This window comes from Electrophorus electricus, chromosome 1 (genome assembly GCF_041902795.1).
Source record: "Electrophorus electricus isolate QZ-2024a chromosome 1, ASM4190279v1, whole genome shotgun sequence".
Lineage (NCBI taxonomy): Eukaryota > Metazoa > Chordata > Actinopteri > Gymnotiformes > Gymnotidae > Electrophorus > Electrophorus electricus.
This window is the reverse complement of record NC_137497.1, coordinates 28397727-28519622: the sequence shown is the minus strand read 5'-3', so window position 1 is coordinate 28519622 and position 121896 is coordinate 28397727. Positions and strand designations below refer to the sequence as shown.

Genomic DNA, 121896 nt, shown 5'->3' with positions numbered 1-121896 from the left:
TGTTACTGGAATAGACACATTTATGTTTGTAATGTACAATCTGGAATATTCCTGATAAAGCTCCTGTTCTTTATTAAACTCCATACCATCCTGTATCCTTGCTGTGGCTCTATCAGTCAGCTTTATATTTCCAGAGCTTCGGATCAAATATTGCATAACTTTGTACTTTGAAAGGAACTGTCTAATTACTCTCAACTCATCTGCTTTTTTCCTTTTGATTGAAGGACTGCAGACAAAAACTTTCAGCACATTTTTATCTTTCTCCACCTCTTTAAACAGTTTGCACTGTTTAGTATAATTCACTTCTTTGTGGATTATGTGGCATATAAAGTAAAGGTTACATGCCCCCTGTATACTATTAAGGATCATTATTATATTGCACAGGTAATATTTTAATATGTCTTGACTGGAAAATAATTTATAATATAAATTTTTTGCCACACCATTGCTGTCTGCTCTTAATATACTGCAAAATATTTTCAGTGTGTGACACAAAATGGCCCATTTATATAATAAAAACTTAGCCACATTCACAAACATACAGAGATGTATTTGTCAATTTTGTTTTTACAAGGCAGTAAACTACCACAAATGTACACAAAGATGTAAAGTTGGCATGACTTTTTTTTTTTTTTAATCGGTGAAGCTACTAAGCATCATTGGTTGAATCTTGTGTTCTTGTGTACTGAGGCTGAGAGGGTTGGAAGAGCCAAGCTAACAGGATGTGTCAGAAGACAGAAGTTCTGCTCCCTTCAGAGACCACCTTCATACAGGATTATATAAATGTTGAGCATCAACTTCAGGTAGGAGGACAAAGTGAACACAGAAACTGGATAACACACAAAGACTTGCCAAAACAGAATACTGGTACTTTAGTTCAGTCTTTAATTAGAAAATCTACTGTATACTTATACAGTATGTATATGATACTGTAGCAAATCATGTTAATTTCATTTGTCACATGATAACCTGGTCATCAAAACTTTACCACTTATAAATAAAGTTTTATTTGAAATGTCTTTATGCAGCAGTTCTTCCCATCATGGAAACACTTTCAGTTCATCCATCAGCACTGTTGCTGCATGGAAGAGCATTCGCTTTTTTGTTTCCAACATACAGAAAAAAAAAAAAAATTAAAACAAAAACTTAGACCAGTCAACACAAAACGGCAGTCAGAAACCTGAGTTGAAACATGAGTTTTGGATCTGAACAAACACCCTGAATCCAGTTTATGACAGCAGCTTTCAGAGATGGGGTACATTGTGAGAGTTTGACTCCATGTTTAAAAGAAGGCAAAATGGGCTGGGCATAGAAAGAAACCCTTATAAACATGCAAGTGAAATGAACCTAGAGTGTATAATGTATAATATTATCATTATTATTTTCATTGTTATGGGAGGAAAAAAAAAAAAAAGTCATACATTCCATAGTTTCAGCCTAAAAGGACAGTCGGAACAAAATGCTCTGATCAACCTGACAGACAGTGTGTGGTTCAGTATATTACAGTCAGTCCATAGATACAGATGCAGAGGAGGAAACAAAAAAACAAACAAACAAAAAAACCCAGATCACAGTACAAAGTAAAGATAATAACTTAATTTGCTTGATCTTTAAAAAATCTGCTATTTATATAACCTACCAGCTGAATGTTATTTCAGATAAGAAGAGAGGTTTACGGTTCCTGCCCAACCTTACAAGCAAATATGCCTTGATTTGAATTCATATTTTTAAATCCTCACACTTTGTAAGAATGCAACTTTGTCCAATTGAACAGTACCAGGCACTGAAGTTCTATGGCCAGAGGGTTTTTTTTCTAAATATGACCCTGAATGTAATTGCTTGAAATGCAAGGATTTTCCCTTTAAACATCAATGTCCCAGCACTGTTTACTTACATTAATATATTTCATACATGTAACTAATACAAATTTACTTGCTCTTTGCAACTCCAAAGTCCTTATGTCCACCTGTGTAAATTTGGTACTCCTGTATGTACAGTTCACTTGTAGGCAGTGGAGATAATATATATATATATAAACAGCAGCTTCTCTGTCCTGTGCTGTGCTTCAGAATCAGAGACTGATGATAATGCATGTTCAGTCTGGGTGATTACCGTGGCTTAAATTTTTTTCTTCTTATACATTCTTGAATAACAGCAGAGAGCATCAGAGCTCTGATATGGCTGAGAAATGACAGTCCATCAGTATACAGACCCTCGGAAGCTGATTCTACCACTGGGAAAATCAAGACACATCTGCCTTAACTCCCCTTCCATATTCATCTTCACTTCTCTGCTACTTTCCTCTACCATCATGGTTTGGTTTTCTTATTTCACTTCTTAATTTGACTTCCTTCTAATATCTCAGTCTTCTCTGGTTCTACCTGTTGCAATTAATTACTGTATTTATCTGGGCTTCTGTTTAACAAGGCTCCCCCTTATTCTCTTTTTCTCTCAGCTTGGGTCAGACGAACTCAGTCAGGTGTTTAGCTACACATCCTACTGGCCTGACTTCTTGTCCTTCTGGAAGCTGAAGCTGGTACGCCGGCTTAGTTTGCGCTGCTTTTGGGCAAAGTAGTCAGCTCTTGAAGTGCTGGCACGAGACTCCAGAATGTAGTTCACCTGAGAAATAGTCAGAGGCGCAAAGGACAAATGGAGTTTTCAGTAGCATTCGAACAAGTCTTTGCAAAAAGTAAGGTGAAACAGCAAAGATACTTCATAGATAATTTTTTCAGTTCATACCTTTTAAAATTGTTTTAGATTTAATAAGCCCTCATAAATCAGTAATACCTCAAAGCATGATTTGCAGTTTCCTGACAACAGCACAAGTGTACTGTGAGTTTACTGTTTGAAAAGGAGATTTAACAGGTCTTTTCAAGTCTTATTCCATTTTAATCCATCACCCTGCCCAACAGTAAGAAGATTCAGAGGAATGGGTTTTCAATGCTAAAGCTATCAGCAAAATTGTGCTACAGAAGACATGGGCTGAAATATAGTAAACCTATTATATAAGGAAACAATCAGGAACACACACCAAAAAAGACATTTATTGACACTAATAGAAATTGACTGTGAAATTAACACTTCACCTTGAGCACGATCTCGTTGACTGTAGCAGCATCACATTCAAAGTAAAGCGCCTTGTAGTCATGATTGCTAAGATATGTGAGCTTAAATATCGCATGACCTGCAAGCATAATACAGAGATAACTGCATTTAGAACACATGGAAAAAAAAAACAGTAAAAGCCATATCGTCAGCTAACGAAGTCCCACTAGTAACTTTACAAACCAACCATTTTCATAATCAGAAATATTTTTAGGTGTCCAAGCACTTTGTTTTTTAAAGGGTCATATTTAAAGGGTTTGATTTGTTTTTTTTAAGGGTCCTATTATGTACTGCTGGACCTTTCTTAAAGATTATGTTTGTGCAAGAAGGGCACTGTGTTGGAGTTCAAACACAGGCTAAAACAATGATAGATGGGGTGAATCGCAAGATTGGAAATTGCTTGTGGACGTAGACAAAAGTCCTTGAGTGTATTGCCGTAACTACGCTAAGGCCAGATATGGTGGAAATAAATGGATAGTTTATGCTACAGAGCTAACAATTCTATTTGAGGATGTGGTGGATGAAGCTTTTGAAAGGAAAAAGCTGAAGTATGCTGACTTGGTTGCTGAGGTGAGAGAACATGGGTGGCAGGCACATATAAGACAGGTAGAGATAGGTGTTAATAGATTGTAGCAAAGTTTGCCACATCATTGCTTGTGCAGTTTGGCATTATAGACTGTAAATTAAGAGTAGCTCTAAAGGAGTTATCAGAAGTAGCTGAAAGGGCTAGTCAGTGCTTGTGGATAAGGAGAGCTCAGATTAGCTGGGGTAATGCCCAATAAAGGTGGAGTAGTTAATGTTGTTGTGTCACTGTGTAGAGTGGTAGATGGAACCAGCGGCATGGAGCAGGCATTAATAGTGTTGGCTTTAGTCACTGGGGAGGTGAGGATGGTTCTGTTGTGATGGAGAACAGATGCTGATATAATAGGTAAAATCCATGTGAAACTGGCAGCACTGAGCAAACATTAACAGTGCCAGTTGGGCTGAATACGGCCTTAGTAGCTGTGAAGGCCATCATGGATTTTTTGGGTTTTGCTAGTGGCATAGTGCTTAAAGATGTGTGACTTGGTTTAAAAGTGAGTTTGGTGGAAGGTGAAGCAGGGACCTCATTGTTGAGCCTCCTGGAGGTGGCATGGGCTTTTATATATATATATAAATAAAAGCCCATGTATATACACATACACACACACACACACACACACACACACACACACACACACACACACACACACACCACACCTTTAAAGTAATACTTGATCTATTAAAAAACAAAAAGTTCTAACTTGGACTCTTCTCCTCCACAAGGTCACAGGCGCACAATAAATCTGAGTCTATGGAGATGGGTTTTTGGCGGATCCAGAACTTAGTGCTTGTCTTTTGATTGGTGACAGGGTCGATCTCCACCTTCTCACCAGATATGCCTGAAAGATGACAGGTTAACTTGTTATTTGCAAGAACTGTGCCACTTTAAAAGTGCTGCCAAAAACAAAAAAACAAAAACATTTTTATGCTCACAAGGGGTCCAGGATTGGAAGAGCACAATAACTGTGAGCTCATATGGTGGCTTTGGCAATGCAGACCATTTAAACCAGATTAGACTAGTAAAACATATATAAACACATGCATATATGGCACAAATATGCACACAGATACAGAGAAGTCTGGAATATCATTAAAGGTCTCCCAAAAGGTTTACACCCATTCATTAAAAATGGGTTTAAAAATAGTCTGCAAATACTAGTAACACATGGTAAAATTTGTCAATCACATCAAAATCCCAGAGGAGTTATTCAGGTACATCCTGGAAGATATTTGATACATATGGCACTTATACACAAAACTAACTGAAGATTTGCAGTTAGAGTTATGGTATTTCTTGTAGCATTTAATATGGAAATTTTACAAAACAATGTACTCCAAACAGATTAATCCGAACAATGCTTTGATAGAACCTGTGTGATACTAAGTCCTCTAATGACTGTTAGAATACCAGTACCAGTCACAAAACTAATCAAACACTAATCAAAAGACAAAGCTTTAACAGTCAACTGAAAGGAGTTTATTCATGTAGTATCTAACACCATTATATAAAGCTACAATTTAAATATGAATGCTGATTACTAGATCAGGGCTTTTGCTCAAAATGCAGTATACCTAGTTGAACATCGGTGGTGAAGCGAAGCTTGTGGATCATGCTGATCTTAAAGGATTTGTAGTGGTGACTGCTCAGCATGTCCTGTACCGTAGTGATGTCTATGGGTGGGTCCTCCTCTGAGCTTTCCTCTCCTCTGGAACCTATGGTGTAGAGTTAAACAAATGAACATGGGACAGAAGTATGAGGTCAGGGAGGAGAAAAGTGGAATAAGGTTAAAACTAGGGAGAATTAAAATTAAGTTCTCTGTGCCCTTACAAGTTAATGAGGCTTTCTGTGCACACTAAGACTAATTCCTGAGAGAATGTCAGCTGGACTCAAGCTGTGTGTTGTGTAGGGGCCAACCCAAAACCAAAACTCACTGTTCTCTCGGACAAGACAGAATTCCAGTGTGCTCTGGCTCTCCAGTGTACTGTCCAAATCCACTGCCACGTTTGGCTCAGTCTGCTTCTCCAAACGATACATGGGACCTGCAACAACAGTGATTCTGTTGAGACTTTTTCCTCAAATTGAGGGTGCCTCAATTGTATTCTGACAAGAACTTTGGATGCACACATAGGACAATAAAATAGTAGGATAATAAAATCATTATCTTGAAAAGCTTCACAATATTACCAATACACCATAGGTTTACTGGGTTGAACCTGAAACCCATTCTGTGTTCAATTTGCAAAAACACTCACAATGGGCTACTGTCACAAATAGTAAATAAGATCCCCCCCCCCCCTTCCTACTTAAAAGGCCTGAAAAAGGCTTATAAACTATTAGTAGCATGGTGCTTATATGGGGAGTATATTGAACCACATAAGAGAATCTCACCAAGCTTTTACTAGGTTTGGTGGAAGGGTTTAAACAGTGAAGAAACAACACTGAATATAAGCAAATATATTGGCCTTTTAAGTAGGAAAGAAAAAAGGTTCACCAAGGAAAGATACAGAGCTTGTTAACTATTAAAAAACACAGAAAGAAAAAAAATCTACCTGGGTAGTCTCCCTTTTTTCAGGAGCACTGTGATTTCTCCTGTGTTTGTGTGCTTTACAAAAAACTTGCCATCATAGATGTTTTCAGATCTGATCTGAAAATCCTCAACAGAACAACCTACTATCTTGAGATGTAAAACATCTCAATGGAACCGTAGCAATACAATGAGAAATACTACCTGGAAAAACATGGCTTTGTAGACACATTAGCTACCATGTTAATGCTATACTCAGTTATCACTGTACATAGTTGCTTTCACAATTCTATCCCTCTGATTTACACTTCAGAGTTTAAGAATAACATATAAAACAAAAAACTTTGTTAGTATACAAGCCGCTTTAGCAGACTACCTCTTCCTCCACATATTTGGAGAAACAGTGGAATGTGTCATGAGCCTTCAGTTCCTTGGAGTTTACACAAAAATACTGATTAACACCTTTCACCAGGTGGAAAAAAACCCCCACTGTACTTCTTCAGAAAGACGAAACAGGCCCAACTGCCTCAACAAGAACTAGTGAAGATTATCACAGCAATACTAAGAGCACCATTTATTGCTACATAACTGTGGTATGATATCGGCACAGTCACACATTGGAAGGTTCAAGTGATCAGTAGGGCTGTGTACAAAATATCAAAATGGCAATATATTGTGAAGACATTCTTGCTGATACATGAATCGATACAGTCACTGTTTATATTTATATTATATTCTTTATCTGAATATAAATCTGAAATAGGTCCATTTAGGTTTAAAACCCCTAAGTGCACCTCCAATTGTAAGCTCATTTTTGAGCAATTTGTACTTTGTACTTTAACACCAATTATCTGAAATTGTACATATAGCACAGTGATCATTTGGGATTCAAATTGATGTAGACATCCATTCACATCCAGGCTTATTTTTCCATCATTTAGAAGAAAATGTCAAAAAACAAAAAGCGCCTTTTATTTTTGGGGCAAATAATGTGTATGTTTGCCAGAGATTAATTTTTCAGTCATGCTCGACATTTCCTGATTCACCAGGGTCTTGTCAATTAAAGTGAACAATTTTGAGCACATATATGAAATTACTCAGGAGCTGTGCGGTATTTTCCACTAGGTGTCCTAGATATCTCCAAAGTGCCCTAAAGCCTCTCCAAATGCACACGTCATCGGTCACTATACATTGAGTGTGCAAGAAATCTTTTTTTGCAAACACATCACAACAATGTTCGACAACTTATTAAGAGACAGTATTAGTTTCTTTACAGCTTCATTGTTATAGGCTAAACAATATTAGCTTTATTGCCATTAGTCTTTTAGGCTATGCTGGGGAAAATACTGTAATACTGTAAATGCTGTAATACTGTAATACTGTAATAGTATGCTCTCATTTACACAATTTTCAGCAGGATTACAAATTATTCTAGCAGTAAATGGAAACATCCAGTGATTTGTGAACAAACATCCTAGTCCACGCTAGAAGTCACTAAACCGTTACTCCCAGCTTCCAGCGCATAACTGCACCCAAACAACTCCACATTAACTTCATCCATAATAAGCCTCTTACTTTCCATAATGTCCAACGGTATCCATGACTGCATCAGTTTTGCTAAACAGTATCACACACATGCACTACAGCTTATCTGGCTAATGTGCACAAGTGATGTATTGTGGTCCGGAATGCCCTCCCTCTCAGTGGGCCTCAGTGGTGACCATACAAGGCAAGTGAGGTGTCTACATTTTCACCTAAGCAAGCTCTATTTGTTGAAAGTGCTGCTTATCATCCCTGGTGCATCTGAAAAACACTTGTGAAGTAATTGGTACTCATGGGTGTAAATGTGTGTTACTCAAAGAAAACAGCTCTTTATGGCCCAACAGTATTGGAGGGTTTTAGCTTTCTATTCAGGAACACTGCTACATGACTAACATGTTTTGTGGTAATTAACGGCTTACATATTTTGTGTTAGGTTACAAAGAAGATGAACACATTTTTTTGTACAAAGATATGAGCAAGCATATAAAGAACTTTATTAACATTCTATATACATTCTATATTTAAACATGTCACGCAGTTGCTTTGATGGTAATTGAATTTCTTATGACAATCTGAATTTATCTTATACTGCAAGCATTGTTTAAAAGGCTACTTAAAAGGACAGGCATGAACATTCTGGAAATAAACAAAATAAACATTATGTATTCAGTGTGGGATTTCTGGTGAATGTAGTGGCTGAAAATCTGTAAGTAGGTACTTAACTATTAGTTCCAAGAAATGGACTGTATTTTAAGAATATTCAATGCTATCAAGTGATTAATTGAGTATGCCAGATCAGGCCCGCCCCTGGCCCGCTATGGGGAGCGGGTGCAGTTTTAATGCAGTATGGCTTTTAACCTTTCCAGACAATTAACCTCTTTGGTGATGGTGCTTGCTGACTTAGCATCAACTCCAACTTCAAACAAAACAAGAAATCAATGCCATGTGATGTAATAAAATGTGAGAGTTTAAGTTATAAGTGAGGTTCATGAGTTGCTTTTTATTGTTTCTGTAGAATACTGGTCATCATGTTTGCCTAACATCCAAAGGTGTCACTGTTTATACCAGTCAGAAATGTTACTGCTGTACCTTGGCAGACACAAGTACACCTTTCAGTTTTCTCTTTTGGAAAGTCAATAATTAAATTTCCAACTGTCCTTTACAAAGCCTTTGAGCCTTCTTACCTGAGCCCTTCTGTGAGCCTTTCCTTTTCTTCAGTGCCTTCTGTAGAATGTCCTTCATGGTTACTTTTAGACTGTCCACTGGAATAAGGGAGAAGCCATGTGCTGCATTTCTACAGAGAAAGGAACAAAGATCATCAAATATGCATTACAGAAAATTTAGGTCTTATTGTCAAATAATTATGTTATAACCCAACATGCTATGTGGTATTAGAGATGTGACATTTTAATTGTCTGCATACATTTGTAATACCACAACAGCCATTTTCTCGATGCTATTGTGATTATGCTAGCAGCCAGAATCATCAGCCCTGTACGAACTTGTAGAGTTCTAATCTGGTTAAAAGGTGTACAAAACAATTATGAAAACCTGCCAATACATAATCCACCATAATTTGCTATTGTGCTGTCACTGCCAACAGAACTTGGCTGAAGGGAATTTGGCAGAGGCATTTTTCATGCAGTATGTCATGCAGGCCAGCCAGCTAATCACCTCTTTTCTTAATCACCTATAATGCTAGGTCCATCAATCTAGATAAGCAAAAACTGTTTGGTTATATTTCACGGATATTATTTATCTATAATACATCGTAACTTGTTAGCTAATCATTTAACACTTTTACACTGACAAATGCAACAAGAATCTAGGTATCTGGATAGCTGAAGTTATTTTGAATAGTGCAACAAAGTCCCCACATTCTTACAACTCATAATAACACCTTATAACACCTTTTTACAATGATATCTTCAATCTGTATTAATTTGTCATATAGTTGTAAAGAGGTTTTCTGATTTATAAAATATTTGTCAGACTAGCATATTTGTTGGACTTTCATCTTTCTTGGCTAATTCAATGTTCAAAAGGCTTCACTTCAAAATAGTCTGAAAGTATGTAAACAACCATGTCTACAATATAGTTAAAGCAATATAAAATGTATTAATACTATATGGGTCTAATTAATTAAAAGAATGACACCTTCATTTATTATTTTAAAATGTTCAATATGTACAAAGGTGGTGGGGCCAGAGTTAGTAACAATCTTTTGTAATAATTCACATAATAAAAATACACACACAATAATAATAAGAATTATTATTATTAATTAATTAAAAATAACTTTTTGCTGACTCAAATTGACTAGTTCCATGTTTTTTTCTCCATCATGAACTGACATTTATCAATTTTAATGAACAGAATATTTGATTTTTTTTAACTTTAAATTCTAACATTTTGTCGAAATAAGAGCTAAAACTGGATTTAAATAAACAATGTGTTTTAGATCACTGTAAACAACTGTTTCTGTTGTTTAAAATTGTATGTATATTGTCTCTATAATGAATAATATTAACACAACAAGCATTTTATTAGCAATTTTGTCATCCAATGCCAAAAAAGAAATGTTCCACACAGACTGGAAAATATGAAACACAGTGAGTATTGTAGTGGAAGCTTCAGCCCCCACTCCTGTGACTGCCATTAACCCTGAAGTGACCCTCAATAGCCCTCTTGGAAGGTCTCCTCATCAAGATGGGAGACTACCCTTTGTTCTCCTGCCCGACCGGGCCCTCACTCTTAGGACAACTCATGACAGCCACCCTAAGGTTATAAACCCCTTTTGGGCTCTAAGAAGATGGCACTCTAACAATCTTATCAGATCTTCCAAGTCACTCCGTAAAAAAGGTTTATTAATCCGCAAGGACCAATGGCCCTTACAAAGTGACTTACAAAAGTGTTTTGTCATTTACTCATAGAATACGTCCTAGCCGGTACAGTAGATTAGAGTCCAAGATAACAATGAACTAGAATACTAGAAATACATGGATTGATGCTGATGCCTAGAAGTGCAAAATACATAAGCTCCATCTCTGACATATATCAGTGCAATAAACAATAAGTATCAGAGTTGGTCAACATTAGAGCAGTCAAAACCAGTGCATTAAACAATACCCTACAATAAGTAATAGAGTATTAGACAGTCAACATAGCAGCAGGGTCAGTGGTCATTTAAATAATCCACAAATACATGGGTCCATCCGGACAGCAAGCAGAGGTTCATTCCACCATCTAGAAGCCAGGACAGAGAATAGTCTCGATGCTTGTCTTCCATGACACTTGAAGCATGGTATTTCAAGCCAAGCCGTACTTGAGGTTTGAAGTACTCGAGGTACGGATTGGGCTTTGACCATTGACATCATGTATGGAGGGACTGGTCCATTTTTGGCTTAATAGGCAATCACCAAGGGTTTATGTCTGATGTGGGCTGCTACTGGAAGCCAATGAAGGGAGAGCAGCAGTGGAGTGATGTGTGAACTTCATTAGATTGAAGATCAGTCATGCCTGATCCAGATACAGATTATGACCCCAGATCTGGCCCGAGGAACTAAAAGATCTAAGTAAAACTAAAATATCCCACTTGGAATTTAAGGATGACTTCAGAAACCTTAATATATAGACCAGAAAAACTTATTTAAAAAAAACATATTTTTGAAGGACTAATAGACTTTGACCTTTCCCATATGAAAGGCCTTCTTGTGAATATCACTGCTTTCTTACATATAATTGTGTGCTTTATATTGCTTGTAAGAATGTCTGCACTCCATTTAGAAATATGCAGGTTAATTACAGTGACTGATTCCACCTGTTATAGCTTAAAGGACAACCAAATATCACTACCTAGTTCTTTTATTCCACTCTTTCTCTTCTTTTTGTACATTTTTTTTTATTACTCCACCAAAGCCGGAGATGAGACAAAGAAAGCATGAAAATGCATGAACGAACCTAGGGATAATGTCTCTCACACCCACTCCCAGGAGTCCCATTATAAAAATCGATGCTCCGGTGCAAAGAGGTAGTTAAAGTTTAAGAAAAGTTGGATCCAGAAAAAATGAATTTTGAACCGCTTGTGAGAATTAAGTACTTAGAATAGCATCTTATTTTAGTGTCTTGTATCTACTATGTTAGTCTGTCAACTTGTTTAATTTTCTTTTCAATACTCTATCAATGTAGTAAATTTGTTTCTTTTGTCGTTGTTAGAATTAGAATTAATCCTATTTGGTCAACAGTAATTAATGCCAGTTTTAGCCAACTAGTCATAGCTTTTTCATAGCTACGTATAAGATATGAGCTCACCTTGACCCCTGCAAAGCTAAAAGGAATATCTTCATAACAGATCAAAGCCCTCGATGAGTTCCAGGTTTGCCAGTTCAGAACAACTTGGATGTTGGATCAGGGTCACTGGCAGTGCAGAGGTTTGGAACCTAGTGGAACACACAAACCCAGCTTTGGTCGCACCAAACATTTACCAACTTTCTCTGTGAGCAGACTGACCATTGAAGCCAGAGCTGTATTTTCCATTCATATGCTATCTCAGGGTGTCTTTAGGGTGCAGACATCCTATAAATAATTCTGTCCAGATTAATATCTCATCCCCTCGTAAGTCTAGATAGTAATAGGAATAGGAATCTCTCCCCCTTCCTACAATTCTCTGTTACCTAGCCCCTGTTGCCTTAGCTAAGTTAGCACTGTAGCTAAACAGTTCTCTGGCTTATGCAAAAATTCTATCCCTCTTATTTCAATTTTTTCCTTTTGTTGCTTTTGTTTATTATTATTTATTTCCTTTGTTTTCTCATCCCCCTTTCTTTTTTCCCCCTCTGTTGTCATTTGTTAGGGATTCTGTAAACCTGATCCAAGTCCACTATAGTGGCCTATAACACTTGTCTTACAACATCAGTAATTTGTTTATTCATTAATCAATAAACACATTTATTCATCAAGTTGGTCATTGTGGCAAATATACTTAAAACAATTGTATTTGGTCACTGCACAAAATACAATCTAATTTAGAAAGGAGACTCATAACATTAATAAACCCTGGGTAAATCACAGGTAATAGTTGATAGTTTTTCTGTATATTTAGGGTGGTGCACCTTTCCAACAATTCCTAATATATATCTTTGCTACAGTATTGTTTCAGTATCCATATAACTTCAGAAAGGAGCTAAATACAGAGGTAACTAGGATGGTAGGAGAAGAAATGAGGTTGCAGGTGTATGTGTACCGATGGAAGAAGGTAACATCAGTGGACTGAGGATACATCAAGACAAGAGCTGGTGCTTGGATGAAGGAACTCAGGGGCCTTGCATTGTACAAAACTTATGGCATTGTTCAAATTAGTTGGCTGAAGTGGGCAGGCTATACATCACAGTTTGCAAGAGATCAATACCTCTACTACTACTGAGGAGAACTCAAGCACAGGCATACAGGAAGGTGGAGCATAGGTCAAATAAAGGAATGGTGAAAAACAGGGGAGGAAACAAGTGGCAAAACAAGCTGGGCATATTTTTTGGTAATTCCACAATTATGCCTGTCCTTTAAATGGCCTTTTAAAACATGCTTCTGGTATAAGATAACTTCAGACTTTGTTATAGAAAATTCAATTAATTAAAAATTCAATTAAACTGTGTGACATGTTTAAGTAGCATATAGAATGTTAGTAAATGTCTTTAATTGGTTTCTCATGTCTTGGTACAAAAACATGCGTTCCTTTCCTTCATAACCTAACACAAAATATGCAAGCCTCTAATGAGCATTTTGTGTGTAGCATTTATTAGCATAATGCACATTAGTCATGTAGCAGGGTTCCTGAATAAAAAGTTAAAGCCCTCCTCTCTTAGATTCCTTGGTTGCTGTTGATGCCCATTCACACCTATGAGTACCAAAGGTGTGTGTGTGTGTGTGGGGGGGGGGGGCTGTCAAATTACTTCACAAGTGTTTTCCAGACACAACCAGCGTGATTAGCAGCTGTTTCACCAAATGGAGGTTGCTTAGACAAAAATGCAGATGCCTCCCTTGCCTTACTGGTTTCTCATTTAGTTAGCTACTGCCACGCACACAGCATAACATTGCTTTGTGTTCTCTGCCAGATAAAGTATCACACATGCATGTGATACTGTTTAGTGAAACTGATGCAGTCATGGATATTATTTTCAGTAAATTATTTGATCACCAATACTTTTGGACATTATAGAAAGGAAGAGGTTTATTATGGTTGAAGTCGATTTGGAGTTGATTTGGTGCAGTTATGAGCTGGAAGCTGAGATTAACCATTCAGTGACTTCAAGCATGGACTTCAATGTTTGCATTACAATTCACTGAATGTTTCCATGTTTCACTGCTGAAAAAATTCGTAATCCTCCTACAAATTGTAAGTATAATTGTGAAAGTATACTATTTCTTTATAGCAATAATAGCAATGAAGGTAATAGCAATGAAGCTAATACTGTTTAAGCTATAACAATTGAGCTATAAAGAAACTACTATTGTCTTTTAGTCAGTTGTCGAACTCAATTTATAGCGACTGATGACTGTGCATTTGGAGAGGTTTTTGGGCACTTTGGAGAGATGTCTAGGACACCTAGTGGAAAATACTACATAGCTCTTGAGTAATTTCAAAATTGGTCACTTCATTTGACAAGACCCTGGTGAATCAGGAAATGTAGAGCACGACTGAAAATGAATAATGAGCATCCAGATACACATTATTTGCCCCCAAAATAAAAGGCACAATTTTTTTTTCTTCTCTATTACATGAGCTCAAAAGGAACCTAAATGATGGAAAAATAAGCCTTGATGTAAATGGATGTCTTGGCCCAAGTGTCTACTTCAATTTGAATCCTGAATAATCACTGTGCCATGTGTACAATTTCAGATTTAACTAGCGTTAACTGGTGTTAAAGTGAACAAGTACAAATCGTTCAAAAATGAACTTAAAACTGGAGGTACACTTAGGGGTTAAGATTAGCTCTGAATGAGTTATCAGAAGTAGTTGAAAGGGCTACTCAATTAGGAGATCTCAGAGTGGTTGTAGTAATGCAACAAAGCTGATGTGGCTGAGGTTGTCATGTCATTGTGTAAAGTGGTTGATCCAGATGGATCTGGTGGCATGGAGCAGGCATTAATGGCTTTACTCGTTCAGGAGGACAGAATGGATCTGTTCTTTTGGAGAATGCTTGTGGATATATTATGTAACATCCATGTGGAACTGGTGGCATTGAGTATGCATTAACAGTGCCAGTGGGGCTGGGTAAGGCCTTATTCACTGGGAAGGGCATCATTTTTCAGGTAGTGTGGCATAGTGCTTAAGAGGTGTGACTTGTTTAAAAGTGAGCTCAGAGGGGGATGAAGCTGGGACGCCACCGTTGAGCCTTCTGAATGTGTTGTGAGCTTAATTCAACAAAACACCTACGAAGGGAGTTGCATACCTGATGACCCCTGATAAGAGCTTCTAAAGTTGTGGTTGCTGTAATGATGAGTGTAAGCAGGGCACTATGTGAAGCTCTAATGGAGCTCTGATGGCATAGGATATTTTACATCTTATCCTGGGTATATGTACACAATTAGTTGCCTAGCCACAATACATTCCAAACAGTGTGTTCAACTTATATTGTGCCCAAGTTAAAAGCGTAAAACTCAAATGAATTCCAAATTAATGCCAGACCACCTAGTTAGAGTTGTCTACCAGAAACATTTTCCACTCATTGACTCCCATTGTTGAAATGTGCATATGCAAGGAGTCCATCTGAATTTCAGTCTAGCTAACTGGATCTACGCATCTAAGATGGCAAAAAAAAAACTGTAAAGTTGACAATGAGCTGGAAAAAAGTAAAATACAAAATAGAAAACTGGCATTGCTAGCAAGCAAAAATGGATGAGAGAGAGATGCAAAATTATAGTAAAGTACACAGTTTCCAGAGAAACAGAACGTTTCTGACAGAGGTCCTTCATCAGCTATGCAAGCAAAGTGCTTCCAAGGAACTTTTAGAACCCTATAGAATGAATGTTATGATTTAAACATTTATTTTTTCATATATAGACTGGATCCTGCTATTACTAGTTCAGAAGCACAATGCTCTTGGAATGAACACATAGACAGGGATGCCCAGAGAACAAGAGCTAAACATGTTGCTGTAGTGCATGCATACATAGTGCAACAAGTGATGCAGGAGTGTGTGTCTTTAAACATGTCACTGTGATGTGTGTATCCATACTGCAATAACTGGAAAATGATGGAGGAGGGAAACAGAACTAAACATGCTAGTATGCCACAACTAAAGCTAAAACATGCCAGTATGCCTCAACAGTTGGACCAGGATCCAGAGTAAAGACTTATGACAAAATGAGAAACAGTTAGAGAAACAAAATAAATATAAAAGACTGCTGGATACATAGACAGATTGAAGGACCATGTTAAAATTGCATTGTGCAATTATATAGGAACACAGAAAGAATAGACCTTTTCAGAGAATATCAGGAATGGACTTGTTTAGTGTTAGTTGTATGTGTTAGATGCAATAGTCTTCCATATTACAAAGTGAAGAAATATAATCATTTCTCAGATATTCCAAAGGTTTGTTTTTTTTAAATTATATATATATATATATATATATATATATATATATATATATATATATATATATATATATATATATATATATATATATATATATTCTAGTGCAAATAGTGTAAATATTCCATTCTAACTTTAGAAATTTGCAGATGAAAATGATCTATTCCTTAATGGAGATTTCTTGATTTGTCCTAAACGTTCATTAAAAATAATTATTAAATATATAATTGCTTAATATTGAGCAAGGACAAACAATCTCCAGAGACTCAAACAACCTCCAACTAACCAGAGAGAGAAGGTAGGGAAGAACTTCAGTTGTCAGTGCTGGAAAGTGACATGATAGCCCCGAATAGTCCTTTCCAGATGATTTACCAACTCCCAAAATCATAGTGACATGCAACTAAGAGCAGCGATGTTAAATATTAACATTTCCACCAAGAAGAGTAGTTGATCACTTTCTTTGAAGGGAGAGATCAACCAATACTTCCCACCCTGTCTTCCACACCATCATTCAGTCCTTATTCTCCTTCCCCCAAATCACTGCCAACTTTCTCTTCTCTTCCTTCAGAAGTTGTTCTGCAAATCTGGTTTATGACCATACCATCTGTCCACTCAATCCCACTCATCCCACAATTCTCCAGACTATCTCCCAAGACCTTCTCCCTTTCCTTACTTCCATCATAAATGGCTCTATTATGCTGGGTCAAATACCAACTGCTGTCAAGACCACCAGGGATACTTTCATTTGGGGGGGGGGGGGGGAAATCTCTATCATCATCAACATCTTCCAAACGATATCACTTTTGTTACTTTCTGAAATGCTGCAGTCTGTCAGTAAGAATCAGGATCACAAACAGTGGGGTTTCAAAAACACACTATAGAACACTATACACTATAGCACACTATAGAAACTGCCCTCATAGCAGTTAACAGAAAACTTCATCCTGCCATATCTTCCAAACTATCATCACTCCTGATCCTCTTAGATCTTTTTGCTGCCTTTGACATTGTTAATTACAATATTCTTTTATCCCACCTTTCTAGTGCTAGTATGAGAGTGATTCAGCATGGTAATGGTTTGCATCCTATCTAGAAGAGCATTCATATCAGGTGATAAGGACAGCATCCTCATTTGCATGGAGCATACTCTCTAGGAGAGGCAATACCATTTCTATACTTTCTGATTCGTTTCACAGATTACAGTTAACAGTGTAATTGCCAGAGTATAATGGTAACGTCTGAGAAATGACAGCTCTACTTGCTGAGCAAAGAGTCACTGCAGCTAGACAGGCAGATTTAGGTCATCGAAGCGCAGGAGTCTAACCTTAACCAACAGAAGATGCTAAGTGAATTCTATGTCTACACCAGGAGTTCCCAAACTTTTTATCTGGGCACCCACAGAGTACATCATGAGTTAACATGACATGTTAACAGTATATAAGCAAAATAATTTTAAAACTGACATATGAGCAACATTTATTTTTTCATAAGCTGTTTTATTATTATGATACTTTGTACCCTGTCCATATTGCCTAGACTTCCCTCAACTCTCACAAAACAAAACACAACGCACGGTGTGTTGGCAGAATGTAACCATCAAAAACATGATATATTCACATATATGATATTAACAAAGGCAGAGGTCAACAACCCCAAGTGGGTTTTAAACCCAGGTCATACAAGCAATAGACATGTGCACTGATCAATGGACCAAAGAGCCAGCTCATTGCACTAGCAGCCAGAGCGCCAATGACATAATTGGATGATTGGATAATTACAAGAACGAGCATGTGTCCATCTGTTCTAACAAAGTGGCCGGTAGGGTTGCCACCTTTCCAACAAGCCAAAACTGGACATACTATTTCATTAGACTCAACATACATTAAAGGGTTTGCTTCCTGTATTTTATATTTGATTCTGCCTGCCAACTTCTGACCGGCCAGTGGGAGGCGGAGGTAAGGAGTGACAAATAAACTGACTGATATGACTGTATTGTTTGTTCAATCCCCCACAGTTCAGGAGCACATTGCAAAAAAAAAAAAAAAAACCAACAACATACAAACAGGAGTCCAAACTGGACACCCATATATACAGCCTAAAAATAAGACTTGTCAGGTGAAAACTCAGTGGATGACAACCATGGTGGTCATATATAAATTAATAGTAGTGATAAAAAAAGGTAAAGTGAAAAAATAGGAGGCACTCTTTTGGAAACATTTTTGTGACCACAATTTGATTCTTGCTTCTTCAAAAAGGTATTACCATGTCAAAAATGTAAGCGAACATGGATGTTAATTATCTTAAAATAAGTTATGCTATGTTATCTTAAAAGAAGTTAACATCTTAGCTAGCTGGCAGGCTAAGCTAGCTAGCTAAGATTGGTTCATGTCAGAACAACATAAGGCAATACTGTACATGATGCAAATTTGACAAGCTGTGCATTGTTCAGAAGCATGTTTAGATTTCTATTAATAGGGAATCCCACTGGTTATACATTTGTCCTTAGTCTTTTATATTTTTTTAAACAGCTCTGAACCGCCCCTTCTCTGAACTATCACCACAAGTAATAAAGGTTTAAGTGATATGGGCTACTCGTCCTTATGCAAGCACACCAGCAAAGATAAAACAGAATCCAAAAGGATAGATCAGCCAAGGAGGGAAAATTAGCTTTTGCTCTGGCAACTTTAGCCCGGCCTCGTGCAAAGTGCATAAAATAAGTTAAGAATGACTCACATTCTTACAAAAAGTGACTGCTTGGGCCCCAGTCCTGGAGAAGAGTACTTCTCCACCAGAGCGAGTGTGCTGAAGCCAAACTTATGGATGGGCTCGTTGGAATCTAGAGGCGGGAAATCTGTGTCCACCTCCCCATCATCCTCAGCTATGTGGAGGCAGTATGTGTTGACATTCTCACTGCAAAGACAAGAGCAAAGGCAGACATAGTACCAGACATCAGTAATAGGTTTCAGTTAAAGGAGTTACAGGGTTTTAGAATTAGTTTTCACATAGCCATTATATGATCTTTAATGTTAAAACATGGCATGTTATATAGTTATTTAATTAGTCTGTCATTACGTTTGGTCATAGTTTGGTAAGTACTGAGGTGATGCGGTTTATTTTGAGTTTTCTTTTTGTCTTCTCTTTTGGTTCAGGAAGTTAGGGCAGGTTATTGTTGTTCATTTATGTCTGTTATTTTCTCCGTTAGGCAAGTTATCTGCTCTGTTTTTTTTGTAGGACTTTATTATTATTGTTTATTATTATTGTTTATGTTTATTATTTTGGCACCATCACCTCCTGAAGCACCCTCTATGAAATAAATATCTCCTTTTCTGTTATATCCTTTTCCACATTTCTCCTTTCCGTTATGGTCTGAACCCTAGATCGGGTCATAACACCTGCAAAAGGCCTACACTGCATGCATAGACTTGTGAATCAACATCATGATCAAAAGGGCATCTGGCATTCTGTCAGACAGCTTGGCCAGTCAGACTCCCAAGCCAAGTCCAGTGGGTCACAGAAAATGGAGTCTATTGCTTCCTCATTGCATCTGCAGGACTGTGAACCAGCAACTCAATAGGAAAGGGGACCCTTCATTCAGAGCCACTGATTTTGACCTGTTCAAGTCATTGCAGAGTAAGGCCTGATAGCCAGTATCTGTATCTCTGTATGAGGATTTGATCAGTTAATTCTTCCCTCCCATCTGTTAGATTGCCTGTTCAGTCTTAAAATGCATTACGTTTAGCTACCCTGCTTTGTCCTCAATATATCTTTACAACTTTAGCAAACTGGCATGGAGTCAGAAGGCCCAACAAATATGGAGGAAGGAGTGGTTGTTCCCAACATTCCTTGCCCTATGTCCCAGGTTCAATTTACTGTAGCATGCATCCAGTAGCTGAATTGGAGACATTTGGGTCACATCTATTTGCATCCAAATGATGAAAAAAAAAAAGTGCTGTAGTGCTGTTGACCATATGGATCTTGTTTTAATGTATTTGTAATGATTCTTCTGATTTTCCTCTAAATGAGGAAACTGTTCAACTGTTCCAAATATAATCATCTGTCCCACTGAACTGGTTCTTCGCTTAATGTGTCCAAAGTAATAATAAAAAAAGGTTTCAATGAGGTTTAAACTTCATTTTCATGGTCTGCTTTGATGCCACTTCACTATCTGCAATCATAATAACTTACCCATAGAATTAGAATAGGACTAGGTTGAACCCTGATTCAATAATTAGGTATCCAATAGCTCTTTTTGACCAAAATAACTGGTTCTTGAACTGGTATTGCTCAGGCTTCTTAGAATGTTGGTGTTATTCAAAGATGCAGCACATGTTTGCACAAGTATTTATTGGAAACAAGGATGCATCCTCAACCCGAGGAAGTAAACAGTAGTAACAAGATGGCAGAACACATAGATTACATGTGAGCATTTGTGCTGTTGTTTTGGATGTTTGTTTTTATCCAGAAATCAAGCATCGATCAACTATTGTTGCTTTCTTTTTCCTCTACAACTTGACACACACCCATGTCATCCTCATTTGCGCTGAAAAACCTATTCTTTGTTGCTGAGAAGAACTTACAGCTGGGAATATCTATTTTTGGTGGAAATGTGTCAAATGTTTCAGTTAGGTGTGCCCCAAACTGGAATGAAAATATTTTTCTAAGGCCAACTGTTCCACTTGTGTTACCTTTACCACAAAGGCAGTGTTCTCGGGACACTGAGCATAGGAGGGTATTTTTCTGTACTGGGTGGTTGTAACCGCATTTAAGTCCCACATAAGCTCAAAGCCTTTGTATCTTTTCTAGGCTCTTCTCCAGAGGAAACTTGTCCTCTCATTGTTATGCCAATCAGGCCACATCACAATCACCAAGAGTGTCAGTCCTTGGTGTTGTGCTGGCCAAATTAGATTCTGCTTTCTTTACTTCATCCAATCTCTTATTTTCATAGTTGTGTTCACACATTTCACAACTTAGCCAAATTATAAGTCTTCATATTGTTCTATGAAGTAGGGAGCATGTTCCAGTAATTTTATGCAGGCAAACCTAGGAAATGTGCCGAGTGGTGAAATAAAATAATAAACCCAAGGGAATTCCTGTTGAAACTGAGAAAGGTCAAGTCTTTTTACAGCTAGAGGGAAAAGAGGTACCTGGGGAGGATTCAAAATAGTTCTTTACTTAAGCATTATTATAAATTAAATGAACAGACAATGCCTAATATGATTAAAAAGAATACTGCTTCATAAACTATTATATAAATTATGGGAGCAGACTTTTATGATGAGCCAAAATATGGTGATTTGGCTCATCACCATCATTTGGCTCATCACTTGGAATTTAAGCATTGCAAATTCTGCATCTTATTTGTCCACTGTACAACATTGTACAAACAAAAAATGGTAATTGTTGCTCTGGAATGGTTTTTTCTACTAAATGTACTCAAGTAAATCTTTGCTGAGTCAATTTCAACAACAAAAATATAACTTTAAATATATCCACAAGCAGTAATTTTGGGTCCAAGCAGTCTCGCCAGTCTGATGTGAAGCAACATGGACACAGAACCCACCCACCATGGACACACGACATTCTTACTTTGTCCACAATTTCATGAAGATGCCGTAAAAAGGTGGTTGAGGTTAGCTCACAATGAAAAAGTGTTTTGATGAACTAGAAATTTGATTGCTAAGTTAATAAAACTGTATAGACATATACACATATAGAGTTCGATATCCCTTGCCCTCCATTCAGTCATTAAAGGTTTTTAAATGTATACAACAGCAGTTTGAATATAATGTGAAAAGCTGGTGACAGTTTTTGATGAGGGCCTAAAATTGAACTGTTCAGTGCAGCGCAATTGTTTCTTGCACCACACTGCAAGTAGTGGATGCCTTAGCACCAGTGTTGGAATTATGAAATGTATGGAATTAACTTTCAGTAACTGTTACAACTGGTTAGTTGTGACGGGAATGAGAGAATGTGTCCGGTTACATCACATCTATGAATGTTTTCTTGAAAACACCATGTCTCTTTGCAACCAAGACTACTCATGGTGTTTACAACACACAAACTGGTATGTTGGGTCTAATGTGAAATGGTGGTGAATTTCTGAGTTTTTGATGATGGTATAAAAACATAAGAACTGTACTGTGCTGCTATAATAACCTGCATTGATTATATGATAACATGATTGCAAGTACACTTCGATAGCCCTGTTTACTGTGCTGTTCTATATAGTATTTCACTAAACTTCATTATCTGTTGTACTGTATCATATTCATACATATTCAAACAAACCAGACTTATTGGAGGGCTTCAGTTTTTGTGAACATATATCTGTAGGTTGAGATATATACAACCTACCCTTGTAGGTTGAACCATGCAGTTTAAATGTGTCCCTTTTTTGTCAAAAATATCTCATTTGTACAAAATAAAGCTCATCATTTATCAACACTGAAGAGTTAACAAGACTGACATAAATGTGACATAGCTATTGTATCTAACTGGTCACTGCACATCCAGTCAGATAGATGTTTGAATATCCATCAGCCAATCAATTTGCAACGAAACAGCTTTGTTCTTTCCAATTACTGTTAAGATATTGCATTCCAGTAACTGTTATTTTGAATAATATTGACACATATCAAGCACACTTCCAATTAAAGTGTTGAATTATTGTGTGAAGTTTAGTTGTAAGTTAATTAAATGAGTGAAAGCATATGTATATGTAAAGACTGAATATAGGTATATGTTATAGACTCTGACACCACACATTGGCAAGATTATAAATAAGTAAGAAGCCAAATGTCAGTTTGATTGTGTATGCATGTGAGAGAGAGAGTGTGTGTGAGTGTGGGTGTGAGGGGTAGTATTTAGGATAACCCTAGTAGTAAGTTTGTGTGTGAAGTGTGTGTGCGTCACTGTGTATTTTGCTGAGTTTTTGAGTATTTGGTGCTGGTATAAACAACTAATAACAGTACTGTGCTGCACTAAAGACCTGTGCGGATTGTATGACACTATGACTACAAGTAATGCATGCCTTGTGAATGTTTACAAACTGCCATGTTCCGCCCATAATCTTCTGAATCTGAAATCAATGTACAAGATTGTTCCGTCATTACATGCATGTCTGTAAATTTCTATGTGGATGTAAACTACTTTTCCTGACTTCTGCCCATTTACGTTTTTAAAAATAAGGCCTGTGAATAAGTGCAAAGTGGGTAACTGTGCATTGTAGCGCCTCCCAATGTCATAACTGGTTCAATCTTTGCAGGCAACATCAGACTATCATACATGTGTGTCTGCAGAATTCTGTGTTGATATGACATACATTTCCTCACTTCTCTCCATTTAGGTATATAAACAGGCCTGTGACCCCTATGTGCACCTCCAATTTTAAGATCATTTTTTAACAATTTGTACTTGTTTAGTTTAACACTAGTTGTCTGAAATTGTACACACAGCACAATGATCATTCAGGATTCATTCACATGCAGCACTATGAATGATTTGATTGCCAATACATCATGGAAAGGAAGAGGCTTATTTTAGCTGAATTTTGTGTGGAGTTCTTTGGGTGCAGTTATGAGCTGGAAGCTGAGAGATGGTATTGTACACATGACACAACGATCATTCAGGATTCAAATTGGAATAGACACTTGGGCCAAGACATCTATTCACATCAAGGCTTATTTTTTACATCATTTAGGTTCCATTTGAGCTCATCTAATACAGAAGAAAATATCAAAAAACACCTTTTATTTTGGGGGTTGATGATATGCATTAGGATACTGAAGATTCAATTTCAGTGATGCTCTACATTTCCTGATTCACCAGGGTCTTGTGTTGTCTAATGTGAACAATTTTAAACATATACATTAAATTATTTATGTGCTATACAGTATTTTCCACTGCGTGTCCTAGACATCTTCAAAGTGCCCCAAAACCTCTCCAAATGCACACAAAGTCATCATTATACATTTAGTTTTCTTTTTAAAGCATCACAGCAATGTTGAACAACTTACTAAAAGACAACATTAACAATATTATAGCTTCATTGTTAAAGGCTAAACAATTTTAGCTTCATTGCTATTAGGCTAAATAGTTGTTAAAAAGTTATATGTAATTAAAAGGCCCACTATAAGTGCTTGGACCCCTTTTGTTTTTGTTAGGATTTTTTTTAATTATTTTTTTTTTCCCCCATAAAAAGTATGCAGATCAAACCATAAGTCCGAAAGACATGAAACTTGATCAACAGGTAGTAGTCCCTCCCGCTACTCAGACGCATGACGCCAGCCTGATCAGACTATAGGTGGTGCTATGACACATCCAAATGTGTTCCAGTGCATGACACACACCATAAGACCCAAAAAACTAAATTCCACTTCCAGTGAATTCCTCGGCTCAAGCCAAACAAAAAGCCTCAAGAAACACTTAGCTCCACCTAGATATTTTGCTAATTTGCATAATATGCAAAAACTACTTTTCTGAACCTCAATAATTATCAAAAACATTTTGACATTTCAAAACAACATGGCCACCATATGCAAATTAACCCTTCAGGTTATGCAAATTTTGCATTATTGGCTATAACTCATGAATGCTTCATTCAATTTTGATGAAACTTCATAGACAGTTTAGGCCCCTAATGGTGGTTTGCCATATTCATTTTGGCGAATGTATGTCAGTAGAGGGTGCTATAAATCCCAGATAACTATCTCAGCAGCCCAACATTAGATCAACAGGCTTTGGCAGTCTTAACATTGACCAGTCATGATGAAATTTAAATGCTGTGGATTTCAAGACATTTGCCCATTAGGGCCGCTATTACAGAAAATCAAATATATCTCCTACATATTTTCACTTAGGAACATACTGGATTCACATGATACCCTGCAGTAGTCCTAACAAATTTGCAACTGCAAGTTGCAAGTCAGAAATGTTTAGTTTTGTTGCATTCATTAATTGTATAAAATTTGCACTTTTGAAACTAGTCCTAGGATTTTCATTCAGTCACATCACATCAGTTCTTGAAATAATCTATAGAGTCTGAGACTAAATAATCATCAAAAAAATGTTGACTGTATGTGGCTGCAACACATTGATCAAATGGGTACAAGTATGACTTTTCTGAGTCAAATTACTGAAATGCTATCATAGTTTGTCTGATTTTGACGAAAATGGAAATATGCAAAGTTTGAGCACAGTAAACAGGGCTACTAAAGTGTACTTGCACTCATATAATCATATAATCAATGCTGACTTTTAGAGCAGCACTGTACCATTCTTATCTTTATCACCAAAAACTAAACTCAGCAATTCACCACCATTTCACATTAGACCCAACATTCCAGTTTGTGCAATGTAAACACCTTGATTGTCTTTAAAATATTGCAAAGAGACAGGGTGTTTTCACAAAACATTCACAAATGTGATGTAATCCGGTACTTCACCAGCTTTTCACATTGTATGCAAAGTGCTACTATATAAATTTTAAAACCTTTAATGACTGAATGGAGGGCAGGGGATATCCCAGTTTACACGTCTATACAGCTGTGCCTATACATTCTTCTTAACTTAGCAAGCACCTCAATCAAATTCATCACAATTTGTCACTTAAGCTCAACCACGTTTTTCACAGCACCTTCATGAAACAGTGGACAAAGTCAGAATGTCATTTATCCTTGTTGAGTGGTTTCTTGCGTCCATGTTGCTTCAGAATTAGCGAGACTGTGTTTGAACCCGGAATTGCCGCTTGTGGCTGTATTTATTTTTGTAATCACTTACTTGAGTTTGGGTTCACGGCCCTCGCTAGTGTATTGCCAGCAAATAAGACCAATGAGATCATAAACCCGTGCATTGGCCATTGTGACCACCACCATAGGATGCAACTTTTCTTGGGCAGACTGCATTGAGAGGTAGACGTCGATTTTTTTGGTTGCTGTTGTCCCTACATGGCCCTGTACAGAAAGAACAGAACACACACTGTCTGTTACTGTTACGCATGAAATATAAACAATTAAAATAATATTAATCTTAATTTTAGAGTGACAAGAGGAAATAAATGAGAAACACATGAAGAAAATGACAAGTAAACAACAGCTGACACACGACCAATTTTTTGTCTTAAGGCAATCTCTATGTGCTTGTAGTTGATACTAATATAGACTACCAAATAACCCCATAACCCATACTGCTTGTACATGTATATAAAAGGGTATTGTAAGCAGAGATACAGAATCCAATTATGGTAGTTATTATATCACTTTGTTAAATCAGATAGAAGAGTTTGTAGAGTATAGATATAGGAAAGCATGGGGTTCCAAGTGGAATAAAATTTACAGTACATTTAATTTTCTCTATTTCTGAGAAATAATAAGAGTTTGTTGAGCCATTTAGAATCTTTGGGTGGCCCCTTTGATTTCTGCTCTAGCAGAATTCTTCTCTGTGTATATGTTCTAATCCTTGTTTTTTTTGTCCTAAAACTCCAAGAGTTTTCTCTGCACTCAGCTGTATGCTAACTTTCATTGATTCTGACTGCTTTTGAAATATAGCTGACTAAAAACTTCTAATTTTAGAGCAGGCCCAGAACATGTGGGTTGTCAGCCTGAGTAATCTAACAGTTGTTGCAAATGGGGTCTACATTCAGCTATATCTTAGCCAATTTAAATGTGCTGTGCTAAGTATGATGTAAAATCTTGAACTGGATCAAGCAGTGTTGTGCACAGGAGCTCAGGCCATTTACTTGGCTCAAGGTGTCATCAGAAATCTCAAAGGATATCAACTCTTTTTCCTATTCAGTTTGAATTTGTAGTGTTGGTATTTTTATGACATGATGGTAATGTAGTTTGTGGCATATACAATCATGGCCAAAGGTTTTGAGACTTGACAAATTTTGGTTTTCACAAAGTTTACTGCCTCAGTTTTGTTTTTTGTTTTTTAAATCTTTTTGTCAGATGTTTATATGTTATAGTGATGTACAATTATAAGAATTTCATAAGTTTTTTTTATACATTTTATTGACAAATATATCCAGTTTAAGCAAAGACTTCATATTTACGGTATTGGCCCTTATTTTTTAAGACTTCTACAATTTGACTTGGGATGCAGGATCTCAGCTTCTGGGCAAAATCTTGACAGATGGAAACCCATTCATGCCTGATCAGTGCTTGGAGTTGATCACGGTTTCTTTGTTTTTGTTTTTCCACCCTTTTTTTGAGGATTGACCACAGGTTCTCAATGGGATTGAGATCTGGGAAGTTTCCTGGTCATGGACCAAAATTTTCAATGTTGTGTTCACCGAGCCACTTGGTTATCACTTTTGCCTTGTGACATGGTGGATGCTGGAAAAAGCATTGGTCATCACCAAATTGCTCCTGGATAGTTGGGAGAAGTTACTCTTGGAGGATGTTTTGATACCATTCCTTATTCACTGCAGTGTTCTTAGGCAAAAGTTTGAGCAATCCCACTCCCTTGGATGAGAAACAACCCCACACATGAATGGTCTCAGGATGCCTCACTGTTGGCATAACACAGGACAGGTAGCGCTCAGCTTTTCTTCTCTGGACAAACATTTGTCCCAATGTCCCAAACATTTTGAAGTGGGCTTGATTAGAGAAAATAACTTTACCCCAGTCTGCTGCAGTCCAATCCCTATACTTCCTCCAGAATGTCAGTCTGTCCTTGATGTTTTTCTTGGAGAGAAGTGGCTTCTTTGCTGCCCTTCTTGACACCAAGCCATCCTCCAAAAGTCTTTGCCTCATTCTGCGTGCAGATGCACTCCCACCTGCCATTCCTGAGCAAGCACTGCACTGGTGGTGACACGATCCCATATCTGCATCCTCTTTAGGAGTCCGTCCTTTGTGCTTTCTTGTGAGACCTGAAGCCTTCTTCACTGCAACTGAACCTCTCTCCTTGAAGTTCTTGATGATTTGATAAATGGCTGATATAGGTGCACTTACAAGCAGCAATGTCCTTGCCTCTGAAGCCCTTCTGGTGCAATGCAATGATGGCTGCACATGTTCCCTTGGAGTTTACCATAGTTAACAAAAGAAAACTTCAAGCAGCACCACCCTTTTAAAGCAACCAGTCAGCTCAGTTTGTCATGCTGATAAGAAGAGCAGTCAGCTGCCTTGCCCTTGTTAACACTTTCTCTTAATGAGATGATCACTGAAACGATTTTAGCAGGCCATTTTGTGGCAAGGCTGAATGCAGTGGCTGGAATGCAGTAATTTTTGTAATTAAGTTAATTGTCATGGCAAGGAATGACTTTGGAATTAATTGCAATCCATCTAATCACTCTTCACAATCTAGAGTTATTGCAAATTGCCACCATAAAAACTGAAGCAGCAAACTTTGTGAAAACCAAAAATTGTACTAGTGTACAACTTTATGCCATGTACAACTACATCTCCACAAAACATCAAATGACTAAATGGATAATTACTAACTGGCTAGCCTGTATTAGCCACCACCTACTGATGAATCATGATTTTCATTATAACAAATGACTGCTCTTCTGGTGCATGTTAGCTTTGCTGTTAGCTTCAGCTCAGCCTTCAGGTAACCAGTTTATTGGGGGATATAGGCCCCTTTTCTGCTTGTCTATGAATATCAAAAGATGACAAGTTTATACTTGCTAAAAACAATTTTCTTGTTTTAAGTCAAACTCACACCCTCAAACTAAATAAGGTATGGTTCAGTGAATAACTACATGAACTACCAATGGTAGGCTCAAAGGAGAAAGGTACAATTGTTTATCCATTAATTATATATTTCAAATGTTATCTAGCATGTTTATCAAAACTTTTGGAATAATTTGTTTTCGTAATGCAGTCCAGATAAACATCTAATCACATTTTACGGAAGACTTAAAATATTTGAGCTAACCAAGGAGTCAAGTTTGAGAAATCTCAAACTTGACTCCTTGGTTGGCTCAAATATTTTAAGTACAGTATTAGTAGAGAAGTAAAAATAACATAGGTTTAAAATACAAAACAATTTAATAATTTCTACCTTTCCATCAAATTTGGAGTACTCATTGAAAGGATTGTTGAGTTGTTGGGGACACTGCTCTAGCCGCAGAGAGAGGGTAGATTTGGTCCCTGTTCTCTGAGGCCTTTCCTTAAAATCCTTCTTTTCAAACAGGGAGCTCAAATCTTCTGCTACAGAGATTTAGGTCAAACAGTGAAATCAGTGGGCAATGAGTAATAAATAGGACAAAAATAGCCATGTCTATTACACATATGGCAAAAATCATATTTCATTTCACTTTTGTAAGTGGTGCTGTACCTGATTGAGATGTCGTCCTTTCTTTCCACTGAATGTTTTTACACTTGATCTGGTTCTGTCGTTCTTTCCTCAACCTCTCCAATCTTTGAGCTTTAAAATGTAGAGACCATAATTATCAAGTATGAACTACTCCAAATCAATGTATGAATTAACATCAGTTATGTGAATAACAAGTTTATATAGCATCTACATTTCTGAATATCACATATTTTGATACTTTAAATGGCTTAATGTATGGTAAACACACACAAAAAGGCATTTCATTAACAATTAATTTGGAAAATACTTATGTGCAACCAGATAAATGCAATTAATACATGGGTTAGGCCAATTCTAAAAATATTCTATACTATGAGTAATCAACACCGCTCTCTAAAAAAAAAGAAGAAAAAAAAGACTTTGCAGTCTACACAGGTGAATGTTTTTAATCCCACAGATAGATTCAAAGTCAATAGTTTTATGGTAGGTTTAGGACAGTGATATCAGTTTTTATATCAGCACAATATCAGTTTTTTTGGTACCGATCCAATAACTTGCATTTGAATGTTACCTTATATTGATATTGATCCAATATTGTTTCATGACAAACCACAGTGGAGCTGTAGTTAACTGTATGGCAGAGTTATTTTGTGTGCAATGCATTATATATACTATTTTACAGATGTCATGCATGGATATGACCGATAAAAATAAATAATAACTTTTTTTTCCTTCTATTGCATTACAGTCAGTGTCATTCTTACTGAGATAATATTTATTGCCTTGGGCATCATCTGCTTTGTTCTCAGCTTTACTGTACTTATACTCAGCGCACATGTGTACATCCCCACCCCACAGACTCACTATCTCTCTGGCTGCCTCACTCACTCCTGAGATTTACACTATAGTTTGTCTGCATTTTTTCTTATTAGTAAATACAACTGTAATTCCACATCAATTTAAAAATAATCTTATAAATGTTTTTGTGAATTTCAATGATAAGTGGCTGTTTTACCTGCTACACAGCAAATACAGACCTGGCATCAATTCAGCAAACAGTGAGGCTACCAGTGCTATGAGTCATCACTCGAGCTCTGCTTGAACCAAAATAAATTTAATTGGTTATAATAAAATGTTATATGATACATTACATTGTCAAATGTCTGCTGCTCTTTTCTACCTAATCATCTATCTTGGCCGCAGAGTGGAACATGTTCAGCTATTCTTTGTCCGTCATTAGCGATAGTTTTATCTGTGAGAAGTATAAATTGCTAGTCTGATGGAGAAGATTCTTGCACCAGAGGTGCACATTAAGACTTTAGAAAGTGTTAAGAGATATTGAGAAATTAGATGTACAAGCTCTGGATGCCTTAGGCCAAGTTAAAAAGCCTCCAACTCCGGCACTACAGCCCTCTCAGTAGGGCAAATGAGTGATGTTAGATGAAATAGCTGAGGTTCGGCTCGCCCACGAGAGCGCCACACCCCTCCCATTCACGCGTCTGAGGCGCCAGTTGAGAAACCTGTTGATAAAGCTCCGATTATAGGGAACTCCATTTTGTGACAAGTAATCTTAAAGTCTTAGGCAAGCACAGGTTCTCTAAGATAGTCAGTCATGGAGGAGCTATCGATATATGCCTTTAGCAGTCAGAAATTACTAAGTATAAAATTCTAGAAGTGTGTCAATTAGTGATCAAACCTTCCATTTATTTCCTGTAGCTCAGCAGCTGTGCTCATACCTGCAGCAGAACCAGATACACAATGTCTTTCAGTCAGCGTTTAGGCCTCATCATAGTACAGAGACAGCACTGATTCAAGTAGTTAATGACCTGTCATTGGCTTCTGAGCAGGGTTATGTGCCTTTGGTTATGTGCTCTTTGCATTTGACACCACAGATCACAACATTTTACCAGATAAACTTGAAAATGTTGTTGGAATTAGGGGAACAGCCCTTTCCTGGTTTAAATGTTAGTGAGCCACCCACTCCCAGTTTGCCAATATAAATGGTCTTTTCAGCATACAACAAGGTTAGCTATGGGGTCCCATAAGGATCTGTTCTAGGGCCTCCGCTTTTTTCTTTATGTATGTTACTTATAAGTGATATCATACATAGGCATTTTATTGAATACTGCCCATCTTAGGTAAATCGGGGGTCCATGGGCATTGAGAGTTATGGTAAACTGGGACGTTATGATGCTGTCATTTCATTTCTCAAGTTTGGTGACTTAGAGCGGCCAGTACTGATGTTCCAGTGTGTCCCCATGCCCCAGTTTCCCGCTGGCTCTATCCTTTTATCTGTGCTGTCATAGCTAGATCTGCTGGAGTCCATCTTTCCATATTATACTTCTCCAATTTAAAAACCTTCATACCTGGACATGCCCAATAATCTATTCTCCCTTTCTGCCGAGGTACACCTACTCCTGATGTCATGCTGTTAAGAGTCTCAACCCGTCTCAGCTGTTAGGGTTCCTCCCACAGCCCCTGATGCCTCCCCTGCTGTAGCCCACCACACCTCTACCCTAGCCAACTACTTCTCCATTGCCCTTGATAGACATTCTCATGCAAGATGGGTTTTGGACAAACACACACCATAAAAATCCAAATAGGATTTCTAGAAAACCGGAGTAGAAACTGCTATTTCTTCATTTCTATTATTATTTTTTTCTCTCTCACTGCATATTCTGCTCCTTATTGTTTATATTGTGGCTATTGTGGCCCTTGGCTTGCTCACTTGGGGCTTGGACACAGACACTTGTAAAGCTGCTTTGTGACAGCAGCTGTAAAAAGCCCTATATAAATAAATATTTGCATTTGAACATAGTTTTTAATTGTTAATGGGAAGAAAATGCTACAGTTAAACTCTACAGCGGTGTATAAACTGTGCTCAAACTAGTCCAGCTGTTATCATGTGACCTGCTAAAACTAACCTGACTGCCATCAAATGCGCTGCATTGCTACAAATTGGCAATGTGCTATATTCAGGCTGGATTTGAGATGGAATTGGTTTGGTTTCCTTAAAAATTCCTTCACCAATATATGGACCAACATATTTACTGATACTGGCCCGATTCCGATAAATGATATCGGATCAGTGCCATCTCTAGTTTACGACTAGCGCCCTGTCCAGGGTTGGTTCCCATATACCCTGTGCTGACAGATTACCTCCCCAACATCTAATCAACAGAATGTGTGGAAGAAATTACACCATAGCACTAAACAATAGCCTAAAAGAACCTTTCAATCTGAGCCCTGGGGGGGACTCAAAGAAGGCTTTACAGTGAAAGTAAATTCAACATAAATAAAACACCTTTAAATCAGGCATATTGGGTTAAACAAACATCTGATAAATATAGTTTAGAGAGCAGGCAAACTTCTTCCCTTAAAAAAAAAACACCATTTGCAAGTTGCACATCAGTAAGCTTATGAAAGCAAATGCTGTCTAAACGTACTAAACAAAACTGATTTTCAGCTTTTCCACAACTGTTTCCTGAGCAATACAACAACTTGACAACAGCAAATATCAAGCCATCAAGGGATGCAGTGATGTGTGTGACTTAAATGTTTAGCATCCTTCACAAAGTGGCCATTTTGAACCTTTGGCACACCCACACAGGATGAATTAACTCTATTCGAAGCAGTATTATATAGCAGTATATTACCTCTTTAGCTGCTGCATTATTTGCAAATATGCCCACTCCCCACCCAAATCTGTGTATAACCTGTATTCCAATACTGCAACAATCTCAGTTCAAATCTAATCACTGCAGTCAAACTTATTAGTAGAAACTTACTAAACATCAAAGTTTTTTATTTATAGCGCTTTTGATTTTCACAAAACAGCTTTACAGATGTCCGAATCTAAGCCTACAGTGAGCAAGACAGACATGACAGTGGCAAGGAACAACTCCCTAAAAACATGAAGAAGAAGCCTTGAGAGGAACCAAGACTCAAAGGGGGTCCCATCCTCCTCTGGTGAACACCAGACACCACAAACAGCTGATCAGTAAGCAAAAATCAAAATGTAATCAAAAATAAATAAATAAAAATTGTTGATAATTCTGAATTCTGTTGATAAGCAGGGCAAATTTTACTCATTCACACTCATTTATATGTAAAGCACTGCAATACTATTACTACTCTTCAGCATACCAGTAGGTTTACCAGGAGGTTCTGGTTTCCTGAAACTGGGCTTCCTGTCCTAAAGACAAACTGCTAAGACATTTCTCCAAGTGAAAACACTTCAATATATATAGCATCTCCAAAATAACCATCCCAAGACAAGAGCTGAACCAGCAGAGTAATGCATGGAGTCCCACATACCAGGGAAAATGCAATAAATGCAAAGATTTTTATTTTAGTTTAAGGTAGTGATAAATGTATGGCTAGTTAAAAAAATCTAAGAACCCAGTGATTTGCTTATTTTTTATGAAAATTGGGCAGATTTTAAGGTAGGTTAAGGTCCACCATGTTTTTATTTCCTAAAACAAATGAACTAGCCAAATATTGTTCCCAGTAAGAAAATCCAATATACTGAATCTGGGACACCACAAAGCCAATGAATATACCTACATCACAAAACTCCGCACATGCACTTAATCACTGGACAATTCTTTCATCAGGGTTCCATCGTTCTCCTACCACTGCAATCCTTACAACTCAGTTAACAGAAAGATTTAGTACTATAATTAAGTAACATACATTCTTTAAATAATACCTTATTATATGTTATAACATATTGGTGTAGTAAAGCATCTAGTCAGCAATAAGCAGTAGAGTTAATGATCGTCATTCTTTGTTCTTGCAAATTTACACACAGAATCTAACTGAAATATGATGATACAAACCTGGAAAGGAAACCTATTAGACCTGTTTAAGAGGCCTAAACAGGGAGATAGCAATACTCAAAGTATACTAACTGAGATGGAGTGCTGTCTTTGGTTTAAACAGTCAGTGATGACATGTCTCAAGAGTATTTACACTGTGTCTGAGCTACAGTCAGGAAAGAGACTCATACTCCATGTGTAAAGTTTACAGCATGTTATGGGATAAATAGGTCCTGTTCAAACTTTCTTATGGTTAACACTCAGTGTTACTCAAACTTAGAAATATGTAATATACTTCTGGCATTTGAGCTCTTATTTTAAAGATCACCACTGAAGCATTTTGTACTGAACCGAAACTCCATTACCTGCCAAAGCTTGGTATTCAGTTCTCAAAAATCTCGCCCAACTCCAAAGACAGTTGATATAATAAGCATCCATAGTTTAAACCTAAGTGATCGGGCTAGACCATGGTCATATATTATAAGACAGCAACTACTTCAGTCAATTTGATCCTTAGTGTTGCTTTAACTGTCTTAAATTAATTTTGCAACACAAAAGAGCAGTGGAGCCAAGCCAAAAGTATAGTGACAGCTTGTTTGTAAATTCAGTATAATATCTAAGGCAATGTTTCATCACACTCTATTGGTAATCAATAACATGTTAAAAGTCCCAAAGAACTTAAATGTGTTTTCTTTCTAGTAAGGTTAATTTTGCTCTTCTGGACACAATGTACACACACAGTACTTAATTTTTTTCAGACGTTTTGGCAACATTTCTCATGTAAGTTTACTCTCAACTGTTAGAAACCTGATGCCCCTCTGACACACTCTTTTTCTCGCATTCTCACCCTCTTCAAGTCTAAGCAACCTTATTAGCGAGTGAGGGAGAATAGCCTTGTATGATTGTATAATTAACCAAATGCATAATTGAAATTTTTGACATGGTTCTTCTAAGAGTGTACACATAGCTGTGTTGTCAAACTGAAACTTTGATGCCTTCGCAGTATTCATGAAGTCGTTTACCTGTGTTGGAACGCCGACGGATGCCAAAGTCCCAGCTGGAAGTGATGTCCATGGACTGAGAGAGGTCACAGGCCTGTCCATCTCCACTAACACTGCCATCCCCTAAGAACCCACCCACTGATCCACCACCAGTAGACATTGCAGCCAGGTGACACTTCTCCAAATCCACATCATGGTCAATCAGCACCATCTCACACATACCCGAGTCATCACTGGTCACATGGGACTGTCGGATGTGGGCTAATATGATGGTGGGATTGTCCAGGAAAGCCATTCTGTGTGCCACCTCCTGTTACTCTTTCCTTAAGCCACCCTCCCACCCTCCACTTCCTCTTCTTTCTCTCTCCGATTCACTTTTATGATACTCTGGCCCTTAATCACTGATGCTTGAACCTGATGCTTCTTCACCAGTGGTGTCCTCTTCTTTTGGGGGTTTTCTCCTTTCTGTAGTGGAGCATGTGTGCTTGCCTGTGAAAATGTTGACACTAGTTATCAATTTAATCTTTATCACCAATAAAGTGACTAGGTGAGTGATAGAAAATATTGTTATTGCGAAAATTACATCATATAGGTTCTTAGCATGAAACTCATATTGTGTCTAGAATGTTTAAAAAAAATGGAGCTCTCTGAACAAGATCCTGAAAACAACTGATGGTGCCATATAGCTAAAATAGCAGCATATAGTAACAAGTAACTGACTAGATTGTCCATTACACTTCATGCAATCAGGGTTCAACATTAATTATCCCCCCCACCCCCACTTGCCCAATCAGGCAAACGACTGGAAAGTTCACTATCTCTAACTGAAATTCTACTGTCCCGAACATATCTTTGTATTTTAAAGTGTTATTCACTTATAAACACACTTACTAATATATTTAAGGCTATGTACTCTTAAAATAAGTGTACATTTTCAAAATATACTTTATTTTTTGTTGCAAATAAACAAAGGTTTCATAAACACCAAAATTCACCTTTGGCGACCTTCCATTTTAAATTACATATTTGGTAACATTAATTAATGAACTGCTTTTTCCGTTTTAATTAACGATTTTTCATGTGGATAGTCAGTGAAAGGTCTTTCTCTTAACTGGGTGATATGCTATTGTGACTAACTTGGTCAACTTAGAATCGGCTTCACTGTTCATCATAAGCATTTCCAGGGTTCAGATGCACTATAATAACTGCTATACTTGCAATATGACAGAACTGTTGTGACACTAGAGAGACAAAGTTTTCTAAAATTTGTAGCTCAGACAAAAAGCCACTTTTATCTGCCATTTTAGGATATTTGTTACAAACTTTGCAGAACATCTCTGGTACAGAGGAATCAAAATTGAACCATGAAAATAGAGTTTTTTCATAAGGGAATGTGGACTCAATTTGCTTCAAATTCATACTCTGCTCTGATGCAGTTTATCAACAGAATGTCACTGGTATGTTTTGACTGGACACGCAAATGTATAAGATTATTTTTTGCATGATGAAGAGTTAAAAATTCAAGTAAACTGAATATACAATATATGGTTTGGTTCTGTTAACACATAGCAGCCCAAACCCCAACAGGGCAAGTGATTTTTCGTGTTTCTGTCCTGACCTCGGGTTTAACTTGCCTCAGGCAGTCATTATTGCCATTATTTATTTTTTATCCAAGTGTTCTGTTTTTCCTCATGCACCTTCTTAACTAGTTTCGATACATTTCTTTTATAGGTGAAATAATAAACGTGACCCCACTCCCCCCAAATACAACTGGGACAACCTTGATGTTATCCTTACACATTCTCTCCATTTTTTCCAATTTGTCATATTCCTTCCATTCAATGTGTCCATTAGACACTTTGAACTGCCACATCTATTACCACTGCAGTTTTCTGTATTATCTATTATGATGTCGTTTGCCATGTTATTTTTTTTAAAAAGATGTAAGAGTCAGAAGAATCGGCAGGTTGAGTCAGGATGTTTTTATTCAGTTCTATGTCTAGTTCTACTGCAGTTCTGATGTGAATCTGTTGATTGGCTCTTTATATCGTGTTAGAAGAACTGTGCCCGCCGTTAAAATCACCCAGGACAGCAGATGCACCAGGATAGAGTACTCTCTCAGGAAAGACACAGCACATCTGGTGACACAAATCCATAAAATGAACTGAGCCTATCCTGCTGTAAAGTCGTTATAGTTTCTGCAACAGTGGTAAACTAAGATAACCATCATCTGCCTGTATTACCCAGTGACAGACTAAAAAAAAGAAAGAAAAGACTAATATAGGAATAAAAGGAAATTCCCACAGCCATTACTTGATTATCTGTTTGGATTTATAAGTCCCACAGAACCTTGGCCTTATTATTCTTCACCACTGTGTCCTCTCATTTAGAATTGGGAGTGTCCAGTTCATATGCCTGACATGTATTCCTGTACAGTGGTGCTTGAAAGTTTGTGAACTCTTTAGAAGTTTCTATATTTCTGCATAAATTTGACCTATAACTTCACAGTGTCACAGAAGTCCTAAAATTAAATAAAGAGAACCAAATCAAATGAGACAAAAATATATGTGAACCTTTAGGATTAGCAGATAATTTGAAGATGAAATTTTACTCATGTTGTTAATCAATGGGATGACCATCAGGTATGAGTGAGCACCGTTTTATTTAAAAAAACAGGGATCTAGCAATGTCTGATATTCACAGCACGTTTGTGGAAGGATATCAAGGGAAGGTCATCAAGTTATAAAACTTCTATGCTATAAAGGGTTTAGACTCCACCATTCCAGAGTCAGGCAGATTGCATACAAAGGGAGGAAATTCAAGACCATTATTACCCTCCCCAGGATTGGTCGACCAATAAAAATCAAAAGAGCAAGGCAAGTAATAGCCTGTGAGGTCACAAAGGAACCCAAGGTAACTTCTAAGCAACTAAAGGCCTTTCTCACATCAGTTAAAGTTAATGTTCATGAGTCCACCATCAGGAAAACACTGAACAATGGTATGCATGGCAGAGTTGCATGGCAAAGAAAGCTGCTGTTCTCCAAAAAAAGAACATTGCTGACCATCTGCAGTTTTCTAAAGATCTTTGGTGGGACCAAAATAATTATTTTGGGTTTAAATGAGAAGTGCTATGTTTCAAGAAAGGAAAACACTGCATTGCAGCATAAAAACCTCATCTCTTCTGTGAAACATGCCCTGTTTTGCTGCATCTGGGTCAGGAGTGTCTGACATCATGGATAAAACAATGTATTCCAAATTATACCAGCAAACTCTAAAAGATGATGTTAGGCCATCTGTCTGTAAGCTGAATCTTGAGAGAATGTGGGTGATGCAGCAAGACAAAGACCCTAGGCACACAAAAAAACACAAAAAAGTGGTTTTTACCAAAGAATGGTTAAAAAATAAATACAGTTAAGATTTTGGAATGTCCAAGTCAAAGTCCTGACAATATAAATGTTGTGGAAGCACCTGAAGCAAGGAGTGCATGGGAGGAAACCCACCAACATAACTTAGTTTAACAGTTTTGCACAGAGGAATGGGCTTTTTCATAAATTTGACTTGTATTTGTGGATGTTTTGTCACAGCCTATACAAAAGATCTTACACTATGACGGTCCCTTGAATCCTCCTGGCTTGTGAACATGTTAGATGGTTTCTTAAATGGAGTGCCCTGTGAGTCTTCTCATGGCCATTTTAACATGCCAACTGGGTCTCTAATGACCGTCAAGGCATACATGTTTATGAGTATTATATAATTCAAGTGACCAAGCAACAGTTAGATTGATGCTTCTGGTCTTGAAATGCTGGTGGTATCCTGCCAGTAGATGGGGCTTCATAATATTCATTGCATGGTGTTCTAAAGTTCAGAGTGTCTAAATGAGTTATTTTTCACTGCCACAATAGCAAAAACTTCAAACTGATATAAGATCAATGCAATCCCCATCAGACATGAAATGTCTTCAGTCTGATGGTCAGTGTGTTCAACAAAATGATGAAGCCTTTGCTTGGTTTCTCAAATGCACAGCTCATTATATCTCTTGAAAGAGAAATAACAGACAAAAAATGCAGTAATATATGTGGAAGAATGAATGCTAAGCGTTCCTTTCATGCTAGTTATGTTAGTCTCGTGTGTTAAAAAATAAACATGTAGTACATCTCAGTTGCAGGTTACAGTAAGGATTATGTAGAATGAGATGGCTCCAGGAGAAGTTCTGCTAGCTACCTATCCTAGTATTCCTATGTTACTTAATAAAACGTTGCCATTTTACTGTTGCTACAGTTTTAACTAATGTGTTTAATGATAGAGTGTGTAAAAAGAAAAAAAGCCCTTGGAATGTTACAGTGTACTTAACGAACCAAATGTTTTAAGCATGGAAAACTGTGGTATTCATTAATGGGTACATCAGAACATTAGTATATGTAGTACTTGATTATTAGATCCAGGGATAGAGGCCAATGCACTTCCTGGACACATACTGCCAAACACTTGATTACAACAAGCAGGCCCAAGTAAACATCATAAACGTACCTAGCTAACATAGATGCGTTTGTATAATGAAAAGAGGTAGGCTCAGGGACACAGTTTGGATATCTATCTAGCAGTTTTCTAGCCAAATACAGGTGCAAATTTGTAAGGCATCTTCAATTACTGAATTACTGATATTACTATATTAATGCCATATTAATTTCAAGCAGGGTACGTTTAGTTCTAAGACTTGTAGTTATCTAACAAGACTAGAATCTGTTCAAGATGTCAAGATATCTACCTAGCCTGCTAACCAAATAATACAATTGTTGAGACACAAGAAATATAACTATGTTAGTGTATAAAACCCTGTAGAAAGTCTTGTTTGTGTACTTTTTTCATTATGTACACAAAGAAATGTAACCACTTTTTATGTCGCTAACGCTAACTACCATTAACATATACGCCTGACCGTGTCCCTTCAGATGTCAACTAACAATGCCGTCGTTAGCTCGCTAGTGATAGGTAAATTTATCAGTTAGCTAGCTAAAACGCAAATGTGTGCAAGATGGATTAGCTAGTGACGACTAGCTGTCTAACTACATACCAAACTTTAGCCCACCTAAAACTAAAGTTAATTTTACCAAGACGTTGTTGATTCAACTCGTACAATTAATGATTATTGGTTAAAAATACTATTTGTTTGCAAGCTAGCGAGCTTGAAAGTTTTCTTGATCTCATTCACAAAGCCCGATAGTGCACACTAGTCATCTACGCCAATTTACCTACCCAGCTAGCGTTAGCTAGGTTAATTAACCAAGAAAAACACTTAGATTATGTTAGCTAACAAGAGCTAGCCAGCTATTGTAGGTAAGTAGCTATGTATTTTGCTACAAAACCCTGTGTATTTGCAATTTCCGATTTACCGTCGCCATCAGATATTTACTAAATATCAACGCCAACTACCTACTATCTTATTTGACATCTATAGCTAGCTACTACATCTAATATTAGTTAGTCGATAAGGCCTTGTCGTAATCGACCATCATACTAGCTAAAATAATGTAAATAGCAAGGTTAGTTAGCTAACGTAAGACTTATCGTAAGAGTGTAAACGAACTAATGTGAGTTACCTTCATTCATTCCCAATGCGGTTATTTAAAAATAAGTCCACCAGAACAGCCATACAGGTAAAATGTCTCATTTCACTGCCGCTTTTGTAAAGTCATACAATTTCAATAAAATGTGTTTCCTCTGTTGTTACCACTGCTAGCCGTGGAACTAGCTAGCCATTTCCGCCAGTCTAAATCTCAAACAGGAAATACAGTGCATAAACTAGATATCTAGGAACGCACGCCGTGTTAAAGGAAGACTAACATTTGACAAATCATAGTTGAGATTATTTATTGTTTAGTGTACCCGATAATTTTAAGGATTTCTAAACAATAGGAGCCTAGTTATTTTCAGTGGCAAGTTCCTTTGGGACCAACCTATGAGTGAGAAATCACTACTTAGGCACATCTTTAACTTTGGTCATTTAAAATGAAAGTTAAAAGTCAGTGAAAATGAAAGCAGTTAGAGCTCACGTCAGTTTTCAAATAGGCTATACATTTATTTAACAGGTAAACATAAAATACTAAAAATATTGATATATAGAAATACAACAATATCATAAACAATAAATATTTATGACAGGAGTTTTGCATCTTACAGGATGACAAGTAATTATTTTCATAGTAATTTGGGTAGCAACACTGTAAACTAAGAACAATTCAGTAATTCATTCTGGCAGAATGAATTAAACTCTCTGAATTCATGTTTCATGCAGTATACACTGTTGCTCATTTGTGCTCACAGAATCAGGCTGGAAGAGTAGAAAATTGGAGGAATATATTGGTGTACAATAACTTAGCCTATAGGTAAAATTAATAATATTCTGGTTTAAAATACATTAGCCTTTAGGTTGATAGTCTAAAAGCTTATAACAAATGCTTCCAACATTAAAACTACAGGTAGGACAATTCGATAGACTAAATAATTTTGTGTGAAAATGCTCCCAGTAATAAATCTACAGGTAGACAATCTGATGGTAACACTGGAGCTGGAGGCAGGTTGTTAGGATCCATTCTCAGGCTTAACAGAAGGGCAAACAGATGAAAGGGTAAGGGCAGAGGGGAAGCTGCCAAAAAACATGCTGGCAGGGACTTCTGCTCTGAGTCAGCATGGTGTAAAGTGTGTTCAGTGGTTCCTGTAAAGTTAATATTTAATGTCTTGACACACCTACAATTTATTTTGCTTGTTTATTAGTCTTTACTATCATTTGGTTAACTCTGTTGAGTTGATTGTTTGCATCGTAATCCCTTAAAAACTAAATAAAGCAGCGGGTTCAGTGCAGTTGCTCATCTGGCCTGTATTACAAGCTACATCCTTGCTTGTTGATGTCATAGAGACCTTTTAGACATGATAGATACCGCTGCAATGACAGCCGAGATTATGCTGTTGCGGTGGAGCTCCACTAAGTTTTGAAGGAATACGATTTCAACATTAAAGAGGAGCTTCAAGACATGAAGGCTGAGTTTGACTCAGGACTTTGCAGAACTAAGGTCTGAGCACGCTATTATAAGCACAGTTTCAGTTCCTAACTAAAGAGTTCAACAGGCTCAGTACTAAATTTGAGGACTTAAGAGTCCAGATCTCGGTACCAAAATCTCCGGTCTGTGGGAGTCCTGGAAGGTGACTCATTTTCATTGACCATCTCAAGTGTATCCAAGCTTCTTTAAGGGGAGCTTTCCTTGGATAAATGCCTCCTATTTATTTTAATGTTGATGATTATGCCTACAGCCAATGAAAACCCAAAGGTCTGTATCTCAGAATATTTAAATGTGATCTTGCAAAATTATCCTTACTGTACACAAAGGCTTGATTTAATGATATTTTGCTGTAAGAATAGGATTTTTTTTAAATGTTGAAAAATTATTGCAGTAGGATTGATATTCTATTGAATTTTTTACACTTTCAATGTTGTTTCAAAATGTAGGGTGCAGATTGGAAAATTCATTCAATGAAGTTAATGCTTTAACATTAACCTAGTTGTAATTTTCTAGACAGTTATTGCTGTTATCTATTAGTTAGTTTAATGTGTGTAAGATGAACTTCATCTTTTAAGCATATGAATAACAAAAGTTACAGACCAAGTTACAGGTGTGTTCCATTCAGGTAATCAGGAGTTGGTGATGTAAATATGTTAGTATGTAAGTATGTACATTAAAATGAGTTTTACATCCATCTGCAACTTGGCAAACGGGCATGCTTTGCAGTGTATATGTATGTATATTAGGGTGTGTGTATCTGCTAGAATTAGCAGAGAGCTCAGGGCAAACCACTATTTTCTCAGGTAGCAATGTTTCTCTCAGGGTTCACACTCAACAGTTACAATGGTAGCATGAAGCCAAATTTGTGTCAGCATACCCCAAAGGAGGAGGATGGGGTGAGCACTAGCTCATTATCATTTAAAGGAACAGGCACTCAAACCACCCATTATCAAGAGTTGTTTATACAGGGTGAAAGGGGTGTTGTAGCGGTTGATCCATGTGATATTTGGACCAAAGCATGTCATAGTCATTTCATTAAGACCCCAGGTAACTGTGTTGACTTGTGTTATGTCCGCCTGTATATCTGCATATTCTGTTTTCCAGGTTTTGCCTCTTCCTCTCTAGGGGTCCCCCATCCTGATCCACACCAGGTTTTCCAGTGAGCAGAGGAACAAAATAAAAGGAAGAGGAAGAGCTAAAGGGTTTGGCTTGAGGGCTTATTGGAGAAGAGTTTGTTTGCTAGACTTTAGGCGTATGACTTTGGAGTTGCCCCTTTGGTTGATTGCTGGATAATATGTTTCTTGTATGTATATTGTCCTGTATATAGTTTCACACTGGTGGTAGGGAGTGGCTGCCATTTTGTTTGGGTGTGGGTTTATCTTTGTTCTAACAGTGTAGTCATTGTAAGTTTCTTTTTGTTAGCTTAGTCCCTGTTTTGTTTCTAGTGTGGTTTTGTTTGTTGTATTGGCCTTGGTCACTCCTGACAGGATTGCACCAGTTTATTGACTTTAAACACCAAAAACTTGTAAATACACTAGATCTTTGCTGTCAACTTTGTTATTCATCAGATTACTCATTTCTACTTTTGTAATACTCAAAACGCCATGTTGTGGCCTCCCAGCCTAGACAGGGCCCTAACACTTGTGTGAAGGTTGTGGATCAAACCTTGAGAAGTGTTAAATAAAAAAACATAGTCACACACACAAAGTGGCTGAGAGAAGAGTTGGAAAAGATGTTAAAGGTGTGGGCAACAGTGGTTCCAATAGTAATCTGATCCCTATGGAGTGTGACCCTCAAACTAGGAGAATGGCTCCAGCAGGGCCCAGGAACATCTCCATCCAGTAGAGTGCAGTCCTGTGAACAGCTAAGATACTATGCAGGACCCAAGGAAAAGGAGTGTGGCTTATATATTACACATGAGAGAGATGCAAAATGTAAGTGAAGTACACAAGGTTTCCAGAGAAACAGGACATTTTGACCCATCTACTGTACAAAAAGTGTGTGTGTATATATATAAATAAATAAAATTACACACAAAGATAGAACATGAATATGCGTTTCCCCTCCACCTCTGCCAGAGATTCAACTCCTTTGGTAAGGAGGTTCAAACCCGAGCGGCACGACACCGCACACACTCACCCTCTTCACTCAGCGATTGGATTCAAATGGTTGATACTAAAAACCGCTAACTACAGTTGGAGCTAGTAATAAAATGGACTAATATTACAGCAGTGATCCGTATGAATAAGGGAGAAGACGCTATCGGAACAGTAATAATTCGTGTGGAATAAAATCTGTTGACTTTAACTGGGTAAGACATCGATCCATCAGGCTAGCTAACCAGCTAGCGAGTTGCCACCCTCCCTCTCCTCGAGGGCTGGCCTCGCCCGTGCTGCATTCCCTGTCACTTTTTCCCGCTGTTGCCTCATGCTTACCCGAGGCTCTAACTAGCGTCTGCAGCTACTGTGCGGTGTCATGAAAAGCTGCTTTTGTCAGAAAAGGAAGGACGCGTTGCCGAGAGTAACAGTTAAGTCGAGACGACATTTAGTCATGACTAAGTATTTGAAATAACGGGCTATTTAAGCTAAAACGCTTTAAATACCATATAATATAGCTAAAGTCGTTTAATTTAGCTAGCACCTTGCTGTGTAGGTCATTATGTCGAATTTGCAAGCTAGCCAACCAGATGTTTAGCTGGTGGGATATACGCAGAATATAGCGAATGAATAAAATATTTCGTAACATTAGAAACTTAAATGATCCTATTATTGGTATTATTAAATATTTTAAGATAGCTAGCTAGCTTAGTTAGCTGCTTGTAAAACAGCTCGCATTGTTAAAAGCTAGGTAGGTTAGCTAAGCGCTAACGAGCTATCTTATAACAGTTCTTAAACAGTAGTAGCTAGTAACGTTAGCTAGCTTGATTAAACGCATTTATATAGCTGGCTTGCTATCTTAAACGCATTTTATATAGGTAGCTACCAAGCAAGCTAGTTTTCCAGTCTACATAACAAACCCGCTGTGTTGAATTAGCTAATCAATAACGTCAGTTCACTAATGTTCTCAAGCGTACTGTAGTGAAATCATTTTGGCATATTCATCTGAATTGAAGACCTCAGTGCTAGTGTATTATCTTTTGAGGTGATTCATTGTCTCGTGATTAGTAGTTATCCATCCAGATAACTAGGCAGCTCTGTTTTGGAGCTTACTACTGTTATTTAATAGTTAGTTATTTTAGCCTGAAATTGTTTGTTTAAAATGTCATGTCACATGCTTCAGTTGCATTGCTGATTGGTAATCCCAGGACAGTCTTTTTGTTAGGTATGTTTCTGGTTGCCATGCATGGTCACTTAGCTCTATATTTTTAACAGTTGTGAGGTGTCTTTGCGACATTTAAAGGAACGAGATGGTTTTGATGCAAAATCCTTATTTACAACAAATGTAAAATGGATATTAATAATTTGTAATGTCAATTAAACCGTTCCATATTAGTAAAAGTGTGAGTGTATGGCTGCATAGGAAAACAATTTTTATTGAGATGATGCACAGTTTTGTACAAGGTTAATAAAGGTAATACATGGTTCCACAGTCAGTTACCTTTCATAAGAGGGATTGTTGTAGAGTCAAACTAGTCCTCATGGCAAAACCTACAGAGATGTGAAAAGAAACCACCATGTTTTATTTGAAGCAGCCTTTGGTGTTGGTTCCTACTTAGCATATCGGGAACCTGAAACAAGACCTCCATCTGAAATGTGAGAAACATCTCCATAACTATCTGAATGAGTGCAATGCCTCTTGTCTCTTGCACTTACTGATTAGCTTGGTCTTTCTTTGTATCCTTTTAGGGTCAGGAAGATTACATGGGTCTCAACATTTTAATTTTTAATTCACATGAAGATAGCTGACAGGTTGGGTTGAATAATCTAATGAATACTGTTTGGTAGTCTAAAGCATGTTTTGACCTTAATGTACAAACCTAATGCTCCTGCCAACTGTTCAATTTGTAGAACTGAAAATAGTTCATTAGAGCTCAGACTACTTTTTATAGTATACAATTTACCACTAATCTTAATGCAAAAAGACTCTACTGTGCAAAGAGCATCAGAAGGGCTCTACCAAATGTGTAGGCTATTGGTATGAGCAGTCAACAAAACCTTTCTTTCCCTTATATCAGTAGAACTTAAATTCACTTTATCAGCCCTTCCTTCACTTGTGTTTGCTTCTGGTCAAACCTCAGAACAGCTCCATCTGTGCCAGTGATTTGATGTGATCTTTTTGTGACTTGTTTGCATGTGAGCCAAGAAAAAAGAAAGACAAAGAGGCCTAGTTTCCAAGGTGCTTACAGAGAATTTTGCTCCCTTAAGATGATGTCATTAGTATGCCACTACATCACAGGACACTCAGGCTTAGTGATTGTTAGCAAAAAGAAATCTCAGAATAAATAAAATAAATGTAAAAATCTTTGATAAACGCAATTGATAAAAGGAAAACATTTGGTGGAATTCACAATCACATGAAATCATTCATATGAAATAAAGTTGTTGACTATGTTGCGCTTCCATTGTACATGGACTACTGCTTTGATGGCTGAGCTGTATCCTTGTTATCATGCATTGCAAGTTCATTTTAATCATCTCCTTTTGGCATCAAGGTGTTTTAAGGTAGGGTCAGAAGCTTGAGTGTGCTAACGAATGCTTAATGCTCATGCTTAGCTAATGCTAAATAGGGGCCTAATATATTTTAGTGGATTTTTAAAAAGACTTTCCAGGTTATCAACTGTTTAATTTATTGTGTTTCTCATGTTAGGTTTTTTTTCCCCACACCTTTGTAAGATTCCCCACAAAGGTTTTTCCTGAGACATACTTTTTTCCTGAGATATACTTTGAGGCTATACCTTACTAACGTTGGTAGAAGGGAATTGAAATCGACCAAAAGGAAGAAAAGACAAAACTATATAGATGTGACATTTAATAATAACCCAAACATTATTATTTTAAATTTTTTACATCTTGCACACATTATCTATTACATATTTTACAAGAATCACAGAAAAGTAATGGGACAATATGATTTTTCGTTCTCTCTCTCAAAGAAATGCTCTAATGCCTTTCCATAGGGACAAATTTTCTAAATAGCTGTGTTTTACCAATGCACTCACTAATGGTTTCTCCAAAGCATGTGCGTACTGCCATTCCTTAATGTCTGAGTCACCTGCTTTGTCAAGTGAATACGCATGTTTGCACAGAAAATTGCAGTCCCCTTGAATTTTATTTTACACGCAGCAAATGCTGTGTCTCAAAAAGGCATCATATAATCTCATAAAGGCACTGTTATCTTATCTTATTGTAAATTCAAGCAAACAAATATATGTGGTTAATTTCACAGCAAACAATACATTTTTTATTCAAGCTTCAGCACTACCTCATTATGGTCAGGAAATGTGATTAAACAGTGTTGTCTCTAATGCTGAGGTGTCTAAATTTGAACTGTTTTGATGATGCTGTGTTTTTGAAGCTTTTTTTCCCCTTTCCCCCTTTCCATTTACTGCTATTGATTTTCTGTATAGTTTTTATGAACACCCCCTAATCTCCTTAGAATCTTACGATGCCTGAGGTAAGGGACCTGTCTGATGCCCTACCAGAGATGCCCATGGATCCCATTACTGGTGTAGGTGTTGTTGCCTCAAGAAACAGAGCACCCACTGGCTATGATGTGGTAAGTGTCCTGGCCATGATTTATGATTAGACATATTGAATGCCTGATAGTGTATAGTGGAGGAATCCATAATTTCTGTCATCACTTAGACTGTAATTGGGTTGCTACTGACATGCACCATATCAATGTGCTGTGATGTGAGGCAGTGGGGTTTGTCTGAAAGCACCACAATCCCCATTTCTTCTCCTGAAGGTTACAGTGGACATATCTTATCTTCCTGTCTGCTTTACTGTCAAGAGGCACTTCACAATATTGAAATGTTTACATTTATGGAATTTAGCTGACACTTTTATCCAAAGCAGCTTACAATTATGATTGCGGGTTAAGGGCCTTGCTCAGAGGCCCAACAGTGGCAAGTTAGCAGTGGTGGGGCTTGAACCAGTAATCTTCTAATTACAAGTCAAGTCCCTTAACCACTGAGCTACCACTGCCCTTGTTTAGTTTCAGACTAATGGAGAAAAGAGTGAAAAATAACATCTAGACAATGGACAGAACTCCTTATCAAATGCAATTCCATAGGAATTAATGTAGACTTTGCTAACCAGTGCCATGTACACTTCTCTCCACAATTATTGGCACCCCTGGTAAAGAAGAGTAAAGGGATTATAATATTCACCTTTTGGTTAATTACCTTAATCTCACACAAAAATCAGAAAAATGTAAGCTTTAATTTGAATAAATGTATTCTGAGGGAAAAAAACATCATCAAGATATAATTAAAAAAACAAACAAAAAAAAAAAACACCACATGTACCATAATTATTGGCAGCCCGCACTTAATACTTTGCACAACTTACTTTTACCAATTAAAAAAACACTTAGTTTTCTTCTGTAACAAGTGGGATAATACAGAGCAAGGAATTTTGGAATGTCCATTCTTACAGAATCTCTCCAGATCTTCCAAGGTCCTAGGTCCTCTCTTGTGCACACTCTGTTTTAGCTCACCCCACAGGTTTTCTATGGGTTCAGATCAGGGGACTAAAATTGTAATGGCAGAAGCTTAATTTGGTGTTCAGTAAATCATTTTGGTGTTGATATGGGCATGTATTGGATCGTTATCCTGCTAAAAGATCCATTGATGACCCATTTTTATTTTCTTCACAGAGGCAGACAGGTTTTGATTTAAAATGTCATGGTATTGCATGAGATCATCAGGCCATATATTCATAACAATGTTCCCAAGGCCTTTGCAGGAAAAACAACCCCATGTTATCACAGACCCTCCACCATACATAACAGTGGGCATTAGGTTCTTGTCAATGTTGTCCTTATTTATAATAGACTAGCCTTATGTGTTTGTTGCCAAAAAGCTCAATTTTCATTTCATCTGACCATAGAACATGGCAATTGATCAGAACTTTTAAATTATTGCCTTCAACAGTACTAAGCACAGTTATAAGTTGTTCTAGGCATGAATATCTGCTAAATGAATTAAAAGTAAATGTATCCCTGGCATGTCTTACTTCCAAAAGAGAATTTTGATTGTGCATGTTTACACACTGTGAACATGGCTTCAGTACACACCTGCAGGTAGGGCCTATTGTAAACATATTTCAATTCCAGATGTTAATGCACAACAAGAATATTCACTTCATAGACCTGAGTTTCCACCTTGATAAAAATTTTCCTTTTCAATGATTCAAGAGTGACATTCCAATTTGCTTCAACATGGAGAATTCACATTTTCATGTCAAACTGTTATAGTGTTATGCCACTTTGTCTGGCTTTAGAAATATATGGCAATGAGAACGGTTCAGTATAAAATGATTTCAGCAATCCGATGTTTTTTGTTTTTCCTGTTGGGGCTGTCTCCATTTATTTGTATGCTCTTCCTTGTACAGTTGATTGAACATATTCTTGCATGTTTAACGTATCATGAGCTGTAACTACTAGTTGTACATGGTGGTATTGGCCAGCAGTCATTATTCGATGATAAAACCTGCACAATGAGAGAACTTTATAAAACTATCAGTGATCTGCATTGATTGTGCTCTGTTAGGAAAAAAGCACAAAGCTGGCCTTTGAGGCTAAATCTTCATATTGAAATTGTGTGGAACAGCTGTAGCATGTGCAGAAATTGCAGTACATTTGAGATATGTGGACTAATTTTATAAGGTGGTTCTGCTATTAAAAACTTCAGTAAAAGAAACTTTGATTAGTGTGACACAATAAAGCATAAAGATATGAGATTAAAACAAAAATCAGCTCCACATTTTGCATTTAAAGGTACATCAAATCACATCTTAAAGTGAAAAAAGTTTTATTGCCAAAATCTATTGGTAATCCATTTGAAGGATCATTTTATTTGAGTTTATTTTGCTGGTTTATTAGCTTTTCTCTTTAGAATTAATTTCCATGTATTTCAGGAATGTTATCTCCAAAGTTTCAAATAGTGAAGTTAATCAAGTTGAAATTGTGTAGTCAGTATAAACCATCAGTATAAAACAATGTTTTTGTTAAATAACCAACTGTAGGTATACAAAAATGGGAAAGGTATGGGACAGTGATAATTACCAATGAAGAATGGACATATGGAATTTCATTGAAACTGCATCATCTATAAGATGGAAGGAATTTTGTTGGAATAATTTAATCAGGTTTTTTTTTTTTGTATTCCATCTCGGCAAACAGCTGTTATGGGTGATAATGTCCCAGTGTGATAGAGGATGGGTGGGTGCTAAGATGCAAACCACTATCACATATTTTAGGAATGTCCAAAGATTTTGGCAAGACTATACAGCATATGTTTAGATGGAATGGAAATGTGCTCTGGGTTACATTCACCCTCATATAGGAAAAATATGTGAATATTTCATGGCAGTGAGTAAAAAGACACTGACCTGGAAATTGTTACAACCAGAAAGTCCAACTATCAAAGACTGGATGGAAATGACTAAAGAGATGTACATATTTCTTTGTATTTTTGTCTACTATGAAACATAAATGTGGAAACAATGTAACTGACACCTTTTTACCCAAACCCTTCTATTTAACAAATGTGCAAATTATGATTTATACAATTGTTGTTAATAGTGCGAAGGGAGGGGAGATTATTTTTGTCTTTTTAAAAAAGTTGATTACATTGATTATTGCAAGAAGGAAAAAAAGAAAAAGGTCAGTGGCAACAAGTACCGAAGATATACAGAACATTTTCACATATAAGTCATGCTTCAAACAGGTAATTTAAAAAAGAAGAGAAAAACTAAAAGGAATAAATGAAGTGCTGTGTGTGTGTGTGTGTGTGTGTGTGTGTGTGTGTGTGTGTGTGTACAGGGCCTTCTAGAATTTTTGGCATCCTCAGTAAAAAAAAAAAAAAAAGAAAAATCAGTAAAGGGTATACTTCTTATACTTTGAACGAAACATTAACGTGTGTACACAGTTAAAAGGAATTTCGCAGATATGCATAAGCCATATTTTAATGTTTTGCTGAGTTTGAAGGCCTCTATTTATTCCCTTTATTTGTTTTCTTTGTATGACAAAACAAAAACCTTGGTTAAAATGAAAACCTGCAGCTGCACTTTCTTGGTTTGGACAAACCTGACTCATTCGGCACTGGCACTGTGATTTGGGCATGCTCAGTAATACGCACTCAACTCAATACATGTCCAAGAGTACAGTGAGAAAATGATGTATTGTACCTCATCTTTAATAAAAACAGACTAAATCAGTTCTATTTGAGTAAGATAAATTAAGGAATTTTTATTCTCATTTTCTTGGCTGTATTAATTTCACAACATAAATGACCATTACTTTTGTAGCAATTACCAGCATGAACTAAGAGAGAGGTCACAAAATGGAATGCAGGATAATGCAAATATTCCAAGAAATTTGGGTTTATTTTCAGTTGCATTCTAACTTTTTTCTCTCTACAGGTTGCTCAAACCACAGATGGAATGGATGCCGACTTGTGGAAAGATGGCCTGTTCAAATCTAAAGTGACACGCTATCTCTGCTTCACAAGGGTTTTTTCCAAGGAAAATGTGAGTTGTTTTTGTTTTTCTTTTGCGGACTTTTACAGAACAGTATTTAAAATCCAAAGAGGCTTGGTGGTTAGCACATTTGTCTGTCAGCACTAGGGTCCCATGGCGTTTCCATGTTCTCTTTGTGTCTGTGTGGGTTTCCCCTGGGGTCTCTGGTTTCCTACCACACTCCAAAATCATGAAGGTTAGGTTGATTGGATACTCTAAAATTGTCCTATATGAAGGTGACGTATATAGATATAACCCAGGGGGCTGTAGTCTCTGATTCTGATTCAGAGTACACTATGCGCAAGTTGGCTGCCAATTATCATTGGTGTGTGATTGTTAAAAAAAAAATATATAAATAAATAAAAAAAAAAGATGATATCTGTCTGTAAAGTGTCCATGAGTTCGAGATAGGTGTTATATAAATGCAACTAATAGTAATGTCATTTTATGTGACTTTTTACTTTCCTTACTTTTCTTTTTCTTGTGTGACTCAACCAGGTGTGTATGGGGGGAAAATTGTCTTAAATTTTGTGTGTGTGTTTTTTTTACATTTTTTTTACACATACTACAAATGGGAAACAAAATTTAATCCCTGGACAAATTTTGGTTTAACAAGATGGGAATGCCAATAGCAGTCACTTGCCATTAATTATTTCTACTCTTTTATCGTTGTCTTTCCACTCACCTTAAGGTTTCTTACCATTGCAAGTAAAGCTTCTGCTCAGTGATACACACTCCCAAGTAGCTGTAGATTAACATTACAAGTGAATTAGCAATTGTTTACTGCCATTATGGAATTTAGGTGTAATATTGTACATATTTGCGTTCTATTAATAATTAGTTTTTTTACGTTAACTTTATTTTAAGATCAGATTAAGTTACAACACCTCAGAAGTATTGTAATTTAATTGGTGGTTTTTGAGGTTTATATGTGTAGTTTATCATGTTCAGACATTCAGGTTTCATGTAAAAATATATTTCAGTTCTTAGATCATTTATGTTTATTAAAAATTCAATTACATAGTGCTGAAACCCGGTTATAACTGTTTTTTAAGGTTCCTACCATGTAGTGCTTGGAACCTTCTTGGAATTGTTCCAACTTTTATTATTAGGAGTTCATGCATGTAGTGCAGAATGTGAGACTTGGAGACAAAATTCTTGCTCAAGCAAAGGAATTTATTTATTTAGCAAGTTTGCATAATAAGCTCAATCTATTTTTCCAAACCGGTCCCTGAAATTTCTTGCCTGCACAAAATTGATATCCACGAGTGTTTGATTCCCAATGATTATCAAAAAGAGGTTGACATTTACAAATAACATTGCTGTTATATGCCATTCAACAGCCCAAGGGTGGAACATTATTTACTTCAACAGCTATGACTGATGAATGGCATAAACAATTTTATGGAATTTGAAATGCTTAGCTAACAGTATTGTTTTAGAAGCAGAGGGTAAATATTGACAGATTTGCCTCAATATTTTACTTTAATATAATATATACTAATTCACAATAACTATTTCTCAGCAACTGCTGGTTTTGTCAAGCTCAGATTTTGTATGAGCACCCTTTTTCAAAGCAAGCTGGTGAAAAGTTTCCTAAGGATGGCTCAAAAATTTGAAAAAAAACTATTGGATAGTCACAACTATCCAATAAGCTTTCACTGGGCATTTGACAGACTTAACATCAAATAAGCCAAACAAAACTTGAATGGTGTGTACTGGGGGGTATGTACCATCTACAAACATATAACATTTTATAACGATAAGATGAGAGGGGTTGCTGTTGCTGATTTCAACATTAAAAATGAGCATATCTGAAATGGTTTATCTTAAAAAGTCATGTACTTGATCTCATGTACTTGATCACTTGTATTTACAAGTGTTTACAAGAAATCTTTTTTTTCCTATAGGATATTATTTTAACCAACTCTTTGTGAATGAGTCCTATGATTTTTGCCTTAACATCACAAAATTAGCCCTTAAATAATCAGTCTAAAAATTTAAAAAATACTCAAATTATGGATTCAACGCCTCAAATTGTGTTGGGGTTTTCTAATATTAACTGGCTAAAATTTGTGAAGTTGTCTGTGGCATAGTTTGGCAGATCACATTCTAACATCACATTCTTGACAAATTTGTTAGGAACTGGCCTCAGGAAGGCACTAATAAATTCTAGTATATGATTATAGTATAAATGAGTTAGATTTTATATATATCTTAATATTAGTTTGTAGGAAAATCCCTATCCTCTTTTTATGCTTGCAGTTGTATTTTCACTTTTATTTGTATGCTTGAGAGCGGGAACATTTTTATCTAAATGTAGATTTATGGGATTGCTTCTTGAAATGCATTCACATTGGAGAGATTAGGATTATCTTGATTAAAATGAATGAGTTTTTGGGACACTTACAGTGCATCCAGAAGGTATTCACAACGCTTAACTTTTTCCACATTTTGTTATGTTACAGCCTTATCCAAAATGGATTAAATTCATTTTTTTCCAACAACTACAGCCTCAAGGCTTTTTGAGTATGATACTACAAGCTTGGCACACCTATTTTTGGGCACTTTTTCCCATTCTTCTTTGCAGAACCTCTCAAGCTCCATCAGGTTGGCTGGGGAGCGTTGGGGCACAGCCATTTTCAGATCTTGCCAGAGATGTTCAATCAAGTTTAAGTCTGGGCTCTGGCTGGGCCACTCAAGAACATTCACAGAGTTGTCCTGAAGCCACTCCTTTGTTATCTTAGCTGTGTGCTTAGGGTCGTTGTCCTGTTGGAAGATGAACCTTCGCCCCAGTCTGAGGTCCAGAGCGCTGTGGAGCAGGTTTTCTTTGAGGATGTCTCTGTACATTGCTGAATTCATCTTTCCCTTGACCCTGACTAGTCTCCCAGTTCCTGCTGCCAAAAACAACCCCACAGCATGATGCTGCCACTACCATGTTTCACTGTAGGGATGGTATTGGCCAGGTGATGAGCGGTGCCTGGTTTCCTCCAGATGTGATGCTTGGCATTCAGGCCAATGAGTTCAATCTTTGTATCATCAGACCAGAGAATTTTGTTTCTCATGGTCTAAGGGTCCTTCAGGTGACTTTTGGCAAACTGCAAGCGAGCTGTCTTGTGCCTTTTATGAGGAATGGCTTCCGTCTGGTCACTTTACCATACAGGCCTGATTGGTGGAGTGCTGCAGAAATGATTGTCCTTCTGGAAGATTCTGCTCTGTCCACAGAGCAAAGCTGAAGCTCTGTCAGAGTGACCCTTGGGTTCTTGGTCACCTCCCTGACTTCTAGGCCCTTCTACCCCGATCACTCAGATTGGCCAGCTCTAGGAAGAGTCCTGGTGGTTCCAAACTTCTTCCATTTACGGATGATGGAGGCCACTGTGCTCATTGGGACCTTCAATGCTGCAGAATTTTTTCTGTACCCTTCCCCCAATCTATGCCTCGATACAATCCTGTCTCGGAGGTCTACAGACAATTCCTTGGACTTCATGGCTTGATTTGTGCTCTCACATGTGCTGTCAACTATGGGACCTTATATAGACAGGTGTGTGCCTTTCCAAATTATGTCCAAGCAACTGGATTTACCACAGGTGGACTCCAATCAAGTTGTCGAAACAACTGAAGGATGATAAGTGGAAACAGGATGCACCTGAGCTCAGTTTTGAGTGTCATGGCAAAGGCTGTGAATACTTATGTACATGTGGTTTTTTGGGCTTTTTATTTTTAATAAACTTGCAAAAATTCCAAACAAACCTTTTTTTTTTACTTTGTCATTATGGGGTACTGTGTGTAGAATTTTGAGGGGAAAAAATGGATTTAATCAATTTTGGAATACGGCTGAAACATAACAAAATGTGGAAAAAGTGAAGCACTGTGAATACTTTTCGGATGCACTGTATGTACACCTTATTGCTCACATATATAGTGTATGCATATTGTGTTCAATTTTCCACAGAGTCATTTAGGAAACGTGCTGGTAGACATGAAACTGATTGACATTAAAGACACACTACCTGTGGGTTTCATCCCAATTCAAGAGACTGTGGACACACGTAAGCAGTTATTTTTCTTTCCCTTTCATTTGATCTTGTTTCAGCCCTCACTTTGCCATTTTCTTTAAATATAATCAATGTATGAACATGGCAATGTGTTACAAACTCTTTAACAACACCACAGTGACATCATGCAGGGAATGGGGAACAGTGAACTTTCAGGCAGCATCCCCAGTAAGATTCTAATAATCTTAAAAATTATATGTCTGCAGTTGTCAGCAGTTGGAGTAAGTCACTCACAGTTGAGTTGGAGACTTAAATTTACTATTTGAGTGAAAAGGTTTATTGTAGATGTTAAAAGATAGAAAACATTGTGACTAATTAAGCAGTCTGATTGTAGCATTGTAACATTAGAATAAAGCATTCATATTTGTCAGTTAAGACATTTAGATATTAAAGCTGTACTTATTTTTGTTCTAAAATAAACTTAAACTTAAAAAGTATGTGTTGTTGATTAATTGATGAAAGCTCATCCATTTGTTGAGAATGCCCTACTCATTCTTTTGAAACCATTAACCCATACATTCTAATAACCCAATTGATAAATAGTTAGAACCTGTTTAGTTAGAACCAATATGTGGTTGTTTAAGTTGCCTTGATTCTCAGAATTATTTCCAGATTTGGATTACTCACATAAAATGTATTTAAACAAAATTATACTTTTAAAAGAGATTGCACTTCAGGATGTTGTCTGAGGAGTGGTGCAATCCAGATAGTAGTCATATGAAATTACCAGTTGTAAATGTAGTCTTAAGTAGTGCTGAATAATATATTCAAATTAATATAATGGATTTTTCCTGTTTATATTGAGAAATGATATGTAATAAACTAATGGGTATTAAGTTCCCCTCTTTCATTACAGCCCTTGAGCAGCATTTGCTACCCACAGACATATAACATTTTCAGGGTCTCTGTTGTCTGTTTTGTTACTAATTAAATGTTATTTGAGTATTTTGTTCTTTCTGGATTTAAGATAACTGGTTGAGAACTGAACTTTTAACCGTTTGTTTTCAACCACACTCCAGTTGATTTGTTTTTCTCCCTCTGTTTTTCACTCTCTACAGAGGAGCCAGCATTCAGGAAAAGGAGGCTGTGCATTAAGTTCATCCCAAGGGACTCCACTGAAGCTGCTATCTGTGACATTCGCATCCTGGGGCGCTCCAAGCAGGCCCCACCACAGTATACCTTCATAGGGTTAGTTATTAAAATAGGCAATGAGAAATGTGTTTCACAACTGTTTACAAGACATTTGTCCAGTTTCCCAGATCCCAGTTCCAGATTAAGCCTAAGAATTTGTCACATCAGAAAAGAATTTCCAATGGTGATGGCCATTGGTACTGTAGAAGTATTTAGCACCCTCAATTAATTAGTAAATTCTGGATTAAACTCATCACATCATGATTCTTTTATGTGCAACAGTACGACTATATAGTTTTATTGAGAGACCACTACTCAGAAAGAAAGAAAACATTTAACTATTCAGTCTGTGTGGAGCATTCCATTTTTGGCACTGGATAGCACAGTTGTTAAAAGTTTGTACAAACATCATAATCTTCGTAAAAATGTGTGAGCAATTTATGTTCACAATAGAACAGTTGAGCATGTAATCTATTCACAATTTTGAGTTCCTTAACAGAAAAAGTAGGAATTAACATCATTCAGCAATCATTCAAAAGTTTTAATCAGTTTAGTGATGAGTTTTATTTTACATAATTTGGTGATGTAGAATGCTTGTCATTTTGATTTCACATTATCTGTTTGTAATAAGACATAGACCCATAAAATTGTGTTTTAGCTTTAGCTTTAGCGTTAGCTTTAGTTCCTCCCGCACTCCTTGGTGCATTGGGCAACAAGCGCTCTCCAACGGGTCCTATCGGCTGCAGCATCTCTGGCTTCGTCCAGTGAGTGTATGTCAGTAGTTTTTAGGTCGGCGATAAAGGTTGATCTCCAGGTGGTTTTGGGTCGGCCTTGCTTTCGCTTTCCTCCTGTCGGTGTCCAGTGTACAGCTGCCTTTGAGATGCGTTTGTCTGGAAGACGTAGGAGATGACCAGCGAGGCGCATTCTGTGTTCGATGACGATTTCTCCCAGCTTCCGCAATCCACTCCGTTGAAGAACTTCCTCATTGGTAATTCTGTCCTTATACGAGATACCCAATATTTGGCGGAGGCACCATTGATGGAAAACGTTTAGTTTCTGGGCGATCCTCTTTGTGTTCCTCCAGGTTTCACTGGCGTAAATGGCGGTTGGGATGACGATCGTGGAGTACAGACGCATTTTGATTCCTGTATTGATTGTTGTTGAGGACCAGATGCGGCGTAGACGCTGGAACACACCCGCCGCCTTTCCGATCCTACATCGAACGTCCGCTTCTGAGCCACCTTCATTATTGGATACTATGCTGCCGAGATATGTGAACTCGTCGATGTCCTCCACCGTTTGCTGCCCAATAGTTATCTGCACCTTGGTTTGGCGATTCACACACATGACCTTGGTTTTGTCTGTGTTAATGCGCAAGCCAACCTTTTCCGCTTCGCCCTCAAGGCATGTTGTCATGGATTGTAGAGCCGGTTTTGTATTCGCTAGCAAGGCAATGTCGTCTGCGAAATTGAGATCAGTGAGATGAGATCCATTTGTCCAAGGGATTCCAGTCACTGGGCTCATCATCACCCTTTTCATGACGTAGTCGACTGCAAGCAAAAAGAGACTTGGCGACAGGATACATCCTTGCTTGACTCCGGTTTCGATGTTGAAGAAGTCTGTGTAGCCATTGTCTGTCCTGACGCAGCAGCTAGAGCTGATATATAGGTTCTGGAAGATGTTGACAAACCGTAGTGGAATGCCGTAGGCTCGTAACATTTTCCACAAGGAGCCCCTGTGGACGCTATCAAAAGCCTTTTTGAAGTCTATAAAGTTGATGAGCAAGGGGCGCTGGAATTCGATGCACGATACGAAGCGTGTAAATCTGCTCACTGCACGATCGGCCCGCTCTGAATCCGGCTTGCTATTCCCGGAGAATTTCGTCCACTGCTTGTTGTAGGCGCCGTAATAGAATGCTGCAGAAGACTTTCCCAGGAACCGAGAGGAGTGTAATGCCCCGCCAATTGTTGCAGTCGGCGGTATTGCCTTTCTTGGGGAGTTTAACGATTACTCCTTTCCTCCAGTCACTTGGGACGCTCTGATCTTGCCAGCACTTGTTGAGCAGCACTGTGAGGGTGTTTACAATTGCGTCTCCACCGTGCTTTAGCATTTCCGGTGCTATCTCGTCTAGGCCGGGTGCTTTGTTGGCTTTGAGTGTTTGAATAGCCACCTTAGTTTCCTCCATAGTGATTAGATCAAGATTAACTACCAGGTCTGGAGGTGGCAGTGTGGCGCCAAAGTCATAGGTGTTGGCAGGGGTGGGCTGGTTCAAGATTTCCTTGAAGTGTTCTACCCAGCGCGCGTCTTGTTCTTTTCTGGTGAGCAGAAGCACCCTGTCCTTGTTTTTGATGGGTGCACTTGAGTTGCTCCATGCCCCAGTCAACTCTCGTACAATGCGGTACAGCGTCTTATTGTCATTCTTGCTAGCCGCCTCATGCGCTTGTTTGAATAGCCACCTTAGTTTCCTCCATAGTGATTAGATCAAGATTAACTACCAGGTCTGGAGGTGGCAGTGTGGCGCCAAAGTCATAGGTGTTGGCAGGGGTGGGCTGGTTCAAGATTTCCTTGAAGTGTTCTACCCAGCGCGCGTCTTGTTCTTTTCTGGTGAGCAGAAGCACCCTGTCCTTGTTTTTGATGGGTGCACTTGAGTTGCTCCATGCCCCAGTCAACTCTCGTACAATGCGGTACAGCGTCTTATTGTCATTCTTGCTAGCCGCCTCATGCGCTTCGGCTCCTTTGTATTCCAACCATGCCTTCTTGTCAGATTTGCAGCTTCGTTTGATTGCCCTATCCAGTTGCCGATATCGCTCTGCTGTGGTTTCCTTGTCAGGGTCAGCTTTTGCCTGTTCGCGTCAGCATTTTGTGATTTTCCTTTTGTCAATCAGGCTCCAAGTTGGGACCCGTATCCAACGTTCTTTCTGTGTCCCACGTCGGCGACCCACGGTTTCCTTTACTGTTTCTATGGCTGCTTGTTTGAATGCCATCCAGTCTTCGTCGATGTCGCCCGCATCTTGGAGTAGCTCGAACCGATTTCTCAACTCCAGTTGGAATTGTTGGACCGCGGCAGGTTCTTTCAGCTTCTCCACGGCGTAAGGACATTGTCGTTGCTTTTGTTCTCTCCGTTTGAGCCGTAACCGAATTGAGGATCGTACAAGATAATGGTCCAGTCCAACGTCCGCTTCGCGATAGGCTCTGACGTCCAACAGTACTGAACGCCATTGCCGAGAGATACAGATAAAGTCAATTTCATTGTATGTGGCTCCATCCGGCGATCGCCAGGTTTTCTTATGGATGTTTTTGTGTCGGAAGTATGTGTTACCAATGCAGAAATTGTTCATATTGCTAAAGGATAGAAGTCGTTCACCATTATCATTGGTCTGTCACCCCAAACTGTGTGGACCAATGACGTTTTCTAAGACACGATGGTCGTCGGTAATTTGCACATTGAAATCACCGATGAGAAGTTTAACGTCATGGGTTGGGATTTCATCAATGGTGTCTTGTAGCAGTCCGTAGAACGTATCCTTCTGATCGTCATCGGAGTCTTCAGTTGGAGCGTATACTTGGATGATGGAAGTTTTAGCGTGTCTTGATTGAAATCGCGCCGTGATGATGCGATCGTTGACAGGTTTCCATCCAAGCAGTGCACATGATGCCTTTTTACTAAGCACCAATCCGACACCATGAATATGGTGCTCCTCATGTCCTGAATACAGGACTGACTTGCCATCACTTACGATCTTTCCCGATCCAGTCCAACGCATTTTGGAGATGCCCAATATGTCAAGATTGTAGTTGTCAAATTCGTGTAGAAGCTGGGCGAGCTTCCCACCTTCGCAGAGAGTTCTAACGTTCCAGGTGCCTAATTTGGAAATCATTTTTGCATTGAACGTTCCGGTCTGCATCGGGCGTTGGACACCCTCGCGGGTTTGCTCCAGCACCGTCATTAAGTTAGAGCCAGGTCCTGTTTGCTGATGGGATCGTTTAGAATAATCGCTTGTTGTTTCCATAGCGGTAGAAGTTTTTAAAGGGCCGGGTTGCTGGCCCGGCACCTAACCCTCTTCCTTTCGCATCCGGCGCTTGGGAACCAGCAATGGCGGAGTTAAAATTGTGTTTAGATTAATTAAAAAATTAAGGTAACAAAAATCATTTCTATTTTTGGCATAACCAAAAGTATTAATCACATGTTGAACTTTAAAGCCAGAATGAATACTGATGCAAATTCAAGTGCCCTTTGTTTGTACTGATAAAAAATGATTGTAGATGTTAGCTCCTGCTTCATCATTTCTGCCTGTCACAATTTGCTGTGGGTCAACTGCAGGGTCAACTACCTGTGGGTCAACTGCAGGGTCATCAGCTGGAGACTGCAGTCCAGAGTGAATTGTTTCACCCCCATAACCTAGTCATCTCCCGTCGGGGGGCAATGGCCAGCTGGGGATGTCTCTCCACCATTCCCTGCAACTGCCCTTACTGGGGTGTTGAACTCTAATCTCCATATCTCCTCTGTAGCTACAACCATTATCTGGCCTTCTCTGTCTCCTTCCCTAGAGTTCTGGTGGCCCTTCAAAGTTTCAATCTGGTCAAGCCTGCGCTGCAGAGCAGTTGAATGTCAGCTTATCTTACAATGCCCCTGCATCTGACTTCCACAGGGTGAATATTTGCCTTTCCAGTAGGCATCTTGGCACTGCTGCAATCTCTGGTATCTGGGTTGCTGATTGCTGCCACTGTGCGGCTTTCCAGAAGCTCTGACAGGACCTGATTGTGTTGCCATCCAAAGCACCTTTTTGACAGAGCCATCTTGCATGCTGTCAGGATATGTTGGAGGCTTGCAAATATTTTCTTCTCCATACCACTGACAAAGGTTTCAGGGGCATGGAAAGGTGTAATAGGTTACCTTATCAAAATATCAAATGTATTATTTTTTTTATGAATAAAAGAAATTACACTTATATAGTGCTTTTCAAGGATGCTTTAGAAGCGACACGTGGCTTTTATATTTGGTCTTGCAGCAGTGAAAAGCATACTCTCAACCGGAAACCCCCGCACCCTGGAGGACTGAATCACACACAGGGAGGGGAGAGACGATAACGCTCAGGACAGAGCATCATCTACCACTGGGCATGCAAATAGTCATTCACACACACTCACACTAGGACTTTTTTTTTTGCAGAGCCATCACTGCATACAGACACACAATCATTCACACACAATCACATCAGGACAATTTATTAGGGTAACCAGTTTGGACTAACCTCTGTTTTTGGACTGTGGGAGGAAACCCATGCAGACAGAGGGAGAACATGAAAACTCCACACAAATAGGGACAGAAACCCAAGACCCTATCGCTGACAAACATGCTAACCACCCAGCCACTATGCTTTTTACAACATTGTCACAAAGCAGCTTTGCAAATGTCAGAGTCCAGGCTTGCTTACTGTTGCCATGACATCCAGGCTCCTTGCCGGTCCTGTAACATTGCTTTCACCAGGTTGCATTATTGTTCTGCCCTGGTCACTTCAGCCACAACCATGGGATTTTGTTGTTTCTTAGTGGCTTTGGACCAGAACCATACCTTCTCTCACCAGCATAATCCTGTTTGGCGCACCCACACTCTTCATAGGACCTGTTTGTACTGCAGCCTGCTGATATCATGACTTCGGGCACATGTTCTCTGGCACTGTGCTGCTGTGCGGCTAGAGCCATTTTTGATCACCTCTAGTACCACCTCTAATACCAGAAGCTGTCAAAGTTTGTGTTTTTTAACAGCAGTGACTTCAAGACTCCCAAATGGCTTGGTGACATCGATGTAGTCTTTGATTGTAGTTTGATGTAGTCATCCTCTACAGTTCTCTGACCATGATGCTCTTAGGAAACGTTTGCCTCTGTAACCATATTCCTATGTATATAGCCAACGTGCACTTGCTTTCTTAAAAATACCTAATTAAACTGTATAATTAGATTATTTCACTAAGTTTTAGTAAGAGATAGAGATGATTAAGCCATATTATCTTACCTTTATCTAAGGTGTAAATAATTATGGAGAGAAGTCTATATTCTGGCTTAATGTGACTTAAGGTTATTGTTGGCTTCTGGTTGTGAATTTGTGACTGACTTGAACATTTTTCCCCCCAGGGAGCTGAATAACATGGGGATTTGGTACCGAATGGGAAAGGTGCCTCGGACTCAGGACTCATCTCCCATACAAAACAACTCTTCCTCTACAACCACCACCAACAACATTCAAACAGTCACTAACAACTCTACTCCAGCACCTGTGATGCCCAAGTATGTGTAGCCGTGTGAAAGAGGGTGTGTTTAAACATGGAAATGGAAGAAAAAAGAATGCATGGTCCTTGAAAAGACTAAAGATTTGTCTTTAAATACTTAAATTACATACAACTGTAAGGAAATCTAAGGCTACCTTAACATTATCAACCTGAAGTGACTCAAATCTGATTTGTGACTGACTGAAATCCTAATGGCATAGGATATTTTACATCTTGTCCTGTACAATTTTTTCAGTGCTTTTTTTTTTTCAAATCAGATTTGTCACTTTCGTACATGTTCCTACATCGTATTTATATCCGATTCTGGGCGATGCAACGTGAATTAGAAAGAACAGATTGGTTTTTCCATGTGTTTTTTTGTTTGTTTGTTTGTTTTGCCTATATACATGCATTTAGTGCTGTCGTAGTTAAAACAACAATGAAGGAGAGCAACAGCAGTAGCTGTTAAAGCAACTAAAACTAGTCTTCTGGGATTTTTTTACTTTCTTGACTTGATGCAGCTGAGGAACTGTTTGCCATCCTCCAGAGCAAAATACTATCCCATAAGTATGATGCTTTTTGTTGTTAGTGACACAGGTGACTAAAACATATCAATGTGTGCATGTGTGATGTTCCAAAAGACATGTATTATTACATATTACAGACAGATACAGGTCACTTGCAGTTATTTACGTGAACCATCTAATCTCAGCAAAACAAAATCTGAACTGAGCAATGTGGCTTGTAATGAGAACATAGCCTAAATCCCTATTTTGACGTGATAAATTTACATGGGCAGGTGGGGTAATTTTACCTGTATTCCTCAGTGATTTCTGTCATTCCTGCCTCAATGAAGTTTTTGCGTACAGTTTTAACGTACAGTAATATGACCAGTAGAAATAACCATGGGTTATTGTAATTTTGTGCAAATTAAAATGTAAATATTTCATCATATCCTGTAGAAAGGTGTTTTCACAAAGTCTTTTCTCAAAGAATAGAAGCACATTTACTTGCCAAAGGTTTCCTCACATTAGCGACACTTGTGGCTTCAAGTAGATTCTACACACATGTAGCCTGTTAATTTAAAACTCGTATTTTTACTATAAGCAGTTTCATCAAATATCAGTAGTTTGTATAGAAGCTATGTATAGGTGTAGACAAGTGAGGAATTTATACCTAATCAAAGTCTCCTGGTCTGGCTCATCATTGTAAGATAAATATATTGCACCAGGAATCCTGTGGTATGTATCGGCTGTCAAGACATGACTTGGTCATCATTAGGGCTGTCAATTACCAGCTAAGAGATTAATGCTAATGTTTTAAGGAACTAGAATACACACCTCACTGCTGAAAGTGGACGAGGCAAAGACACATTGACGTAAATGTTGAGTTTATAGAGAAGATATTAATATCTTATGATGATTTATGGTTACTTTTTGAGTTGGATCAGAATTTCATCTAAAATTGATTGGTCACATATAGTTACTGTCTTACCTCAGCAGAATTATCGTGAGAGAAGCAGAAGGTTTTTTAAAATAAATTTTCTTGCAATGTTTTTTTGCCCCTAGACACATATCCATGACCCTGCCTGCCAGCTTTAGAAAGAGTACCACTAGACCTGACTATGAACACCAGAACTCCAACTTGTATGCCATCTCAGGTAAATTAAAAAAAAGAAAAGAAAAAAACTCTTTTGTGTATAACTCATTGAGTTTTGCTTTTTGCCATGTAAGTACAGAGCAGTGTAACCTAGTCGCATAGATGGAGAAGAGTGGTCATCACATCATACTGAGAATAGACTGTGAAAATGGCTTGTTTGCAAATGCGTTTAGATTTGAATTAATTTACCGAAGCCCTTGAAAAACCTGGGTTAGGCTTTCCTGATTGTAATTCTCCATCCTCTTATTTTCTTAAATTTGAAATAGTGAATTTTTTTTTTAAATGTTCCAGATCGTGGCTTAGTTATTCTGATTCTCAGCTGCTGTATTTTTACCTCCTGCTTTGCTTTTTACCCCCCTCTCTTTTAAACTATGAATTAAGACCTTCTCATGAAAGATTTTTGCCTTTATAGGTTTAATACTATTGTTGCTTGAGTCACATATATAATGATTTGTGACAAATCAGCCAGTACCCACATGCCGCTTAGTTTCTTTTTTATTATTATTTATTTATTTATTTTTGCAGCTATGGATGGAGTGCCTTTCATGATCTCTGAGAAGTTTGCATGTGCCTCCAGTGATGTAAGTCTTTTTAAGCTCTTACCTCTTAAAGTGATGTAAAGTGAACAAACTATTAGAAAATGATGACAGCCAGAGATGAAAAGATCTATTACCTGAAAGATTAAATATAGTTGGCTTAAATAGAAAATAAATCATGAAATATTAATAATAATTAATAATAGTTTAAAAATATTAAATATAATTGAATATTAATAATAATACAAATTCATAATAGATGAGAAATGTATTCAACGAAAAATTAATTCTTAAAATCAAACTAAAGTTAGCCTACATAAAAGGAAACATAAGTTCAATTATAATAAATGATGAATAAATGATATAAAGAGCACCAAATCAAGAGTAGCAGTGCAAAACTGTCCTTAAGAGCTAAAAACTGTCAGTAGGTTAACTGATCTTAAATAACTTTTTATTTTAAAAAACAGCATGTATCAGTGGGCTCATGCACTAGCAATTAATGTAAAGCTGTCTAACTCAAAGTGTGCATGACAGCACGGCAAAATAATGGTCTGTAAATTTATATTTTGGGTGTGTGTGTAAAAATGGAAATGTCAGCAGAATACCACCTTTGTTCGATTTTGCAGTTGCAGCAGGTGGACCTGATGGGCATAAGGATCAAATCCCTTGCAGAGATTGAAAAAGAGGTGGGACATTCATTGTTTCAGAACTTTGTGCATGGAAACTGTTCATTTGGTGTTGAAACTGTTTGGTGTTGAAACATTTGGTGTTGAAACATTATACAAATGCTACAAAAAATCTATTTCTCATTATAATAAGATAATCATAACATGACAACAGGATAATTGCACCTTTTTTGTTTATTTAACAAATTTTATTGTCTAATGAAGTAAATTTATGAAACTGCAGTGAAAGATCTTATCCAGTGCAGTAAGACCATTTCACTTGACACTATCACTTAAAATAAAGATGAGGGTGGGCAGTTTAGAATAATTACTTTATTGTAAAAAAAAGTTTAATCAATTATTTGTTAACAGATAAGTGAACATTTAATATTAGATATGTCTTGTACTTTCTGTTGAACCAGCAGGGGTCAGGGTTTGCTCAAAAATAATAATCGATCCCTCTCCCACCCTCCCCTTTTCTCTCTCTCCATGTCCCAGTACGAGTATAGTTTCCGTACAGAGCACAGTGCTGCTGCCCGCTTACCACCTAGTCCCACCAGGACTTCTCTGAGTTCTGAGGCCTAAGATACATGGAACAGGAGAGAGGGAACGAGCACTGGCCTACAGTGGAGGACACTGCCTCTTTCTTACTTAAACAATATCCCCCACACACAACATTTTTGTTAGAGGTAAAATATTAGGCAGAGAGTGAAAGATGACTTTGGGATGCTCCTCTCAACTCTTGCTAGGCAACTCTGTCTTATCAGAAATATTTGAGACAAAGTGCCACTCAGGATTTGCCTGCTATTACTGGTTGAAGTGTTGAGCTTGGAAGCACTGGATGCATTCTCAAGAGTCCAGTAGTTTAATTACAGAGGTTGGTCAAACAAAACAGGATTTAATTGTGCATGGAATGGAAGGACTATTTTACTGTGCGGACCCCCCCCCCCCCCCAGTCCCTGCATAACTTCACAGATTATTTAGTTTGAATTCAGTGTTTGCCGTAGAAAATGGAGCCAGGTTCAAAGTATATGGACAATTATTTTGAAATACTCTTTGTTTAAAAATTCAAAATAATACTTGGAAAATAATACTGTAAATAGGTTATAAATCAGGAATGCACTGTGTTTTTGGTTTAATTTTTTCCTGTTGTCTCATGTTGTATAGTGATATTGTGTGATTTTTTTTTTCTTCTAACTTGCAAGTTTTCTTTCTTTTTTCCACTTTTTCAATCCGTCCATTAAGTTGCTGTCTCAGTGCAGCAAATCCACTAAGTTATCACTATGATTTTAGAAAAAATATACATGCCTTGCTGTATCATACTGTCTGCATGACAAGACTGCTTGAAAATGCACAAACACTGTTTTTTTCCTGTTCAGTGGCTTCTATAGTTGTTAGCACCAAGTTATTGTAGTCAAAGCATGCGTTCATATTGTTTAAGGGATAGAGTTTACCCTTAAATGACTACTGTTTGTTCTAGATTTTGAAAAATTAGTTTGTTTTCCATTCACTAAAGGAAGATGACAGCAACAAAAATTCTCATAGCTGCTACAAGTATGTATGTTCCATGTAGGAAACATTTTGAAATTCAAACATTGTTGTACTGTGGGGGTTTAAATAACATAATGGATGTGTTTATTTTGGAGAATGTACATTGTTCCCACCTCTTCAAACCTGGCCTGTTTTGGACAAGGGACTGCCAAAACACAGTCCTTTACATCAGGCATTTTGAAGTTGTCTCGATTGACCATTTGTGATCAAATTTCTTACATCATTTGCTCTGAAGGCAGTGTCACTGCCACTGCATTTGTTTTCAGACATAAATAGCCTGCAAATGATACACTCTTTTCACTAGTGTGTCAGCCATGAGTATAACTTTTATTAGTCTAGCTTGTTTTACTTCCTTGCTTAGCTTCCAAACAGTGTCTCAATGATTACAGATTTTTCAGCTAGGGTATTGACACGGTTGATATGGGTGATGCTTTGTTGCTGTCAAGGACATATTAGGATGCATTACTGTTCAAACTACAGATGAAACATAGCCTGATGCACCCACCCTCAAAAGTGGTTGGAGTGATAGGATTACAACGTGTCTTCAAGACACATTGTACCCCATTCACACTTTGTGCTGGCCACTTATGATCCAGTTAACCAGGATGCATGCCAGGTGTGAATAGGGCCATAGTTGTACAGTGTATTCATGTATGTACCACAGTGTTACTTTTATCTGTCTCTTGAAACTGCCCTCATCTTATACTCAATCTCAGGTGAAAGTGTTAAGTTTGATAACACCAAGTGCTGAAAAAGTTTCTTATGCTTTTATCCGGTGGATAGGCTCTATCTAGCACCTTCACTGTGGGACATTTTCCAATTTTTCAGATTTTAGTTATGTGAACTGCTATATCAATTGTTAGACACTTTGGCTGGTTTCCTAGATATAGATTAATCAGTTCCAAAGCAGCATGATTGTGAAGGGTGGGGTAGGACTTCTTGAATTGTAAAATAGCATCAAAAATGTCTGCTTATTTCAAAATGTTACTAACATAAATCCTAGCATGTAATTTTGATTCAGTGACTGAATTTTATTGTAGCCGCTAAAAAGAAAATGTAAAAATATTTTGTGATTATTTTGCATAGTTCTACTGAGAGAACTTTTTAGCATTAATGTGATTTGTATTGAAACGTTTTCTCTCTTCACAACCAGAAAATTAGATGCAACTTATTTCTAGAGAATTTGTCCAAGTCTGTCCCTGTATTTTTTTTCCCACGTAAAATGGGGAAGAAAGGCTTTAATTTCATATTTTGGCAACTGTACTAAAATTGAAAACATTCCACATATTGGGTTTTGTGTTTTATAACATTGTGTACAATTATCTTATACCTCATGCCTTTTAATCTATATTTGGTTTCAGTCCACCCCAGATGCTCTGACAGTATTAGCAATATGTGTAAATGTTCACTGAAATTTCAACCCACTGTCTGGATGATACAGTCGTAAAGAAGATGCATGTAAAATGTTTTGTTTAAATTTCGTTTAATGATCTTTATAAGATCATCAGTCCATTGCGAACATTAAATGAGTTTCATTAACCAGCATGTTTCAGTGTAGTTAATATTTTTCTTTATCACTAACCTTTTTCAGATATCTTAGCTGGTTCTGACACTAATGAAGGAAGTTCTCAGACTCTAGTTCTGTAAGGCTTCAACAGTGGACACTAGATAAAGTGTCTATATCTACATTTACTTACCAAGTTGAATCAGGTATGCTGTAACAGAAGCAGGAATGCAATAATCTGCATTTTACTGTAGACATACATGATTAAGGATATGGGGTAGTGGTCTGCTTCCTGCCAGCATAGAAAACATAGTTAAATTTCAAATCAAACCCCTTATGCTTAATTGTACATGCTCCTCTCAAAATTGTTTCTATTACCTTTTTAAACTATATGATAAAAGAACTGTTAAGATTGTATTTTAACATATAGTCTTTGTAATTAGTATGTAATTCAGGTTTTTCCTACTAATACAAATGAAGGAAAATTTGCATTTAGGTGGCACACTGCCAGAATAAATATATTTGCATCACCTAACAATTACATAAGTTTGTTTTATCTGCTTCAAATGGCTTCCATCTCCCAATGCACCTGCTGTGTTGTCAACTTAAGTGTAACAACCCAAGCACTTTATTTTTTTACATGTATAATTGTGAATAACCACTGTCCTACTGTGTGATGTCTATTATTTTCTGTAAAGAAAAGTATTATTAACTAAATAATTGCATAATTATCTAAGCAGCTTTAAAATTAAAGATCTTTCACTGTATAATAAGATAATATTTATATTACATGTAGGAATTTTATTATCCTTATCATTCAAATTATTTGCTTATTGATTTCTTCAATATGCCTTCATGGAGTAGTCTCACCAGAAGCTAATAAAGGATCTGATTGACATGACCAAGTAGACCAAAGATGGCACAAACTACATTGTAACCATAGAGTGGTGTGTTCTCTTGAACTGTTGTCAGATTCACAGTTTTTATTTTGCATTTCCTTTATTGTTGTTGAGATTTAATGACATTCTTTGTTAAGACCTAACATGTACACAAGCCACAAGCTCATTTGTGGTTCAAAGCCTATTTTATTAAATGGTTAAAGATAGCATACAGCTGTTTGTGACGGTGCCTTTGGACTCAGTGTTATATTCACTGTAAAACATTTTGAGCTTGCACAACAACAAAAAAATAATTACTAATGTCCCTTTTTTTCTTCTACTCAACTTCTGTAAATAATTTGATATAGTGACTAACAATATTTTGTCAGCACTAAAATATCTATTTAGTTGAACTAACATAAAAATGTTTATCATCCTAAGAAGTACAACTACTCCAGAGCAAAACTGAGTTGAACCCACTTTGCTTTTTAGGTTTAACAAAATTGTTTATGTAATCATTACATACATACTTACTAAATAAAACTTTGAGGTCCAGTTCATAAAACAATTTCAGTGGAAATCAGTAAACTTAAAGAGCACAGTCACTGTCAAGCCCTAGAGTAAAAGAGTGAATTTGCAGTGTATAAATTATATTTTATTAAGCTTCTATTTTACATTATTTGCACTGTATTTATTTTTTGTATCCCATTCATGTCTAGTCATTTATGTACATTCTGCTGCAACACAGAAATCTCCCTTAGGACTAAATAAAGTACTCTATGTAGCTAGCCTAGTACTTTTCTCCTGAGCAAGAATATATGTTATTTTTTTGCATTGACCAATCATGTCCATATTCTTTTTATTCCCTTTTTTTGGAGGTATGCCCACTCACTCTCCAATGTGGCATCATCTACACCAATATGGTTATGGAATCGAAACCAATACAATTGTAATTGCAACAGCTAAATTTCAGAATCACTTAGATATGCCTCTATCTTCATATTTCTAGTATATTCATATCATTTTTATATCTCTAGATGTAGAGTTGTGATGGTTGGCCTATGTTTGATGTTTTTTGAGATTGTGTTTTATAGAGAATCTTTTTTCAATAACTGATTGGAATCATTTTGTGATTCAAAATGCATTGTCCACAGCTTTCTTTGTTAATAAAAACTAAAATAAATAATAACACAATATTTGTTATTTGTACAATAACAAAGTGGTACAATAAAACAAAGAAAAAGTTCAGTGTCTATTTCTAGATCTGATTTCCCGTAGTATTTTTAGATGATGATGATGTTCAATTTTATTAAAGTGGTGGCAGTTCTGATTCTTGTATTCATTGGAACTGACAAATATAAATAATTTTGAGACATAAATAATGTTAATAATCTTCTGAGGGAGAAGTAGCATACTCATTGTGAGCCTGTTTTAGTCGCATGTTTTCATGGAATGATATCATAAAGCATAGCTTTAGAGAAACTTTATTCCAGATGTGCCTATAATTGTTGAAAAATTTGGAACATTTCCTTGATTATGTTTGTGAATAATGACTGGAAAATGTCACGGGAATGTACTTTTCTTCATGCTTCTATCATAGCCTTGGAGCTAAAACATACAATATGTATGTTCAGGCATGCTCACCCGGTACAATACTTAGGTTTGCCCACCATGACACACGTGGGCAAAGCTTTTGGAGGATTCTGATTAGCAGATTTGGTGAATGAGCAGAATTAAATCTGACTTGCATCAACGTACAAAATGCAACATTCTAACACTGCATTCTACTTCTACTGGTAGGACCACACTAATTAAGGACCAGCTACTGCAAATCCCTGAGACACTGTAAGGTCAAGACTGAATTACATCATTCAGGGGTAATCAAGGGTAAATATCTATCAGCCGTTAGCTTAAACTGTGTAGACCTGGGGGAAATCCAGTCACTTGATAAAAATATGCAATATATATATTTTTTAAACACATTTCTCCCTTTAGCCTATTTACATTTGTCAAACTTGCTTCATTTTGAGCTCCTGAAGAAAAGCATCATACTGTTCTATACTTTTTAATGGGAAGAGTCCATCTTTCACTTCAATTTCAATACAAAATCAATCAGCAGACTGCTTCAATCTTGTGCCCAGGAGACTGACTACTTCAAAGTCATCAATGTAAAGACAAGTACAATGGCTGCATTCTCACCATGTAATGTTGAAATGTCTTATTTTTTGTTCTGCTGAATTTAAAATTCAACAGGTTCAATTACATCAAAGTTCTTTCTGTAATATGCATTATGCTTATGGTCATTTGTCTTATGAACAACCTTAGTTATTTCAGTGAGCACAGACAATGTGACAATGTAAAATATCTACAGTGACTTTTCCAACATTTGAGCCTTGTGAAAGGATCAAAATATCACTCAGACTATCAAAAGTATGTCTAATTATATTTCTAGAGACATGCAATTCTGTCTGCATGGAGAGGAACAAAGACACCAATTTCTTCACAAGAATTATTTCAGTGATGAATTTGTTTTCAGTGCAAACATTCCTGTAATCACTTCACAATGGAAAGAGGCTTGCTCTGTCTTTCTGTCTGTATCTGACTGGGCACTATGGTAGTGGTTGGCCAACTGATTGGCACACATGCCAATGCCAATAATGTTTCTTGAGACAAAATAGTGAAGAATTAAATTCCTACCTTTCAAAGCTCAATACATTTAACTGGCCATTCATAATAATCAGACACCACAATGCAAACAATATAATTCTTTAAAGAATAAAATAAGTAGGGAGAAGAATAAAAGTTAATTAACCAGTCAAATAATTAATTAATTTTAAAATATAGTTAAGAAATGAACAATGAATGTCTATTCCAGTTTTCTAGAAGTCGTAGTCTGAGTTTGATGAGTGTATGTGTCTGAAATTCATCTGGATCGAGAATGTCTCTCCAAGGCAACGAAGAAGTAGTTGGCTGGAGTGAAGTGGGGGGGGGGGTAATTTTTAAATTCTTGGTACTAGTAAAGAATCTGCACCTTTTGATCTAAACAGACATGGAGGGTCATAATGCACTAGGAGTTCAATAAGGTACTGTGGTGCAAGGTACTGTGATACTTTGTAGGTCATTAGAAGTAATTTACAATAAGTACAAAATTTCACTGGGATCCAGTGTAATGTAGCTAAGATAAGAGTAATGTGATCCAATTTTCTAGTTATAGTAAGAGCTTGTTTAATCACTTAGTGGTACAGATAGTAAGGCATTACAGTAGTCCAATCTGGAAGGGATAAATGCATGAACTAGCTTTTCTGCATCATGTAAGGATAGTATGTTCCTAATGTGAGGACAGCAATGTTCATGAGGAGAAGAAAGGCTGTCCTAGAAATATTATTTACATGAGCTTTGAACAAAAGATTGGAATCCATAATTATATCAAGATCTTTTAACTGTTAAAGAAGGTGTGGAACTAGAGGACAAAACTAATTTTCCATTCAGTCTAATTTTCACCTTGTATGAATTATAGGATTCATATGATCTGCTTAATTCTGCATACATTATAAATAAATTACTAACATACTAAATCTTGGGCTCAGATAAATCTGAATTACTGATGTAGCCTGTACACTATTCACAACATTCATGTATAGCAAAGTATATACAATACAGTGATAATGTTATCAGTATTAATATAATATATTATATATATAGTTTATAATATAATATACAATATTACTGATAATGTACACACAGGCAGGAATGCTGAGCAAAGAATTGCAAGAAAATGCATAAGACCTTTTAGAACAGTATTTTGGCAGTCAATAAATACAATTGGTTGAAATATTAAATTTCAGATTTTGCATTCCAGCAACAAATAAATAACTACTAGTCAACAAAATATATTTAATCTTTTCATACTGCTCAAGACTCATACATTAGCCGTGAGACTCATATACATTTGGGACAGATCCTCTTCTCATGCCCAACCAATCATATCTCATACATCACAAAATGCTCTGACATAATAATCAATATAGTCGAATTTATTGTTTTGAAAGTATTTTATTTGTTGCTGTGGCAACAACAAATAAAAACTGAACTCAAAATGTCTGAGCCTTCCTCTAGTGTTACTTAGATAAGCCAGTGAGGCACACTCATGGTTAGACATGCAACTCTTCCCCATCTGACAAAAAAAATTTAAAGGACAACATTCTCACCTCCCTCTAATATTACCATTTCCAGAAATGTTGGGAAATTTTCTAAAATACAATAAAAACAAGAATCTGTGATTTGTTAATTCTTGTGAACTTTTATTTAACAGATAAGAGTACTGTTAGAATTCCCTGCAATATTATGACTCCCTTTTCTCTAAACAATCTATCCTTTAATCAGTTGTGCTACAACTTTATTCACTCTCATATCATGCTGTCTTATTCTGTTTTTTTCTTTTTTAGATTTTAGGGTACATTATTGAAGAAAAAATTATATTTTTCTCCTGTGATTTGCATGTTTTTCTAAATTAGTTATATTCTTGCAAGTGTTATGTGATTGAGTTGTGTGGTCACAGAATGAGTAATATGCAAACATATCTCAATAACAACAATTAAGAGCTTTAAACATGCTCATGTGATCTAAGAGCATTCAGTATATAAACAATATTTGTCTGCAATGAATCCTATTACTATAGGCTCCTGGAGAAAAACATTACAAGGTAGTTTAACTACAAAACTGTTCTTCCTCACTTAGGGTGAGTCTCATCAAGTGTGACTCATCGATTGTGACTCAACTATTAATCTACTTCCTGTTATGCACTTAACATTAAAATGCACTTTACATTAAAATTTTACATTTGTCTAGTCTGTAATAAACTATTAGAAATATGAACCAACTTGCTGTATGTATAGAAGGCCATATGACTTTGCAAAGACTGTAACATTACACAAAGAACCTAAATATAATTCAATTTTAACTTTGACCAGCACTTTAAGATGCTTCTTCACATCTAAAAGTGCTGAATTTCAACTTCTTGACAGAATGCAACTTCCTTTGCATACATGCACTTCAGGCAGTTATGTAAACACTAAAGACTGCATTCACATTTTATGATGAATGTAGTGTTAAACATGACTTGTCCTTCACTACTGAGTGTTTACTAACACCAGAGTGGTGTAAAGCAAAATAAAGAATATGACAGTGATAATACTCTGTGAACTGAATGTGTTTTTATCCTAACAATGAGTATTGTGAGCATAGAATAGAGCTTTCAGCTTTAATTCCTAAATGTGACAAAGATACTGCTGACCCACATACTGATCTGATGTGGAAGTAGGCTCTTATTTCCTATTATTATTATTATTATTATTATTATTAGTAGTAGTAGTAGATGTTATTTCCCTGGAGAAAAGGTCTCTTTGGTCAGAGGTGCTGGCAATAAGTCTTCTTTTAATTTGGGTTCATTAGACCCATCAAAAAAAAAAAAAAAAAAAAAAAAGCAGTTTATGTCCAAATAATCTTTTTAAAGACCAAAATGTTATTTGATAAAAATGTATAATAAAATCACTCCATGTACACTCTATACTGAACAATACAATTTAAACAGATGCATATCAGCCACTGTGACATAATTAACTACTGTTACAGCACACTGATTGTTGTTTTGTCGTCATGGAAAGAACTTTGGGTTCAGACCTCCCAGTTGTCAGAGGTCTCTAAAGCTCTGAAGTATTACAGTTTTCTGTCTTTCCATTAGCTTCAGAGGATTTTTTTCAATTAAGAGCAACTTTCATGTGAAGTTGTGGAGTACTAATGCATAAAAACCAGATTATAAAAATGTGCCATGTAGCACTTCTCAGTTTACTATACATGTGTACTGTGTATCTGTGATACTATACACACAAACACACATATATAAAAAACAATCTGACTATATGAATTGCTTGCCACAGTTTTTACACTGGCCTGCATGTACTTATTTGTAATACTCTTACCTCGTACAATTAATTTTCTATGATTTGCCTTATTTCCCTCTGGGGTAAATGACAAATACATAATGTTATGACCTAATTTCAGAACTGATCAGGGACAATGAATAAATACCATAATGCATAAACAAGAAAGATGTCCAGACAAAGTATTCAATCAATACCAAAAAGACAACATGAGAAGACAGCTTGAGAGGATCTAGAGGTAAGATTACACGGGCACCTGGAATAGGTAAAGGAAAGAGTCAAGTTAATAGCCAACAATAAAAACCTGACATAGCAAACTATCCATTGTATAGATCAAATAAAGAATGTTAGATATGAGAATATAGTTAAGACCTTCATGTGAGTACAAGAGCAAATTCAGAAATGAGCTGGCAATTTTCAAAATATTTTCAAGTGAAAAACACGCTTATCTCAGGACAAAGAATAGAATACACACATGTCTCCAAGGCCCCAAATGGTAACACATTATAATGATTGACTTCATAATATATAATAGGTCTGCAAAGCAGGAGGTAACATGTTAGGACCTTGCACTGCCATCTAATCAGGTAGCAAACCAGACCAAATTAGTGGAATGCAGATCATAAGTAAAGTAATTGTAATAGCTGGAAAGAAACTGAGCAAAGTGGAGTGTTAACACTATAAATTGTTTTTGTCACCTACACTATTTTTTTCTACAAATATCCCTCTGTTATTTATTATGGGTAGACTCCCAAACCTCCTTATTAAAAAAAAAGGTCAGTAAATTTGGAAATTTGTGACCCCTATCTTGGGCAGAGGATTCCTGGTTCTGGAAATGAAGAAGCACACTAGGGGAGAAATATAGTCTGAAAACAGTGGTCCAGACTGCCATCAGTGAGAGTTTCCTTCAGTCACCTAGTCTAGAATTATATCATTATTTCCATACTTCAAGCTGTCCAGTATAGCTAATGGCTCAGGAACTCTGGCATCAGTGTATTGGTTTTAAGATGAGATACTTATAAATAATTAAAACTACATTTTTCAATAGATTTTTCAGTTGTTTACCTTCTTAATGGTTTTGCTATTTAGAAAAAGTTAAAAGGTGGACACTTCTGCTCCTGTTAAAAAGCAAAATGAAAAAAATAATTAAAGTCAGTTGAATCAGTTAAAGTGTGGCTTAATTAAAGTGAACAGCAGCACTCTGTTGCCAGATGAAAGGTTTTCTATAAGCCTCACATCTACAACCACAGCAAACACTTTAAAACTCTGGTTTGTTTGGACTGGTTTCATTATCCACATCAAACATGTTCAGATGCAGTATCTTCTGAATGGACCAAAGTTTATGACAAACAAAATTACATAAATGTATGCTGAAAGAATATAACTTATTTTATTTAGAGAGTGGCTTAAGCTCTTAACAGCTAATGTAATGAAACACAGCTCTTCAAGTCACTATACAGGATGGTAATCATAGGTCATCTCTAAACTAATATTCAGTTTAGAATAGATTTATGAATGGAGCCAGACAGCAGTCAAATGAATGAATGAATGAATGAATGAATTAGAAAATAAATAAATTACGTGGCAGCTTGATGTTACCAGTTGTAGTTTTTTCTTTCTTTTAAAATATTTTATTCATTATGATATTTCTATAAATAATAACAGAACACGGAATATAGGACATATAGAAAATTATATTTGAAGTCAATAGGAACAAATGAAAATTGGATAATGGCGAAGTAACTAAGAAATATTATAAATAAATATATAAAATTATAAGACAAAAACAATCCAATTTATAACAGATAACATTCATCAAACCTTGTGTCACGGCTAGTCCCTCCCAGCTTCCAAGTTCCATGGTTTCCCTGTCGTGTATGTTTTCGATCCATTCCGTAGTTTCTTTTTCTCCGCCTCTCGTTTGGTTTTCCACACCTGTTCTTCGTTTCTACTCTTGATTAAGTTCATATATTTAAACCCTCTCTTGTTGCTGTTGTGTTTGCTGTTCATTGAATGTCTGAGAAAATCCGTATCTGTATGTTCTACGTGTCTTTGTGTTTCCTAGGCTCCGAGTTTTTCCTAGTCTCTGTTATAGCCTGATTCCACTGTTTGCCTTCGTGTGCTTTGGTTTGTTTATCATGCATCACCGTACTGTACGTATTGGCTCTATGACCCTGAACCGTTATATTCTGAATCTGGATCTGCCCACAATAAATCTGGCTCTTCTCCGCATTTGCGTCCGCCTCCATACCGCTCAGCGTTACACCTTGTCTGTGTGTTCAGAAAATGAAAAAAAAAGATTATATTACAACATTAGAGAGACAGTTATGGGGGAAAAAAAACATCAGTCTGGAAGATCAAGGTTCATTGTATCCTAATGGGACAAAAAAAAAGGTCACCATACTTTGTAAAATGTAGTGAGTCATCCCCTATATTTCTGTTATCCAGATTTGTTATTAAAAAACATAAAAATATTTCCAATTTAAATTATACATGCACAGTTGGCATTATGAATACATGCTTTTTTCCATCTTTTGTACTGGAGTTTTGACTGTGTAGCCTTATTAATGAATATATCTAGTCTTATTAAATAGGTCAAATAAATATGGAGGCTTCGATGGCATGCAAACAGTCGCAATACCTAGCGTACCTGCCAAATTCGAAAGGAATACTTTAAACACTAGATGGCGGGATTCTCCAATGAAACAACAACGAATATCCATTCTTAAAACTGATTTAAGATTAGCGTGTAATATACAAGTTGTTTTACGTATATTTTCTGGATTTACAAAGATGTAATCATTTTCAACATTATAGGTCTTGTCTGATTGGATTCACTGTCTGTTCAGACTTTCTTGTATCACGACATAACGTGTGGTCTAAATTCTGAAAATTAACCCTTGGTTGCTTTAATGTAGTAGACACTACATCCCATACGGTCCCTACTTATTTATAGGATAATATAAGAACATAAGACATTAAAAAAACAAATAAACCAACAAAAAACAACAACAGTATAAAAGAAGTGGACCCAATTGTCAAATTTATATTTGTGTGTGAGAGAAAGAGAGAGAGAAAGAGAGAATGCGTGCGCGCGCGTGCGTTTGCTGGGAGCAGGTGCCCATCAATTTAATATAATCTTATTAATTAAATCCGAGAAGAATATTGTTGAGTAAAGTAATATAGTAATAAAGTCTCAATTTCAGTGCGCCATGATATAGCCTATATTGTTGTAATAAATGCAAGAAAATGTGGAGGATAAAAGAAACACCTCCTTATGAACACTGCTGAGAGATAAAGGAGAAGGGCGAACTAGATGTTTCATTTTAAAGACCATTTCTCTTTATCTCGAACTTTATTAATCATGTGGTTATTTCAGTTCATAAAAAAGCAGATCCCGACGCTTGCGCGACTCAGATGTGGCTGACATTGGACTGGATGGTTAGTGTAAAGGTGCGCATGAGGAGAGAAATGATTTGTAACGAATGTGAATAAAAGTGCTCGGATGCATTTCAAAGTGTTTCTTAAAAATGTGATATTTTAAAAGATGTCTAAGCCGCAAGGAACGCTATTCTACATATGTTTATTATAACTTTGCAATAATAATAATAGTAATAATAATAATAAAGTACATGTATTTTTATATTCTGTCATATTTATTTACAAAAACATTTATTAAAAATTATCTTAAAACGTCTAAAGAGACGTTTTAAGATAATTTTTAATAAATGTTTTTGTAAATAAAGAAAGGACACCAGAAATTATTATTATTATTATTATTATTATTATTATTCTTTTAAATTTAAAGCTCCTTTATACTAAGGCACAGGCATCCATGACGTTCGGAAGGGAATGATGGGCTGGGCGGTGCGTCCCAGTGCCAGCTTGCCTACAATACTGTGTACCAATAGCATCCTACACCTAGTATATAGGGAAGAAAAGTGACGCCATCCACGGTTGGGAGATATGCAGCACTCTACCTCGTTCAGCCTCGGTCTTGAACTCCTCCACAGGCAATCCGGGACAAGGCAAAGTAAATTTGGATTTCACTATTGACTCGCCAATCTGGCTGTAGTTGCCCATTTGTTTCTTGGAAGACATTTTTCTTTTGCATATTCGACTACGTGAAATCTCGTCGGAGGCTCTTATCACGGAATGGCAGATTGATATTTTCCCCTCGTGATCATCCGATGATACTCCAAACCAAACTTAATAAAGCCCTTAACAATCCTAAGAGTCTTTACTATTGCTAAATTTTATCGTACTGGGTAGATGCGTCCTTTGCCATCATATTCATTAGCAGAAGTCAACTTTTTGTCCCTTCCTTTAGTACTGGCAAACAGCTCTAACTACTCAAAAGGACAAGAAGAGGATTGGAACAGTATTTGCTATTTCGTATTATTATGGAAATTAAAACGGATCTTCCGTCGGTAGAAAAGTATTTTTCTGCAGGCGGTCAAACATCTTGTATCAAGATGTTGGACGGGATCAAAATCGTAAACCAATTAGGAACAGTACCCGCTACTTTAGGAGTGATGCCTGGTGAGTTTTAACTCTGAAATAAATTACTTCAGGATTGAAAATCCTTTACTGCTTTATCGTTATGTTCATATGACCACCACTACATCCATAAAAAGTCTGTTTATTAGAATATTTACATTTTATTTTTTTCCTCAAATGATAAGATACGAGTCGTATTAGTTCGCCGGTTTCAGTTTTCCTGTTTTAAAATTTGATATACCTACTGATATTATTTCTCTGGAAATATTGTGTACTTCGCTGCATTTTGTATTCTGTACAGCTTTTACAACAATACAGTTACTGCGGTTACTCACCTGGAATCATCTTTTATATATATAGGCCAGCCTCTCTAATCTAGTATAACTGCATACTATGCGCTATACGATATGGCTGAAGTTGTGCTATTTTTCAAATGCAATATCTTTAATCCCAATGTTTTTAATCACCAGGCACCGAGTGTCATGAAAATGTGTGCGAAGGATGCAAGCGACCGATCTCTGATCGTTTCCTCATGCGCGTGAACGAGTCCTCCTGGCACGAGGAGTGTGTGCAATGCGCAGTTTGTCAACAGCCGCTTATTACGACTTGCTACTCCAGAGATCGAAAACTTTATTGCAAACAGGACTACGAACAGTAAGAACTGAATTTTATGTATTTTACACAGCTTGCACTTCCTGTTCTGGTTAAATGGCTATCCCACCATAAGGAAATTCAATTTAATACAGGAATACTTAGCTGTTGTTTTTTTGACAATAGCAACAACAACAATAACAACATTATTAATAGCAGAAATATTGTAATAGCAATATTATGGTTAAGTAGTAATAATAATGATGGAAGTAGTAGTAACAACAACAACAACAACAATATTTTACATTAATCGTCTAGATTACGGCCGAATAGCTCTTGATATTAAAGCACCTTTGCTTTAAATATCTTAATACGTTTTTTAGGAGCACTGTCTGTCTCTGTGTTTGTGGTGTTTGTGTTCGTGTATATGAGTACTTGTAACCGCAGATAAATAATATTCTATAATAATATTCAAGTCAGATTCTTAAAGGGAGTCGTAATCTGTTTTATAGGTGGACACGTTTAGTTCGGAATAGAATATACAGTGTTCAGTGGGAAAGCATAGGAATTTCTACCCACGAACGGCATACCTGTCATCAAATTTTAAGTGTATTTTGCGTGAATCACTTAAAACACTGTTTGAATCACCTCGACATCGTCGCTCCCTGGTAGAGGTCTAGCAACATACATTGGATGACATCCATCGTCTTGCATCACTGTACCTGACATCAGACATCACCGACAAGATTGGCTAACAATTGAACATTTTAAAAATGTCAGGGATGAGTATGTTTCCTAAATGTAGCAGGCTAGGCAGCGGTGCGCACAAGAGGGGAGCCGCGGCGAGACTCTTTTCTCATAATTAATACACAAAACGCATAACGTATAATTATTCAAGATGGTAAATTAATTGTGGTTAGTTCTTTGTTCCCAAACTTTTTTTCCCTGACGCTTTAATCTTTCTACATATTAATCTTTCTACAGATCCGGCTTAATTACGCAAGAAAGACGGCGGTAAATCGCTTTACTTTGCATTTTTTCTTTTTACTTTGTAAAAGATTTGCGTTATAAAAGTATTATAGTTTAAGGCAATGATTTGCCCAAATGTGGACAAAGCTTTCTTTCCTTGCTATCTAGGCCAAACTAATTGCAGTCAAATAGCATTTATGCATAGTTTAGATTAGAGTACCATTGCAAGTGCAAAGTTCCCTTTTAAAGCAGTTAAGCCCCTGCCAGTACCCAGGGCTGTGCACACCACTGAGGCTAGGTTACACTAGACTATGTGCATTCGATTCAGTAAACCCAGCCATGGTCGCTCAGTAGAAGGAGCTAAATGCTTTTACCGTAACATTTTTCAGCCGTCTTGTTATATTTACAAGATATCGTGTATTTATTTTCTTATACCATTTATATATTTATTAAATTTTTGTACCTGATTCATGGTCTATTATTATTATTATTATTATTATTATTATTATTATTATTATTATTATTATTATTTTGTATTTTACTAAAAGTTTGAAACATCTAATGGGAGGTGATACCGTGAAGGTTCATTCCTATTTTCGGAAGTATAACGCTTTGACCTGGCCTACGTTTGATCTCGTTAGTTTTTCCCATGACCTTGCGTTTTTACTGTATTATGTTTAGTTTTATATGACTATTGTCATAATCCCAGAGAGTCATAATCCCAGTCACAATCCCAGTCATAATATGAACTGCTTGTTCATATCATTTGTGCTGCTTTGTCACGTGTGTTCTTGGAACGCAGTCAGACGGAAGGTAATGCTGGTCTAAGTCTTAACCAGTCTCTCAAACTTCACGTAACTTAACCCCGGAGACAATAAGAATAGGCTATAATACTTTGCGCTAAAGATAAGAATTATGACGTAGGCCGTTGAAGCATTGTTTGTACATCCCAAAGCAAACGTATTTGCTGTAAGTGCTACAAACTACTTTTAATTCATATTACTTGCCTACTCGTTCTAATTGCTCTGACTGCCACAAGCGCGAGACGCGGCTCGTGGCCTATACTCAAATCAGTTATTCATTCTTCTCGAATATTAAATTTAATTTGAAGCTTGTTAATTTTATTTAAGAAAAGAGAGTAGGGGGAAGCAAAATAAGACTCTCACCAACCTTTACAGGAGCTATTACTGAATTTTCATATTTAGACCGTTCCAAATCTCTTTTTATTCTTTGACCATCTTAAAAAATAGCTTTATCAGTTATGGTAACTGCTTGTAGAATTAAGAGATAAAGTTACGTTTATATAAAGTTAATTTACTATTGTTGTGGTAGCAATGGTAGCTCAGTGGTTAAGCTTATTCTAGATCAGTAGAAATCTGTTATGTACTCTGACGATTTTGGTACATATGATTATACATTTTTATCACATTCCTATCCAGTCTTTATGAGTGGATTCCTGCAACACATTTGCTGAATCTTCCCTATGGAAAATATAATTTAACGATGGGCTGAGGACATGAGAATTTGGCCTTTTTCTTTAAAAACAGCAAAATAGGCAATGCTGTTCAAAACTTGCTGAATAATACTATTGCTGATATAAAAATGAACACCTGAACTTGGTGGATTAATGTAGATAAAGAGCAAAATCTGTTTATTTTTCCCATCCTGTAAAATAACTGCTTCATATTTAAGAGGTGAGTCCTATGGCTAAGATCTAAGATTAAATCTGGCATGAGTGACTTGCACATATCAGAAGGTTCTCAAAGCCAGTTGTTAATTTATTCACTAAGAGGAAAGAAGGGCAGTGTTATGTGGTGGAGTGGAGCTCTGCATTCTCCTCTCAGTGCTCAAGGCACCTAATGATGTCAGTATTTCTAAAACACTTAGACCACCCAAATTAATGTCTTATATACTAATTTGTGCTGTTAATACAGAATTATGTTAAAAGTACCATTAAGTCCTGCTAATATTAGCTCCTGTATTTTGCATGTATGAACCCAAATCCGTCAATACAGCTTATGCACACTTGCTGTCATTGCTTTATTAATAGCTTTAAGGTAAGAACCATGTACTCTGCTAGTCAACCAACCTATTATCTGTTATGAAGCAATCAGATTTTTCTATGGATTTGTTCCAGAATTGGATGTATAACATAATATTGTATTAAATGGACATGAAACTTGCAGATTACTGGAAGGGACTCAAGTCAGAGAGTAGCGGCACAGGAAAGTAAAAAAAAAAATTTGGTTTAGTGATTACATGGTAGACAAAGACTTATGTGGACATTGTGTCCACATAAAATCTAGCTAATCAATTTATAAAATTGTATAAATACATTTTATTTTCTTTGTTTGTTTTCTCATTGTATCTTATATTCAATTATTTTGAGCACATTATTGTTGTCTGTTTTACTTTTGAATTGTGAAGCACCTTAAGATGTCACTGCTATGAAAACATGCTATATGTATTACTGGTTGTATATCAATTATTATTATTATTATTATTATCTAATGATAATACATGTTTCAATTGCTTCCCAAGCACTGATGACAGAAAGATGGGAGAAAGCACTATCAACTTAATGCATGCCCTGGGTGATGTCTGCTTAACTAAAAGTTCTAAACATTAGCACCCAGCATGGGCATTTCTTTTTAAACAATATAGACAAAGAAACAAATGATCAGATTGAAAAACCTGCATGTTTATGAACTATCTACATGGTTACTTATGTTAAATAATAATAGATAGATACGTTGGATATAATAAGGTTTATCATTGTGCACACTGTGTAATGCTGTAAGCAAAGTCAGACGTTTGCGGATAAAAGGCAGGAGTTTTGTTGTAATCTGTGTTCGTGGTGGTTAAACTAGCCAGGGTCAGAACCATACCATGCAGACAAAGGTAATCACAATCATAGAGGTAAACAGTCTGAGTCCAAAAAAACATAGAGCAAAAACACAGGCAGACAAATCCAGGAAAACCAGGTCTAAAACACAGAAGATAAAAAACATGAATAGAATGGTCTGTATGCACAGATGACCTAGACACAATACTTTGCAATGACAAACAGTCTTAGGATGGCATATATACATGAAAAAACAGGTGAACTCAATATGCAGGCGATAAGGATCTGGTGAAGTGTCGATGATTGGATGAGTCTCTCTCCTGGAGACTAACTGCATGATGGGTATTGTAGTTTGTTTGGATGTCAGGCAGTGTGACACATTGTCTATTCTACTCATGAATTATCTTTTGGCTTTATATTTCAATTGGATTAATTAAACTTCGCCTGAATCTATGTGACACCACACAGTTTACTCTCGGAAACCTGTAATGGAATATAAGGCATGAGATTTTGGAAAGAAATGAAAGCCTGGCTGAGGGTGCTTACCTTCTCCCTCAGGGTTGGCATGTATGTAAGACTGTTCTTTCTCCTTCACTGTCAGCTCCTTAGAGAGTGAGTGTGATGTGCTTACTGAGGCTTTTTCCTTCCCTCTCTCTCTACCCCCTTCAACCACCACTAGCTCAGCTCACTCCATCTCCCATCTCACCTCCCCCTAACATTCTCGCCCATATGTGAGGAGAGGGTGGCACTAGCTTGCCAAAGGCTGTCACCGGCATGCTGTTTATCTGGAGACCTGCTTTAACACCCCAGTCTCACATTCTACTGCTGCATGCCGATGAGGGTGCAGTTGAGCAGACTCTCTTTATGCCATGTGTAAAGGAGAAAAGACTTCACCTTTCTAGGTTACAAACTACAGGTCAACTGACTGCAGGTCAAGCTGATATTTCATGGAAGGGAATGGCACATTGTAATGTTTGAAAGATTATACATAGTAGTTAAACCTGATATAAGTTTGTTAACATTTTTAAAGTTGAGTAATGGAGTAATTGATTTAACTTTTCTTCAAACCCTAATAAACATGTCATATTAAAATATTCATTTGAGGGTAATAGAAAAGAACGAATGATAGAAGGGGCTCTTGAGGCTATCAAAGCCTCCTCTTCTCTAAAACCACCTTCTTCGCACACCAACACCTCCCCATAAAAAAAAAAAAAAATATTGGTGTCCTCTTCATCTTTTAACAGGATTAGATGTGTGAGCCCCATGTTTCCGCACCAGCAGACTAACTGAGTCTCACACTTTTATCACTGACTGTGACAATAAGCCCCCCCTCTTGCTTTGTCTTCAACGGAAGCCCTTTTCCTTAATCCCCTTATTTGTGTCAAGAATGTAGAGAATAGGGGGCGACAGAACAATCTTGAAAGAAAGAGAACCAGTGTCCAATGGTCCCGCCCCTAAAATTGTGCTCCTTGGCCAAAACAGAAGGAGAGTGATATTATGCACCCCCACCCCAACTCAACCCACCCCACCCCACCACTCAGAGTTCCCATTTACCTTTGTACTTCTGCTGCATTGGCCAAGGGTATAGATTTGGCAGGATTGCTCCAATGTCTTTTCATCCAAATATGTCCATAGCCCTTCTACAGCTTTCTCTGCTTTAAGGAGTTGCCAAGCTTATGGTTAATGACAGTCTGCATGTTTATTTTTGCCTGCCTATTTCTCTTTCTTGTACTTTCAGATCTAACCACAAAAAGTTAGAAGACCATCTTTAGGGTGTTGTAATTTTATATGTAATATATCTAATGAAATACTGTCATTATAAACACAACTTAACTACTAACACTATCAATAAACATAATTATGAATGCTTATTCATTATTTTAAGTTAAGATAAATGTAGCCTACCCATCCATTTTGTTTTATGACTTTAAAAATAAAGGATCTTCATGAAAACTATGCTTGTTATCCTTGCACTCACTGACTACCATTTCTCTTTGCCATTGATGCTTTCCTTTTGTGCACACACTCTGGTTAATATTTTTGGTTCAGGAGTAGGTAGAGCCTAGTACCCCAGGATCTTTATTTACTTGCCCAATTGTTTTTGGAACTTTGTTTAGGGCTAAGCGATGAGATAAACTGAGACCAAACTCATTATCTTAATATAAGGCAACTGGTTACCTTTTTGCATACTGACCTTCACTCATTCACAACTAACGGGAAAATGACAGGTGGTCTGTAAGGTATTAGCTACCCTCTTGTCCCATGTCCCCTGCCTTTTCTGTACTTACTGGTTGTAACTTCCATCATTTCATCCAGTCTTTGCCTGCCACATTTCAGTCTAATTGCCTTCAATTTGTTTCTCAATATTACTTTGAGAAGTGGCAAGAAAAATATTCTGGGGCTATTTTCATATGATGTCATTTGAACTGTGTCTCATAACTATAAACAGGTCAATATTATTCTCTTATCAGGTCTGTACCCTCTTTAGAGGTGTAAACACAATTTTTGGCCCACTGCATGGTCTGAGATTTACACTGGGGTGTAAATCTCAACTTCCAGGCTCAGTGGGCTGCCGGCAAATCCAAATATATACCATCTCTGCAGAGTGGAGTGAAAAGTTGGAGACAGAGTGCTAAGTAAACCTAAAGACCCAGAGTGCCAGCAAGCCAATCTTCCTCTCTGTATGGGTATGGCAGTTGATCATTGACCATTCTCTACTGGCTATAAAAAACAGTTCTGAGCAAAAGCTTTTAATAAATAAATAAATAAATAAATAAATAAATAAATAAATTTATTTTTGCAGATTGTTTTACCACCTCCTGCTAACTAGACCAGTGTATCCTCTTTTACTTTGCCTCCCATGCTCCCTTAGCTTAAGATGATTTGCGTACAAGTCCCCAACCCTCATACAGCTCCAGAAACGAATCAGGGGAAGGATTTGGCAGGAGCATGTAGAGAAAAAGAAGTCAAATGCAACATAAGCCAATGTAAGGCACTGGCTTATGTCAAATACTGATGGAAGGGCAAAATCCTTTCAGTCATTTCATCACTTTGGTCTTGGTTTTTTTTTTTATCTCTCTTTGAATGCATATGATTCAATTTCACATTCCTGTTACCAAGGACCTAGAGTCATCATTACAAGGTAAATCTTATTAAAAAATTACAAGGTTCACAATATGCAAGACATCTTTTAAACACACAAGTAACACCCCTCATAGGAGTTGTTTAATCATTTTTAAGAGGGGAATCCTTGGTATAAGTGGCAATGTGAATGTAGGACACATCTCACTTTTTAGTGAGCTAAAAATAGCTAGCTGCCTATCTTCTCTCTGGTAGATTTGAAAGTTGTGCTTCTGATACACAGAATAAAATTTGAAATCACCCCTTTTTAACACTAAGACATGTATAAACAAACCTCATCACTACAGAGCAGTATGTGTTTACACTTAGGACCTACTGAAGGTGGGAGAGCCAGTAGTCAGTTTCGGAGTGTGGATTGACTCCAATCAGTTTGGTATTTTTCCAGAAGGTGTATGTTTCCCTACTGGTTAAAGTGAATTCCCCGAAGAGGTATTCATACATTTGATCCCTTTTCATGCTATTTTAAGTCATTTACATGTTCTACATGCTGTGTTAATCTAATTCCCTTTTTTTGCTGCATGTCCTATTCATCAGCTTGGCAAAACAAGATTACCATTTTATTTTCACTGAAGTCTCTAGCATATTATGTAGAACAAGGAAATCTTAGATATTGACCAAGAAATTATGTCAAGGGTTAAAACCCTTTCATGAGGATTTTGCTCTTTACTGCATCTTTACTGATTTTAGTCTCCAATCCCTATAATACAACTTCACACTCTGAAAGCAGCAGTCAGTTGCTGTGCCTACTCAAAGGAGATTTCAAAACCTGTGGGAGGTCTCGGGTGCCTATCCTTGTGTATCCTTTGCACTAGATGCTTGTCACCACCACCTACAGGAAGGGGTCGCCTGGGCTCTGCCTCTACTTGTGAGCCCTGGTCTAGTTTGTCTGTGCCCTGCAGAAGCTCTAGGCTTAAGGCCTGGAGGGGAGGGGCTGGGACATGATCAAGGCTTCCTTCTGATGGCTGCAGCTTGCAACCAGATCCAAGCTTTAACTTTCTGGTCACAGCAGGAGCTTTAGCACAAGGCTTTGACGGAGATGCATGGACATAGGAGGCAGAGATGTGCTTGGGCCTGCCACTGTGCATGGCACCTATGTGTTTGTGGGGCTTGGGGTGCTGATGTAACAGGTTCACATGGTTTGGGTCAGTGCCTTCTCTGATGCTGTACCAAGCATTCATAAAAGTAACTGTTTCTGCTTGGCTGTGTAGTTCTAGAGCAAATGCTTCTGATCGAAGGTCGAATGGGGTCTTTCCTTGTTTGTCTTCAAAAATATTTTACCCTGACCTCTCTCTAGTTTACTGCAAGTGCATCTTTGTAGAAGTCGTGTCAGTTTTGCTAGTTTTGAGACTAGACTATTGGTCTAGACTATTGATCTGAATGTTATTATACTAGCATGAAACCTCTGACTAGTTTTGTTGTTTTACTACAGTCAGCTTTTAGTTTTTTGTCCTTGATAACTATATATATCACATTCTTCATATGGGTTGTGTGTTAGGCAAATATGTGTGTATGTGTGCCTGAATGAGTAAATGTGTCAGCATGAGAGTATGAGAGTGTGAAGCTGACCAAGCCACATTACAAGATGTTTTTGAGTCTGACCACTCTCTTGTCATACTGCATACCAGCAAAAATATAAGTGCAGGAAAATGAGTCCATGTATTCCAGGGTGTGTTTTCTAAACACACTAAACACACACACACACATGCACGCACGCTAGAAACCTGGTATTTTAAATGTAATAGATAAGGTAAGATGTGATAATTTGTCAAATTACTGGAAGGTAACTGAACATAAATATTTAACACAAAGCTTCTCTGTGTAGATCTTCATTTTAGCAATTTCTGTTGTATCTTTTTATATGCAGTCCTATACAGTTAAATAAATGTCACATACACTGTGACCCTTGGAATATTTGTGTGTGTGTGTGTGTGTGTGTGTGTGTGTGTGTGTGTGTGTGTGTGTGTGTGTGTGTGAAGTATGGGGTATAACTATACTTAGATTTTGTGAGTGGCGAATATAGCTGTCTATTAGCAACTCACAAAAGAGTGTGGCAACTGTCAAAATGTTGCCAATAAACATGTTGTGAGTTGCCAATAGAGCTATCAGTCTCTTTATAGCCATTTACAAGGTCAGGAAAACAACTGAAGAGAAATCATCATTACCATTTTATTGATAAATGGTTTAAAATTATGAAGCAAAAGCAACCTATAGCAGGTTTCTAGACGTTTATAGATGTGTTTAAGACATGTGTCTTTCTGCGTGGCTGTGAGAGGCATCTACCTGTTTAGCATGTTGAAAAAAGTAGCCATGTGAGTATTATCATATCAGTTTGTGCAACACTTGTTTGTGTCCAATGGGTGCCAAAAATCACCATGCCACCAACACCAATACTTGTGTACCTGAAGCATAGGCTACTTGTGCAAGTGTTTCACTTGTGCTTTGAGCCATGATAAAGCTGTCAAAAGTATAGCACCCTAGTGCTCTATAATTATTATACTGTATTCTATGCTTAAATATCTCTGATCAAAATAATTATCAGAGAAGTTATCCCTTTAGCAATACAATTAGAATTGATCAATTATTCATTTTGTCAGTTGCTTTCTGTCTATGCCATATGCAACCCAATACTTTACTACTCATCAGATAATACTACAGTATGGTAATTAAAATAGAAATAAAGTTAAAAAAAAATTTCACACCTTTGAATCTGGAGCAATTCTGTCAAAAGATAAAAGCAGTTATCACTCTCTGTTCTGAATAGTACCACCCTGAAATCTATTTAAATTAAAGTCTCTTAAAAAAAATTGCAAAAAACTGAATTCAGCCCATGGGATTCACTCCTCTGTTAATTTGTCCTTCATCAGGTTCCAATATCCCAGAATCTTGCCAGTGCTACTATGGAAACGTGACTCTTAGACAATGCTCTTGCACAGTTTGAGTCCTTTGTTTGAGAGTCCCTCTGTAGAGTTTGGGCTAGAGTTTGAGCTGTCAGGGGGAAAAAAAGTCTATGGTCCAACATTTACTCTTAAAGCTACAACAGAGTCCACATTAAGCCCTCATCTACTCGAGAACGATCTGAATTCAAACTCACCCTATAATCACATATGTTAAATGAGAAGCTGACAAAGAAAGGAAGAAATGAGACACAGACTGAGATTGAAACATTCCATCTGACACAAGTGTGAAGTATTGTATTTCTGTCATGTTGTGTTTCACAGGAATGGCTCAGTAATGCTCCCATTTTGAAACTGGTCATATGATAAGATCTGAAAAATGTTAGTACAAATATTGCAAGGGATTTCTCAGAGCTGGGACACACATTCACACAGAGCAAGGGACTAAATGATGCACTTTTAATTCTCCACCTCTTCATCTCCAATTATTTTCAATAATATCAGGATTATGACAGCTAATTAAAACTCCAACAAACTGCCACTCTGCATACCCAGAAAACCTTAATCTGTCTTGAAAATACATACACATAGTAATCTATATTTTCAGAAACCCATGATATCAGTGGGTAGGACTGTGAGAGTTTGAAATGCAGAAGTGTGTGTGTGTGTGTGTGTGTGTGTGTGTGTGTGTGTGTGTGTGTGTGTGCGCGTGTGTGTGTATGTATGTGTGTGTTGAGGGGCCAGACATTTGAGAATGGCAATAACCTTACAGCTGGGTCACTGGCGAAAACCCTCCCTGCAGATTAAGACCTTGATATTATTGACTCCATGACAGAGCTTTTTAACATCTTTCACATACTCATACTCTATGGTGTCTTGGTGATCAAGAATACTTGAGTCCACAAGACAAATTCTGGGTTCATTTGAGGGAGGTGCTCATTATCACTAGTTTGCTTTCACACACAATAACTCTATCTGAACCATGAATTGATTGCACGATTCCATACATCAGTTTTCTACACGTAGGCTTGCAAAGTGGTAGGATGATTCATCCATTTCCTGCTTTTTATTCATTTGTTTGTATACCAACACACTGGTAACAAGGAACAGAGCTTTTGGGATGCATGGAATTTCACCATGCAGGAGCACCTATAACCAAGGAGCCATTTTTGTATGAGAAGTTGTTTTTTTTTTTTTTGCACAGATTGTTTTTTTCTGTAAAATATACTCTACAGTGCTGTGCAAAAAAATTAAATACATGACTTAAATACACAAAAGTTGAAAAGGGAAGTAACGCAATAAGTCAAAGCGGTCACATTACAAAATGAACCAATCACACAGCTGCACACACAGTGCTGGGAGTGGATAGCTTCCACACTTGCTCTATTAATAACAACACAATTCTTCTTATGCATTCATTTTATTAATTTTCCTTTATGTGCTCTCCGCTTCTAGCAAGTGTTGGACCATAGGGCTTGTGTCAGACAACAATGCCAAGCACATGTGCTGCTCAAGAGACTGCCCTGGCATTTTGCCATCCAAGCTAAACTGAGGATTATCTTGATATTAGATCTTGAAAGGGATCCTCATTGGTTTACCCAGGTGCCACTTAGCCAAACTGAACCCTCTTTTAGTTATTTTTTTCCCAGGGGGAAATGGTGGTGGGCTGGGCCATTAGCATTATATTCCTGTCATTCATGTTCTGCATGTTCTCTAATAGGTCCATGCTCAAGCCAAACAGTTGTATGCCCCAGATACCCATTATGACCTATAAGTGGAACTGGACCCAACACTGGATTGAGTGCCTAAGCCATCAGCCTGCTGAGACACAATGAAAGGCGGTCTCTGCTTTACGTCAGCCAAATTGACATGGAAGTGGGGCAGATGAAGAGAAAAGGAGCCATTAAATAGCGTTTAAGGTTCACAGCAAACTAGGGCCAGCTTAAGACCATATCACCTGATTTTTATGCATGCTGTAGGCTACATAAAGGTACAGTAGTGCTGACGTTAAATAATTTGACATATATATGACAAAGAAAATGAGACATAAAAAGAAGCTCACACAATTATATGTTTGTGTGTATGTGTGTGTGTGTGTGTGTGTGTGTGTGTGTATGTTTGTACTTTATTCTGTCATACTGCCTGCAGTAGCAGTGGAGCTAAGTAAACTCTATTATACACAGAACCAATCAAGCTCAGGAACAGCAGCTGTCCAAACACACCCACTGTGTACCTGTTTCTCTCTCTCCCTCCCTCCCTCTTTCTCTCACTTTATCTTTCTTTATTTTTCTGCCCTATGTTCATTTCACGCCTTCTGTAATCATGTCCATCTCCTTCATATGTGTTTCAGTGCTGAGCATCATATTTTTAGAAATGATCAGGGAAGAAAACCCCCCTAAACTTCTACAATTGTTCTTTCTTTTTCTTTCTACCATTCACTCATTGAATCTCCATTCTATTCATTTGTCAATCCTCTCAAAAATATTTAACTGCAAAGACTTGATGAAAAAACAAAACTGATTCCCTCCTCTCCAGTCCACTAGACATATCTCTGGATATGACTTTGGGAGAAATTACAATGAGCCTGGACTTTGCTCTGGAGACCTAGGCAATCACACACTTCATTTGACATTGCAATTAGCCATGCGCTCTGCTCAGTAGCACAATAGAGTCTTTCTCACTCCTTTTGTTTAATCACAGTATTTAGTACTTTTATTAATGGGCAGTGGTTAAGGCACTCAATTAGTAATCAGAAGCTTGCCAGATCAAGTCTCACCACTGCCAAGTTGCTACTGTTGGACCCCTGAGCAAGATAATTAACTCTCAATTGCTCAAGATATATTCAGTCATAATTGTAACTTGCTTTGGATTAAAGTGTCAACTAAATGCTGTAAATGTGATTAACCTCCAAACTTCATGGATTGAGTGAACTTCAATCCATGTGTGGTTCATGTGTGGTTGTTCAAATGTAACAGAGTGAATGCTTATGAGATAATTCTTCAGTGGTCTATAACTTTCACAAGTTTTCATATGTATTTTACCATTGAAGTCATGCATCACAACTCAAGATCACATAATTTCATTTTAGCAACATATTGTTTAGTTCAGTTGGGGGCAAGTGTGGCCAGTATTGGCACAAGAAATCACTTTTATTGTATAGTAAGTTGAAGTAAATACAATTTATGTGTACTATGAAGTCACAAGTCCTTTATAATGTAATTAGTTTTACTGTTCCATGATGAGGATGTGGCTTCTCCCTAACTCTTTGCAGTAGCAGTGGTAAAATCTAATTTGGTATGTGCATGTATGTGTACATGCCCGTGTGTGTGTCTGTGTGTGTGTGTGTAAGTATTTTCCACAGAGAGTAGTGCTGTTTTGCTTATTGGAAGACAGGCAGTGTTTGAAGTGGTTGCAGTTAATGACATGTTTAGGTTCTTTGTAGTGCACATGCTTTTGGTTTACATGGATGTGGACAACATACACACACACACACACACATACACACACATACACACACACACACACACACACGCACACACATTTCTGGGCACTAAAAGGTGAGAAAGTCCATAATACAGCATCAAAGAGCAGATTAAAAAGAATATAATTATGGCAAACTACTTAACTACTAAGATTGGACACATGTGTGTGTCAAATGAATTTCTGAAGTAGGTTTGGTATACTTGATGTATGATGTTAATGTAATGATGTTGGTGAAGCTCTTTTTAAGCCATGATTTCAGACTGCAAGTAAATTACAAAAGTGATGTCATTTAGCTCTATAAAGTTTAATATTTAATATATATTATTTACAGAAAAGAGAAACATACAGAACTTTGTAGCCTTTCAAATTGGAATCTGAAAGCTGATGCACAGAAATCTCCTGTAAATTCTTACAGAGAATGACATTAAATGTAATAACAAACCAGATCTGACATCTTCACTAGAAAACCTTGGTGGGACCAAAAATATTTGTTTGCGTTCATTGCATTAGCATCAGAGGTGGGTAGTAATGCGTTACATATACTTATGTAACTTTTTGAACAACTTGTACTTTTAAGAATTGTTTTAAAAGAGGGTACTTTTACTCATCTAGATTTGTGAAGTCAAAAATATACGTTTACTCCTTATTCCTTATGTTACATTTTAAAATAATTTTTACATTTTGTATGTTTCTCCACAACCTGTCAAGTGTAGGATGGTTAGAAAAATCCCTAAGGTTTAATGAACATTGACGAGGCACATATTCCAGCATGGGACTCAAATGATTACATTTTTGAAAAGTAGCTATATCTGTGTGTGAAATCGGTGTTCTCTCCTAATGTGGATTATTAATATAAAAGTAAAGTGTGGCCCGAAATCAGTGATAGCTTGGAATATTCTCAAAAACTGTACTAATCACAAAGTGTGCGATGCTAGTGACTTATATGCACAATATTGAGCTGATATGAAAAACCTCGTGTATCTTAAACATAATACATGAACTAAGTATGAAAAATACCCAAAGCAAAGAAAAACAGCTGTTGATTATGTATATTTGCACAATTTATTTTCAGAATTTCCCTATCAACCATAGATTTTTTGTTCAATTATATTTACATCTACATGTATCGCATGCAGCAGATGTGATCTACCAAAGCACTTTTAGTTGTCTACTTAGATAGGACAAATAGTCTTATCTAAGTTAGGACTATTAGCCTAAGTTAGCCTAGTTATTTAGGCTATAGCAAGCCTATAAGAAATTGTTACCAAAAGTGAAGTCCCTCTAAATTGGCATACTATTACTATTACTGAGGAATGTTCAACATTGTCCATATTTTAAGTGTAATAACTTATGAATAATTTATGAATAGGTAATATACTCTTATTGTAAAATTTACTTAAAAGCCATGCTTGAGAGAACCATCTTAAACACAGAATTGAAATTTAAAAAGAACTATGAGGACCACATAGTTTATTTTGTGGATGTAATAGTCTGAGCATGTGCAGAGTCAAACCAAACCAAAGCAAAACAGACAGGGAACAGGCAAAGAGGATTTCCAATGAAACAAGCACAGATCCAATAAACCAGAAGCAACAAACACTATGATAAATGGCTCAGAAACAAAACATGGGTAAATGAGACTTTGCAAAGGCTGATAACGATCATGGTGTTTAAGTACAGAGACTAATGTGGACTAAAAGAATATACAGGTTAGTACAATAGCTGGTAGATTAATAGAATTAACTAGGGGGAGGGACCAAAAAAAACCAAATCAAGAAAACATGAGGAAACAAATCCAGGAAGTAAATAAACAGAGGGAACCATAATGCCAGGAAGGAGCAAATGTGACAGTGGGATACAAATTTATCTATATATTCTTTTTAACAGTTACTTACTTATGTACTAATTCAATTGACTACATTTAATTCTACTTGAGTAATTATTATTTTAAAGTAAAAGTACTTCTCTATCCACCTCTGATTAGTCAAAGTCAAGTCGGATTTATTTCTATAGCACTTTTTACAACACATGTCACAAAGCAGCTTTAGTAATGTCCAAGTCCAAGCCATCAGTGAGCAAACCAAAGTCTACAATGCCATGGAAAAACTCGCTAGAGTATGAGGAAGAATCCTTGAGAGGAACAAAGACTCAACAGTCACCACAAAGTAACAATATACACAAGGAGCTGAATAAATAGTGGTAGAGAAAAATAAATAAATAATAATACAATGGAAAAATAAGCAATTAATGTCCAGTCTGGTTTTCTAGAAGTTCTAGTCTGGTCTTGATGATGAGTGCATGTCCGAAACCCATGAGAACATCCATCAAGGGCAGCGAAGAAGAAGTTGGCTGGGGTGCAGGTGTGGCTACAGCAGGGGACTGTACAAATAGGTTTTTAGCCTAGACTTAAATATTGAGGCTGTGTCTAATTCTTGAACATTTACAAGAAGGTTATTCCATAGTGTGGGAGCTTTATAGGAAAAGGCTCTGCCTCCTGCGATAGATTTTTTTATTCTTGGTATGAGTAAAGTGCCTGCACCTTTTGATCTAAGCAGATGTTGTGGATCATAATGAACTAGGAGTTCTCTAAGGTACTGTCAGGCAAGACCATTCAGTTCTTTGTTGGTAATTATAAGTATTTTATAATCAGTATGAAATTTTATTGGGAGCCAATACAAATTAGCTAAGATAGGAGTGATGTGATTTTGTAGTTCTAGTAAGAACTCTGCCTGCTGCATTTTGAACTAGCTGGAGCTTGTTTAGGCACAGCCAGATAGTAAAGCATTACAATAGTCCAATCTTGAACTGACAAATGCATGGACTAGCTTTTCTGCATCATGTGAGGAAAGAATGTTCCTAATCTTTGCAATGTTCCTGAGGTGGAGAAAGGTGGTCCTAGAAATATTATTTACATGAGCTTCGAATGAGAGACTGGGATCCATAATTACTCCAAGATCTTTAACTGATAGAGAAGATGTGATTGGGAGACCATTGAGGTTTAATGAGTAATTAGAGAGTAAGGACCTAGCTGTTTCTGGGCCTAATAGAAGCATCTCTGTTTTGTCAGGATTAAGTGAGAGAAAGTTTGTCAACATCCAATGTCTGACGTCCTTTATGCATTCCTCAGTAATACCAAGCTAATATATGTCCTCTGGTTTGGCTGAGACATATATCAGAGTAGCAGTGGAAACTACCACAGTGATTATGTATAATGTCATATAGAGGTAACATATATAAAGAAAAAAAAGCAGAGGCCCCAAAGCAGATCCTTGTGGGACAACATACTAACCTTGTTGCATGCTGAGAAGTCTCCATTTATGTTTACAAACCAACTAGATAAGATTTAAACCAGGAAAGGGCTATTCCCCTAATCCTAACAACATTTTCAAGTCTATCTAGTAAAATGATGTGATTTATAGTGTCAAATGTTGCACTCAGACCAAGTAATATAAGCAAAGAGACATAACCCTGGTCAGAAGCCAACAACAGGTCATTAACTACTTTAATCAGTGATGTCTCTGTACTATGATGAGGCATAAACCCTGACTGAAGGACTTCATGTATCTTGTTCTGATTCAGGTATGATCTTAGCTGCTGAGCTACAGATTATTCTAGGATCTTGGAAATAAATGCAAAGTTTGAGATTCGCATGTAGTTTGACAGCTGACATGGGTGGAGGTTAAATTTGTTTTATAAGTGGTCTGATTACTGATCATTTGAATGATATAGGTATGTAGCCAAAGTTCAAGGAGGAGTTTATTAAATTTAGTAAAGGTTCAATTACTTGTTAATAAATTCTGAATAGCGTCCTGGTGGCCTGTAGATGCCGATTAGTGGAAGAGGCTGGATGGGCTTCTTATCGCTAGCTACATCATTTATTCTAGTAAAAATAATTTCAAATGTCTCAAAATCATAACCAGCTTTCTGGTTTATGCCTAATAAATAACTGCAATAAATTGCAATAACTGCAATAAATAAATAACCTCCATGGCCAGTTAGATGAGGGAGGTGTACAGAGCTGTAGCCAGAAGGATATGCTTTAAATCTATGTACTCATTTGGCATGATCCAGGTTTCTGTTATACAAAGTACATTAAATCTATGTTCTGTTAGGATTTCATTTATCAGGAATGCTTTAAATATTAGGGATCTAACATTTAATAAACTTAGCTTTAGATGAAAGGTGCAGGCGGTGTTCTGTGAGTCAGTTACTCTAATACTAATTAGGTTAATTATGTTTTTCTTTGTTTTCCATATTTCTACTTAGCTTGGGGAACAGACACAATGTCAGTATGATGAACCATGGGTGATGTCACGTAATGACCAACAGACGGTTGGTTTAGCCTCTTTGTCTGCTGCCTGGCCTCCACTCTGTATTGTCATAGATTAACTAAGGCTGTCGTAAGACTTGTGGTTTATGCTACAGGAAAGGAGAGCAGTACCCTCCCTGGTAGGATGTATACCATCCCGCCCTACAAGGCTAGGCATGCCCTTGAATGTAGTTCAATTATCTATAAACCCCACTTTGTTTTGTGAGCACCACTTAGACATCCAGCAGTTCAGTGAAGATAACTGGCTGTACATTATATCACCACACCGCATTGGGATGGGACCAGAGCATACTACAGCACTGGACATCACCTTTACTAATTGACAAACCTCAGCAATATTATTTTTAGTAACCTTTTTAGTATCTATAAGCGACAGATGAAGAATGGCTAAAGACGTTGAACTCTGCACACTGAAGAAGAAGCAGTCATGACAGAAAAAGAACAATTTTAATGTCACACACGTTTTTAGGTACTTCTTTGGATGATGTTTTGGTAATGAAGTAGTCTTCGATGTCTAGTGGAAACTGCCGATTTCCAGATAGAATGTAGTTAAGTCCAAGGAAAAAAATTATAAACAGTTATAGAGCAGCAAGGCCTAGTATGCCTAAACAGTGGTGTTGGTGCGAAACAGTTTAGAATCCTAATGGCATACACATACACACACCTCACATACTCTCAAATTTTACTAAGTGTGGTCGACTCTCCATGAAAGCTTTTCTCTCCCTCAGGGCATTCTTAGTGGTATTAAAGAGGGATTAGTTTCAACCACACACTTTATATTTATCGGTCAAAATACACACATATCCACACAAACACAGACACACACAAACTATACACACTCTCGTAGTTTGACATGTTGAAATTCATGTCACACAAAAGTGATAAAATATATGGTTTTGCTATTGTTATTGCTATTTTCCAACTATGTTTAACTTGCTGAGAGTTACATTTTAAAAAATTCCACAAATTTCTTAACACCTTTCTTAACACCTCCACCCCCATCTGTGGTTGCCATGGTACACACATCACACGTGGCTGTCCTGTGCGCAGGCTGTGACTAAGATGCTACAGAGGCCACTCAACAAAGAACAAGAAAAGGCAAGATTAGAAATAGTGTACAATAGAAGACAGGAAAGGATCATGTGGCACTAGAATAATGCTTACTTAAAGAGGACATATTTGCACCTTCTTTGTTGATTCTTTCAGTCTGCCTCCTTTTTATTTCTGTACACCTGTTTTTTTTTCTCTGTGTGTTTTTTCCTCTTTCACTCACACTGGGTGACACTGTGATACAGTGATATACAATAAAACTACTTTAGACTTTAGATTACTTTAGACAACTGCAGAACCTGCAAAGCTACAAATATACAGAATTTCAAGTAATATGATTGTGGGTTCTTACTTTATTGCTATATTTTAAATAAAGGCAGACAGTAAATTCCTTGGAATAGAAGGTGCTTAAGCATTAGACTTTTTTTTTTTTTAACTGAAGTTTACCTTAAAGGACACACCACAACCTTTCAGGTTAACTTCTGATGTTGCTCTCTTTGTGAAATAAAGTGATCTTACAAATGCAATAAATCCATAAGAATTTATAAGCGTTCACAACTTGTCACTTCTTATCAAAATTTACAAATGACTAAGTTTTATTAAATTACTTTTAATAAAAATACTTTTAATAAGTTTTATTATAAGCTGTTGTAACATTTTCTATGATGCAAATTGCATGAACTCCAACAGAATCACTCCTACAAATTTTCTGGGAAAGAGTTCAGGTTAACAGTCCCATTTAAAACTGACTTTGCACAAATTCTCTCATCCCTTTTCCTCCAGGATGTTTGCAGCTAAATGCAGTAGCTGCCTGGAGAAGATTCCTCCCACTGAGTTTGTGATGCGTGCACTAGAGTGTGTCTATCACCTTGGCTGCTTTTGCTGCTGCATATGTGAGAGACAGCTGTGTAAAGGGGATGAGTTTTTGCTGAAGGATGGACAGCTGCTGTGTAAGAATGACTATGAGAGGGAGAAAGACCTACTCAACTCCATCAGCCCAGAGATGTCAGATTCTGGTGAGAACTGGACTCTTTCTCTTGTCTGTTTTTTAAAGTTTTAATCTTTAATCTAATATTAAGTAAAATTAATCTAATTTATATCCAAGAATACTCTTCAAAAAAGTTAAAGCAAAGTGAAATGTGGTATAAAACCACATTGGCTTGATTAAATCAGGTATGTGCTGCTATTATAACTATTATAAAATCTGACACTGCAAATAATAAATAATAAATTATGAGATTAATTTGTTTATCAAGAAAAATTGGGAAGAGTCCTGCTGCAACTTGTTTTTCATGACCACTTTTCCTTGTCCTTTGTACCCCACCAATGTCCTCTTTAGGACCTTGGTTCCATATCTTCATGAAGCTATTTTATTAAAGCTGTTGTTGTCAAAATGTTTTAAGTTGTATGAAAATATATTGATTGTTGTTTTCATAGACAAAAGTGAGGATGAGGATTTGGATGTGAAGACAGAGAAAGGCGCTGGAGTGCAGAACAAAGGCGGTGAAGATAGTAAAGACTCCCGCAGACCCAAACGACCCCGCACCATTCTCACCACTCAGCAGCGACGCACTTTCAAAGCCTCCTTTGAGGTATCCTCCAAACCATGCCGGAAGGTGAGACTTCCATCAAGACATGAAAAAAGATTTGAGATGTCAACAAGTATACTTTTAAGTGGGTGAATAAATCTACCCAGTAATATAAATGTGCAGGTTGTCTTCTTTTTTGGTTTAGGTGAGAGAAACCTTAGCAGCTGAGACTGGACTCAGTGTGAGAGTTGTTCAAGTCTGGTTCCAGAACCAGAGAGCCAAGGTGAACACAAACCATCAAATCTACTTAAATTTTGTAACTTTTAACTTGGATAACTTGATATTTAAGGAAGAAATAGTGTGACATCCAATGTTATTTTCTGTGTCTTTCCTCATATTAGATGAAGAAGTTGGCCCGTCGACAGCAACAACAGGAGCAGCAGAACTCACAGAGACTTGGACATGGTGATGCCTGATGAATGTAGTCTTTATATCACATAAATATACACACATACATATGCACCAACCTAAGAAATTAATTGGAGATGTTCGAAATACATAATACCCTTAATTAATTGAAGGTGCATATGTAAGTGCCGGATTAATACAATATGATGACATGCTGATATTTCATCTCTTGTAATGAGGACTCCTCAAAATGAATTAATTGACAAACATTTCAGTACCTACCAGAATTGCACTTTTATTGCACTTATGTTTACCTCAAGTGGCCTAACTTGTATAAGATAAAGTCTGATAAACTGCATCTAGAACTGTATGTGTGTGTCTCTTTCTCTTTCTCTCTCTCTCTCTCTCTCTCTCTCTCTCTCTCTCTCTCTCTCTGTGTGTGTGTGTGTGTGTGTGTGTGTGTGTGTGTATGTGGGCATGTGTGTGTATTGTAGAGGTGATTTCAAACAAAATGGATGATCTGATGAATTCCTACACATCACTTCCCCCACCACAACAACAGCATCTTATTACTATAGACACAAACAATTGCAGCACAGATCCCTTCCAGCAAGGACTCACTCCTCCACAAATGCCCGGAGATCACATGAATCCATATGGTAAGCATGGGTTCCACTAACTCCTCAAGAGACCTGCCACAACACACAGACACTTAAAAAACATAACAATTATTCTTTGATTATTCTAAATAATTTTTTTGTGGTAAAGAAAATACATTTTCTAAAAGGTTTAAAAGACCTACAAGTCCTAGGTAGATATAGCATCTGTGCTCCTGAACTGTTATGACGTTTTTATCTTCTCCTCGTATGAAATTAAGTTGGAAGCTGTTGGAAGTGTTTCTACTCTTCACTTACAATAATGTTATAATGTTAAATAATTTTATTTTGTTTAATTTTAACGTTTTAACAATTATATTTTGTTTGTTTTGCATTTATTTTACTGGTACTGTTAATTTGTATTACACATTTCACCCTCAGAACCCTTCCTAAGTTTTCTTTTTTTTTCTTTAGGAAATGACACCATTTTCCATGATATCGATAGTGATACATCTTTGACTAGCCTCAGTGACTGCTTCTTGGCAACCTCAGAGACAAGCTCCCAGAAAGCTCATGTGGTAAACCCCATTGACCGCCTCTACTCCATGCAGAGCTCGTACTTTACATCATGAAACCAAATCCAGTGGCAAACTAAAAGGGATGCTCCACCCAAATGCCATGTTCCTGCCACAGTGAAAGGCAAAAAAGCTGCTTTTTTTGAAGAAAGGAAAAGGCATAATGAGAAAATACTTTTGTTTCAACTTGTTTATTAAGGAACAAGACGGTGCAAATATTCAGTATCTGGATATCTGCTAAATTGCTAATCTAAAGGGCAAGGAGTTCATAAAGGGAAAAAAAATATTTATAAGTGTAAATACTATAAGCAACTTTCAAAGAAATCCTAGGACATTTACACTTTACCGAATATTTGTGAGAAGAATCTAGATTATATCACGGAACGCTCGCCTCCCTCGAGGCACGTGGTTTGGCCGGCCACGTGCAGTAGAAGGACCTTTGTGTGTGGCCACGCCTGCATACACCTGCACCTCGTTTGTATGTGTGTATGTAAACCCACGTCTGAGACTGCACCATCGTTGGTTATTGTCGATGTAACGTGTTAATGTTAAGTGTTAGCGTCATCATTACATGTATTCCCGTTTATCATGTCTGTTTATTGTTAACCGTTTCATGTTCGGTGTCTGTAATACATGAGTGCCGTTGTGTTTATATGTTTCCATTAAATGTTCGTCCCTGTCGAGGAAGTCTGGGCGTCCTGCTCCACGCCCTCGGGCCACGACACGCGTTACAGATTAGATATGCATCTTTTTTCTTGTCAAGCTTACAGATAATTTTGCTTCAGTTTAATTAGTTAAAATGTGCTGTACAAGTATGCTGCTTTATTGGCCTCTTGTTTAATATCACCCAATCATCAATTTCATTTCTTTTCTAACGTCTCAGAAAATCTAAAAGCAAAACTGATGAAATGAAGAGAATACCAGTAGTATATGTTGTAATGTATATGTACAACTATTTATTATGTAGACATGTTGACTGCAAGATGCTTTATTTAAATATGCCGTGTCACAGTAAATCATGACAGAATGGATCATTTTCCTGTTGTTTAAAATAGGGTGTATTTGTCTTTTGCTGTTCTATTATTTGTCAGCTTCTTCTACAGATGCTCAGTATTTGCTAAATTGCCAAAATGTTTTGTACTGAAAATAAATAATAAAAATAACACTTGTTTTTGTAGCCTCCAAACAGGACCATAAATGAATAAATGATTGAATGACAGATTAAATGGGTGAATAAATAAATTAATGGAATGGAAAAAGAGAAAGTTTTATTTTGTTAAAGAGCATTCTGTAATATTTGTTTTTTAAGGCGCTTTAAGGTCAGTACAGTTAAATATTGATAACTTATGGTTTTACTGTCATTAGCAAGTGATTATATTGGATCTATCACAGATAGCTAGCAGTCTGACAAGCAGTCATGTAGAACCATTATGAGTAATTGTCTAAAGGTAAAACATCATAATTCTTTAACTTTGTGATTTCTCTTTAAAATTCTACATAATGATTTAACAGCCTGTAAGTGATATGAAGGCACTGTGATCTGTGTGTAGATCATTGATGATTAATATTTTGAGAATAATGACTGAGGCTAAACAGATTTTTCCTACCCAGAAAGAAATATCTATATAACATATCATTTTCTATTGTCTGAGTACTCATAACAACCTCATCCATAAGTAGTGTAATGTGGATCATGTTTTCTGTTTTGGCATTGTAGTGATGCATGGTTGCTTTTGGTGTGTAAATAAATGATAAAATACAATATTTACACTTCAACCCACCAGTATCTACCCCAGCTTTTATGTCATGAAGGAAGTCTGATTTACCATGCTTGGTTTCATGCAAATAAATGTTTCATTGACCTTAAGCACAATCATTTACTGACCATCTTAAACAAGGTGGATACAAGTTTTATGGTTTATATTCACTCATCTGGAAGTTATGGCAAAACACAGATGTCTGGGTGTTGTCACTTGACAACGCATTTCTCCTGCTGGCCATTTTCAAATATGTTGTTGGGATTATATTTGTCTTTTGCTAACTGTTTCTGTTTGTTCTTGTCTCACTCATTTCTAAAATTGTTTCATTTCTTTGCTTCACTCACTCATGCACACATACAAAGAACCTCCCCGCCCCACTGCTATGATTAAATAAACAAAAACAATTTATTCATGTATGGGTGAATATATCTTAAAATAACCAGGTTGAGTAAATCTTGAAGCAAGAGTGTAGCAGTATTTTTTCTCCTTATTGTGTTATCTATCACAATGCTTCATTCAGGAATTTAAATAATAAATAATTCATAATTAATTCAAAGGTAAATATGATGACTGTTGACTGCACAACACTATGTCTCTACAGGTTTATAGCATTCATGCTCCAAATGTATGATAAAACTATTTTTACATAACTAGCATTAACACTTTAACACATCACAAAACTATGTGTAACCCCTAATAAGTCTATGCACAATATACTATGCAAATCTTAAATAACATGTCAGATTAAAAACACCTAATTATAAAATTACAAACCACAAACACCATTCCATGACTTTAGAAGAACAAGATCAGTTTTAATCAAGAACATTTACATTCTTTTCACTAAGAGAGGTAGCCACTAGAAAAATACACACAGAATAAAAACTAAAAAAGCAGTTTATTTAGTAGGTCAATGGCTGAAATAAATTGTCACTAGAAGGCACAACAATCGACAGAAAGTCTTTACTCACAGAGCCCATGGTATGAAATGCTGTATAAAATATAACAAAACATAAAGCAAATCGGAAAAAACCCAATAAAACATATGGTAGTGGTACTCTTAAAGAAATATACATTTCTCAGTCTAACTACCCCTGTAGTTAGTGAATCAATTAATTAGTAAAAATATCCACAACATGTGTAATTCCCACTGCTGGAAGACATTTATATCAGTTCATTATCCCATATGGTTTTTGAGATTCAGCTTGCTTACTTTGCTCAGTTATATTAAACCCATTTGTGCTTCAGCTCAATATAATTGAGAAAAGTAAGCAACCTAGGACAGGAAGTACACATAACAGTAGTTTACATAGCTTTAGCACAGATCTGTAAATGATTCTCTCATCAGCTCCATGTGATTATTTGCTTTCTTGTCATGAAAAGCTGCCTGGATGGATTAGACCATAATCCTGTAATCAGAGACTGTATACTAAGATGCTTGTTAGATTTTGCCTATGAACTGTTTGCCTTTGCACAATATGGAATGAATGCATCCTTTAAGGTTTTTTCCTTGTAACTTGACTTTTAATTAAAACACACAGGTTATGGTTGACTTGTGTAAAAAAATCCTAATAATTTCATTTTATTTAATCATTTACATCATAAAATGATTTGAGAGATTATTTTACTTTTACATCAGACTAATGTTATATTTGCTGTCAGAATACTAGCTAATCAAAATCAGAATCTTAGAATGTTGGTTTACCAAGTACCAGATGTAAAAAGATTTTTCTTGATGTAGGTGTTAAATTAGTTCAAACCAAAATAGAATATAGGAATAGATATACTATACATAAATATACAATCCAATGGAATTTGCATTGGAAATCCAGTTAAAATCATGTGCTCAAATAAATATACAATGTATCCAGCTGAAGACACTAGCAGTGTATTTGTGTGTGTGTGTGTGTGTGTGTGTGTGTGTGTGTGTGTGTGTGTGTGTGTGTGTGTGTATATATATATATATATATATATATATATATATATATATACACACACACACACACAAAAATACACTGCTAGTGTCTTCAGCTGGATACATTGTATATATATATATATATATATATATATATATATATATATATATATACATATACACACATATATATACATATACACACACATATATATATATATATATATATATATATATATATATATATATATATATATATATATATATATATATATATATAAGGAATGGGTGATAACTGATCCTTTTGTGCTAGTTATTTTAGTGGTTGTGTTAATAAATTTACATGTAGCACATTTAGAGTGGTTGTAGGCTACTATGTATATTTACAATTGTTGTGAAGTACACAGAGAGAAACAGAGAAGGACCTCAGTCAGAAACATCCAGGCTAGATAACCCTAGAAGCCAACTTCAAGCCAATAACATGAGTGCGGGATTTACCAAGGAGATGTGCTGCTGTTCTGCATTGGCCTGAACCCCCTTAGTTAGATCATCAGTAAGAATGACTACTGATACCGGCTACCCCCAAAGAGTATGTCAGCCAAGGGTAGTTTACATAGCTAAAGTGAGACTAACAGTTACTTCCAAATGCTCAAAAAAGGCAGGCCAAGTTTGCAATGTAGAACATAAATTGAGGTCACCTTGGGATAACCAAAGAAATGAGAAACATGGTTCAACAGGGCTTCAGTGGTTTGAAAGGCAGTGGGTAAAGCCTTAAAGGGAATAAAGTTGACACCACAGGAAACTCTGTCCACTACTGTGAGAACAGACATGGATGATTGAGATGGAGGCAGGATGGTAATAAAGTCTACCGCTACATTGTGACCAACGGTAAAATGGAATGGTGAGAGGAACTGCTTGCCAGTTAGTAAGGCCTTTTAGGGTTTTACTCTGAGAACAATGCAGGATGCCACAATTTCATGCATGTCAGTCAACATATTCTCAAACCAATACATTTTGGCAAGGATCTGTTGGGTGCATGTCTTGCCAAGGTGGCTAGAGGCTAGGGAGGAGTGAGTCCACATAAGAAGGCAATACCTGCATGTATGTTGTAGGACAGGCTTTGTGAAGGATTAGAGACACCCTTGGATGTCATCATTAATTAATATTAAGATTAAAAGATACTTAACATTCTTGCTGGACCTGAAAATTATGGTTAGCACCCTCTAGCCAGTGACAGCACTCCTCAAGTGCTTATTTACTGGTGAGGAGTTCACAGTCACCAACGCCATCATTTCTATCAGTGTGGGTCAGTGGGTCTTATACTGCAAGGGTATTTTGGCATCCTGCATGGTATGGCAGGATGCCAAAATACCCTTGCAGTAAACAGCTGAATACATACCTGCAAACAGAAGAGAGTGTTTCGGTGCATAACACCACTAAACACTACTCATGTATTAAACAGAAAGTAATGGTGAATTTGGCATAAGTTGGATGCTTTAAGGACAGCTACAAGGTCAGGCTCTCTTGAGACTGGACCCTGATAGAAAATGTTGAGGCTCATCAAGTACAAATACTCAAATGTCATTTACGAGTGCCATTTTTATAATACAAGGCATTATTGCTGAGCAACATAATTAATACTGCTGCTTAACGATGCATATGTAACTGGGTTGTGGTTTAAGAAATTTACTATTAGCCTCTTACACTGGTAATTACATTTTTTTCCTCAAATTTTATAATAATATAACAGGGTTAAAGAGGGTTAATGTGTCTTTTATTAATCAAACTTTCAAGTAATAAATAAATTTTAAATGTAAGGAGCCACACTGATCTCCACCCTTATGTTGAGTTCATTGTGCACAATTTTAACCCCAATTGCTGCTAGCAGTCAGGTTTTGGAGATCACAGTGCAAAACCCCAGGTCATAGCCAAATCAGCGTTCACTCAGGTCTCGAAAACTTGTGAACTGACAACATGATCCGAGAGGCTCGTCAATTACTCGCAGAGTGCCCAAAAATATGTGTGTGTTTTCATGACAAAATGTAATTTACAGACCAGACAGATTTGTTGGATGGTGAAAGAACCTGTCGCTGATAAGTCATGTAGTGTGCAAGTTACAACTAACAGGCAACTGACATTTTTGGTATTTATGGGTATTACATCTGTGGTTTGGAGAAGATGTATTTTTCCCTCTTAAATATATACAAAAGCCATTTTAAGTGTAATTGACCCAAGGACTGGTGAAACTCATGCTGGTCTGTGACACTGGATGGTAGTATAATTTATAAAAGTGTAGCTCACACTCATCTCTGTATTTGACTCCATCCCTGAAATTGAAATGAAATGCTTTTTGTGTTGAAGATGTTGAATGCTTTTTCATTTTGGGGACAGGTGTTAGACATATTTAATTTTTGCTAATTTCATTTCCACTTTCTGAATCTTAACTGGCATACATTGTAATGCAGTTATGTTACATATGTCCAATAGTTTAGTGTAAACCACTGCTCATTTAATTCTGTTGGTGTAATTTTTCACAAACTGGACACTTAGAGTGATTTTAAGAAATGGAGTTTGGATATTTTATATTGGATATGTGTTCATTAAAACTAGGTTACTGATGTGCATCTCTCTTCAGCAGTCAAGGTTAAAAATGTCTGTAAACAAAAATGGCTCCAAGAGGGAGATAATGTGTACATAGTATTAAGGGATTATACCACATGCAAGCACCGGACTAATACCGTGATGAACACAATTAGACACCTGGTACCACTCAAATAAGTAGTTTTTGCTTTTAATGCTTTCTTAGGTATCTGTCATGATAGAATGTGGTCTTGTCATTGTAGATGATCTACCTCTATAAATAGAACCTAGTGAAGAACCTCACTTCAGTCAGAAAGGATATGGCATTATTTGTGTCCTAAGGATATGACATGATGGTGTCATAAGGATATGGCATGATGGTGTTTTATAATATTGGCAAACCATTTCTGAGTCAATGTAAAGGGCAACACTATGCACCAAACTAATTTTTCACTTTTATAATTTCTATACATTTTTCACTGTTACATTTTATAAATAAAATGAGTATTTTACAAATAAAATAAAATGTAGAAATAATATTGCCCCTAAGTGACCTTGACAATCAGGATGATCCAATACAAATACATGGATCCCTAGGTCCAGGCTCCTAGTAGTATTAATAGAAATAAATGAATTAAGAAATTTATGAATGCATGAAGTAAGAAAATTAAAATGAATTTAGAAAATTACAACAAGTGGCGGAGCCTTTTCTTCCAAAGCCCCTCATCTCTGGAATAAACTTACTGTAAATATCCTCAGACTTAGACACATTTTTAATCTTTAAATCCAGACTAAAAACCTAGCTACCTAATCAGGCCTTTGGTTAGAGCAGTGCATACTTAATACATGTATTCATGCTTATTCATGTCTGTATGTCACCCTGCTGAGCTGTTCGATTGGATGCTGGAGGACATGATATTGGCATTTGGTGCATCCTTGTTGGCACCAGGATATATTCCTGGGAATATAATATCTATATGGGTCATGTGGTTACTAGCACACTTACTATATATACTTAACAACCCATTATGTCTGTATGTCTGTATATGTGCCCATGCTCCCTGACTAGATATCGCTAAAAGTCAGAGGCTCCCTCATCTGAACAATAGATGATAAGCTTCTTCAACGTGAAATACCTGTACAAGGTAAGGTAAGATAAGATCATGTAGGCAAAGGTTGCTTCATGTTTGCCACTAGGGGGCAGCCAGACTAAATCTACCTAACCTTAATCTGGAGTATCTGCACCCACCAGACCTGATCCTTGACTACCTTGACTCATGTGACTTGAACTTGGACATCCTGGCCACCTGTCCTGAACTTGGAGAACCAGGACCTGCCAGAGCTGACAGACCTGAACTTGGTCACCTGTACTTGCTTGACTTGTCACTTAATAGTGTTATGCAAAGGAGGATGGATTCCCTTTTCAGTTTGGTCCTCCCAAGATTTCTTTCAAACAAATGAATTTTTTGCCACCGTTGCCTTTGCCTTGCTTGTTAGGGTTTAGACCTGGTTCCTATGAAGCTGCTTTTAGACAATGTTGATTGTTAAAAGTATTATATAAATAAAATTGATTTGAATTGAGAGTACATTGAATTGAGTACATTGAATTGAGTACATTGCACTCTGACATCAATTGACGTGGTTTCTCAATGGCAATCCATATGAATGTACATCAAAAGTTAAATCAGTCCTAGCCTTAGGCCATCATCTGAACTTCACATTTTAACATAACAAGGCAATAGTATTCACAATATTGATAGCACTACCTTTCATACAAGATTATATAAATAACCTACAGGTTATCCAGGCCTGGACACACTTCAGGCAATTTGCCCCCTAAAAAAAGATCCAGGCTTCCGGGTCCACTAAGTGCCCAACTCATGCCCAGCAAACATAAGATACATTGGATCCCTGTCATCAATTAATTCAATAATACATTACATTACAAAAAGTAGAATATGCTACATTAAATATTTAAACAACAGATTAAAAGAACATATTCACATGCACTCATTTAGCCAGTTGTCTTTCTTTGCCTGTAACTTTTTTTGTTGTTGTATGTTGTGTGACATAGAACAATACCATATGGCGTGGTCTTCAGTTATGAGTGACTTTCTGACCTGCAGTATGGTTCCTGCTCCTCTGCTGTTTTAATGAAAAGTGAGCTCTTCCAGGCCCACTGATACTAAATTTCTGTGTCCTTTATTGGTATTTTTTTTTCAGGGGGCTGAGACATTTCCTGAGATTAGGTTTGCTTTTGTCTGAAATTAAAAGATACAAACTGGTGGTTTTATGTAGAGCTCTTGGAATTTAGAATAAACACTGCATCTTATAAGGCAGGTGGGGATGCTCAGGCTTAATCCAAAAATGATTTTCATTTATTCATTTTTTTTCCCTGGATCTTATGTTTAAGGTATTCTATCCTGTGATGGAATGAAGTATCTAGATATTGGTCAGCTTTGCGTGACAGATTGCATATTAATTTTTTACATTATTGTATGATTTTATGATAATGGAATGTTCACCTATATATGTGCAATTATACTTTGCAGTGTCACAGGTAAATGAGGTAGAGGAATTTGTACATACCCTTTATTTTGCTCTCATCCCTCCCAAAGTCTACTGCCCTTTACTATCAGCCTAAACCCACAGGCTCAGATGTTCTTCTTCAGATTCCCACAGATGTTCTTTCAAGTCTTTTCTGTTTTAACTTTTCTGTCACAAATGTTACCAGCAAACCTGCATTCAGTGTACAGTGGGTTCCCCAACCATCTACCCTGAAGCTCTGCAAGAAAAAAGAACTTTCTTACCCATCTGTTTCCTCTTATCTGACACTTGTGAGGGACAAAGTGCTCTGAAGCAGCCACTAAAACAGTGGATTTCACTTCGAACGGTACTCCAAAATCCCTCAGTCAGAACCCCTTCAACCCCTTCCCATCTGCTCTTGGAGCACACAGATGAGGCCCCTGGGTCCCATCAAATAAGCTTTTATTCGTATTGATTTGGCTTGTGCCTCAAGAGGATGAGAGATGGAGTCGATGCCCCAATTGCCAAGTGGCATTACTGTGGCCAATATTAATGGAGATGACAGACTTATTGATGCCAGTACCTTAGGTGGACACAGGTGAGTCTCCCCCCACCAATTGCATGGGTTTTGATTTCCACTTGACTGGGCCAGAATAGCCCTGTCTCACCTGCCTTATGATAGATAGTGTCCATCTCAGAACATTAGATTTACAACAGATTATGATGTCTAAGTGAACAATAGTGTTCACTTGACAGGTATTACGGTATTTTTGATTAAAGCTGTATCCTGTTTCAGACTACGGATATGGTTCTACCTGGTCGACTGGATGTTTTTCTAGTCGAATGGTAATAAACTTGCTGCTCTAATAGATATCTTCTTTTTAGCTGTGCTGGTAATAATTTCAAGCCATGAACAGTTGCTCAGTGAACTTGTATCAGTACTGGTCAGCATGAGTGGTCCAAGTAGCACTGCACACTAGATGTTCTTGAGATTTACTTCTAAGTTCCACCATATTTCGTGTCACTCATTTTACCTTGTTTAGTATCTCTGTCATATACTGTTTTAGCTGGATATGTAATGATTGATTTGACAAAGGATCTAAGTGATCTTTAGATTTTCAATAGATTTTTATGCTCCATCAAAGCACAGAATTACCCTCCTCTTTAACATTTTTAAGAGGGTTGTAATTACTTTCTTGCTATCCATGTAGATTTCCATAGGTATTTTATTTTTCTGAAGTACTATGTATAGATATATGCAAATCTTGGTAACATTTTACTGAAGGCCACTGTTAAGGTTACATGACAGCAGATTTATACATGCACAAACATTTATAAATGCTTATTCCAGCAAGAGTAAGATGTTATAAAAGCTTTGCTCAAGCTAATCAGTGCTGATGCAAGTTCACTGGGCAACTTTAATGTCAAGTTGACAAAACAACAGATTTTTGGTGGCACTAGGATGTCATAACACTAAAATGACATACTACATTATGACAACTAACTCTTTTTTTGTATATTAGTGTGACATAATGCTGATGATATGACATAGCTTGCCACATGAAGGACTACAAAAAGATGCTCCTGTACTGTTGTACAATGACTTGAAAAACTGTTGTATAACATATTTTAATAAGGTTTTTGACATTGACATTGACCCTGTAATAACAGATTTCAGTGTGTTTTATTTGGCCCTTCTGAATTCCTTTTGGCAGGTGATAAGATTTTTATGAATCCTTATGCAATGCCATAACACTGTAATGGCTGCATTAGGTATATTTTCTGTAGCTGCTAAATAAAGTGAGTTGACTGAACTATACTTTTTATACTATGACAATTAAAATTAAAATACACAGCATAAAATAAATGATACATGGAAAAAAGTGTTTACTATTACCATCACAGAGAAAATAACCTCTACCACAAATAGACAAGACAATATAAACACAAAGGCCATGTGCCAAAAGGCTACATGGGCTTAGGGGGAGGAGTTGAGGAGGGGGCCATTAATTATAAATTAAACATAGTTCAAAATATTACCCTATACTCTCCCCTATCCCCCTTCAGTAAACTCAATCTGGTGTAAAACATGCCAAGATCTATTTCAGGTACCAATGGTAAGGCAATAGCAGCCAGCAGGTAAATGTTCAATAATGTTTTTTTTCTAATGTTACCTACTGCACATAAGAATGAACCAAACACTCCCTGCCTCACCAAGTATCTAGAGTGTTCTGATCTCTGCAGCTGCATTTTTAGAGGTGGCTTTAAAGACGAACAAGAATGGTTGGTCAAGCATACAACCCACTTTGACAAAGACTTATAAGTAGAAACAAGGGTTTCTTTTATAGTGGTGCTTTTTGAAATATCTAAATTGCCATCACTTTTATGACAAAAAAAACCATGCACACATGAAATCTGCCTGCCCTTAACAAAGAATGAGTGAGGTCTGTGGGAGGTATGTGAGATAGATAGATAGGTAGGTAGGTAGGTAGGTAGGTAGGTAGGTAGGTAGATAGATAGATAGATAGATAGATAGATAGATAGATAGATAGATAGATAGATAGATAGATAGATAGATAGATAGATAGATAGATAGATAGATAGATAGAATTGTAGTAAATACACAAAGTTTCACTTTACAAAGACGCACTCTGCTTACACAGTTCAGAGATATATATGATGAGAGAGTCCTGTACTCACTTGGTAAAACTATATTTTTTTCTGGGGTCAATCAAAGAAACAAAAATTAATTATTAGCATTATCTTGTGTACAACGAAAGATTAATAAATAAGATTTTCTAAAAGCACAGAGACACAGAAGCATGTCACGTATGTCACACATTTGTGTTTAAAAAATCAAGCCTACTGGCAACCCCGGAAAGGGGGCGTGTATGTTTACATTTGTTGTGCGCCACGCGAGTCGACGTGATGACGTTTAGGGTGCGAAATCCGGTGGAACTCGGAAGAGAAGCAGTTGAGAATACAGAAGGAATTAGACAAAAAATGAAAAAGGGGACCGTAAGGGTCTGTTATTACTGTTTCGATTGTGATGAAAAGGTCAGTATGTATCCTTACGTTCATTTTAATCATCGCAGTAAATTTGTAGCTCACCGGTTTACCGAAAGCCCTCCTTATTTTGTAAGATAGCTAGCTAGCTTGCTAGCAAGTTATGTTAGCTAGCTATCTTCTTCTTAATAAGTCATAAGGAATAACGGTCATGCGAACTTTTGTGTCCATTGACCTTTTCTTGTCAATTGAAGAACACATGTTTGTACGCTTGTTATTAATATACATTCATAAATGTTTTGAAGGGTGCAATGTCTGGTCTTTTTGTTGTGATATGAAAATTCTGAGTTTTCCCCCTGTTTGACATTTCAGATCAAAAACTGACTGAAATTCTTGCTTTAGTCTTGCCAGTTACGGCAACATGTGAATCTAGGATTACTCTTTCTTTCAGTATTATTCCTTGAGTAAAGTGTAAGATAAGTGCATTTATTACAACTATTATATAAATGGCTAAATAATCTTAATCTGACCACTTCCTTCCAGAACCTATGAGTCTTGGTAGACCATGGAGAATGAAGCAAACTCTTTCCATGTTGAGTTCCCAGACTTCTCATGCTCCCTCCTGAAGAAGCTGAATCAGCAGCGTCAGAGGGGTCAGTTGTGTGACCTCATTGTGTGTTTAGGTGTCCACCAGTTCAGAGCCCACCGTGCTGTACTTGCAGCCAGCTCCCCCTACTTCTGTGACCAGGTGCTGCTGAAAAACAGTGCCCGTGTTGTCCTGCCTGATGTCATGCATCCGTCTGTGTTTGAACGGCTCCTCTTATCCTGTTACACAGGAGCCCTCTCAGTACCATCTAGTGAGGTGGTGGCTTTCCTGACTGCTGCTAGCTTTCTGCAAATGTGGCATGTGGTGGACAAGTGCACTGAACTTTTAGAGATAGGAAAGACAGGAAGTGCTCATTTTGAACAGGACATATCCCCCAAAGAAGATGGTTATTACATAGATGGTGAAGAGAGGAGAGAGTTTGAGGGAATCATTCGGACAGGTGGTCAAAGGGATGAGATTGGGGTAGAAGAGCTGTTGGAGGACGGGGTTTCTATACCTGCACTGGGGCCAGGCACTTCACAGAGTGCAAGTTGTTCTCCTCATGAAAAGTCTAGTAGTGATAGTGGGGAGCCAGATGCAGCTGAGAATGAGCATTTAAGACCTGCTTATGTGCCTCCCAGCATTATGGGTCTCAGAAAAAAGGTGCACATAAAATCTGAAAGGCAGAGTCGTGAAGATTGTGGTGCCTTTTTTGGCAATGAGGCTCACACTGCCTCTGATTCAGATCAGCTCAGACACACCGCAGAGGTCATGCAGGAGTGTTTGGAGGGGAAGTTGGTGACACACCTTGAGGAGAGCTTGGATGAGGACAGCTCCTATGAAGAGCCTCAGGACTTCTATGGGACCTCCACTGGGAGATTCTCCCAAGATGGTGATGAAGACTGTCCTGTAGTGTCTAAGGATCTGCAGACAGATGGAAGTGCAGGTGTAGTTATGGATGAGCAAAACAGCTCTCAGGAAAGCGGAGACACAAAAGAGCAGACCACCCACTCAGGGTTTGCATCTGTAGTCTACAAACTCTACCCATGTCAGTGTGGCAAGAGCTTCACCCACAAGAGTCAGAGAGATCGCCACATGAGCATGCACTTGGGTCTGCGGCCATTTGGCTGTGCTGTATGTGGAAAGAGCTTCAAAATGAAGCACCATCTGGTGGGCCATATGAAGATACACACTGGAATCAAGCCTTACGAGTGCAACCTCTGTTCAAAACGCTTCATGTGGAGAGACAGCTTCAACCGCCATACCTCTACCTGTGCCAGGGCACAGCAGGCCCGGAGAAATCGAGAAGAGCATTCCTCCTAGGTCTGTTAATTTCAGAGGGCATTGGGTGACCAAACAGAGTGATTGTTCCAAATAAGCATGACATTCCATCATGTCATTTAGGTTTTAGAGGAATAGACATCTTCACTGGTCAAGCTTAATACTGGAACATTCAGAAGCTGATAGTATAATTCTCTGTTTCCTAAAATTTCTGGGGTTGTCTTTTAATGTTCCCCTGCACATCCCACTTATGAAATGGTGTCACAACAGCCAAATTGGTTTAAAAGCAATTTTAAACTGTAGCATATGAAGAACTTCAAATGCAATTGAATGATGCAAATTTGGAAAAACAAACATACTTTTGTTATTTCTTTGCAGGCTTTTATGAATTTGCTTGTCCCAATCATTGATACCTTTTGTGCTTCTCTAATCTGGGTGGACCCTTAATTTTCATTGTTGTCTAGGGCAGGATGAAAAATGTCTGAGCCATTTTATACATTGAATCTGTCTCATTATTAAGGTTCTTTAGCAGTTAAGTCTTATAAAACTACTTAATGTTGCTTTTAATTATGCATTCTTTTGAACCTATTATCTAACCTCTTTTTCTGTGACATTGTTATTCTGCAACATTTTTAGGAAATGTTAATCTATTTTTCAAGTTTCTAAATAGGTATAAGGCATCATCAAAATGTGCAAAATATGTATATATGAGAACTTATTGGATCATAACAATGTACACATCCTTACTGTTAGAAGAATTGAAACCTTAGAATATGTGTTGGTAAAAATTAACACCAAAACAGAAATAAAAAGAGACAAATGTGTAAAGGGCTGTAATGTAATAGAATAGGATATGAATATTTGCATGCCTTGTTATTTAATGAAGCTGTTGTAAAGTAAGCTTCAGCATTATTGTCTATTTGTGCATTTTCTGATGAAACACTGATGCTTGTGATTATTTTCATCACACCATCAACATGTTTTAATTGTTGTACAAAAGTTAATGACTCATCAAACTGACCTCTAGCTACCATTGTGCTTTTGAGAAATTCACCTATGGGTGGCAGTCAGTGAATTTGCACATTCTATAGTCTGTAAAAGAGTCCCACCTTCTGCACAAGGTTTGAGAAATGCATAAGATTCATAGGCTGTATTCCAGTATTGCTTTCTACTAAACAAAAATAACTGTGGTAACCTTAATCCCCAATTGCAGCAGGGATGCTGATTCTTTAACTGCCAAATGTTATTTGCTTCTAGTAGAAGTAGATGATGTTATTTAATATTGAACATAACCTCAATTACAACAAAACCTCAGATTTTATGATTTTAGTTTTCACAAAGAAGAAAGTTGAATACCTGAACTATAGATTTGTTTTAGTACAGTCCTTCAATCTCATTAATGTGTATTCATATGATTTTACATGGCTCAAAGAAAACAAGCAAAATGGCAATAAATTGGCAGACATACAGGGCCTGTCAGCTTAATGGCTATTGCTATGTTAAAGACCGTTTCAGTAATAATGGAAGATAGGATATTTTGATGTTTGTTAAAGAAATTCTCAATTTGTAAAAATTAAACTATATATCTATACAGCTATGTATTGTGAAATTTCTTTTATTCACAATCTTAATTCATATAATTTTCTGGATTTAAGACATTTTAACAAGTCATTAAGTAAACCAATCATATTCTGTTGTGGGAGATTCAAGAGTAGCAATAACTACTAAAGTATAGAGCAGCTTTACTTTGGCATTGGATACAGGGCTGCAGTCTCAGAAAGCATAATCTAGGCCCACAAGTCTTTGTTCTCAATTTTGATCAAGTTTAGTTTAGGCTGTTTATCCTATGGCTAAAGTTTATTCATTTATTTATTTTTTATTTTTTAATTTTTTTATTTATTTACTTTTTTTTTTTTTTTTTTTTTTTTTTTTTTTTTGCTTTTGTAACCTCAAAATCATCAATATGTGATAGACCTACCTGTTGAAAATGAAAAGTGGCTCAGAGATTTTCCTTCGGGAGTATCCCTTGCCTTTTTAAATTTTTTATTTCTTGTTTGTTTCTTCTTATAGAAGAACTTTATAAGACGTTTGTATAAAGATGTGTTAAGCAATAAATGTTTTATTACTACATGTTTGTTATATGATTTCTAAGCATTTTGTACCATTTTTAATGCTTCATTGGGCCTTATGTTTTTAGAAATGTGTTTTTTTGCAAAAGGCCAGTAGATGGCAGTCTTTGACTGATCAAGTTTATAAGCCTATATTGAGCTAAATAATGTCTGCCTTTTTAGTTAGTTATTGTTTGTCTTTTTAAAATGAATCAGTGAATTATGCTGATTGATTATTTTGGTTGTAATCTTCATTTAATATTAGGCATACTCATAATACACACCCCATTATCCATTATTATGTCATATTTCTGCATCTAGAAAAGCAAATTGGTCAATAGTGAATATTAGTAGCTATTCATGTCTATAATTACTAACCATTATATACATGATTTCTGAATGGGTGTGAGATTATTAAAAATGTCAAGAATCTACCAATGTTTTCCAAGACTGTTGAGAACCATACTACACATTTGAGTGTTTTCACATCTCCCAACATACCTGATCATGGTATGGAGACCTTCATACCTAACAGTTTAGATAGAGGGCTTAAAAAATTGTATTGTGCACATGGCTTTATATTTTCACCTTTTGTTGCATGTAGCTGTTATCACCCAAGTCAGTATGCCATATGCAGTATGCGACCAAAATAAACTTTTCCAGGATGTGAAAAATACCTGGATAACATACTACTTCTGCCAAATATTCCAGTACATGATCAGAGCTATCATGACAGGGTGTACTGCAACCCATCTTGTAATGGTGGCAGAAAATCTTTCCTAAGTGGACATAACCTTCATTCAGATATGCAGAGCATTTATTTTCAGTCATTTTTTTTTAGATAAAAACAAATAATTCAATAAAATAAGCAAGCAATTATAGTAAACGCAAATTAACTAAACTATGTACATTGATTAATCATATTGTCACCTGAACACAGCTGTGTCAATCTTGCAGCTATATTTCAGTAGTGCAGTGGACCATCACCTCACTCACTTCTGCATTAAGGAATGACACCAACCATGGGTGGAGCAAGGACATTGAGGTGTTTGTGTTCCTGTAAGGCTGGTACATGTAGCTTCCTATTGTGTGGCCTCACGAGCCTTTGCCATCTCCAAGTCATCTGTGCATAACATTGTGCACAGAGTGAGGAGGGTCGTCACCAAGAGGTAGTAACGGTATGCTCATTTGGCCAGATGCCCATTTTTCAGAGTGGCAGTTGATGCCATTGATGGGTTTAATATCCACATAAAACCCCCTTCCACCAACACACAGTGCTACCTCCACAGGAAGCTTTTCCACTCAATTTAGCTTCAAGCCATCTGTGACCATAATGGAAAGTGTATAGATATTTTTGTTGGGTATCCTAGCTCTGTGCATGACACAAGGGTACTGAAAAGCAGCCATATTTGTACAATGCATCAGTGCACAGATCCAGCTCCTGACTTCTAACTGAGAGCCTGTGCAGAACCCTGTACAGGCTCACTTTAACAGCAAGCTCCATTGGGCCAGGAATATAATAGAGCATTTGGGATGCTCCATTTTCTGTAAGGCCCTTGAGGTGAGCCCTGTCTTTGTCCCAGAAGTTGTGGCATGCTGTGTGGTGCTCCAAAATCTCTGCATTGCTCATACTTACATTAAGTCAGATGTTTTAGAGGAGGAGGATGCTGACCCACCAGAGCCTGTGAAGACAGAATTTAGATCAGGTGAAGCTGCACCAGAGAATCTGGCTGCAGCTGTTTCAACAACACAGCACAGGGTTTCAGCTCTTCATGTGCATAATTACATCTAGAGAAATTTTTGTACATTTTTTTTTATTTTATTTATTTTTTATTTTTTTACATTTTATGTTCTAAGTCCATCTATTTCTCTGCATACTTTGGTAGCTCCCTTTCACATTGTTCTTCAATGGTCAGGACCCCACAGGCCCACCACAGAGCAGGTTTTATTTGGGTGGTTGATCATTCTCAGCACTGCAGTGACACTGACAGAGTGAAAGGGGACTAGCAAAGTATTCAGGGTAACAGATGTATTGCAATCTGGAATTGAAGATCTTTTACAGAGTGATATAAGTAGAGCTTATAAAATGGACAATGAGTGTAGAAGACAGTGTACTAAATGAAGTTGCTGGTCGATGCATATTGCACTCTATTAACAAAGTGGCACTTTTCCCTAATGAAATTAGGCATTTTAGTGTCATTATCCTTCATCCTTGAGGACATTATGAAGTACATGGGGTGACCGTAGTATGGTCAGGACCATCCCCAACAACCTCAAGCACACCACAGTTTAGTTTTATGCGTGCTGTACCCTCAGCTACATCTGAGCCAACAGCATATACAAGAACACCATTAAGAAGATAATTTCAAAAGTAAGTTTTTCCAAAAACTCTTGATCTTAAACCTGTTTCTAATTTTAGTTTTTGTTTCTCAGATCTGTTCATCTTGCAAATCTTAGAGAGGGGAAGCTGATACCCCTCTGATTTTGTATACTGCAGTTTACAGAGGCAGAAGCAAATGTTCCAGCAATGCTTGACAAAGTCAGAGAAGCTGTGGGCATTAAAGATACATTTTGTCCTGATGGATGCACAGGGCAATGAAATCCTTGACACTGAAGGGACTAGAGGTAAAGTTTCTCTTTGAATGGAAGAAGTTTTACCAAATAATTTCATATCCAATTTCATTTTCTGAGTTTCAGATTAAATTACTTAAAACTTTACTTATTAATGGAGAAATTGCTATTAAAAAACTGTAAAATGATGACCAGTAACACAATCACTGAAATAGTGTTTTGTCCTGTATTCCTGTACTGGGAGAGCATCCAGTGCTCCATGTTTTCATTTGAGGATTTTCACTTGAGCCCACTAAGTTCAATTTTGG

At 37.0% G+C, this 121896-nt stretch overlaps 4 protein-coding genes across 15 annotated transcripts; 3 read left to right on the top strand and 1 right to left on the bottom strand.

Annotated features, from left to right (window-relative positions):
* Positions 1 to 564: 564 nt before the first annotated feature.
* mapkap1 (MAPK associated protein 1) lies at positions 565 to 41206 on the bottom strand. 7 transcript variants are annotated; one of them, XM_081714011.1, is made up of 13 exons: positions 41020 to 41205; positions 38594 to 38769; positions 35444 to 35911; positions 29623 to 29712; positions 29347 to 29495; positions 26119 to 26291; positions 19075 to 19251; positions 8939 to 9048; positions 5620 to 5727; positions 5260 to 5400; positions 4389 to 4526; positions 3087 to 3184; positions 566 to 2619 (listed from the first exon to the last, which is right to left on the bottom strand). In XM_081714011.1, the coding sequence occupies exons 3-13, from the start codon at positions 35715 to 35717 to the stop codon at positions 2497 to 2499; spliced, it is 1581 nt and encodes a 526-aa protein (XP_081570137.1). In that variant the 5' UTR covers positions 35718 to 35911; positions 38594 to 38769; positions 41020 to 41205; the 3' UTR covers positions 566 to 2496. The 7 variants fall into 7 exon arrangements, with proteins under 7 accessions (XP_081570145.1, XP_081570137.1, XP_026886283.1 ...); XM_081714019.1 differs by lacking the exon at positions 38594 to 38769 and having other exon boundaries at positions 565 to 2619; positions 29347 to 29492; positions 41020 to 41206; XM_027030482.3 differs by lacking the exon at positions 38594 to 38769.
* A 1176-nt stretch (positions 41207 to 42382) lies between these two features.
* mvb12ba (multivesicular body subunit 12Ba) lies at positions 42383 to 69562 on the top strand. Of its 6 annotated transcripts, none has more exons than XM_027030479.3 (11): positions 42383 to 42744; positions 43582 to 44788; positions 48044 to 48192; positions 52065 to 52172; positions 56113 to 56209; positions 57274 to 57403; positions 63479 to 63631; positions 65181 to 65272; positions 65797 to 65852; positions 66434 to 66493; positions 66971 to 69562. In XM_027030479.3, exons 3-11 carry the CDS (start codon positions 48082 to 48084, stop codon positions 67055 to 67057), a joined length of 894 nt encoding a protein of 297 aa, XP_026886280.1. In that variant the 5' UTR covers positions 42383 to 42744; positions 43582 to 44788; positions 48044 to 48081; the 3' UTR covers positions 67058 to 69562. The 6 variants fall into 6 exon arrangements, with proteins under 6 accessions (XP_026886280.1, XP_081570114.1, XP_081570104.1 ...); XM_081713988.1 differs by having other exon boundaries at positions 42384 to 42744; positions 43603 to 44788; positions 48073 to 48192; XM_081713978.1 differs by having other exon boundaries at positions 42384 to 42744; positions 48073 to 48192.
* Positions 69563 to 80492: 10930 nt separating this feature from the next.
* lmx1ba (LIM homeobox transcription factor 1, beta a) lies at positions 80493 to 104576 on the top strand. The gene is made up of 8 exons (XM_027030481.3): positions 80493 to 80886; positions 81315 to 81498; positions 100931 to 101163; positions 101585 to 101763; positions 101882 to 101959; positions 102078 to 102141; positions 102579 to 102743; positions 103155 to 104576. Exons 1-8 carry the CDS (start codon positions 80748 to 80750, stop codon positions 103310 to 103312), a joined length of 1200 nt encoding a protein of 399 aa, XP_026886282.1. The 5' UTR covers positions 80493 to 80747; the 3' UTR covers positions 103313 to 104576.
* Positions 104577 to 114882: 10306 nt separating this feature from the next.
* On the top strand, positions 114883 to 118856 carry zbtb43 (zinc finger and BTB domain containing 43). The gene is made up of 2 exons (XM_027030474.3): positions 114883 to 115093; positions 115586 to 118856. The coding sequence occupies exon 2, from the start codon at positions 115608 to 115610 to the stop codon at positions 116949 to 116951; it is 1344 nt and encodes a 447-aa protein (XP_026886275.1). The 5' UTR covers positions 114883 to 115093; positions 115586 to 115607; the 3' UTR covers positions 116952 to 118856.
* Positions 118857 to 121896: the final 3040 nt, after the last annotated feature.

Coding starts and splice junctions, on each gene's coding strand:
- mapkap1 (XM_081714011.1), bottom strand. CDS start 35,717: ATGGCTTTCCTGGACAATCCCACCATCATATTAGCCCACATCCGACAG. Junction 29,713..35,443: donor CCGTCGGCGTTCCAACACAG/GTAAACGACTTC, acceptor TACATTTTAAAG/CTCAAAGATTGGAGAGGTTG. Junction 19,252..26,118: donor GGCCGTGAACCCAAACTCAA/GTAAGTGATTAC, acceptor TTGTCTTTGCAG/TGAGAATGTCAACACATACT.
- mvb12ba (XM_027030477.3), top strand. CDS start 44,953: ATGAAAAGCTGCTTTTGTCAGAAAAGGAAGGACGCGTTGCCGAGAGTA. Junction 48,193..52,064: donor CACCCACTGGCTATGATGTG/GTAAGTGTCCTG, acceptor TTCTCTCTACAG/GTTGCTCAAACCACAGATGG. Junction 65,853..66,433: donor TTGCATGTGCCTCCAGTGAT/GTAAGTCTTTTT, acceptor TCGATTTTGCAG/TTGCAGCAGGTGGACCTGAT.
- lmx1ba (XM_027030481.3), top strand. CDS start 80,748: ATGGAAATTAAAACGGATCTTCCGTCGGTAGAAAAGTATTTTTCTGCA. Junction 101,164..101,584: donor CCCAGAGATGTCAGATTCTG/GTGAGAACTGGA, acceptor TTGTTTTCATAG/ACAAAAGTGAGGATGAGGAT. Junction 102,744..103,154: donor AGATCACATGAATCCATATG/GTAAGCATGGGT, acceptor TTTTTTCTTTAG/GAAATGACACCATTTTCCAT.
- zbtb43 (XM_027030474.3), top strand. CDS start 115,608: ATGGAGAATGAAGCAAACTCTTTCCATGTTGAGTTCCCAGACTTCTCA.